The sequence below is a fragment of the Ranitomeya variabilis genome, chromosome 2 (assembly GCF_051348905.1).
Source record: "Ranitomeya variabilis isolate aRanVar5 chromosome 2, aRanVar5.hap1, whole genome shotgun sequence".
Classification (NCBI taxonomy): domain Eukaryota; kingdom Metazoa; phylum Chordata; class Amphibia; order Anura; family Dendrobatidae; genus Ranitomeya; species Ranitomeya variabilis.
Genome location: NC_135233.1, coordinates 261,031,399 through 261,153,294, shown reverse-complemented (window position 1 = coordinate 261,153,294; position 121,896 = coordinate 261,031,399). Strand labels below are relative to the sequence as shown.

Here is a 121,896-nt window from a genome sequence, read left to right as displayed (position 1 = left end):
TTATTATTTAATTTTTTTTGCAGGAGAACGAGAGCGTCACAGTAATTAAGCATATAATAAATATGGGAAATGGTGTTGTGTTTCATTTAATTAAAATATTTTATTCTGGCTGTGTTTATTTAACATGTAACAATTATAGGATTAATAATGGATGAATATAAACCCAGACTCATAATATCCAGTGTCCAAAACACCATGTCCTGGACACCATAAATTACTGCTCCAAACGGCAATCTAATACATCAGGAGAAAAATAGGAGCATTACAAGCACCATTTTTTTTTAAAATGTACAAACTTTATTGAAACACTCAAAAGACGAGTACAACACATGCATATAAAATAAGGACACAAAAGGCCCATCCCTTTAACCCACGTAACATAGCAAAGATCTTGCCTGATCACTGGAAGAGGTTACCTAGAGGCCACTTATGAGCCCATGTGTATCTACCGTCAGACACATACAGTCCAACACATGGACCTACTTTACAGCATATAAGTAATGCTGGTGTAATAGAACTCAGGCCTCCAAAATACTGTACAGGGGACCCGTCATACTGACAATACCATAAGTGCAAATAGCGTACAAAGAGATGCAGTGATGGCGGTCACCAGAGGTTCCTCTTACCCAGATGTAGGTGCAGGAGATGGATCAAGTTGGGCGACACCCCCGACGCACGTTTCGCTCCAGCGGTCTATTAGCTTTCTCAAGGGGAAGTGTCCTCGCTTCACCAAAAGGACCTTATATCCCAAATTTCCGGTCACATGACAGAGCATGTGACCCGGAAGTTCACCGGACTGCCTGTAGGTGGCGCATGTATCCATGGCCTCCAACGCCGCAAACACCCCGCCCAGCCAGGCTCACAGGCCGTATGAGTGGGAGCATAGCGTTGCCATAGCACCCAGTCACCGGCCGGCGATGCCAGGCGGCCGGACTGAGGAGGAGCGGAGCGGAAGCAAACGGGCGCATGCGCACTGCAATCCGGGACCCAAAACTGGCATAACAAGGTAATCAAATATAACCACAGAAACAACACCAATGTAAATAACACAACAAATTCCATGTAACAGATATATAAATAATCCCAATAGAAGAGATGAAAAAGTGCATTGGATCCATTCTGTGCTTCAGCATGCCAATGTGGGATCCGATTTTCGAAGGATACCAGGACCAAATATCTAAAAACTATGAACGAACAATAAGACACAGTTAAAATATGAAAGAAAAAAATCAATAAAAAGGTGAAACAAACACACCTATGAAGGGGAGGGAAAATCCCCAGACTACAGGAACGGGGCAAAATTAAGAGATTCATTAAGACCCCCAGGTCTGACAGTACCTAGGGTCACGATCCATTTTAATTCACGTTGGGCGAGCAATTTTTTAACATTACCCCCTCGTATGCCCATGTGGATGAGATCTATCCCCCTTACCATAAACTGACTTGGATCACAGTCATGATATTTTAAGAAATGTTTGGGTAAAGTTGTTAATTGGGAGACATCCTCCACTGTCCTTGCTGCGCCAATGTCCCGCACATGCTCCCTCACCCTCACTCTTAATTCACGCGACGTTAAACCTACGTAAATCAGACGACAACTGCAAGTAGCATAATAGATAACATTTTTGCTACTGCAGGAGATATAATGTCTTATGTCAAAATTCATTTTGCCATCCGCCGAGGAGAATGAGGAGCTGCGAAGGACATTGGCGCAAGCCACACAGTGTCCACACGTATAGCACCCAACAGTACGACATACAGAACCAAAAAGAGGAGTAACGGGCGCCACATAGTGGCTCTTAACCAGCAAATCTTTCAGATTCCTAGCCTTCCTTGGGGTCATCAGGGGACGGTCGGACAGGAACGGACCCAGAGAGGGCTCAGTACTGAGAATCCGCCAATGCTTACTTAAGATAGTACGTATACTCTCCCATTCGTGGTTGAATTCGGATATGAATCTTATCGATTCATCCGCCCTTTTATTCTCCTTTTTGGGGTATAACAACCGATTCAGTGGGGTATTTTTTGCCCTGTTATACCCGCATCTCACACACCGATGGCTATATCCACGTTGTTGAAAGCGTTCCTTCAGATCGCTAGCCTGTCGCTCAAATGTTTGGTCATTCGAGCAGATCCGCCTAACCCGGAGGAATTGTCCGACCGGGACGGCCCTAACCGTGGCTTGACTGTGCCCAGAGGTAGCGTGAACTAACGCGTTCACAGATGTCGATTTTCGGAAAACCTCTGTCTCTATAAGAAGATTGTCACCCACCCTCAGGAGTATATCCAGAAAGTCAGTTTCATGGGGATCATACTTATAGGTTAATTTGATGTTCAAATTGTTTGTATTGAGCAGTCATAAAATCCCCGAGCTGCTGGTCAGTCCCTCGCCATAAAAACAAATCATCTATATAGCGCCACCAGCACAGCACATGGTCGGCGGCCTCCCCCCTTGCACCCCCAAATACCAACCTCTCCCAAAAACCCAAAAAGAGGTTGGCATAGGCCGGTGCACAGGCCGCCCCCATGGCTGCGCCGCGCTTCTGTTGATAAAAATGATCCTTGTACGTAAAAAAATTATGCGTAAGGATAAATTCCAGCAGCTCGAGGATAAGCTCACACAAAGGGCCGTCCAGGTCGGAGGCCCCCAGGAAAAACCGGACCGCCCGAAGGCCATCGGTGTGATCGATACAGGTATACAGGGCCTCCACGTCCGCTGTAACCAGCAGGATATCCCTGTCCACAGAGACTCCGTCAACCCTCGTCAGGACGTCCGTTGTGTCCTTCACAAATGATGGCAAAGTTTCTACCAGTTTCTTAAGGTAGAAGTCCACAAACTTACATATTGGGTCACATAAGCCCTGTATCCCTGACACAATGGGACGTCCCGTCCTTTATTTTCCGATATCATGGAGTTAGGACACTATAACGGGACGGCAGGTACAAACAAGGGTGCACGGTGACGAAGTTGGACAGGTGTCTTATTTACGCTTCTCCATTACTAAGCCACTCCATTACTAAGGGCTTGATGTCACCTACAATACAAAGGTGACATCAACCCCACAACTATTACCCCACTTGCCACCGCTACAGGGCAGGTGGGAAGAGAGGCTAAGTGCCAGAATTGGGGCATCTTAGAGATGTGCCATTTCTGGGGCAGCTGAGAGCTGGTGTTTGTAGCCAGGGGGAGCCCCAATATCCATGGCCCCTTCCTAGGCTCCCCTACTTTAATAGGCAATAAAGGCTAAATATACAGCTGTGAGCTGATATTAATAGCCTGGGAAGCTCCATAGGTACTACCCCTTTCCCAGGCTGTAAACATCGGCCCCCAGTCGCTGGCTTTCCCTGTTCTGGTTTTGAAAATTGCACGGGAGCCCATGCAATTTTTTTTCCTTTTAATTAAACATATTGTGTTTAAGGCCGGGGCCACACTTGCGAGAAACTCGCACGAGTCTCGCACCTGAATACCCAACACTGCTGTCGGCACTCGGGACTGGAGTGTGTGGCTGCATGTATTTCTATGCAGCTGAACGCTCCAGTCCGAGAGCCAGCGGCAGTGTCGGCTATTGAGGTGCGAGACTCGTGCGAGTTTCTCGCAAGTGTGACCCCGGCCTAAAGCCGATTTTGTGTGTGTCTTTATTTAACTCTTTATGTACCATTTTATTATGTTCATTACTAAACATCGGGCTTGGTATTATCGAGCTATAGACAGATATTCACTTATATTTGTTTTGTGTGTAAATTTTTTATTTGAATATGGTATGTGATGATACTATGGTCTCTTCAATGAAGTATGTGAAAGAAGAGGTTGGACAAAGAAATAACATCACAAATCTTTTTTTTTTGTTAAATAATATATCTTTATTTAGCTTACAAAAACACATACAAATCCGCATGAAAATCCTCATCAAAAACAAGCAGATTTTCACCTGCGTTTTCTGCCAAGAGAGGAAGAATCCGCGCAGAAAATTCCACAGGCAAATCTGCAATGTGTGCACATAGCCTTAGGGTATGTGCACACGTTGCAGATTTGGCCCTGCGGATCCGCAGCAGATTTCTATGTGGTGTACAGTACCATGTAAACCTATGGAAACCAAATCCGCTGTGCACATGCTAGGGAAAATTCCGCGCAGAAACGCAGTGGTTTATTTTCCGCAGCATATCAATTCGGAATGCGGAATCCACAGCGTTTTACACCTATTCCATTATAGGAATCCACAGGTGTAAAAACGCAGGCGAAATCTGCACAAAATCCGGAGAAAACCCGCAAGTCAATTTACCTGCAGATTCTGCAGAATCAGCGAGGAAAAATCCGCAACGTTTGCACATACCCTTAGAGCCCTGGATATAGATTCTTTATCGTAAGGCTACTTTCACACTAGCGTCGTGCACTGCACGTCGCTATGCGTCATTTTGTAGAAAAAACGCATCCTGCAAAAGTGCTTGCAGGATGCGTTTTTTCTACATAGACTTGCATTGGCGACGCATTGCCACACGTTGCATCCGTCATGCGACGGATGCGTCGGACCGTCGCCACCAAAAAAAGTTGCATGTTTTTTGGTGCGTCGTGCCCGTCTTTTCCGACCACGCAACTGCTGGTGTAGGTCAACTGTGTTTTATCATGACCAAAGTCAGCGCAGCCATCTACCAGGAAATTTTAGAGCACTTCATGCTTCCCTCTGCCAACAAGCTTTTTGGAGATGGAAATTTCATTCTTCAGCAGGAATTGGCACCTGTCCACACTGGCAAAAGTACCAATACCTTTTTTTTAAAACAACAGTATCACTGTGCTTGATTGGCCAGCAAACTCACCTGATCTTAACCCCATAGAGAATCTATGGGGTATTGTCAAAAGGAAGATGAGACATCAGACCCAACAATGCAGACGAGCTGAAGGCTGCTATCAAAGCAACCTGGGCGTTGTCCCCGGCCGCCAGGATAGGGATGGTACTAGACGAATGGTGGACCTTGTGGGGATGGCGGAGCTTTCGAGGACCCCCAGTGTACTCCTGTCATTAGATGCGATGACGTTTGACAGGGTGCACTGGGATTACCTGAGGGGGTGTTGGGTAAGTTTGGAATTGAGGACTTTTTATGCTCAGCTATTCTTTCTCTCTACTCAAAACGCCAAGATTTTTTCTTCAGGCTTTTGGTCGGAGAGGTTCTAATGGAATCCACCAGGGGTGTTCTTTCTCCTGTAATTTTTACTCTGGTTATGGAACCTCTGGCGGAGGCTATCAGGAGAAACCTGGGGGTGTCAGGCATTAAGGTGGGGGACTCTAACCATGTAATTGGTCTATATGCGGACGATGTTATTATCGCCTGCACGAATATTGAGCAATCTCTCCCAGCTATAATGTCCACTTTGACAATATTTTCCTCCATCTCTTATTATAACCTTAACTCGTCCAAGTCTTTAATCCTTCCAATTGGAGTCCTGACTTGAGGGAAAAAAAATGAACAGCTACGTTACCTTTTCAGTGGGCTGAAGAAAGTATTCCTTATTTAGGGATAAACCTGTCAGCTTCCCGTCTCCTGGTTCAATCTAATGTACTCCCTTTACTTAGCACTCTTGAGAATGAGTATCTCATCAATTCTAAATTTATCCTTTCATGGGCTGCAAGGATTCAATCCTTTAAAAGTCTTTCTACCCAAAATAATCTACTTATTCAAGTGTCTGCCAGTGTTGTACCCCCCCACTTGAAATCGAATATATCTCAGACCTACAGGACATAAACCAATCCTTTTAACTATGGAGGCAATGATTGGGGTCTGGAAATAGGAAGTAATAAACCAGAACCTCATATACCCTATCCAAGTATGTCAAGATCGGAGGCTGCGGGTATTAAATCATTAGGAGACCTTTATAGAGGACGCTGGCTTAATTCCATTTAATGATATCCTGACCTCTCATCCATTCCTGAGGGGGGCCTTTTATCGATACCTTTAAGTTAGGCATTTGCTTTATCCTGGGCCTACTCCTTGGACTTTTGACTTCTTCCCTGAAAAGATCACTTTTCTCCTCAGGCATGGAAAACTCGGGTTTATCTCCTTTTTATAAGATGCTCAATAATCCACCCTTGGAGAGAACACTACCATACATGATAAAGTGGGAAAAATAATTGAAATTCTCTATATCCCCTCAGAAGTGGCATGATACTATTAGTCTAGTACAAAAATCCTCTAGATGTGTTAATCACCTAGAGCAGATTAAAAAACTGCACCTCAGATAGCATCTCTATCCGGTGAGAATAGCTCACTTCTCCCCAAATTATTCACCCCTTTGTTGGAGAGGTTGCAAGCAAAAAGGTTCCTTGAGGCATATATAATAATAATTTTTATTTATATAGCACCAACATATTCCGCAGCACTTTACAATTAAGCAGGGACATGTACAGACAATAAATTCAATACAAGTTAAGACAATTTAAACAGTGACATTAGGGGTGAGGTCCCTGCTCGCAAGCTTACAATCTACAAGGAAATATGGGGACACAATAGGTGAAAAGTGCTTGTTATTTCAGGTCTGGCAATTATAGTAAATAGGGATTTTCATATAAAGCTGCATGATCCAGTCATCAGCCCGAGTGTTTAAGTTCAATAGTCAAGTATCAAGTGCAGTTATGTGCATGGAGGGTGTGGAGACAGATGAAGAGTAGGGTGCAGATTCAGAATATTTGGAAGGAGGGAACAGGGCAAAGTTAGTTTACTGAGTAGTTGATGTTGTAGGCTTGTTTGAAGAGATGGGTTTTTAGAGCGCGCTTGAATAGTGCAGGGCTAGGTATCAGCCTGATCATCTGGGGAAGTGCATTCCAGAGAGCTGGCGCAGAGAAGTCTTGGAGATGGAGGTGCGAGGTTCGGAATACGGGGATGTTAGTCTTAGGTCATTTGTAGAACGGAGGGCACGTGTAGGGCGATAGACAGCGATGAGAGAGGAGATATAAGGCGGTGCAGAACTGTGGAGAGCTTTGTGGGTGAGAGAGAGGAGTTTATACTGGACCCTGTAGCGAATGGGTAGCCAGTGTAATGACTGGCACAAGATGGAGGCATCGGTGAAGCGGCTGGACAGAAATATGACCCTGGCTGCCGCATTCAAGATGGATTGGAGAGGAGAAAGTTTGGTAAGAGGGAGACCGATCAGAAGAGAGTTGCAGTAGTCCAGATGAGAATGAATAAGAGCGATAGTAAGAGTCTTAGCAGTTTCAAAGGTGAGAAAAGGTTGGATTCTGGAGATGTTTTTAAGATGCATGTGACAAGAGCGAGTGAGTGATCGGATATAGGGAGTAAAGTTCGGTGTCGAATATAACCCCAAGACAGCGGGCATGCTGCTTGGAAGTTATGGTTGAACCCTCCAGGGTAATTTCGATGTTGGGTAGAGTGAAGTTAGTAAAAAGGAGAAACACAAGAAGTTCCATTTTGGGGAGATTTAGTTTCAGATAGAGGGAGGACATGATGTTAGAGACAGCAGACAGACAATCCTTGTTATTTTGAATTAGGGCAGGGAGTGATGTCAGGGAAAGAAGTGTATAATTGGGTGTCGTCAGCATAGAGATGATACTGGAACCCAAATCTGCTGATTGTTTGTCCAATAGGGGCAGTGTATAGCGAGAAGAGGAGGGGGCCTAGGACTGAGACGTGCGGAACCCCATTAGTAAGGGGGATGAGGAGAGGAGAGGAAGAGGGGCCAGCAAAAGCTACAGTAAAGGAGCGGTCAGAGAGGTATGAGAACCAGGAGAGGGCTGTGTCCTTGAGGCCTATGGAGCAGAGCAGAGTGGGAAGGAGCTGGTGATCCACAGTGTCAAATGTGGCAGAGAGATCCAGGAGAATCAGCAGGGAGCAATGACCTTTGGATTTAGCTATTAGATCATTAGAGACTTTAGTGAGGGCAGTTTCAGTGGAGTGTAAAGAGCGGAAACCAGATTGTAATGGGCCGAGAAGAGAGTTATCCGAGAGATAGCAGATTAGACGGGAGTGGACCAAGCGTTCCAGGAGTTTAGAGATGAAGGAAAGGTTAGAGACGACAAGTCTGTAGTTAGCAGTGCAGTTCTGGTCCAGGGATGGCTTTTTAAGTAAAGGGGTTATGATTGCATGTTTAAATGAGGAGGGAAAGATACCTGAAGATAGAGGTTAAATATTTTAGTCAGGTGAGTGGTGACCACTGGTGAGAGACTGCAGGAGATATGAAGGAATGGGGTCACTGTTACAGGTTGTAGGCCGAGCAGAAGCGAGGAGCTCGGAAACTTCTTCTGAATCAGGCTCAAAGATGTGCAGTGAACTTGAGGTGCGGCAGGGACATTCTGGCTTAGGGTTTTTGATCTGTGCTCACACATTTTAGGCCAGAGAATACCCCAAGAACCCAGTCTGGTGTTTTACATCTTGGTCTGGACAATTATCCGGCTGAGATGGGGACAGTTTTTTCACATGTTCTGATATCCGCAAGATTATGTGTTGCTGCAAATTTGAAGTCCCCGAAGCCTCCCTGTATTCAAGAGCTTATTAACAAGGTGAATTCTCACTTTGAATACGAATACTTACTAGCTTCTTCCCTTAAGCAGAAGGGGAGTTCGATCTAAAGCCCTCTGGCTGGATTCTTCCTTAGCAGCCCCTCTATTGGCCATAATGGATACTGCCCTTCCTTACGGAGTCTAGAATTGCTTGATACTAGGCCCTTTACTTTCCTTTTCCTAAGTATCATTGTTTACTTGTTTTAGGTTTGTTGCTTGTCTCACTCAACCAAGGGTAGAGGGTGGGGGGAGGTGTTGTGTTTGTATTTCCCGTTATAACAATATGAGAGCTTGGACTCAAGTTGTTGCAGTTCAAACTGTTTACTCACATTTCTGTGGTTTTAATTTGATGTGTGTCGTTGATCTGCAACTCTATGCATTTATTGCACTCTGCTATGTTTATGCTCTCAAAAGATTTTGGATAATCAAATTAAAAACAAACAAACAAAAAAGCAACCTGGGCTTCCATAACACCTCAGCAGTGCCACAGGCTGATCGCCTCCATGCCACGCCACATTGATGCAAAAGGTGCCCAGACCAAGTATTGAGTACATTTACTGAATATACATTTCAGTAGACCAACATTTCGGATTTTAAAATCATTTTTCAAGCTGGTGTTATAACGTATTCTAATTTACTGAGATAATGACATTTGGGTTTTCAGTGACTGTAAGCCATTATCAACATTAACAAAAAAAAAAACAAAACAAAAAAACCCCAAAATACACTGGCCGGATTACTTACCGGTAATGCTCTTTTAATGAGTCCACGACAGCACCCCACATGAGAGAGAGGGATCTGCCCATAGGAACAGGAAACCTACAGAATAAAAGGAGGCGGTCCCCTCTCCTCCTCAGTTTAGTTTTCAGAGTATAAAGGGAACTGCAAAGTTTTAGTATTAACTCATAATCAGCAATTAAAATTGTCTTAAACTCTATACAACCATTATTTGTGAGCTTAAAAGAAGGAAATTGGGCAAAATTTGGGAGGGTAGTAAATGGGTGCTGTCGTGGACTCATTAAAAGAGCATTACCGGTAAGTAATCCGGCTTTTTACCCTTCGCCACGATAGCACCCCACATGAGAGATTTTCAGAGAGTCATTATCTGGGTGGGATTACTGTACTAAGAACAGCTCTACCAAAGGTTAGATCAGAAGATGTGGATAGATCAAGTCTATAATGGTTGTAAAAAGTAGAAGGTGTAGACCAGGTTGCGGCCTTACATATTAAATGGATTGGTACATCTGCTTGTTCCGCCCAGGAGGAAGCCATGGCTCATGATGAATGTGCTTTTATACCCACTGTAGGAATCTCGCCTTTTGATGCATAGGCCAAGCAGATAGCTTCTCTGATCCACCGAGATATGGTAGCTTTTCTGACCCCATGTCCTTTCTTTTGGCCCTGAAAGGAGACAAACAGAGCCCTACTCTGCCTCCATGTCTGAGACCTTTCTATATAGGTCAGGATGGCTCTTCTGACATCTAAGGTGTGGAACTTATGTTGTTCTGGAGTTACAGGGGAATCAAAAAAGGACGGGAGAAAAATTTCCTGTGATCTGTGGTAGGTGGATGCCACCTTAGGGAGGTATGAGGGGTCTGGTTTTAGGACTATTCGATCTTGAAATATTAGTAAGAAAGGTGGGTCTACTGATAGGGCCTGGATGTCGCTAACCCTTCTAGCTGAGGTTAGGGCCACCAATAGGGCTACTTTATATGTTAGGACATTTAGAGGTATGGAATCTAGTGGCTCAAATGGGAAGCCGGTTAAGGCCTCCAGTACTAGATTTAAATCCCACGGAGGTAGACGGGGACTATGGACCGGGTTACTACGTTCACAAGACTTTATAAGTCTGGAGATCCACCTATTAGCTGCTATATTGCATCCATATAGGGCTCCTAATGCCGAGACCTGAACTCTTAAGGTGTTTACCGATAACCCTAATTCTTGGCCTTTTTGTAAGAACGCTAGAATAGGTGTCACCGGAACTTGCTTAGTGAACGGTACTGTATAAAAGTTTAACAATTTATTCCATACCCTACTATATATTAGGGTGGTAGATGTTTTTCTACTTAGTAAAAGGGTGTTTACTAGTTCCACTGAAAACTCCCTTGAACTTAATAGTTGCCTCTCAAATTCCACGCCGTCAAGTGAAGACCTTTCACTTGCGGGTGGAAAAAGGGGCCCTGGAACAGCAGCTCCTTGTCTGATGGAAGAATCCATGGGTCGCATAGACACATGGTCTGGAGACAAGAGAACCATGGTCTTCTTGGCCAAAAAGGGTGCAATGAGGATTACTCTTGCTCGTTTCCTTCTGATTTTTCTGATCACTAGTGGAATCAGAGACATCGGAGGAAAGGCATATGCCAGTTTGAACTTCCAAGGGTGGTGAAGAGAGTCCAACATGTCTGGATGATCCATGAAGTTCAGGGAAGCGAACCTTTTTACTTGTCTGTTGTCTCTTGTGGCAAACAGATCTATTTGTGGTATACCCCATGTTCTTGTTGTTATTCTGAATATGGTTTTGTTTAAGGTCCATTCCCCTTGGCGTAATATGTTTCGACTGAGGTAGTCTGCTTTGATGTTTTCTACACCTCTGATGTGTAGGGCTGTTAGTGATGCAAGAGGAGTCTCTGCTAGCTGGAAGATGTCTGCTGCTATGGTCATCAGACTTCCTGACCGTGTACCACCTTGATGGTTCACATATGCCACTGTGGTAGAATTGTCCGAGGAAACCCTTACATGTGCTCCTTGAATCTGTGGAAGAAAATGATTTAAGGCATATTCTACCGCTCTTAATTCTTTCCAATTGGAAGAACATGTTAATTCTGCCTGATCCCAAGTATCTTGGGCCAGACTATCCTCCATATGTGCACCCCACCCCATAGGGCTGGCGTCGGTGGTAACTTATCTTAGAACGGTCTATTATCCATGGTACACCCTTTGAAAGGTGCTCCATATCTAGCCACCAGGATAGGGATTCTCTGACATCTCTGGAAAGAGTTAGTTTACTTTCCAGCTGTCCTTTTCACTGAGCCGACAATACTTCATACTATAATTGACGGGTATGAAATTGAGCCCACGGCACAGCTGGAATACACGAGGATAATGATCCCAGTAAGGACATAGCTTTCCTTAGTGTCATGTGTGGGTTTTCCATTGCCTCTGACACTTTTGATTGTATAGTCACTCTTTTTGACTGTGGGAGGAAGCATTTCTGACTTACGGAGTCTAGCTGGATTCCTAGAAATATTTGAACGGTTTCTGGATTCAGCCTGGACTTTTCGAAATTGACGATCTAACCTAACTCCTGTAGGGACGAGATCGTATTAGATAATCGAATCTTACATTGAGGTATAGAATTTCCTACTACTAGAAACTCATCTAGGTAGGGTATTATCAAAGTGTCCCGTTGGCGTAGATGAGCCATCACTTCTAATATCACTTTTGTGAAGATGCGGGGAGCCATAGAAAGCCCAAAGGGCATTGCTACGTATTGAAAGTGACGAACCTGTCCTGCCCGGATGACTGCTATCCTTAGGTACTGCTGGTGTTTGGCGTGTATGGGAAGATGATAGTTGGCATCTTTTAGGTCTATCCCAGCCACGACACATCTAGGGAACAAAAGTTTGATGGTGGAACTAACGGATTCCATTTTAAAAGTATGATTACGCAAAAAAGAATTTAATTTTTTTGAGATTTATGATGGTTCTGAATGAACCATCTGGTTTATGGATCAAGAATAAAGGGGAATAGAACCCTCTCCCTTCTTGATCCTGGGGAACCTCTATTAGGACTCTTAGATAGAAGAGATAGGATCTCTGATTCCAGAGCCCTTTGTTGCTCCCGTCCTTTTGGTGATGTTACTACAAAAGAATCCCAAGGGATTCGATCAAACTCCAATTTTAAACCATATTGTATAATGTCCAGAATCCATTGGCTAGATGTTATTTGTTCCCATTTGGGAAAGAAAAATTTTAATCTGCCACCCACTTCATGGTCAGCGGTATTTGTTACGATTTGGACTATAGGATCCGCTAAGCAAAGCACCTTTTTGTTTTGGATCTTTCGTCTCCCGTCGCTCCCTTTGCTCAAATGGTTTGTTTCTGGTAAAGGGGCGTCTTCTGAAGGCTCTCCTGTAAGATGGAAGAGATTGATTAGGGAAGCCTTTCTTTCTCTCTCCCGCTTTATTCAGGAGTTCATCCAATGTTTTCCCAAAAAGGAACTCACCCTGGCAGGGGATCGCACAAAGTTTTGCTTTTGCCTGTGCGTCCCCTTTCCAGTTTTTTTAACCAGAGTGCTCGTCGGGCTGTGTTCACTAGGCCGGCTGATCTGGCTGCTAGGCGTAGCAAATCCACAGAGGCATCTGCCAGGAATGCTATCGCTTCTTTAATTAGAGGGATTTTTGGCAAGATTAATTCTCTCGAAGTTCTACCTCTAATTTGTTCCTCCAGCTGTTCCATCCACACTAGAAGTGACCTTGCAGTGCAGGTACTAGATATAGCTGGCCTGAATACCCCTGTGTTAGCCTCCCACGATCTTTTTAGTAAGGTTTCTGCTTTACGGTCTAACGGGTCTGTCAGGACCCCCGAATCGACTGTGGCATCAACCTTTGGCACTTTTGACCAGGAATTTAGTTCCTCATCGCTGAAGGGATAGCGTCTCTTAGAGGATGATGGTAGGAAACCTCTTGTATTTTGCTTATCCCATTCTTTTTTAATCAGGTCCTTAATAGTGGGTATGACGGGGAAGGATCTACGTTTTTTTCTGTCCTAACCCCGCAAACATGAGGTCTTGAGCCCATTTTTTTCCTTTCTTGTCTGGGCACCCCATTGTGCTCCTGACAGATTTTACTAAGTTGTCTATACTGCTGTTAGGTAGACAAAGTCCCCCTTCATTCTCGGATGAACTCGGCTGGGATCCAGATTCGTCTGAGGATCTATGTACATCCTCTGATTCTGATCTTGCTGGAGATCGGGACCTGCTTGGTTGGCGGGTACTGGTGCTACTTGTATGCGCCAAACCCTGCATTTCTTCCCAGATTATGGCTCTAACATCAGACAGAGTCATTATATTCTCCTGCCGTAAGGTTAGCATAATACATTCTGAGCATAACCTTTTAGCATAAGAATGGGGAAGGGGCTGCGTACATAAGGCACATTCCTTGTGTGTCCTTTTCTAAGGGTACCGTCACACAATGCCATTTTTATCGCTACGACGGCACGATCCGTGACGTCGCAGCGCCGTATGATTATCGCTCCAGCGTCGTAGACTGCGGTCACACTTTGCAATCACGGCGCTGGAGCGATGCCGAAGTCCCCGGGTAAACATCGGGTTACTAAGCGCAGGGCCGCGCTTAGTAACCCGATGTTTACCCTGGTTACCAGCGTAAACGTAAAAAAAACAAACAGTACATACTTACATTCCGGTGTCTGTCCCCCGGCGTTCTGCTTCTCTCCACTGTGCAAGTACCATAGCCGGAAAGCACAGCGGTGATGTCACCCCTGTGCTCGCTTTCCGGCTGGCCGGCGCTCACACTGCAGAGAAGCTGAGACGCCGGAGGACAGACACCGGAATGTGAGTATGTACTGTTTGTTTTTTTTACGTTTACGCTGGTAACCAGGGTAAACATCGGGTTACTAAGCGCGGCCCTGCGCTTAGTTACCCGATGTTTACCCTGGTTACAAGCGAACACATCACTGGATCGCTGTCACACACAACGATCCAGCGATGTCAGCGGGTGATCAAGCGACGAAAGAAAGTTCCAAACGATCTGCTACGACGTACGATTCTCAGCAGGGTCCCTGATCGCTGCTGCGTGTCAAACACTGCGATATCGTAACGATATCGCTAGAACGTCACGAATCGTACCGTCGTAGCGATAAAAATGGCATTGTGTGACGGTACCCTTAGTCTAGAGGAAGGGGACACAGAAGGAACATATATCAGCATATTGGAAGAGGCTTTTTTTAAAAAAAAAAAAAACTCACCCAGTGAAGCTGACAGGTACCGGTTCTGGAGGCGGATTTTTTGGCAAGTGATCCTTCTGTTTGGTGGTAGATCGTTTCTCTGGAGGCTGACCACCACTCTTAGTGCTGCTCCTAGCGCTTCTCTCCTTACTGGGAGAACGCTGCTCTGCTGCAGGCAGGTGCGCTTCGTCGGCCGGTGAAGCCACACACACACACCGGTCCGACGCCAGCGCCGCTTTTTAAATCTGGCGCTGAATCTCCTGCCTCCCCGGACCTAACCCAGAAGTGCTCCGGTGACTTCCGGGTTAGACGCGCCACTCACTCTCACCATGCGGCGGCCGGAGATATTAAACCGGCCGCTGCAGCGCGCGTGTCCTCATGGAGCCGGGCGGACCTGCGGTAACCAGACTCGGACCATGGATGGCTAACAGACGAGGGGGGGGGGGGGGGGGGGGGCGAGGCTGCAAGCAGGGGCTCCCCAGCTTCTGGAACCGCAGCCCCTGCCGTTCCCACAAAAACCGACGCAGGCGGGTGCATGGCCCAGGAATCCTCTTCATCTGTAGGTAAGCAGGGATTCCTATAGGAACAGGAAACCTAAACTGAGGAGGAGAGGGGACTGCCTCCTTTTATTCTGTAGGTTTCCTGTTCCTATGGGCGGATCCCTCATGTGGGGTGCTGTTGTGGCGAAGGGTAAAAGATCACGGTTTGTAATGACTGTATAATATGAGTTTCACTTTTTGTATTGAAGAACTGAAATCAATTAACTTTTTGATGATATTCTAATTTTGTAAAATGCAGATGTATAATGCATTGCATGTCAAGGATGCCTTTTAGACAAAGCTTCTGGCAGTCTAAACAGCCTCTTGTAGCTTGTCATGATGACTTCAGGGTGCCATAACGATCGGATCCTTGTGATAATACGCTGATTGAATGGGAGAGGAACGCCCCTCCCTCAAATATTGTGAGCAACTCAGGGGATTAAACACCTGGGGGGGCTGTGCGGCCACCTCTCCAGGCTGTGACTTACGCCATCATGTAAACCAGGCTCTTGTTTCCACCTGATCGCTATGACATACCTATACATTAAGGTACAGAACACCTATCCAACCAGGACATATAGGTACATCGAAGGTGATGAAGAGGTTAACCCCTTTAGCTACAAAACCCCTGCCATTGCATGGTGTGACACCACACCTCAGGCACATTGCAGAAATACTGGCAATTGAAGCAGTTTAATAGCACAATCACTAGACACATGGACAGAAAACATTTACTTTTTAAAATACTTTATTAGTAAAAAAACAAAACCAAGTGTGGGAGAGAAAAAAAAAAGAAAAAAAATAAAGATGGTACTCAGTAGGATTTACACACCTCCAGAAGGGTTGAATTTACAAGTTGGAGCCACACCGGTGCCAAATCTACACCAACATTCATATTGGTGCAATGTTAAAGGGAACCTGTCACCACGTTTTTGGAAGATGGGATAAAAATAGCGTTAAATAGGGGCAGAGGTGGGCGTTACATTAGTGTGTTTGTTATGCGTTTATTACCCACCTAAGTTGCCGAAATACCTTTGCAAAGTCTCCGTTTTCGCCTGTCAATCAGGCTGGTCTGGTCAGATGGGCGTGGTGTCTTCCCCCAGATCTTGTTTAGTTTTCCGTTGGTGGCGTAGTGGTGTGCGCATGCCCAAGGTCCCGAATCCTCTGCCAGGGGATTTCAAAGAGCGCGGTGTCCGTTATTGCATTGGTGATCGGTGGGCGCGGCCATCTTCCTTTGGCCGCGCGTGCGCAGAAGCGGCGCTCTGCTTGCCGCGGCGCTCTGCTGGCCGCGGCTTCAGGAAAATGGCCGCCGCGATATCCATCTGCACACGCGCGGCATCCCGCGGCCATTTTCCTGATGCCGCGGCCAGCAGAGCGCCGCTTCTGCGCACGCGCGGCCAAAGGAAGATGGCCGCGCCCACCGATCACCAATGCAATAACGGACACCGCGCTCTTTGAAATCCCCTGGCAGAGGATTCGGGACCTTGGGCATGCGCACACCACTACGCCACCAACGGAAAACTACGCAAAATCTGGGGGAAGACAACGCCCTTTTGACCAGACCAGCCTGATTGACAGGCGAAAACAGAGACTTTGCAAAGGTATTTCGGCAACTTAGGTGGGTAATAAACGCATAACAAACACGTGGTGACAGGTTCCCTTTAAGGTTCGCTGCTTATTTGCACACAGCCACGGACAGACGGCTTTTCCACACATCGTAGCAGTTTTAGGTGCTGTGCAGCCACCGCACATGAATTTAACATCAGCTATACTTTACACACACCTATAATGCACAAGAGTCATCAGTTCCTGCTACGTGTCAGGACAGTCAGACAGCCGTATAAATCACATCACAAACCTCAGAGCAGCCAGCAGCCCCGAGCAAGACAGCGGCATAGACATATGAAGCGGTGACGCTCTGGTCAGCTGCCGGCCAGTCCAATTTATATGACCATCTGATTGCACCGCCAGGAAGCAGTCAATTACTTATTATTGAAAACTTTCAGGAGATTGCTGAAGTTACTGCAGGACATGAAGTTTCCTTGGAGGTGGTGAGCTCTTGTGCTTCCCTTGCCTGATCTCAGGATCATGGTGGTGGACCCAGGTTTCATCACCTGTAATAAGCTTAAGAATAGAAACCTAGAATTTCTACAATCATTGTAATCATGGAACAAAGTAGTAAAACAGTTTCTTTGTAGAGCAGCACTGTACAGCACTTTCCATCCTCATCAGATGGAACTTGTACTGTGTTGTATAAGCAGACATGTCTGCACATACACAGGAAAGCTCAGCTCCCCAACGCTGAGAGACCATGCTGGGGGCCACAAACTTACTGAACAGCACACATAGGCAGAAGCATAAGTGCTAGTGCAACACACAGAGGCGCTGACCAGAGCAGTGCACGTTTTCTCCCCGGTTCCTGAAGAACGATCTCCCACAGGACACAAAACTCACATCTAATCCTCGTCACGGCCTCATACATCAAATTACATCCTAAAGGTTTAAAAAAAAAAAAAAAAAAAGTTAAATAAATTTTAGTCCAAAAGATATAAAAGGGTTATAAGATTTAAGTAGTAAATAAGGTTAAACAAGTTGTCACTGAACAAGTTGATGGGGATTCTGACCACCAGGAGCTGAACAACTTAGGCGCGATGTCACTTAATTACGACACATTCTGCAAAGGCTACAGAGCCACAAGCCATGCAGCTATATTGCAGCTCAATACAAGTCAATAGGGTCCAATTGCAAAAACCAACAAGTCGCAAAACGTCCCAAATAGTTGGATTTTTTCAGCTTGCTTGTCACAGTACCATAGAGGGTTGCAATGTGACCCCATTGACTGTTACTGTACTGCGATACCTAGATAACTTTGGCTACATGACTTGTGTCGTGGCCAAAATCACTGTTTCCCTAGCCTTATTTAGCTGGGACACGAAACGAAGATGAGCCATTGCTCACAAGGCCATATCTTGCCACCTACCATATTAAGAGGTGCACAGCCATAAGGAGCATTAACACTGAGCCCCTGTGGTCAGCCCACCCACCAAGGACCCCAGGAGATTCAACAAGTGTCCTGCTGGAAATCATTCTGAGTACCCACAGTGGGCACCGAGTGTAGACACAGCAGAGTTCCTCTATGCCACCAAATGACACAAACATGAAACCAAGGTCATGTCTGCAACGCCTCTAGGGGCAGGGAAAGCTGGAATAAGACCGTAGACAAACCTGTGCAGCCAAGGCTCCAGGGACGCTGCGCCCATCCTGCAAGAAAAAGAAAGATGGTGTTACTAAGACCTTACAAATCAAACAAAAATAGTGAATCACACACGCACCAAGCGGCTAAAATAAAGGCAAAGGCCCAATACCGGGACACAAGTGGCACTGAATAAAATGAGGGTCGGAGTCTAATTACTCACCGACAGACACCAAAACAACCACCGCTCAGCAGTCTAATGCCCGTTCAGATTTTCCTCACTTCGATGTGCACAGAACAATCATTTCATGTGATTAGACTGTACTGTAGTTCTCAGTAGAACATGTTCTATGCACACAGGCCTTTTCCCCTCCTTATGGACCAGACTCATTTTTATGAGTTTTTATCACACGTTCTTTTAACATTAAACTTTCAGTCAGATCTTCAATTTTAGCCTCATTCACGATTTGTAGGGATTCATTTTTTCCTTTTTATACTATTTTAGTGGCTATTAGGGAAAAAAAATGTTAAGAAACACAGGAAAAGTCTGTCCATTTCACTTTTCCACTGCTAAAGTTATTTTAAATAGAGTTTCCCTTTTTCTTACTTTTATATATTGAAAGCTTGCAAGGCTAAAAAGCTGCATTTCAGACTGCGGTATCTGGTTTATTTATGTTTTTATCACACACTGCCCTCTTAGAAGAACTTTGGGGGAAATAATAATAATAATAATCTTTATTTATATAGCGCCAACATATTCCACAGCATTTTACAGTTTACCAGTTGCAAACAGCAGTCATAAGTAATTTTAATATAATTCATCATTTTTACTCCCATTGTAACTGGTCTAACAGCCCCAGCTGCAGGGGAATTTCAGCCTCCAGACTGGGCCTCCTAGGACCCAGCCCCTCCTGTGCTCTCACTACATCCAAAAATCACATGACCGCTGGGTCCGGATGGTGCGTTTACTTTCTAAAACACTGCTTAAGGTGTGGACTGCCCGGATGTCTATAGTTTAAGTTTACTTTGGAGTACATAAAAATCAATTTCCCCCATCAAACAAGCAGTTTACTTGTTTGTTGAGTGATCGGCAGCCTGTTCAACCTGCATGATTATTGGGAAGTGAGTGTTCCCCTGATCGCCCGTCCACAATAGTCCGTATAAGTGCGCCCATAGATAGCGACTGCCTGAGCTGTAACTACTGGGAGGGCCATTTATACGGATATACCTGGGTGGGCCATTTATAAAGTTGCATTAAAAAAAAAATAGCCAACTTCACAATGGCCACCATGGTCACCACCCATCTTGAAAAGTTTCCCCCCTCCTATATACTAATGTGCCACAAACAGGAAGTTGATGTCACCAATCATTCCCATTTTATTTAGGTGTAACCATATACATGGCCCACCCAGGTGTATCCATATAAATGGCCCACCCTGTACATAAATAAGCTAAGGCTTTACCAACTAAACCACCATCTTCTGCAGATAAATTCACTTCACATTTGATAAAGTGAAAAGCAGCATGTGCAGAACACATTAGACTGTCAGCTGACGATGCGTGGGCCTCAGGCCAATTGTCAAGGTGGATCGGACACGTTTGATTTTGGACTACCGATTGCAGTCTCTCGGAGATTATTCACTGGCAGAGATGTCAGTCGATGGCTTTCTCAGTGAACACAGGAGCATACGCCGAGACGGCTGTGCCCAACCGATCATCCGAAGCATGGTTTGGCAGACAGCCATGTAATGTGTATGGCTGTCTGCAATGCAGCTTTGTTTGTGCAGCCCTGGACACAAGCCGGTCAACAACACTTAGAGATCAAAAACGGTAATTACGGCACTCCTGTGGATGGTGCCCAAGTAGGATCCTATGGCCGGGATCACACATACACGAGATACGGCCGAGTCTCGCAGGTGAAATCCCTCCTCTGGCGCCGGCACTCCGGAGCCGAGCGTGCAGCCGCACAGCAATACATGGAGCTGCACGCTCCGCTCCCAAGTGCCGGCGCCAGAGCAGGGTTTCCACCTGCCAGACTCGGCCGTATCAAGCGTATGTGTGATCCCGGCCTATCCCATGGAAACCTTGGAGAAAACTTGGCACTCAGGTAAATGTTGTAAGTAGATAAGTGTATTTTGTGCAGGCAATCCAAAAATAAAGAAACGTTTTGGTCCTACAATCACCTTCCTCAGACAGAAACGAACGCTCAGGATATGCAGCACACTGTAAAATTATCTGCTCACAACATTTACCCGAGAGCCAAGTTTTCTACAAGAACAACATTCAGATGTCCGGCTGGAAATCATTCTGAGCACCCACACAGCGGGCACCGAGTGTAGACGCAGCCGTGCTACTCTATGCCACCTAATGACACAAACATGAAACCAAGGTCATGTCTGCAACGCCTCTAGGGGCAAAGAAAGTCTTGAAAAAAAAAAAAAAGTTTTAGGAAAAGCATCACCTGTACAGAGGAAGGTTCCAGATAACCTGTATGCAGCCTGCAAGGCAAAAGGAAAAAAGTTATTATATACAAAATCTGCTAACTACAACCACCATCATTACCTATATGCAATCGGGTCAGTAAGTCAGTGAGATTTCCAAGGAAACAGTCTGAGCAGCACCTTCTAATAGGATGAACAAATGTGAACAGGTGCAATCTGCTGGGCCATGTCTAAAGGTACCGTCCCATTAAGCGACGCTGCAGCGATATAGACAACGATGCCGATCGCTGCTGCTGTTTCGTCGTTGTGTGGTCGCAGGAGAGCTGTCACACAGACAGCTCTCCAGCGACCAATGATGCCGAAGTCCCCGGGTAACCAGGGTAAACATCGGGTTACTAAGCGCAGGGCCGCGCTTAGTAACCCGATGTGTACCCTGGTTACCAGTGTAAATGTAAAAAAAAACAAACAGCACATACTTACATTCCGGTGCCTGTCGCGTCCCCCGGCATCCACTTCCCTGCACTGTGTAAGCGCCGGCCCTAAAGCAGAGCGGTGACGTCACCGCTGTGCTTTGCTTTACGGTCGGCACTGACACAGTCAGTGCAGGAAGCTCTGAGCAGCAGCGCGGACGCCGGGGGACGTGACAGACATCAGAGGGTGAGTATGTAGTGTTTTTTTTTTACTTTTACAATGGTAACCAGGGTAAATATCGGGTTACTAAGTGCGGCCCTGCGCTTAGTAACCCGATATTTACCCTGGTTACCATTGTAAAACATTGCTGGCATCGTTTCTTTTGCTGTCAAACACGACGATACACGCCGATCTGACGACCAAATAAAGTTCTGGCCTTCTAGCTCCGACCAACGATATCACAGCAGGATCCAGATCGCTGCTGCGTGTCAAACACAACGATATCGCTATCCAGGACGCTGCAACGTCACGGATCGCTATCGTTGGAAAGTTGGTCAGTGTGAAGGTACCTAAAGGTTTAAAACTACAATCACAGCCGTGTGCTACCTCCGCTATTTTTTCTTTGGACAGCACATGGTCCCATAGTTTCATCAATCCATACAATCAGTTTTAAAAATAAAAAAATCCATTTCACATGGATGTAAACGTGTGTGTGTGTGTGTGTGTGTGTGTGTGTGTGTGTGTGTGTGTGTGTGTGTGTGTGTGTGTGTGTGTGTGTGTGTGTGTGTGTGTGTGTGGCCAAGAATGAGTACGTCTACGGCCGGATAGAGCGATATGGATAGATATCTCCAAAACACAATTAAACAAAAACCTTTAAGTGTCACGGGCCAATAAACACTGGATAACGTACGGATGAGCCATGTGGGTTGGGATTTTGTGATCACCCATTGACCGGAGTACAAGATTAATAAAACATACAGAAGGTCACTCGGTTATATAGGACCCGGCTGCCAGAGCAGAAATTATAATGCAGCAGTTAACAAGTGTCCGGCTGTAAGCCATTCTCCGCACCCACACACCGGGCACCGAGGGTAGACACAGCAGAGGTACTCTATGCCACCTAATGACACAAACATGAAACCAAGGTCATGTCTGCAACGCCTCTAGGGGCAACTCACAGCACACCCCCTGCAACATACCACAGTGACCCACGTTCCCAACCCCGAGGGGAACTACAAGCCCCAGAATGAAAGGAATATAGCCCTAGATACAATCAACGGACCATACCCGGAGGAGCAACTCAGATCCACCTAACGTCCTGAAATACAGGAAACCTGAGCCCCCTGTGCTCTATGCTGGGGCAACACAATATAATCTACGACCCCCAGCGGAAAACTCACACAACACGAGTCCCGGCCAGACCGACCCTTCCCGCCGCACAATCAGAGGAGAAAGAGAAATTACACGCGCTCACAGAGCTTTAAATAGCCGCCTACGGCGCGTCGGAAGCGTCAATAATATAATGCGACAGTCTGCCACCAGACGGCAGCAGAGAAGCCACTTCGGCTCTGCTTATGGAGAGTCAGACATTGATGCTGTAAAAAAAACAATATGCAGCTAGATGGCGGCAGAACATACACAGAAATCTTATAAGGGCGAAAACAGAATTATTACATCGTGTTTCATAATGTAATCTGTGCTGGAAAGATATACAGAGATAAATGGTTAGAATGGAGTCATAGGAGATATCTCATATACAGGTCCTTCTCAAAAAATTAGCATATAGTGTTAAATTTCATTATTTACCATAATGTAATGATTACAATTAAACTTTCATATATTATAGATTCATTATCCACCAACTGAAATTTGTCAGGTCTTTTATTGTTTTAATACTGATGATTTTGGCATACAACTCCTGAAAACCCAAAAAACCTGTCTCAATAAATTAGCATATTTCACCCGTCCAATCAAATAAAAGTGTTTTTTTAATAACAAACAAAAAAACCATCAAATAATAATGTTCAGTTATGCACTCAATACTTGGTCGGGAATCCTTTGGCAGAAATGACTGCTTCAATGCGGCGTGGCATGGAGGCAATCAGCCAGTGACACTGCTGAGATGTTATGGAGGCCCAGGATGCTTCAATAGCGGCCTTAAGCTCATCCAGAGTGTTGGGTCTTGCATCTCTCAACTTTCTCTTCACAATATCCCACAGATTCTCTATGGGGTTCAGGTCAGGAGAGTTGGCAGGCCAATTGAGCACAGTAATACCATGTTCAGTAAACCATTTACCAGTGGTTTTGGCACTGTGAGCAGGTGCCAGGTCGTGCTGAAAAATGAAATCTTCATCTCCATAAAGCATTTCAGCCGATGGAAGCATGAAGTGCTCCAAAATCTCCTGATAGCTAGCTGCATTGACCCTGCCCTTGATGAAACACAGTGGACCAACACCAGCAGCTGACATGGCACCCCACACCATCACTGACTGTGGGTACTTGACACTGGACTTCAGGCATTTTGGCATTTCCTTCTCCCCAGTCTTCCTCCAGACTCTGGCACCTTGATTTCCGAATGACATGCAAAATTTGCTTTCATCAGAAAAAAGTACTTGGGACCACTTAGCAACAGTCCAGTGCTGCTTCTCTGTAGCCCAGGTCAGGCGCTTCTGCCGCTGTTTATGGTTCAAAAGTGGCTTTACCTGGGGAATGCGGCACCTGTAGCCCATTTCCTGCACACGCCTGTGCACGGTGGCTCTGGATGTTTCCACACCAGACTCAGTCCACTGCTTCCTCAGGTTCCCCAAGGTCTGGAATCGGTCCTTCTCCACATTGTTTCCTTCCAACAGACTTACCATTGAGGTGCCTTGATACAGCACTCTGGGAACAGCCTATTTGTTGAGAAATTTCTTTCTGGGTCTTACCCTCTTGCTTGAGGGTGTCAATGATGGCCTTCTTGACATCTGTCAGGTCGCTAGTCTTACCCATGATGAGGGTTTTGAGTAATGAACCAGGCAGGGAGTTTTTAAAAGCCTCAGGTATCTTTTGCATGTGTTTAGAGTTAATTAGTTGATTCAGAAGATTAGGGTAATAGGTCATTTAGAGAACCTTTTCTTGATATGCTAATTTATTGAGACAGGTTTTTTGGGTTATCAGGAGTTGTATGCCAAAATCATCAGTATTAAAACAATAAAAGACCTGACAAATTTCAGTTGGTGGATAATGAATCTATAATATATGAAAGTTTAATTGTAATCATTATATTATGGTAAATAATGAAATTTAACACTATATGCTAATTTTTTGAGAAGGACCTGTATTTCACTGCTGGGATCACATAGTAACTGGTATAATACAGTTGCTATCAGGGCCAGTTTTGGACAACGTGGGGCCCTGGGCAAGAGTTTAAAGTGGGGCCCCAAATGCTCACATATTGCACCGTCACACAGAAACATTTCTGTTTTATTAACGGGCTGAGCTCAGGCCGGTAATTGACAATATTCAAGTCATTGGACGCTTGTTTCCCGGCCTCTCTAGGGTAGGTGCACACCTTCAGTAATTGGCAGCGCTTTGGACGCAGCACATGTCCGCCGCCAGCTACTGAACGCAGGTGAATCTGCATGTGTTCATAGAACCGTGCAGATTCACCAAGGCCAATATATTGTATGGGTGAAATTTATCTTGCAGAGACTCGCATCTCTGCAAGATAAATAGTCATGCTGCGGTCTGTAGAGATGCGCCACATGTCTTTCTCTGCGGATAAGCCACGGGCGTCTGTGATCACATAGTGGAGATGGGACTTCTTGAAATCCCATCCACTATGCTGTAACATCTGGACACTGCACAAGTACGCAGCGCCCAACCCACATCGTTTACTGACCGTGTGTACCTACCCTTACTACGGCTGAGGAAGAATGAGTGGCACAGATAGTCCTCGATACAGTATAATGCAGGTCCCCTATAGTACATATAGTAAAATGCACTCCCCATAGTCCTTGATAGAGTATACTGCAGCCCCCACACATGGACGGACATACCACCGATTCAACTGATGCGGCTGCATCGGGGAACGGAGGCTCTGGGGGGCTCCTGCAGGGCGGCTAATAATGAGGGCAATCTGGCCAGTTTTTCCGGCTCCTGGGGGCCCCTGGCCAGATTGCCCTCATGTGCGGCAGGCAGGGAGCAATCCCTGCAGCTCCACTACCTGCAAGAGAAAACGTCAGCGGAGCGGAGCTGCAGGGAACGGATCCGTCCTGCTTCCTGTCTCACACAGCAGCTGAATGACATCATCATTCAGCACCGCGGCTGTGCGAGACAGGAAGCTGCCGCCGATGGTGCAGCTTCAGTATACCGTATGCAGAGGTGAGGTCAGGTGTGTGTGTGTTGTGTATGCAGAGTAGTGAATGGTGCTGTGTGTGTCTGTGTGTGTATGCAGAGGTGAATGGTGCTGTGTTTGTGTGTATGCAGAGGTGAATGGTGCTTTGTGTGTCTGTGTGTGTATGTGTATGCAGAGGTGAATGGTGTTTGTGTGTATGCAGAGGTGAATGGTGCTGTGTCTGTATGCAGAGGTGAATGGTGCTGTGTGTGTCTGTGTGTGTATGTGTATGCAAAGGTGAATGGTGCTGTGTGTGTGTATGCAGAGGTGAATGGTGCTGTGTGTGTCTGTGTGTGTATGTGTATGCAGAGAGGTGAATGGTGCTGTGTGTAGGTGGAGGAAAGGGCGATGGGGGTGATGGGGCAGAAGGTAATGATTGGGATGACGGAGAGGGCAATGATGGGGGTGATGGGGCAGAAGGCAATGATTGGGTTGACAGAGAGGGCAATGATGGGGGTGATGGGGCAGAAGGCAAAGATTGGGTTGACAGAGAGGGCAATGATGGGGATGATGGGGCAGAAGGCAATGATAGGGTTGATGAAGAGGGCAATGATAGGGGTGGTGGGGGAGAAAAATGATGGGGGTGGTGGAAAGGTCAATAATGGGGGTGGTGGGGAGGAGGCAATGATGGGGTGGTGGAAAGGGCAATAATGGGGGTGGTGGGGGAGGATGAAATTGTGGAGATGAATGGGCAATAATGGGGGAGGCGGGGAGGAGGAAATTATGGAGGCAGTGTAATGGGCAATGATGGGGTGGTGGGGGAAAAGACAATGATGGTGGTGGTGGAAAGGGCAATGATGGGGATGGTGGGGAGGAAATGATGGAGGTCATGGAATGGGTAATGATGGGGGAGAAGACAGTGATGATGGCAGAGGAAAGGACAATGATGGGGGTGGTGGGGAGGAGAAAATGATGGAGGTGGTGGAATGGGTAATGATGGGGTGGTGGGGGAGAAGGCAATGATGGGGTGGTGGGGGAGGAAATTATGGAGGTGGTGGAATGGGTAATGATGGGGTGGTGGGGGAGAAGACAATGATGATGGCAGTGGAAAGAACAATGATGGGGGTGGTGGGGAGGATGAAATTATGGAGGTGGTGGAATTGGTAATGGTGGGGGGGAGAAGGCAATGATAGTGGGTAATGATGGGGTGGTGGGGAGAAAGCAATGATGGAGGTGGTGGAATGGGCAATACTGTAATGGGGCGGTGGGGAGAAAGCAATGATGGAGGTGAAGAGGACAATCATGGGACTGGGGGAGAGGGCAATAATGGGATGTGGGGGGAGAAGGACAATGAGGGGTGTTGGGGAAGGGGGATTTATAATGGATTTAGGAACAGGGGGAGGTGGAGGAAGACATTATTATTATGTCTAACACCATCCCTTAGTATACAGTGTACTCACTTATTATGTATAGCACAGTCCCTTAATATATAGTGTACTCACTTATGTATAGCAGTCCCTTAGTGTATAGTGTACTCACTTATGTATCACACCATCCTTAGTTAGTTTCCTCTTTTGTTATATATAACACCGTCCCTTATTACGTACAATCCTCTCTAGTTATATATGATGCCCTCCCTTATTATATAGCTTCCTCTGCTGTTATGTACAGTGCTCTTACATAGTGTATTCTTGTTATTTTTGTTATTCACAGCGCCCTCTTTTATTACATAATCCCCTCTCTTGTTAGATATAAAATGACTACTGCTGGAGGAGCAGGTGACCAGACAACCATTCCATCAGCTCCTCCATTATAAAAGCTATATAATCAGTCATAATTGCATTATACAGATAACAAGACAGGACGGTATGTAATAAAAAACAGGGCTCTATAAAATCCAATATGTAAGGGACGGCATAATACATAATAAAGGAGACTATGTAATATATAACATATATGTGTGTGCGTGTGTGTGGGCCCCAAGCTGTCTGTGTCCGCCACTGCCCCCCACACACAGTATAGTGAAACCCCCAGAGTATAATGCAGCCCCACTCACAGTATAATTCAGCCCCCCTCTTACAAACACAGTATAGTGCAGCCCCCTAAGAGTATAATGCAGCCCCTCCACACACAAAGTATAATGCAGTCCCCCCACACACAGTACAATGCAGCCCACTAGGAGTATAATGCAGTGCCCTCAGAGTATAATGCAGCCCCCCCATACACAGTATAATTCAACCCCCGCACACAGTATAGTACAGCACCCCACACACAGTATAATGCAGCCCCCCACACACACTATAGTGCAGCCCCCACACAGAGTATAATGCAGCCCCCTGCCCAGGCCTCCAAACAAATGCACTATCAGGATGCAGTGGACCCATGTATTTAAGATGGGGGCAACACAGGTGCAGAAATACTGATGAGGCAACCACTCACAACCTACCAATCCCAATGGTGGGGGTGGCTGCTTGGTATATTACTGCACAATAGAGACTTGTATGTGGCGCTGTTCACACAATGGAAATGCACAGCATCCAGGTTAATAGCCTATTAGTGACGCCCTTCTATTAGATCAGGCGGGCTGCCCAGCACTATCCAAAGACTCACTCGTAAGCGTGGGGACCCGTGACGTGGGTTACGAGCATGTGTATTTTGGACAAAATATTAACTAATACCTCTGTTCACATTGGATGCATTTGGATAGCGCTGGGCAGCCCGCCTGATCTAATAGAAGGGCATCCTGATAGTGCATTTGTTTGGAGGCCTGGGCAGGTAAGCATCTCTGCCTTTTTGCTAGTATTCTATGAATTTTTGGAGGATCTTTAAGTCCCCTTTTTGTGCTATATTTGTATAATCCAGCCTCCCATACACACAGTATAGTGCAGCCCCCCCACACAATCTAATGCAGTCCCCCCCACACACAGCATCATGCAGCACACACACATACTATAATACATATATAACACACACACCTTACCTCTCTTCCTCGTTCCCCGTTGCTCTAGCTTCTGCAGTGCGGTCTCATCAGCTGCACTGCTGGCAAACGCTGCTGAGTCAGATGACGCTCTCTCCTCCATCACTGCTTTCAACTGTATTGGCATCTATGATGCCGATAAGTTGAATGCGCGATGGAGAGAGGGGAGGTGCGATGTCGGGCCCCTCTTACTCAGGGGCCCCATAGAGGCTGGGGCCCCCTGGAGGAGCCGGGGCCCTAGACGGCTGCCTGGTCTGCCTGCCCCTAATGCATGCCCTGCTCGTTAATTATGCTGTCTAAAGGTAAAGAGCTGGGCAACATCAAGAACTGGAGGCCAATTGCCCTCTTGAATATCGACAGGAAGATTCTGGTAAAAATCCTGGTTTTTTTTTTAGGTTAGTGTGCCTGTCCCCAGTACTGTTGGTAGGCTCTCAGTTTGGCACATTAAAAAAGTGGAACATCTCTGGAGCAGTCATCTCAATATGAGAGATGTTTGAGAGATGTAAAGCTCTGCGGTGTGGGAGATATGTTGTCAGTCTGGACCAGAAAAAGCCTTTGACAGAGTTGATCACAATTATCTGTGGGACACTTTGTCAAAAGTATGGTAGTCAGGGACAATTTGTAGATTGGCTGAAGACTTTGTACAGAGAGACGGTGAGTAGGGATGGGCGGACCGTTGAAGTTTGGGTTTTCGTACCTGACGCAAATTTTTTAGTGTATGACAGGATATGCTGGACTTTCTTTTGTGTCTAGCCTGCACTGAGATTGTACAACTACCACCTTGCTGGTAAGTCAGAGTTTTCTCAATGCAGCGAGACTCCCAACTGTTTTTTTTCATTGCTTGGCTGTCGATAGATGGGAAAAGGGCCGCCATTAGGGCATTACTGCTGTATGGGGCCTTGTGAGCAGAAGGAAAGGGGTGCCCCCCCCCCCTCGGTAAGAGGACAGCAGAAGTGGAGCTGCGCCTGTAGGGGGATTGTCTGAGTTGCAAGTATGATTTTTTTTTTTTTTTATGAATTAAATGTGTGGGAAGCCAGGGGGAGCAAATGAGTTGGAATTGAGACTGGGGGATGGGCTACAGTGAATGATGATGAATTAAGACTGGGGGATGGAGTACAGTGAATGATGATGAATTAAGACTGGGGATGGGGTACAGTGAATAATGATGAATTGAGACTGGGGATGGGTACAGTGAATGAAGAATTGAGACTGGGGGGATAGGGTACAATAAATTAAATTGTGACGTATGGGGTACAGTGAATGATGATGAATTTAGACTGGGGATGGGGTACAGTGAATGATAAATTTAGACTGGAGGATGGGTACAGTGAATGATTAGGACTTGAGACTGGGGATGGGGAACACTGGCATATGAGAAACAATGTCCCTCAATAGTGAACCCTCCCTCCCATCATACAAGAGTAGTGAACCTGATCATGTCAGAGCTGAAGTGGATAAAATGTCTAGAGATCAGGAAAAATGGGAAAAGCAAAACATTACGGAGGAATGAACATATGGATTGATGTTGATTCACCTTTATAAAGCAATTTGTGTTGGTAATTTTTTTTCTTCCCTTTTCCAGAGCCATGGACTTAAATATTACAATAACATTTCTCGCTTTTTTTTTTAGCATTTCTGGCCAGAATGTACTGTAATATTTTTTTCTTTACAAAAGAAATTGCCCCTTTGTACAAGAATATAACTACTATAATACTGCCCCCTATGTACAAGAATATAACTACTATAATACTGCCCCCTATGTACAAGAATATAACTACTATAATACTGCCCCTAAGTACAAGAATATAACTACTATAATACTGTCCCTATGTACATGAATATAACTACTATAATACTGCCCCCTATAAACAAGAATAGAACTACTATAATACTGCCCCTATGTATAATATAGCTACTATAATACTGCCCCTATGAACAAGAATATAACTAGTATAATACTGCCTCAATATACAGGAATATAACTAGTATGATATGGCCCCCAATGTACAAGAACTAGTATAATACTGATCTTATGTACAACAATATAACTAGTATAATACTGCCCCCTATGCACAGGCATATAACTACCGTAGTATAATACTGCCCCAATATACAGAAATATAACTAGTATGATACGGCCACCTGTGTACAAGAATAGAAGTATAACCCTGCCCCTATAATAAAGTTTGGTGATCATGTGACTACATGAAGAGACCAGATAACAGAAGAACTTTATATTTATATTATTTATAGTGAACTGTCTACAAAGATGAACATTTCTGGGGCTCAGGCCCCTCAGGTTGGGTTACGAGTCCTCGATCTTATGTCTCAGTCCGTACAGAATCTCCATCTGCTTCCTCTTGGCTTTGGCTCTGGTGATGGTCATTTTAAAGAGCTGGCAGTATAGCTCCATGGCAGAGGGGCTGTCGTCGTTTCCAGGGACAGGGTAGCTGATCAGGCTGGGGTTGCAGTTGGTGTCCACAATCCCCATCGTTGGGATGTTCATTTTGGCAGCGTCCCGAATGGCAACATGCTGCTCAAACACTGTAGTGAGAGTCCCCAGGAAGACGATGAGGTCTGGAAGGCGGACGCCGGGGCTGTACTGGATGTGGGCGTTGGTGAGCAGGCCGCCCCTCCAGAACCGGGTATGGGCATACTCCCCGCACTCCTCTGCCAGCGTCTCTACTATGTGACCAAACTGACGACTACGAGAAATAAACAAGATGATTCCGTTGCGGTAAGCGACGTGGGCGGTGAAATTCAGTGCCAACTGAAGGTGCTCCAGTGTCTGGTTCAGATCGATGATGTCTTGATCCAATCGACAGCCAAAAATATACGACTCCATCAGCCTAGAGCAAAGGGAAACAGCGGCAGAAATGAGAAATGCCCCAAAACCTGCATCGGGATCTGGAGGGCTTCAGACAATGAACAGCTCTGCAACGTCTTTGTATATCAGGTGCCTCAAGTCCTCATACTGTATGCACACTGTCACTAAGTAGACATACTGAAAGCTGAAGCTTCCTGACAGCTGACACAGGTGCGGGCATTGCCGAGTAATGGGAGGTGGTCTTGTAACCAGACCAGTAGCTGTGTGAGTAGGACTGGAAGTTTTACACTAAATGGTTTCATAGTCCTATAAATACATCCTTCCCCTTTAAGAAAGGATCACAAAGGCTCGGGAAACATGGCGACTTTGGTCACGGCACAGGCCGTGTGACCAAGGACTGCTCTGTGCCACTGCTATATCGCAGTGTAATGTGGGTGAATGGGATCACAAGGCGCTCTATGGTAGCGCAAGGAGCAATTCCCAAAAAATTCAACTGTTTCCAAATTTTACCAACTCGTTCACTGGATGCAATGTGATTGCATTCACTTGCATTACGCATCGGCTCCAGCCCGTGTCACTGCCAAAGTCGCAGTCTAGCCCCAGTGTTACTCCAGACATCTTATTTCTATGATAACGTTACATATTTGTGACCAAAACAAATGGGTTAAATATAAGGAAAACATAGTGACTCAACGGCGCCACACCTGCCACAGGTAGTATATAGCATTGCGGTATGTGCCCACGAGCAGAAATTGTTGCAGGTTTGACGCTGCATATTTAATCAGTGTCAAACCCACTGCGGCCAGATCTTACAGCATAGTGGATGGGATTTCCAGAAATCCCATGTCCATCACACGTCCACAGATGCCTGCGGAAACGGACATGCGACGTGTCTTTCTAGACCACCTCCGCAACAGAAATTTCACCCATAGTATTGGGTGCAGTGAATCCGCACGGATTCACTTGTGTTCAATAAAAGGCAGCGACCATGCACTGCATCCAAAGCGCTGCTAGCTCCAGATCATGGGCACCCGGCCTTGCAGGTTTTTCATGCATCATCCTTCACCTGTGCCGACATCCTTTCTTGTGTCCCAGGTGAACGCGAGCATCAAACAGCGCCCGTATCGACAGCAATTCCTTCACGTTAAAAAAATCTGGGTGCTTCAGAGGCTCGGAGACCAGCCAGTCCGTGAAATCTAGAAAAGAAAGAGGAAGTAAAGAGCGAACAGGGAAAGAAAGGGTTAACAAGGAATAAGTACAACTATATATGTCATGGGGGGATTTCTTGTCACTGACCCTTCACATTGGTCTCCACTGCGGGGGATGGGGTGCTTCCGAATCTTCTGCTGTCTGGACTGACGGACGAGAGGAGCCGCGATGAAGATGCTGCGGGGAGGACGAGGCCGGAAAATCTCGGGGCGGCTGGAACACAAAAAAAGCATCAAAGGCTTCCAGGGGCTGCACACGAAACCAGCTCTCAGGTACAAGGGCATCAGGACCTGATTCCTAATCTTCAAAAGGAGACTCCAGTCCACTCCTTGGTATAAGGGGGGTAAAGACGCCTCAAGTATGGGATTATTTGGGGTCCTAGAGACCATAACAAGTCATTTTACCGTGAAGTGCCAAAATCAGGAGACTAACCAGGTACCATGTGTATGAATATGTCCCTGAATGAGAGGACTGCAGTCCTGTCGGTCCCTCAATCGGTCCCGTGCACACACCAGTGTCCAACCGGTCCCCGTGCACATGCAGCCCCGTCCTGCCGGTCCCCGTGCACATGCAGCCCCGTCCTGCCGGTCCCCGTGCACATGCAGCCCCGTCCTGCCGGTCCCCGTGCACATGCAGCCCCGTCCTGCCGGTCCCCGTGCACATGCAGTCCCGTCCTGCCGGTCCCCGTGCACATGCAGTCCCGTCCTGCCGGTCCCCGTGCACATGCAGCCCCGTCCTGCCGGTCCCCGTGCACATGCAGCCCCGTCCTGCCGGTCCCCGTGCACATGCAGCCCCGTCCTGCCGGTCCCCGTGCGTACACACTACGGTTCTGACTGTACATTGTGCTGGGGACATTTCATTTTGACAGCGCCCTACATGGAGAACTACAAGGTGACAACGTCAGTTGTGTCCCGCAGCAGTGACCTCACCAGTCCGGAGGAGCGCGGCCAGAGCGGGGGAAGCCATGCTGTCTGCGCCGGGGGAAGGTCACAGTGCGCCGCCGCAGACACTTCCTCTCAGAGCGCCTCCTCCTCCAGCTGTAACTGCTCCGTATCGCCACCTGGTGGGAGAGCTGGGAAGTGCCGTGTGGTTCTGGGCACTGGAAGACTGCAGCGTTCTCCTCAGCACGGAACCTGTTGCACTCAGCTTTCCCCAAGTTCTGAATGGCATAATTATGCAGATTACGTCTCCTTGCAGGAAAGCTCATTTGCATTATTTTTCCCATGAGGCTTGGCGTCTAAGCCTTCTTAACTGTCCTGGATCCATCCTCCGACATTCATATATATTGGTGGTCACCCAGCTTTTCCAGAATCAGATACAACCATGAAGCAGGGACGTGTAAGGTAAAGGGGTGGTCTGGTGCCACATCGGGGGGCGAGCGGCACCACCAACATGATTAGCAGGTGTCATGGAGATGAGCAAATCATATTTGTTATGAATGCTATTAAAAAATATCAGATTTGGCAGAATTCCGTGTTTTTAGCGATTTAATTTGCATAAATCCAGCAAACTAGTGTCCAGCCTGGCGCTGTGCGGGCTATACTGCGCTCTGCCTGATCCTATTATTAACCCATTCCTCCCTACTATGTCTTGGCCTCTGGACATAATAAATGTTTATCGCAGCAATTTCAATTGGAACAATTTTGTAGGGGGCAAATTGAATTTGGGGTCTGATCTGAACGAGTCCGCACCCAAAAAACAATCTGGAAATGTGCTCATGTATAATCTGCAGAGCCCAGGTCATTGGCACCATGAAGCGGCAGTGAATGGCGCAGGACGACCCCTTACTGCGGATGATACACACAGACGTGTATACAGCGCTGCTGCGGATGAGGCCGGGCACACGGGGGGCTCTGCGGGCACACAGGGGGCTCTGCGGGCACACGGGGGGCTCTGCGGGCACACAGGGGGCTCTGCGGGCACAGGGTCCGGTGCAGGGCCGGACTGGCCATCGGGCAGTTCTGGCAAATGCCAGAAGGGCCGGTGGCAGTAGTGGGCCGCTCGAGTGTGCCGCTGTCGGCACACTCTCCCCGCTGTCGGCGCACTCCCGGCCCCGCATTCAACTACAGTTGAATGCAATGATGGAGGAGAGAGCATCTGCTGACGCCCCCTCTCCCATCATTCCCCGCTCTGCCTGCCGGTGACACTGCGGGTGCGCGATGACGTCATATCATCGCGCACCTGCTGTGTGACCGGGCGGGCAGACTGCGACTGCTGAGACCAGAGCCAGAGGAGGAAAGGTGAGTAGAGTGTTTTTTGTTTTTTTTTTATCAATGAGTGATGAGTCTGACTGGATTGTGGAGCTATGGGGGGGGGCCTCTGCTCTCTGCTGCATTCCATACTATGGGGCTGGCTGCATTCCATTCTATGGGGCTGGCTGCATTCCATTCTATGGGGCTGTGCTGCATTCCATTCTATGGGCCTCTGCTGCATTCCATACTATGGTGCTGGCTGCATTCCATTCTATGGGCCTCTGCTGCATTATATTCTATGGGGCTGGCTGCATTCCATTCTATGGGCCTCTGCTGCATTATATTCTATGGGGCTGGCTGCATTCCATTCTATGGGCCTCTGCTGCATTATATTCTATGGGGCTGGCTTCATTCCATTCTATGGGCCTCTGCTGCATTCCATTCTATGGGCCTCTGCTGCATTCCATACTATGGGGCTGGCTGCATTCCATTCTATGGGCCTCTGCTGCATTCCATACTATGGGGCTGGCTGCATTCCATTCTATGGGCCTCTGCTGCATTCCATACTATGGGGCTGGCTGCATTCCATTCTATGGGCCTCTGCTGCATTATATTCTATGGGGCTGGCTGCATTCCATTCTATGGGCCTCTGCTGCATTATATTCTATGGGGCTGTGCTGCATTATATTCTATGGGGCTGTGCTGCATTCCATTCTATGGGCCTGTGCTGCATTATATTCTATGGGCCTGTGCTGCATTATATTCTATGGGCCTGTGCTGCATTATATTCTATGGGGGCTGTGCTGCATTATATTCTATGGGGCTGTGCTGCATTCCATTCTATTGGCCTCTGCTGCATTATATTGTATGGGGGCTGTGCTGCATTATATTGTATGGGGCTGTGCTGCATTACATTCTATGGGGCTGTGCTGCATTACATTCTATGGGGCTGTGCTGCATTACATTCTATGGGGCTGTGCTGCATTACATTCTATGGGGCTGTGCTGCATTATATTGTATGGGGCTGTGCTGCATTACATTCTATGGGGGGCTGTGCTGTATTATAGTCTATGGGGGCTGGCTGTATTACATTCTATGGGGGCTGAGCTGTAATGCTGGATACAGCTGTAATTATATGTTATATAGTCGTGTTACACTCCCCTCACTTCTTGTAGCCTACAAGTGTACAAAGATATTATACAGTCACCATGTGACAAGTGGACCTGTGTGACTTCAAATGCCAGGGCTGAATTTTAGTCCCAGTCCGGCCCTGGTCCGGTGGGTCTGTGCAGTGAGGTGACCACCCAGGTCACATGATCCATACTGGCCACTCCCTCCATTGTATTCCTGAAAGATACTGTGTTTCCTTTTGGTGGTTTCCTAGCAACAATCTCCATGACGCTGGAGCCAAAACATCAGGCCCAAGTGATTTCTGTGCAGTTGGAGGACACAATGTCTGACCCCGCAGAACCCCAGGCGCCCACAAGCCCAAAAACCAGCGACTACTACCGGGTGCAGCCTGACCTGCCAGCCAGGTTTAATCATCCGGACACGTGGAGAGGAGGATACAGGTAGATACACTACTAGGACACATGCAAGTCCTGAGGTTGTGACTGAGTGACATGCCTGCGCTTAGCTAAAGGCGACAGGGGATAAGTGGCTGATTGCTGAGGGTCCGACCGCTAAGGTCCAAAGAACAGGGGTCTCTGGGACTCCAGGAACGGGGTGCAGAAAGCGCAGCGCTCGACTCCCTCCATCCCATAGTGGATTGCTGCTCCCAGCCATCGGACCCCAGCGATCAGCAATTTATCCCCTGCAATTAATGATTTAAATCAGATCTGTAATGAATGTATGTGTTACTCCATGCCGCCCCCAACATACCGCCATTGTGATGCCCTGCTATAATGTCTTTTTGTGGTGGATCTCTACGTAGGAAGATCAGCATCACTTTCCTATAGATTCAAGCCACCGCACCCAGAGGTGAAATATAAGTTTTTTTTTCATGAAGCCCTGTTGGGCGTTCCCTGGTGTACATGCTAAGGCCGGCGTCACACTAGCGAGTTTTACGGACGTAAGAGCACAGAAAATACGTCCGTAAAATTCGCCAAACGGCACAATTATTCTCAATGGGGCTGCTCCTATCAGCCGTATATTACGGTTCAGTATTATACGGCTTTCTACGGCCGTACAAAATCGCAGCATGCTGCGTTTGTCAGCGTATTGCGCAAAAAAATCGCCAATGAAAGTCTATGGGGGCGAGAAAAATACGGATTCCACACGGACCAGCAGTGTGACTTGCGAGAAATACGCAGCGCTGTTAGTGAAAAGTCGGTAATTCAATTGCCGGCTTTTCATTTCTCCTTCCCAAACCCGACAGGATATGAGACATGGTTTACATACAGTAAACCATCTCATATCCCCTTTTTTTTTTGCATATTCCACACTACTAATGTTAGTAGTGTGTATGTGCAAAATTTGGCCGCTGTAGCTGCTAAAATAAAGGGTTAAATGGCGGAAAAAATTGGCGTGGGCTCCTGCGCAATTTTCTCCGCCAGAAAGGTAAAGCCAGTGACTGAGGGCAGATATTAATAGCCTAGAGAGGGTCCATGGTTATTGGCCCCCCCCGTGGCTAAAAACATCTGCCCCCAGCCACCCCAGAAAAGGCACATCTGGAAGATGTGCCTATTCTGGCACTTGGCCACTCTCTTCCCACTCCCGTGTAGCGGTGGGATATGGGGTAATGAAGGGTTAATGCCACCTTGCTATTGTAAGGTGACATTAAGCCAGATTAATAATGGAGAGGCGTCAATTATGTCACCTATCCATTATTAATCCAATTGTATGAAAGGGTTAAAAAACACACACACGTTATTAAAAAGTATTTTAATGAAATAAACAAACAGGTTGTTTTAATATTTTATTGCTCTCTCAATCCACCTGAAAACCCTCGCTTGGCAAAATAATAAACGCACAAGATACATAACATTTGGAAAAGTTCCAACGCTCGAGTTCATATGAGTTCATCCACCAGAGGGCGCCTCACCGCAACTCAATGTAAGTACAGATCACTCAGATTTCCTTTCATTCCCCGGGGTTACAGGCACGAGCGAGTGCTTTAGCACAGCTCCTGCCTGTAAATTGATTTAACCCCTTCAGAAGGATTTACATCGTGGGACCTGACAGATCCTCGGATGGTATGTATATTGTGGGTTTATTATTTTGCCAAGCGAGGGTCTTCAGGTGGATTGAGAGAGCAATAAAATACTAAAACAACCTGTGTGTTTAGTTCATTAAAATACTTTTTAATCATGTGTGTGTGTGTTTTTTAAACCCTTTCAAACAATTGGATTAATAATGGATAGGTGTCATAATTGACGCCTCTCCATTATTAATCTGGCTTAATGTCACCTTACAATAGCAAGGTGGCATTAACCCTTCATTACCCCATATCCCACCGCTACACAGGAGTGGGAAGAGAGCGGCCAAGTGCCAGAATAGGCGCATCTTCCAGATGTGCCTTTTCTGGGGTGGCTGGGGGCAGATGTTTGTAGCCACGGGGGGGGCAATAACCGTGGACCCTCTCTAAACTATTAATATCTGCCGTCAGTCACTGGCTTTACCACTCTGGCGGATAAAATTGCACGGGAGCCCACGCCAATTTTTTCCGCCATTTAACCCTTTATTTTAGCAGCTACAGCGGCCAAATTTTGCACATACACACTACTAACATTAGTAGTGTGGAATATGCAAAAAAAAAGGGATATGAGATGGTTTACTGTATGTAAACCATGTCTCATATCCTGTCGGGTTTGGGAAGGAGAAATGAAAAGCCGGCAATTGAATTACCGGCTTTTCACAGATATCGCGCTGAATTAAATCTAAATACAGAATATATATATGTGTCTCAATGACATATATATATATATATATACATACTGTATATATGTTTTAAGGAACATTTGAGCACATAAATCCATTAGATGTCGGTTTTGCAAGCCTGCGAGAAAATATCGCAGTACGGATGCCATACGGATTACATACGGAGGATGCCATGCGCAAAATACGCTGACACACCCTGCCTACGGATCACTATTTTGGGAACATTTCTCCGTATTACGGCTGTGTTACGGCCGTAAAAAACGGACCGTATTGTCTTACGCTGAGTGTGACGCCGGCCTAAGGCTGCCGTCACACTATCAGTATTTGGTCAGTATTTTACATCAGTATTTGTAAGCCAAAACCAGGAGTGGAACAATTAGGCCGGGGTCACACTAGACCGTAATACAGACGAGTGCAATGCGATAAAAAATCGCATTGCGCTCGTCCCAATGTTAATCTATGGTGCAGCTCCCATCTTCCGATATTTTCTCCGCCGTATTCAGGATCCGAGTGAAATCGCAGCGTGCTGCGATTGTCAGCGTATCTCGGCCGAGACTCGCCAATGCAAGTCTATGGGTGCGAGAAAAAATCGGATTACACACGGACCATGCGTGTGCATTGTGAGAAATACGCACCGGTGTTAGAGAAAAGTCGGTAATTCAATTGCCGGCTTTTCACTTCTCCTGCACAAACCCGACAGGATATGAGACATGATTACATACAGTAAACCATCTCATATCCCTTTTTTTTTGCATATTCCACACTACTGTTAGTAGTGTGTATGTGCAAAATTTCAGCGCTGTAGCTGCTGAAATAAAGGGTTAAATGGCGGAAAAAGTTGGCGTGGGCTCCCGCGCAATTTTCTCCGCCAGAGTGGTAAAGCCAGTGACTGAGGGCAGATATTAATAGCCTAGAGAGGGTCCATGGTTGTTGGCCCCCCCTGGCTACAAACATCTGCCCCCAGCCACCCCAGAAAAGGCACATCTGGAAGATGCGCCTATTCTGGCACTTGGCCGCTCTCTTCCCACTCCCGTGTAGCGGTGGGATATGGGGTAATGAAGGGTTAATGTCACCTTGCTATTGTAAGGTGACATTAAGCCAGGTTAATAATGGAGAGGCGTCAATTATGTCACCTATCCATTATTAATCCAATTGTATGAAAGGGTTAAAAAAACACACACACATTATTAAAAAGTATTTTAATGAAATAAACACACAGGTTGTTTTAATATTTTATTGCTCTCTCAATCCACCTGAAGACCCTCGCTCTGCAAAATAATAAACCAACAATATACATACCTTCTGTTGATCTGTCACGTCCCACGAAGTAAATCCATCTGAAGGGGTTAAATCATTTTACAGGCAGGAGCTGTGCTAAAGCACTGCTCGTGCCTGTAAACCCCGGGTGCTGAAAGGAAAGCAGGGTGATCTGTACTTACATTGAGTCGCGGTGAGGCGCCCTCTGCTGGATGAACTCATGAACTGGAGCCTTGGAAAAGTTCCCACGCTCGAGTTCATATGAGTTCATCCAGCAGAGGGCGCTTCACCGCGACATATATATATATATATACTGTATATATGTTTTAACGAACATTTGAGCACATAAATCCATTAGATGTCGGTTTTGCAAGCCTGCGAGAAAATCTCGGCATACGGATGCCATACAGATGTCACACGGATGTCAAAAGGATCATTTGATGCGAGGAAATCGCATCCTCGCACTGCACATGGATCACTGTTTTGGAAACATTTGTGCGATTCTCGTCCGTGAAAAACGGACCTTTTTTTATACGTTGCGTGTGTCCCCGGCCTTAGAGGAAAAGTACAGAAACATATGCTCCACTTCTGCATTTATCACCCACTCCTGGTTTTGGCTTACAAATACTGAGGTAAAATACTGACCAAATACTGCTAGTGTGACGGCAGCCTTGCTGGACGCTCGACCGCAGTCTGCACAGATCCGGCAGGGCGATGTTAGGAGAGGCTTTCCTAGCAGACATGTACCCCACATTTTTGGTTTGGTGAAGATCACTTAAGTTTTACTTATTTTTTTCAGATCAAAACCGGGGAATCCGCTGTACAGGACAACAAACCAGACGTATGGGAATAAACCGCCGACCGTCCACGAGATGCCGGTGAGACACTGGAATCCGCTGCCGTCTGCTTCTTTATAGTCTTTACAGAGCCGGAGGGAGAGGCTAATGAAAAGGGGTCTTACGTAGAGTTGAGCGAATATGTTCAGAATCTGTCGTCAAATCTGAATTTGCCATATCTGTACCCTATTTGTGCTGAATTCTATATTCGATGATCGGTACCGAACATGTTCGGTCATTTCTACTCCCATTCACTCCAATGACATTCAGCAAATATTGCAAAAACAATATTCACCGCCAATCATAATCGGAACCGAATTTTTGAAAAATTTGCTCAACTCTAGTCTTAAGCTGAGACCCTCCCTCTGTGACAGCCATAATGTCTAATAGGGCACATATATGGGGATTAACCAGATGAGATGCCATTTCTCCACCTATTGTGCCTGAATAAAGCATCAGCCCCACCTGTGGCTGATAGGGCATCATGGGAGGTGTAGTTTTGCAACAGCTGCAAAGTTGTAGGTTGAGGGACCTTGTTCTGGGTTTGGGGCTCTTTTCTGCGGGATGTCCATCCTCCACTCTGCTACATGGGATTCCTACTAGTGATGAGCGAGTGTACTCGTTGCTTGGGTTTTCCCGAGCATGCTCGGGGGGGTCTCTGAGTATTTGTAACTGCTCGGAGATTTAGTTTTTTTTGACCCAGCTGCATGATTTACAGCTGATAGGCAGTCGGAGTACATGTGGGGGTTGCCTGGTTGCTAGGGAATCCCCACATGTATTCAAGCTGTCTATCAGCTGTAAATCATGCAGATGAGGCAACGAAAACAATCTCCGAGCACTTACAAATATTTGGAGACCACCCAAGCATGCTCGAGAAAACCCGAGCAACGAGTACACTCGCTCATCACTAACTCCTATGCAATGAGTGAGTGCACGTTACTAATAGCATTTTGTCTATTTCCAGACCACATTTAATGGAGTATCAGATAAGTTTTCAGAAGTTGCAACCAAGTGTGGAATGTTCCGGAACCACGGATTTAACACGTACATTGAGAAGAGCTTTGTGACTGGTCCGGACAATCTCATCACTGCCGACGACCGGCTAAATTTCCACAGGAGCTATAACATGAGTGGCCCGTCCTACAGCGCCTGATCAACGACTACAGACAAGACTGAGGCTGTATAAACTACGAGCTGGATGACTACCCCCAACATCTACACCTTGCATTCATGTCTGGAAATAAAATAACCAAAAAACTTCTCTCACCCATAAAACTTAATAAAAAGTATAAATGCAAATCAGCAATCCTGGGAAACAAAAGATTGCATTCAGTGATATTGAGGAGTAAGTGACAGCGATCACCAATAGTTGGGAACTAGAGCGTGATAGTGGTGAACAAAAGAGAACAATCAGGGATAGTGGGGAGCAAAAGAGAACAATCAACAATCGTGTGGAGCAAGAGAGCGATGAGGGATAGTAAGGAGCGAGAGAGGGATCAGCAATAATGGGAAGCGAAAGAAAGTGATCAGTAATAGTGGAGAGAAAAACACAACAATCAGCAATAGCGGGGAGCAAAATAGAATGATCAGCAATAGTGGGGAGCAAGTGAAAGAGTGATCAGCAATTGTGAGGAGCAAAAGAAAATGATCAGTAATAAAGGGTAGCAAAAGAGATAGTTATCAGGGATAGTGAGGAACAAAGGAGAGCAATCAGTGATAGTGGGGAGCAAAAGAGAGTGATCAGGGATAGTGGGGAACAAAAGAGATCAATCGGGGATAGTGGAAAGCAAATGAGAGAGCGATCAGTAATAATGGGGAGCAAGAGAGCGATTAGCAGTAGTGTAGAACTAGAGAGTGATTAGTACTAGTGTTGAGCAGAAAGAGAGCAATTTGCAATAGTGGGGAGCAGAAGAAAGCGACCAGTAATAGTGAAGTGTAAAAGAGCAATCAGTGTAGTGGGGAGTAAAACAGAGCCATCAGTAATAGCGGGGAGAAAAACTGGCAATAGTGAAGAACAAGAGAGCGATCAAGGATAGTGGGGAGCAAGAAAGAGTGATCAGGCATGGTGGGAAGAGCAAAAAGGGATAGTGGGGATCGAAAGAGCGATCAGCAATACAGGGAAGCAAGTGAGAGCGATCAGCAATAGTGGGGAGCAAAAGAATAGTGGGGTGCAAAAGAGAGAAATCAGCAATAGTGGTGAGCAAGAGGGCAATTGGTGATAGTGTTGAACAAAATAAAATGATCAGGAATAGTGTGGACCAAAACAGTGACCGACAATAGTGGGGAGCAAAAGAGAAATCAGCAATAGGGGAGAGCAATCGGGCATAGTGAGGTGAGCAAAAAGAGATAATGGGGAGTAAAAGACAGCGATCAGCAGTGATGGGGAACAAAAGAGAGCAATCAGTACTAGTGGAGAGCAAGAGAGAGTGATCAGTCATAGTGGGGAAAAGTCATCAGCGATAATGGGAATAAGGCCAGAGTCACACTTAATGTATGAAAAATCGGTCTGAGTCTCTTGGCCGAGAGTCGCACGAGTGTTCTCGGTATGGTCATCCGTGTGTAACCCGTTTGCAATGCGATTTTCTCACACCTATGTATCAGTATGACATGCGTATGGCTTTACATTTCTCACTGCTTTTCCTCATTGAATTTAATGGCTCAATGGGCTGAAATGAAGAAAATGTGTTTGTATTTCTTGCAAGTCACACGGATGGTCCGTGTGGTGTTCGATTTTTCTCTCGCACCCATAGACTTGCATTGGTGAGACTCGGGTGATATACGCGTACAATGGCAGCATGCTGTGATTTCACTCGCAAGCTGAATACGCCCAAGAAAAAAAATGGTGCTGGGAGCTACCCCACAGATTAACAGTGGTCAGAGTGCTATGCGATATTTTCTCACATAGTACCCATCCGTATTCTACACTAGTGTGACCGGCCTAAGAGACTAATCAGCGATAGTGAGGAGCAAGAGAAGGTAATCAGCAATAGTGGGGAGCCAAAGAGAGCGATCAACTATAGTGGGGAGTAAGAGAGAGCGATCAGTCATAGTGGGGAGCAAGAGAGAGCAATCAATAATAATAGGGAGCAAAAGACAGCGATCAGCAATAATGACGAGGAAGCGAGAGCTATCAGGGAAAGTGAAGAGCAAGAGTGAGAGATCAGCAATAGTGGGGAGCAAGAGAGTAATTAGCGATGGAGAGGAGCAAAACAGTGCTAGTAGCAATAATGAGGCGCAAGAGAGAACGATCAGGGATAGCGGGGAGGACAGAGTGATCAAGGATAGCGGGGAGGACAGAGTGATCAGGGATAGTAGGGAGGAAAGAGTGATCAGGGATAGCGGGGAGGACCGAGTGATCAGGGATAGCGGGGAGGACAGAGCGATCAGGGATAGCGGGAAGGAAAGAGCGATCAGGGATAGAGAGGAGGACAGAGTGTTCAGGGATAGTAAGGAGGACAGAGTGATCAGGGATAGCGGGGAGGACAGAGTGATCAGGGATAGCGGGGAGAACAGAGTGATCAGGGATAGTAGGGAGGACAGAGTGATTAGGGATAGTAGGGAGGACAGAGTGATCAGGGATAGTAAGGAGGACAGAGTGATTAGGGATAGCGGGGAGAACAGAGTGATCAGGGATAGTAGGGAGGACAGAGTGATTAGGGATAGCAGGGAGGACAGAGTGATCAGGGATAGTAAGGAGGACAGAGTGATTAGGGATAGCAGGGAGGACAGAGTGATCAGGGATAGTAGGGAGGACAGAGTGATTAGGGATAGCAGGGAGGACAGAGTGATCAGGGATAGTAAGGAGGACAGAGTGATCAGGGATAGCGGGGAGGACAGAATGATCACAGATAGCGGGGAGAACAGAGAGTGATCAGGGATAGTAGGGAGGACAGAGTGATCAGGGACAGTAAGGAGGACAGTGATTAGGGATAGTGGGGAGGACAGAGTGATCAGGGATAGTAGGGAGGACAGAGTGATTAGGGATAGTAGGGAGGACAGAGTGATCAGGGATAGTAAGGAGGACAGAGTGATTAGGGATAGCGGGGAGGACAGAGTGATCAGGGATAGTAGGGAGGACAGAGTGATCAGGGATAGTAAGGAGGACAGAGTGATCAGGGATAGTGGGGAGGACAGAGTGATCAGGGATAGCGGGGAGGACAGAGTGATCAGGGATAGTAAGGAGGACAGAGTGATTAGGGATAGTGAAGAGGACAGAGTGATCAGGGATAGTAGGGAGGACAGAGTGATCAGGGATAGTAAGGAGGACAGAGTGATCAGGGATAGTAAGGAGGACAGAGTGATCAGGGATAGCGGGGAGGACAGAGCGATCAGGGATAGCGGGGAGGACAGAGTGATCAGGGATAGAGGGGAGGACAGAGTGATCAGGGATAGTAAGGAGGACAGAGTGATTAGGGATAGCGAAGAGGACAGAGTGATCAGGGATAGTAGGGAGGACAGAGTCATTAGGGATAGTAGGGAGGACAGAGTGATCAGGGATAGTAAGGAGGACAGAGTGATCAGGGATAGTAAGGAGGACAGAGTGATCAGGGATAGCGGGGAGGACAGTGATCAGGGATAGCGGGGAGGACAGAGTGATCAGGGATAGTAGGGAGGACAGAGTGATTAGGGATAGTAGGGAGGACAGAATGATCAGGGATAGTAAGGAGGACAGAGTGATCAGGGATAGTAGGGAGAACAGAGTGATCAGGGATAGGAGGGAGGACAGAGTGATCAGGGATAGCAGAGAGGACAGAGTGATCAGGGATAGTAAGGAGGACAGAGTGATCATGGATAGTAATGAGGACAGAGTGATCAGGGATAGTGGGGACGACAGAGTGATCAGGGATAGCGGGGAGGACAGAGTGATCAGGGATAGCAGGGAGGACAGAGCGATCAGGGATAGTAAGGAGGATGATCACGGATAGTAGGGAGGACAGAGAGATCGGGGATAGCGGGGAGGACAGAATGATCAGGGATAGTAAGGAGGACAGAGTGATCAGGGATAGCGGGGAGGACAGAGTGATCAGGGATAGCGGGAAGGACAGGGTGATCAGGGATAGTAAGGAGGACAAAGTGATCAGGGATAGTAAGGAGGACAGAGTGATCAGGGATAGTAGGGAGGACAGAGAGATCAGGGATAGTAAGGATGACAGAGTGATCAGGGATAGTGGGGAGGACAGAGTGATCAGGGATAGTGGGGAGGAGAGAGTGATCAGGGATAGCGGGGAGGACAGAGTGATCAGAGATAGCGGGGAGGACAGAGTGATCAGGGATAGTAAGAAGGACAGTGATCAGGGATAGCGGGGAGGACAGAGTGATCAGGGATAGTGAGGAGGACAGAGTGATCAGGGATAGGGGGAAGACAGAGTAATCAGGGATAGTGGGGAGGACAGAGTGATCAGAGATAGTGGGGAGGACAGAGTGATCAGGGATAGTAGGGAGGACAGAGTGATCAGGGATAGCGGGGAGGACAGAGTGATCAGGGATAGCAGGGAGGACAGAGTGATCAGGAATAGCGGGGAGGACAGAGTGATCAGGGATAGTAGGGAGGACAGAGTGATCAGGTATAGTGGGGAGGACAGAGTGATCAGGGATAGCAGGGGGGACAGAGTGATCAGGGATAGCGGGGAGGACAGAGTGATCAGGGATAGTGGGGAGGACAGAGTGATCAGGGATAGTGGGGAGGACAGAGTGATCAGGGATAGTAGGGAGGACAGAGTGATCAGGGATAGTGGGGAGGACAGAGTGATCAGGGATAGCAGGGGGGACAGAGTGATCAGGGATAGCGGGGAGACAGAGTGATCAGGGATAGCGGGGAGGACAGAGTGATCAGGGATAGTGGGGAGGACAGAGTGATCAGGGATAGGGAGAAGACAGAGTAATCAGGGATAGCGGGGAGGACAGAGTGATCAGGGATAGTGGGGAGGACAGAGTGATCAGGGATAGGGAGAAGACAGAGTAATCAGGGATAGTGGGGAGGACAGAATGATCAGGGATAGTAAGGAGGACAGAGTGATCAGGGATAGCGGGGAGGACAGAGTGATCAGGGATAGCGGGAAGGACAGGGTGATCAGGGATAGTAAGGAGGACAAAGTGATCAGGGATAGTAAGGAGGACAGAGTGATCAGGGATAGTAGGGAGGACAGAGAGATCAGGGATAGTAAGGATGACAGAGTGATCAGGGATAGTGGGGAGGACAGAGTGATCAGGGATAGTGGGGAGGAGAGAGTGATCAGGGATAGCGGGGAGGACAGAGTGATCAGAGATAGCGGGGAGGACAGAGTGATCAGGGATAGTAAGAAGGACAGTGATCAGGGATAGCGGGGAGGACAGAGTGATCAGGGATAGTGAGGAGGACAGAGTGATCAGGGATAGGGGGAAGACAGAGTAATCAGGGATAGTGGGGAGGACAGAGTGATCAGAGATAGTGGGGAGGACAGAGTGATCAGGGATAGTAGGGAGGACAGAGTGATCAGGGATAGCGGGGAGGACAGAGTGATCAGGGATAGCAGGGAGGACAGAGTGATCAGGAATAGCGGGAAGGACAGAGTGATCAGGGATAGTAGGGAGGACAGAGTGATCAGGTATAGCAGGGGAGGACAGAGTGATCAGGGATAGCAGGGGGGACAGAGTGATCAGGGATAGCGGGGAGGACAGAGTGATCAGGAATAGCGGGAAGGACAGAGTGATCAGGGATAGTAGGGAGGACAGAGTGATCAGGTATAGCAGGGGAGGACAGAGTGATCAGGGATAGCAGGGGGGACAGAGTGATCAGGGATAGCGGGGAGGACAGAGTGATCAGGGATAGCGGGGAGGACAGAGTGATCAGGGATAGTGGGGAGGACAGAGTGATCAGGGATAGGGAGAAGACAGAGTAATCAGGGATAGTGGGGAGGACAGAGTGATCAGAGATAGTGGGGAGGACAGAGTGATCAGGGATAGTAGGGAGGACAGAGTGATCAGGGATAGCGGGGAGGACAGAGTGATCAGGGATAGCGGGGAGGACAGAGTGATCAGGGATAGCAGGGAGGACAGAGTGATCAGAAATAGCGGGGAGGACAGAGTGATCAGGGATAGTAGGGAGGACAGAGTGATCAGGTATAGTGGGGAGGACAGAGTGATCAGGGATAGCAGGGGGGACAGAGTGATCAGGGATAGCGGGGAGGACAGAGTGATCAGGGATAGTGGGGAGGACAGAGTGATCAGGGATAGTGGGGAGGACAGAGTGTTCAGGGATAGTAGGGAGGACAGAGTGATCAGGGATAGTGGGGAGGACAGAGTGATCAGGGATAGCGGGGAGGACAGAGTGATTAGGGATAGCGGGGAGGACAGAGTGATCAGGGATAGCGGGGAGGACAGAGTGATCAGGGATAGCGGGGAGGACAGAGTGATCAGTGATAGTGAGGAGCAGGATACAGAGGGGTGCCGGATGTAGCAGGGGATACACCATTGTTCTTTTTTTCCACATTTTGTCATTATTCTGGCAGGGTGTAATGGGAGCTACATTTGCTGTGTACATTGCTATAGAATACGTTGGCTCTTTGTATGGAATTGTAATAACAAATAAGACGTTTCTAAACTAAACAAAAACTTTACAAACATTTTATTCTGAACTGGAAATATAACACAATTGAGATGTCCTTGAAGACAATGTATGGTTCTCTGGGTGCAGCACTCGTATAGTGGAGCATCCATGGTCCCCAATACCCTTAGCAATAACATTCAAAGATTCGTTACTTGGGTTGTCCACCTTTGGGAACAATTTTTTTTTCTTACTTAAGTGCATGTAATTGTGGCTAAAAATCATTTTTATAATTTGGTGTCATTAAAAATGTTTGCCTTCTATAGCTGCGGCATTATGATGTTTGTTGCTGACTGCAGAATCAGGTAATGGGGTCAGCTATATTATCTTTATTTATCAGATGTGTTGGCGACATGATTAGCGGCACTGACCATTGTACAGGTATGACAGGTTCGCCACACAGACTGCACAGTCCATACTGGCTGCTGGTGGAGGAGCATGTGACCAGACACGCCCATCAGTCTCCTCCAATAGAAAGGCAGCATTCTCATGTGAGGTTTTCTGTTTGAGGAGGCTGATGGGCGTGTCTGGTCACATGCTCCTCCACCAGCAGCCAGTATGGACTGTGCGGAGAACCTGTCATACCTGTACAATGGTCAGTGCCACTAATCATGTCGCCAATGTCTGATAAATAAAGATAATGTAGCTGACCCCATTACCTCATTATGCAATCAGCAATAAACAGTGCAATACCACGGCTGCTGGAGGCAAAAAGGGCAAAATGTTTAATGAAGCGCAAATGCAAAAATTATTTTTAGACCCAATTTCATGCATTTAAGTAAGAAAAAAACTGTTCTCTTCTCAAAGGTGGACAACCCCTTTAAGGAATGACATTTAGTCCAACTATTAAATGGCCTCACAATTATTACGAGGACGCCAGCAAAGCGCTCACTGTCAGCACAGAATGACTGTTCAAGCCAAGTACAGGCGCTCGGTACATCACGGTGCGGCCAGACAATTAGGTACACCTTACACCCGCTTGTTTTCCATCTATCCACACCCCCTCCCTCTTCTTTGATTGACAGCTCTGGCTTCATAAAGTCAGAGAACGGCGGAGATAGATGGAACAAGAGAAGGTGGGAAAATGTACTTTAAGGGGTATTCCCATCTGCAAGATCCTATCCCAATATGTAATAGGTGTAATAATAATAATGTTAGCAAATCCCTCAAATTAGAAATGTAGTACAGTTCTTCTTATTCGCTACGTCTCTTTCCTCATGGGCAGGCATTGCAGGACATTAGGAATCCACTAGGAACTAGTTTACTGTCATTATATCAGTGGTTGTAACCATGGATACCAAAGGTCCTGCAATGCCTGTACTTGAGGTAAGCGACATAGCTAATCAGAAAAACTATACTACATTTTTATTTGGAGTTATTTGCTAATATTATTATTACACCTACTACATATTGGGATAGGATCTTGGAGATGAGAATAAACCTTTAGTTGTTTGACCGCACCATGGAGCACCAAGTGGCTGGACTTGAACAGTCGTTCTGTGCCGAGAGTCCCTTTAAACCAGTGTCACACATCCGGTATTCACAATCCAAGTACACAATGTCCCAGAGGTGTATAAGGGGATGTTTCGTTCAGGTCCGGACCGGACATTGCAGACTTGGACATGTGACACCGGCCTTAACTGGACAATACAGAAAAAAACAAAAGCAACATGAACAAATGAGAGTTCCCTCCTATTCACACTGGTGTCAGTCTCTGGGGCCCCTCATCCTCAGCAGCTGTGGCCCCATCTATGATACTGGTGTGACCTGACACAATAACAATTAATGAGGAACATAAACAACACTAACACAGCAGCCAATCAGCAGCCCTTGTGTGAAATCCTTCCGTCTGATTGGTTGGTTTCTGACATCTTACAATAATACAATGCAACAGTAATCTTCTAATGCACAATGTATCACAGCTCACCCCATTATATGCCCCCTAGAGGTCTGTACATCAATTATCCACATCATTAAACTTAAAGGGGTATTCCTATCTGCAAGATCCTATCCCCATATGTAGTAGGTGTAATAATATTGCCAAGTACCTTAAATTAGAAATGTAGTATAGTTCTTCTGATTCATTATGCTGCTAACCTCATATGCAGGGCATTGCAGTAGCAGGTATCCATGGTTACAACCACACATAAAGGGACAGTTAGTTAGCTGTTAGTGGTTGTAACCATGGATACCTAAGCTATTGCAATGCCTGCACATGAGGTAAGTGGCATTGCAAATCAGAAGAACTATACTACATTTCTAATTGGAGGTATTTTCTAATATTATTACTATTACACCTGCTACATATTTAAATAAGATCTTGGAGATGAGAATACCCCGTTAACTGTAGGCAATCACTTTATAGAAGTGTAACAGTGTTTTTTTCAGAATATATTGGGGGAAATGCTTAAATGTCCATTCCTTGCACTGCATTATTAGTGGAACTGCTCCCTATTACTATGGGGGAACCAAACAATTACATGGAGGATCAGTGGCAACTGTGATTGACCGACTCCGGGGGAAGGCGGAGAACACTGGGGTGCCGCACATTCCCCCGCTAATCAGCAGCAGAAATTCCCTATTAAAAAAAAAAAGAGCAAAAATGAGGGAAAGTCAAAACAACAAAATGTGAGAACAATCAGGGTATCAGTACACTAGCATCCTCTCTCTACTGCTCATTGTTGTCAGCCATTTCAGGAAGCGGAGAGGAGACTGTAGGACAGGTGAGTACAATCTATTACTCCCTGTTATCAGCCATTACTTGGGAGGGAAGAGGTGTACTCAACTGTCCTACAGTCGCCTCTCCCCAGTAATGGCTGATAACAGGGAGTAATAGATTGTAGGTCTTTTATTAAATAAAAATACTTTCACATGACACTAACTATGATACATTACAAATAAAACACAACAGAACAAAACATAAGAACAAAGCTCCAATCAGACGGCAACAAACGACAAAAAAGAAACCTACTAATCAGGGACAAGAAAGAAAAATTCCAATTAAATAAAGAAAGCAAAAACAAAAGACAACAAACAAAATACTCATAACTTACATTAATACCCCTGTAAAAATTATAAATAGTAAATAGTATAAAATCATACAAGACCACCGGCCCAGCTTCATTCATACTACTATATACAACCCCAACTACATTCACACCTTCCTATATACAATATTATAAACAATATATACACTATAAACACATTATATACAGATTTATACAACGCCGCAAACACAACAAAACCCTACTGGTCCCACTGCCTTACCTTACAGCCACCCGCTTGCACCACCACATACACCCTACAACAAACCTAAATACAATACACTGTACAAAATTATTATTATTATTATTTTTTTTTTTTTAAATGTATTTATTTATTTTATTTTTTGTATTATTTTTTAATATATTTATAAACACACACCTACACTAACTATCCCGCCACCCCTGATCCAGCTCTGGCCACAAAGTTCAGGAATTATCCGAGCTAGGATCAGGCCCCAAAGTTTTTCCCCAGGCGGGGCCTGGGCCAGGCCAGATCAGTCTCTTATCACCGCCGTTGAACCCCCCAATCCCCCCACCCAACCTATCTAAGACCCTCTATTATACACACTATATACAATACACTATATACAATATATACATAAACCAACATCACAGAACACAACCTACATACTCACCACCCAAGGCTCAAGTTCGATGCCTGCAAACCTTCTATTCAAGGAACAGAAATACAAAACAAAAATCTAGGGTGTAAAGACATCAGCCCACCACCAGAATGTAGGAGCGCTAACAGACTAAGGCACCCCGAAGGAGAAACCCCTCCAGAGATGGGCCGCCCTCCGGGCTCCCAGTCCTTCGCACTCCAGAGAACGCACCTTCACCAGGGCACCTAGGATGCTGCTACAAACTTCATCTACACGGAGGATTTTACTCTGCGTTGAAACTAAGACTCGTGCGTTCTACGTGAAGTACCTGACCACTGCGCTGACTAAGAATAAAGTGGCTCGGTCCCTTCTCCCGAGGTCTCTGAACGCTCCATAGGCCCACTCGGCATAGGACAGAGTGGCCAGCCGCGGCCAACCAATGGAAGCGCCCACCCTGTTGTACACCTCTGTATTAAAAGGACCATGAAGCAGGAAGTGCTCCATGCTTTCCAGCATGGTAGCACAAGCCTCACGGGGACAATTCCTGTCCTCGGAGCTCCTGTACTTTAAATTGTCCTTCACATACAACTTACCTTGGAAGCAGCGCCAAGTCAAGTCCCAATACTTCTTGGGGATCCTGCTAGAATTTAACAAACTTAACCCAACCTCTAGATCCCGACTTGGGCAGTCCTTGAGGACCAATGGTTTCTGAAAATGCGAAAGCAAGACCCGCATGTCGAGGAGTTTCCTCGGGAGGGACCTCACTTCCCACATTCCCAGACCCCACCGGCGCATCATTTTCAGAACCGGGGTAACATAAGCCGGGAGATGCCCGTGTGGTGTGCGGAGATCCTTCAAGCTTCCCCCTGTCTCCCATTCCTGGAAGAAAGGCTGAAACCATCCCTTGCAGGAGAATACCCATGGAGGAGCCCTCTCTTTCCAGAGGTTGGCCACGTTACCTTTCAAAAAGGTGTTCACTAGGAACACCACGGGGTTCACCATATTCAACCCCCCTAGTCTCCTCGTGCGGTAAGTGACCTCCCGTTTGACTAGGTTTAGTCTATTCCCCCACAACATCTGGAAGAACAGACTGTAGACCCGTGTCCAGTCTGGTAAGACACAGACGCTGCACAGGTAGATTAACAAGGGGAGCAGGAAAGCTTTGCACAGGTCAACCCTTTCCCTCAGGGTCAAAGACCAACCCTTCCATTGGTCCACTTTTTGGGCGACACCTTTGATTCTGCCTTCCCAGTTTTTCGTGGGGTAATCTCCCTGGCCAAATTCGATGCCTAGGACTTTGGCATGTTCTTGGGGTTCGGGGAGGGTCTCCGGAAGATCAAACACGGGATCCCTGCCTCCCAGCCAGAGACTCTCACACTTGTCCTGGTTGACCTTGGACCCGGATGCCTCCGAGTAGCTCTCCATTCCTGACATCATCAGCATCGCCTCCTCTTGCGAAGAAACAAAGACGGTGACGTCATCCGCGTAGGCCACTACCCTCAGAATAGCCTCCGGCGCCACCCCGCCCATCCTCACCCCCGTCAACGGTCCACAATCGACCCTTCTGAGGAAGGGATCGATCGTAAATGCGTAAAGCAAAGGGCTAAGAGGGCAGCCCTGGCGGACACCAGATCCTACCCCGAAAGGTTGTCCAATCCAGCCGTTTACCAGAGGGAAAGTCTCAGCCCCTGCGTACAAGGTCTTAAGCCAGTCCACAAACCCTCCAGGCAGACCATACCTCAAAAGAGTGGACCAGAGGTACTCGTGGTCGACCCGATCAAAGGCTTTTGCCTGATCCAGGGTCAGCAAGAACCCCTTCCAAAGGCCCGCCCTGCCTTGATCCACGGCCTCTCGGACACCCAGAACAGCACTGAAAGTGCTACGGCCAGGAATGCAACAGTGATGGGCCTCCGAAAGGAGCCGCGGTGCAAAATTCACCAGCCTGTTGCAAAGTATCTTAGCCAAAACCTTCCTGTCCACAATGAGAAGTGCTATGGGATGCCAATTCTCAATGCGTGACGGATCCTTACCCTTTGACAAAATGATCAAAGCTAACCTCCTTAATGATCTCGGCAGAGTGCCCAAGGAGAGACACTCATTAAACACCTGAGTCAAGAGGGGGACCAAGGAGTCCATAAAGGTCCTAAAGAACTCAGATGTTAAGCCATCCGGACCTGGTGATTTTTTGGGCCGGAGCCCATCGATCACCAGTCTCACTTCCTCTTCTTTGATCGCTTCTGCCAAACCGCCCAGCGAGAGGTCAGCCTCTGGCTCAGGAACAGCTTCAGCCAGGAAAGCCGACATCCTTTCACAATCCAGTTCCTTCCTTCCCAAGAGGTGCGAGTAGTATGAACTGACAACCTCCAAGATCCCTGATCTGGACCTTCTCAGGGATCCCATACTGTCCATCAGCCCCGTCACTATCTTACTATTCACTGACATCTTGCAGCTTCTGTAAGGGTCGGGCGAGTAGTACTTCCCGTAGTCCCTCTCAAAAACCAAAGATGCGTGCCTATCGTACTGACACGTCTTTAGCAAGCATTTCACACTGGAGATCGCCTCGCAGCTACCCCCAGTCGAGACAAGATGCTCGAGTTTCCTCCTCAGGCTCTGATACAGGCGATCCCTGTTCAGGCTTCTGAGGTTCGAGAGTTGCCATAAGAATCTCGCCACCCGATGTTTGAACATCTCCCACCACTCAGACTTAGTGTTACTTAGGCCCAGCGGCGGTACCTGGCTCTTAAGAAATTCCTCAAAGGACCGTCTTACAGCTTCTTCCTCAAGGAGTGACAAATTCAGCTTCCAATAACCTCTTCCCATCCGAGGAGTCTCTGTAACGTTCAGAGAAAACATAATCAGTGATCGGAGAACTCCACCTCCACAACCGACAACGGCGAGGAGACGGCCTCCTCCTTCAAATAAAACCTGTCTAACCTAGACCTGCACTGACTACCTCTGAAAAAGGTGAATTCCGCGTGGCCTGTGTTGTGCCGGATGTGGATATCCACCAGGCGTGCCTCACTTACTATCTTATTTAGCGCGACGCAATCATAAGCCAGCCGGTCTCCGGAACCTCCTCTATCACAGGGTCTCGTGACGTTGTTGAAATCCCCTCCAAAGACCACCTGTCGACTCGAAAATAAGAAAGGTTTGATCTTCATGAAGAGACACTTGCGGTCCCACTTAGTCTGGGGACCATAGATGTTAATGAGCCGAAGCTCCTGTCCCCCCATGGAGACATCTAGGATCAAGCATCTCCCCATTTCTAACTCGATCAATCGTCTCCATTCAACTGCTGCGGTCTTAAAAAGGACCGCCACCCCGATATACGGCTCAGCCGCAAGTGACCAGTAGGAGGGCCCGTGCCTCCACTCCCGCCTTGCTTTATGCATGGTTGATAGGTCAGTCAACCTGGTCTGCAAAAACAAAATGTCAAGTTGGTCGAGAAAATGAAAGACCGTGTACCTTGCCGCTTCTGACTTTATGCTGGCAACATTAATGGTTGCCAGCATCAACGGGGTGGGTGCCGCCATCATGATTGATTAAATTAGATAGCCTTTTTCTTCCCACCCCCAACAGTTTCACCCTCTTTCTCTGACAATGATGAACTTTTAGTGAGCTTAAGACAAACAGACTCATCCATTCTCTCCTTACATACACTCTGGCCCTTGTCTGGTGGTCCTGAGGTAGTCCCCCTGGAAGGCTTTTTATTTGCCCCCTGAGAAGACCCAGCTACCTTCTGAGCCCCAACAACCTTATCCACAACCTTCAGCTCCGGGTCCCCAACGCCCCCCTCTGGAGGGGTGCCCTGGAGGGCCCGAAACTGGTTAGAGAGATCCACCAGAGGGGGGGCGGCTGGACCTTCCAATGGCACATGGATCAAGGCTAGAGAGTCAGAGGGGTCACACTCCAAGGAGGAGGCTCGAGGCCATGACCCCCTCTTATCCTTTGTTGTTTTTCTGTTACCCTTTTTCGTATGCTGTGACCACTACCCCTCATCCAGACTGTCACGGGATAAAGGTTCCTGGGAAGACATGGTGTCCTTTTGCTCCTCCCTTTCAAGTCTCTTGACTTCCTCGCTCAATTCGCTGTCTTTAGGATCCTCAGCTGCAAGTGAAGTACCCGGGTCAGTTTAGGGTCATTACTCCCTGCCCTGTTCCCATGGCGCTGCTCCTGCCACCTGATATTGGATGGCGGCAGCCTGCTCCTCACCGGTTCCCTGCCTCCTCTGCCCCTACTGGTCCCTTCACCGGCGAGATTAGTCCCGGCTTTTGCCTGTACCGCACCAGCCGCTTTCAGGACCGCATTGGCAAAGGAACGCGGACAGCGACTGAACGGGTGACCGAGGTCACCACACAAGTTACACCTAATCCTGCCACAGGTAGCAGCGAGATGGCCAAGGTCCCCACACAGTGCACATTTCTGGGTGGTACACTGTGCACTGAAGTGTGTGGGGTAGAAAATCAAGATCATGTCCCTCCCCAAAAATGTTGAGTAATGGATATGGGTAATGGTGTTTCCTGAAACCTTCAATTTCACTATGACGGTCCAGGCCCCTGACCAGATTCCATGGTCGTTGACGGTCTTTTCGGGAATACTGATGATGTCGCTGTATCGTCCAACCCAGGTGGAGATGTCCACACAGGAAAGTGACTCGTTACTGGTCAAAAAGGTCACCTTCCTGACTGAGTTCTGGCGGGATATTGCTACAGGGAAGAAACCCTGCCATTCGGGGAGACCCCGAGCCAGCTTAAGGCGACACCAGAAAAGCTCAAGGCCCTCCGGTCTCACAAAGCTGACATCGAAGTAGGAGGTCCCATAGGGATGGATCAAGGCGAAGATGTCTTATGCCGCGAAGCCCATCCACAGCAGGAGTTCAGCAACCTTTGACCGATCAGGACTGGCATCCTTGCCTACCTACTGGAGACGGGCCACGTTCCTACGGTTACTCCTCTGCCCCGGCGTTGGCAGAGACCAGACAGTCTCTGCCCCTCTATCTCGGAAGGTGGAAAGACTGTGTCTCTCTATCCAAAAAGAGAGGTCAACCTCCCTCCCCTCTACATTGATGGAACTCTCCCCTTTCCTCAGGGCGTCCAGGAAGCGCTGTTGCAAGTCACCATCCTCATGGGCACCAGACAAGGGCGCACTACTACTCCAAGCAGTGACAGCTCCTGAATAGCTTGGGGCTGAAGCCCCCGCCACCGCTGGGGGGGGGGGGGGCAGTGGGACCACTACCTAGCTCCCCTCCACAAACACCAGTAATGCTCTCCTCATTCACTCCACCACTACTCCCATCATTTGCAACTCCAGTACTTCCATCATTCACTCCACCACTACTTCCATCATTTTCTGCACCGCTCCTTTAATTCCCCTTAGCATTGCCACCGCTTCCCGTCACTTTATTACCAGTATTCTCACTACCATTTGTCCCACTGTTCTCTGCACCTTCCACAGTCACATCCACTCCTTCCTCGCTTGTGTCTGGCTTCTCTGGACTCACACCTGCTGGACCAGGGGAGGGGTACAGCACTACACCCGTTTTCCCTTGATTGGTGCTGGCTCTCTGTTGTGTCTCTGGAGCGCCCTGCCCCCCTACTGCAGCAGTTTGCACTTTATTATTCTGGGCCCGCTGCCTGTTGGGGGGCGCCACCTGCCCTGCACCCACAGACTTCGGGGTCCTGGTGTCACGCTTGGGTGCGGGAGCACACTGTCTCCCCGTCGCAGCAGGGCGCCCAGTGTTCCCTGCAGATGATTTTTCCTGGAGCAGCCGCGTGCCTCTTCTCCGTTGAGGCGCACTGCGCCCCTGTCACAACAGTGCGCCCCCCTTTCGCCGCACCGTGTTCCTCGGACCTGCCCCCCACAGCCCCGGCGTCGGCCGGCTCAGCTGTAGTGAGCAGGGATTGAGTCTGCCCACACCGTCCCCCTTTCGCAACGGCGTGGACATCCCCCTGCCCTCCTTGGCCCCAGTGATAACGAGCTTAGCCGCAGAGGGCAGGGAGGGAAACTCCTCGGGGTCCCCTATGTCCGGCGTCGTGAGTACCTCCACAGCCTCGCCCCCTGTACTGTTCTCCGCACAGACGACAGCACCGCCGGACATCCTCCTCCTCTCCCCACCTTGCCTATGTGCCAGACTCACTGCAGAGCACGTGCCTTTATGTTTGGTGGGGTTTACACAGGAGGTGGTATGTGTAACATCAGCCATAGGTACATATTTGTAACTCACCACCACCCGTGCAGTCTCCTTCCTCTTCTTGGTTTCCTCTGCTGGTTCGTCCTCACCAAAGGAAAAGCGGTCCAGGTTCACTGCAGCTCTCGGATCTCCTTTAGCAGACTGCACTCCTCCTCTTCCTCTGCTGACACTCCAGCCTGTGCTGTCGGAGTCCTCTGCCGTGCCGGGAGGCCGCTTCCCTGTTGTCGGCTCTGCGACTCACTCTCCCGGCTTGTTCCAGCTTGTGGGACTCCAGTCACAGCCATGTTATCGTCCTCCTCCTCGCTTAAGACGCCGGCTGGCGGCTCTCCTGGGGTATTTAACCCCTTCATTTCTGAGAACCGCCGCTGGTTCTTAAACCTCTCCAGGAAGGGAACTGCGCTTTTCTCAATCCCCTCCCGGAGGAGAACTAACCGGACCATCTCATCTCTGAGGGCTCTGAACCTCTGGGAGGTTGTGGGTCTCCTTATTAGAGGCTCCGGTGTTCAGTATCCGGGCCACAATCCTCCTTAAGCCCGGTCAGTGCTTTGCCGGCATCCTCGTACTTTCGTAACATGGCGACCACTCGGGAGAAGGAACTTGTGGACTCGCCGGAGCTCTTTTCCCCCCAGGATGTTTCTGGGCTCTTCTTCCTGGGGTGCCCGTCTCCCTTTCTGGGCGGACGATGAGCCGTCTCAGGGTTGGTGTAGGTGGGTACGGTTTTCCACACCCGTCCTGATCTCCTCACTCCCTCTTGGAACAGTTGCTGCTCTCTGTCCCCCGCCGGCAGACTGGGGAACAGAAGCCTGGGAAGCCATGCCGGCCTCCCAGGAAGCCTGCCTCTCCCTGGGGAGAAGAGAGGCAGACTCTGGGCCTCCTCCTGGAAGTGCTGGAGCTCACAAGACAGGTGCTGCTCCTAGCAGGGTGTGACTGATTGTGGGCACCTGTCCTACAGTCTCCTCCCCAGTAATATCTGATAACAGGAAGTAATAGAGGCATTGGAGGGCAGGCACTCACCTGTGTGACGTCACTTGTGGGAGATTCTAGTCCATCTCTCTGCGATGTCTCCCATAGCAACCTAAAATATAACCAGAACCAGAGCTTTGACATCAGAGGAGCGGTCACACAGGGAGATGATCAGGGATGAAGATGTAAATGGGGGTCCTGTGTACCTACAATTAACCCCTTTGTAACTTTCTGATAGATTTACTAATCAGATGCTCAGCTCATTCTTGAGTGCAGCAAGCACTATCTTGATACATTTCGGGCATCTTCTGGCCCCAGGTCCAGGTTTACAGTCTTAAATTTAGGAGCATCTACAAATCTGTCCATTGTGTATATAATTGCTCTACCATCTCCTGGAGGAAGTTGGTGTGATTAGGGTATATACAGTGGGGCAAAAAAGTATTTAGTCAGTCAGCAATAGTGCAAGTTCCACCACTTAAAAAGATGAGAGGCGTCTGTAATTTACATCATAGGTAGACCTTAACTATGGGAGACAAACTGAGACAAAAAATTCCAGAAAATCACATTGTCTGTTTTTTTATCATTTTATTTGCATATTATGGTGGAAAATAAGTATTTGGTCAGAAACAAAATTTCATCTCAATACTTTGTAAAATATCCTTTGTTGGCAATTACAGAGGTCAAACGTTTTCTGTAAGTCTTCACAAGGTTGCCACACACTGTTGTTGGTATGTTGGCCCATTCCTCCATGCAGATCTCCTCTAGAGCAGTGATGTTTTTGGCTTTTCGCTTGGCAACACGGACTTTCAACTCCCTCCAAAGGTTTTCTATAGGGTTGAGATCTGGAGACTGGCTAGGCCACTTCAGGACCTTGAAATGCTTCTTACGAAGCCACTCCTTCGTTGCCCTGGCGGTGTGCTTTGGATCATTGTCATGTTGAAAGACCCAGCCACGTTTCATCTTCAATGCCCTTGCTGATGGAAGGAGGTTTGCACTCAAAATCTCACGATACATGGCCCCATTCATTCTTTCATGCACCCGGATCAGTCGTCCTGGCCCCTTTGCAGAGAAACAGCCCCAAAGCATGATGTTTCCACCACCATGCTTTACAGTAGGTATGGTGTTTGATGGATGCAACTCAGTATTCTTTTTCCTCCAAACACGACAAGTTGTGTTTCTACCAAACAGTTCCAGTTTGGTTTCATCAGACCATAGGACATTCTCCCAAAACTCCTCTGGATCATCCAAATGCTCTCTAGCAAACTTCAGACAGGCCCGGATATGTACTGGCTTAAGCAGTGGGACACATCTGGCACTGCAGGATCTGAGTCCATGGTGGCGTAGTGTGTTACTTATGGTAGGCCTTGTTACATTGGTCCCAGCTCTCTGCAGTTCATTCTCTAGGTCCCCCCGCGTGGTTCTGGGATTTTTGCTCACCGTTCTTGTGATCATTCTGACCCCACGGGGTGGGATTTTGCGTGGAGCCCCAGATCGAGGGAGATTATCAGTGGTCTTGAATGTCTTCCATTTTCTAATTATTGCTCCCACTGTTGATTTCTTCACTCCAAGCTGGTTGGCTATTGCAGATTCAGTCTTCCCAGCCTGGTGCAGGGCTACAATTTTGTTTCTGGTGTCCTTTGACAGCTCTTTGGTCTTCACCATAGTGGAGTTTGGAGTCAGACTGTTTGAGGGTGTGCACAGGTGTCTTTTTATACTGATAACAAGTTTAAACAGGTGCCATTACTACAGGTAATGAGTGGAGGAAAGAGGAGACTCTTAAAGAAGAAGTTACAGGTCTGTGAGAGCCAGAAATCTTGATTGTTTGTTTCTGACCAAATACTTATTTTCCACCATAATATGCAAATAAAATGATAAAAAAACAGACAATGTGATTTTCTGAAATTTTTTTTCTCAGTTTGTCTCCCATAGTTGAGGTCTACCTATGATGTCAATTACAGACGCCTCTCATCTTTTTAAGTGGTGGAACTTGCACTATTGCTGACTGACTAAATACTTTTTTGCCCCACTGTACTTCTATGATACAGAGAACAGACCATATATACCGCTCTACTTTCTCCCGGAGGAGGCAGGGAGTGATTAGATGTGAATGGTAAAGACCGTATATACAGTGAGTGAAATAAGTATTGAACAAGTCAACAAACAAGTAAATATATTTAAAAAGATGCTATTCACATGAAATTCTCACCAGATAACCCATCCAATCCATGCACACAAAGAAATAAAACCATACCTGTCAATAAATTATATGTAATAATTAGGGATGAGCGAACGTGCTTGGTGATACTCGGTAACACGGTGCTCGGATTTGCTCGTTACTCAGTGAGTAATGGGCAGTGCTCGATATAAAACTCGAATCCCCACCCTGCATCTTTGGCGCCTGTTACGCAGCCAATAAGCATGCAGGGATTGCCTGTGAGTTACTGTAATGCCGTAACCATCTTGGTTGTGGCATTACTGTGATTGGCTGGCCATCTGACATAATCAAGATTTATAAAAGAATTATATCTAGGCCTGTGTGTGCAGAGTATAATGGATCAGAGGCCTGTAATGTTGATACTGGTGCTGAAGCTGAGCTATTATATTAACAGACATTTTAAGGGATATTCTTTTGTATCACATACAATTTGCATTTAACCTAGGGAGGGAGAGAGAGTCGCAGGAGCAAAGAGAGTGACAGGATCCAGTATGTAGACAGGGATTAGGCGTCACAAGTTTCCACGACAGAGGAGCCAGAAGACTGCAGCTTCTGATTTCTCCTACTCCTGCACTGATTAGAAGCATGTTACCTTTTTATTAAACAGTGTAAATTTCTTTTGGCAGTGCAGGGGTTAATCTGCTCTGTTCAGACCTCCTGGAACATTTAGGCTCTCAGCTGTGCACTGTTAGCTACTCCCATCTCCTATATAAACTAGGCCCTTGCTAGCACTCATTGTCAGAGCCAGCTTTTGCTGCATGGCTGGAGGTTGTTGGTGATGGTTATTTGAGTTGTCTGTTGGTGTATTTATCTGTAACTGTTGCTAGGTTTTGAGTGTGTGATAATTCCCTTTTTTCTCCTACTTTGGTTTAACCCCATCCTCCTCTCCCTGGTGCATTCCTGTTATATGTGTGAGTACATTTGTATGTTTGGTATTTTTCATTACCCCTGTTCGTATTATCTTGTTAGTCTGGTTGGTGTACTACGGTATACTGCTACTCCCCTTCTCCCTGGGTGGGGGGGAAGGGTAAAGACTGAGAGCAGATTTAGGAGCTAAGGCCCTGGCATCTTCACCATCGGAAGTAACCCGGGGAACAGGGCAAGCTAGGGTGCTCCTAGTGTTAGGGACAGGGAAGGAGACCTTGGTCCCGGGACAGTCGACAACAAACTTGTGTCATTAGGCCTGTGTAGTTCGTTGGCAAGTATACAGCTGCAGTTTTTTTAGGGGTAGAAAAAATTGAACATATTTTGATCCATCAAGTATTATGTGCGTTGAGGTCCTTTTTTTGTGCTATATAACACACCCAAAAACTGCTGAAACATTTTCCTGGGTTAAATTTCTCAGCCACACACTATTCTGTAGTGTGGAGTAAATTTCTGTGATCTCTAAAACTGAGAAAAAAAATGTAAACATGTAGAAGGCTTTCATTTTTCAGATATACACTGTTATGTGGTCTGTGTATATTTCTGTGATCTCTAAAACTGCTAAAAACCTTTTACAAATTTAGTAGGCTCCCATTTCTCAAACACACAGTGTTACGTGGTCTGTGAACATTTCTGTGATCTCTAAAACTGAGAAAATGCACTGAAACTTTTTTCTGGATTGAATTTGAATGTCATCCATACACTTTTGCATTCTTTCTGTTACACTACGGTGGAATGAACTCACAAAAACTGCTATGATTGCTGAAGGTGACCCTTTTCTTCTATTATTAAAAATAAACTTGGTTTCAAGAAATTTAGCATTTATAAAATGCGTAAGGTGTGCACTAAGGGACAGGGAAGAGGGAGTGCTGATGATGGTGCATGCAGATGCCAAGGACATGGAGCAGGTGTGACTACGCCTGTTGCTGGAGCGCAATAAATATTCCATATTTTTCAGATTATAAGATGCACCGGACTATAAGACGCACCCCAAATTTTGGGGTGGAAAATAGCAAAAAAAAGATTTTTATAAGATGGGGATCGGTCTTATTGCCCAAATTTAAAGTATCTTACCCAAGGGCCAGCGGTGGTAGAGCGGGGTCACAGGAGGCATGGTCCCTTCCTCAGGAAGTCGGCAGCGGCAGAAGAGGGGCAATGCTGCAGTCCTGGGGTATCCAAGCGGTGCGATGCTGTGGGCCCGGTGTCCACGGTGAGCAGAACCGAGTGCATCATTGGTTTCTCGCCAGCCATTTTCCTGAGGCCGTGCGTGTGCAGATTGAGATCTCGACGGCCCTCGGCTTCAGGAAATTGGCTGGCGAAATCTCAATCTGCGCACACGAGGCCTACGGCATCCGTTTTCCTGAAGCTGAGGGCCACCAAGATCTCAAGCCTACAGCCTCAGGAAAATGGAGAGCTAGAGGTCAGCCGAGATCTCAATCTGCACAAGCGCTGATTCTGGAGGCCCACGGCTTCAGGAAGATGGCCACAGGGAAACCAATGATGCACTCTGCACAGCTCACCACCAACACCAAGCTTCAGCATCGCAACACTTCTGCCGCCACCAGTTCCATGAGGAAGGGACGCTGCTACACCACTCCCACAACACCCCCGGTAAACCTGCGTTCGGACTATAAGACACCCCCCCATTCTCTACCCAAATTTTTTAAGGAAAAAGTGAGTCTTATAGTCCAAAAAATACGGTACCCATCCACGACACAAAGCTTCCTTCCCACTTTCTGAAGCCACCGCAGTGCAAACAGGTGGTTGGTTGGATAGCAGATAATGCTTCCAGCAGGCTTGGCAGTGCCACTGTCTTCTACATGGTCCAGTCTCACCAGCCTAAAGTCTTGATCACTTAATTCTCACCCTGATCCTCCTTACTCCCACCATATTGAGTCCCAGAAGACTAGTGATCCCACACTAAGACACTCCGAGGAGCTCTTTACAACATATTTTCTTGATTGCAACCTCTCAACCTGCTTGTTCCAAGTGGGACAGGAGGACATGCTGTTTAGTGATGCACAACTTTAGAGCAGCCATGGCCACAAGAACATGACAGTGAGGAACGGCAAATTTGGGATAAGAAGAAAGATTCTGACGAGTCACAGTTGTCACTAGGTCTTGTTGTTTAGTCAAGAAGTCAGGAAGACCAGGGTGCAATGGTGGAAGACGAGGTGGTGGATAACAAAGTCACCAACCCAACCTGGGAAGTTAGCATGCAGAAAAAGGGCAGCAGCACTGAGGGGTAGAGATCAGAAGCACCAAAACAGACAGGAAGAAGCAGTGGGGTGACCAAAGTGAGAAGGCGGGCAACTTATCCGCAGACCACCGACAATATTGAATTTCTCAGTCAAAGAGTTAGGTGTTCCCCAGTCTGGGACTTTTTAAAAGAGTTCTGAGACAAACAAAATGGCAATTTTCAACCTGTGCCATGCAAAGATCAGCAGGGGCCTGATCAGTAAGAATCTAACTACCACCAGCATGATCAGGAGCATGTCATCTAACCACCCGACTCGGGCTGAACGCATGGGTCCACAATTGGTGCTTTTGAGTGAAATCACTACCTCTTCCCTGTGCTAAGTGCTTCCCAATCCTCTGTCCAAAACAATGGCACAGATGCCTCCTGCCCTGCACCTATACTTGCACATTCTGACTTACCATAATCCGGCACTTCCAAATCCTTGTCCCAGCCCAACAATCAGCTGTCCCTACCCCAAGCCTTGGAATGAAAAAGAAAGTTCCCAGCCACCGACCCAAATGCTAAATGGGCACATTTCTGATGGCAGCAGCCGTCCCTCGGTACCCAGTCACCATTTTTTCTCCTGGTGTGGCGTCCCCACCTTGTACCAGCACGTGTCCAGGAACATCACCCGTGCCCTTACCAATGCACTTACTGGCATTGTCCACTTAACGACCGAAACGTGGACAAGCGCTAGTGGCCAGGGGTGTTACATTTCCTTGGCCGCACACTGGGTGAACATTGTGGAGGCTGGGGCCAAATCACAACCTGGCACAGCACATATGCTCCTGATGCCGAGGATTGCTGGCCCTACTTCTATCAGGCTTTCCTCCACCTCTTACAGCAGTTCCTGTACTCCCTCCTGCTCCTTCTCCATCCAAGAAGGTATCTCAGAACACATTGTCCACATCATTTGGAAGCTCTGTAGCACTGCCTCAATGAAGGTGCAACAGGCTTTGCTGAAGCTAATTTGTCTAGGAGACAAACCGCATACTGCAGCAGCGTTACTTACAGGGATAACAAACCAGACAGATCAGTGTTTTTTGCCACTAAACTCCCAGCCAGGCAGGGTAGTGTGTGATAATGGGCATAACTCGGTGGCAGCTGTGAGGCTTGGCAAAGCCCACATACATACCATGCTTGGCACATGTGCTCAGCTCAGTATTTCAGCTTTTTCTGAAAACATACCCAAATTTGCCAGTTTCTGGTAAAGGTACGCATCATCAGCACCCTTTTCCGCAACTCGGGTACAGCTGCTGCCACTCTGGCAGTGCTACAACAGCACATTCAAGTGCCAGCTCATCACGTGCTGGAACTCCATACTGCACATGTTGGCAAGGCTTTATGAGCAGAAGAGGACAGTGGTTGAGTAGGAGCTCCAACATGCCCGTTGGTGTTCTGGTCAGCCTCCGCACATGACAACTGAAGAGTGGGAATGGATGTCTGAAATTTGCTTGGTTCTTCAAGTCAGCGCAACTATCCTGCTTCTGTGCCTACTTAAACAGTCACTGCTCACAATTAAACATGAAGCTTTTCATGCGGACCAGGTAGGGATGGAGGAAGACATAACAGAGAGATTGTGGCCAGCCCAGCCTCATCTCATCTGCTCAGCGAGTATTGGGTAAGGATGAGGAGGTGGACGCTGAGGAGGAAGAGAAGGATCAGGAGCTGGTGGCTAGCGCAACAAAATCTAGTAGCCATATAATCTTCATCCCGTCTCTTGTATGTGGAAGGGCTGAGAATGAGGAAGAGAGGGAAGAGGAGATTGAGAGTCATCATGGAGGAGCAGGGAAGTGTTTGCTGTATGGAGTTTAGCACATATGGCCGACTTTATGTACCAAGCCTTTGCGGTGACCGTCACGTTACATTCATCTTGGCCAAAAAGAGTACTGGTTGTTCACCCTGCTAGACCCACGCTACAAGGAGAACTTTGCATCTCTTCTTCCTGAGGTAGACAGGTCTACTAAAATGGTGCTATGCCAGAAGGCCATTGTGGAAAATATGTTGAAAAATTCCCATCAGACAACGCTAGAGGCAGGGGGCAAACTTCCTTGCCCAACCAAGGATGAGAGGCCAGGGAGACACACAGAAGAGGCATGGGTACACTGTAAAAGGTGTAGGCCACTTTCTTGACACCGACCCAGTGCCTGATGACTGGGTACTTTTGACAAGGATGGTAACGTTTTTAAAGATGGTCAAACAATACCTGGCCAACCAAACCAGCATACTACCTAATTCCTCTGCGACTTTCAACTAATAAATCTCAAAGCTGGACACCTGGCATGAGCTGTCCCGCTATGCCTTGGAGGTGTTGTGCTGCCCTGCCGCTAGTCTTGTCTGAGCAAGCTTTTAGTGCCGCTGAAGGGGTCATAACAGACAGGCGCTTCTGCCTGTCAACAGAGAATGCAGACAGGCTCACTCTCATAAAAATGAACAAAGCCTGGATTAGCCCACACTTTTCCACACCACCAGATTATAGCAGCACATAAAGTGTTTGTGATATTCAATATTTTAATGAGGCCCGCCAGTTATTGCCTTTCAGGTGTCTATTAATGACCGTCCTCATAATTTCTGCCTGGCTTTGCACTTTCTGCAAAGCCTTTATTACTGTATAAGTATGTCAACTACACTTTCCAAATATTTTCTTTCAAAAAATTTTTATGGATTCAATGACTCATCCATACAGTTTAACACGGTTATTGTTGCATTATGGTGGTATATAAAACTTACAAAAAGCATAGAAAAATATTTCAGGATTAATTACTTATACATACAGTATTACGTGCTTTCTGTCACATTTTGGTGGTATATAACCATAGAAAAAGCATTTGAAAATTTAGCTTGTTTCTTCACATTTCTTACACATACACTATTCCGTGTTCAGGGGTAAATTTTTGCGATATGTAACACTAAAATAAAGTTTAAAAATTTTGCTGGGTTAGATTTCTCAGCCATACAGTATTACACATTCTTGGGTACATTTCATTGGTATATAATCCTCAAAAAACTTGTTCAAAAATTAATCGTTATTTTAATGCTCACCTATAGACTATTCTGTCGTCTGGAGTACATTTCTTTGCTATATAACCCTCAAAAAACTTGTGCAAAATTTATCAGACATTTATTCCTCATCCATAGGGTATTTCATCTCCTTGGATACATTTTGTTGGTATATAACCCTCAAAAACTTGTTCAAAAATTTAGGCTGTGTGCACACATTGCAGATTTGGTGCGTTTTAGTTGCATTTTTTTCTGCGTGGATTTGTGACAAAACCTGAAGCCAGCACAGTGAGTAAGACACCTGAAGGGTCATGCACACTTTGAGCATTTTTGACTTGCAGATTTGGTGCAGAAAATAATCTGCAGCATGTCAATTCTCATTGCGTTTTTGCCCTTTATTTTTCAACATTCATTTCACTCAAATCAATAAAAAACATGCGTTTTTCCTGCCAAGAGATGCATTAATAGTACAGACAGTTTACTCAACATGTGCACATACCCTTATCGGTGTTATATTGCTCATCCATAGACTATTTTGTGATCTGGAGTACATTTCCTTGGTTTATAACCCTCAAATGTTCATAGCCTTTATAAGTGTAGTAGTACCAATACATGACAATTTGAACAGAATGTGTATGAGGTCCTCCTTTATGTATAATACAGGGTGTATGTGAGTCTCTTATTTTTGGTAGTTCTTGCTTCCTTCATAAAAAAAACGAAATTTCCTATTTTTAATAAAAACATCTACTTTAGTTTACTTAGCTTATATTTTTTTTTACATCCTTTTTAAATTTTGCTTTGTATACAAGTCATTATACAGGAAAAAATGTTTCTTAACCCCTTCATGACCTTGGGATTTTCCGTTTTTCCGTGTTCGTTTTTCGCTCCCCTCCTTCCCAGAGCCATAACTTTTTTATTTTTCCGTCAATATAGCCATGTGAGGGCTTATTTTTTTGCGGGACGAGTTGTACTTTTGAACGACATCATTGGTTTTACCATGTCATGTACTAGAAAACGGGAAAAAAAATCCAAGTGCGGTGAAATTGCAAAAAAAGTGCAATCCCACACTTGTTTTTTGCTTGGCTTTTTTTTACTAGGTTTACTAAATGCTAAAACGGACCTGTGATTATGATTCTCCAGGTCATTACAAATTCATAGACACCAAACACGTATTGGTTCTCTTTTATCTAAGTGGTGAAAAAAAATTCCAAACTTTGCTAAAAAAAAAAAAGCACCATTTTCCGATACCCGTAGCGTCTTCATTTTTCGTGCTCTGGGGTCAGGTGAGGGCTTATTTTTTGCGTTCCAAGCTGACGTTTTTATTGATACCACTTTTGTGCAGATACGTTCTTTTGATCTCCCGTTATTGCATTTTAATGCAATGTCGCAGCAACCAAAAAAATGTAATTCTGGCGTTTCGGATTTTTTTCTCGCTATGCCATTTAGCGATCAGATTAATCCTTTTTTTTTTATTGGTAGATCGGGCGATTCTGAACGCAGCGATGCCAAATATGTGTAGGTTTGATTTTTTTATTGTTTTATTTTGAATGGGGCAAAAGGGGGTGATTTAAACTTTTATATTTTTTTCATTTTTTTTTTTTTTTTTTTACTTTTGCCATGCTTCAATAGCCTCCATGGGAGGCTAGAAGCTGGCACAACTTGATCGGCTCAGCTACATGGGACCGATCATCAGATCGCTCCTATGTAGCTGAATTCCTGCATTGCTATGAGCGCCGACCACAGGGTGGCGCTCATAGCAATCCGGCATCAGCAACCATAGAGGTCTCAATGACCTCTATGGTTACTATGCAGACGCATCGCTGACCCCCGATCATGTGACAGGGGTCGGCGATGCGCTCATTTCCAGCCGCGCGGCCAGAAGCGCCGGTTAAATGCCACTGTCAGCGTTTGACAGCGGCATTTAACTAGTTAATAGCGGCGGGTGGATTGCGATTCCACCCGTCGCTCTTGCGGGCACATGTCAGCTGTTCAAAACATGTCGACATGTCGGCTTTGATGAGGGCTCACCGCCGGAGCCCGCATCGAAGCGGGGGTTCTGACCTCGGACGTACTATCCCGTCTAAGGTCAGAAAGGAGTTAATATTTTTTTTCCTGTAAAATGCAATTTCTCGTCGTTTTGAAATATTTTATGGACACTTCTTAAAGTGGAGTAAAAGTGTGACACTATTGTTCTCAGCAGTGATCTGGGAGTCAGAGATGCTTCCAGGTGTCTTCCCCATGTTGTTTTCCTTCCATTCAGCACTTTTCCCATCCATGCCCCTGACCTCTTTGTAGCTTGGCTTTCCCATTGACCCCCATTATTCTCGTTACTCGAAACAAGCATGCGAGTATTAGGAATTGTTTGGTTCCAGCAATGAGAACCCGAGCATTTTACTGCTCGCTCATCCCTAGTAATAATGAGAAATGATATAGGGAAAAAGTATTTAACATACTTACTAAAATTTAATACTTCATACAAAAGCCTTTGTTGGTGATGACAGCTTCAAGCCGCCTTCTGTAAAGAGAAACTAGTCACATGCATTGCTTAGGTGTGATTTTGGCTTATTCTTCCACACAAACACGCTTCAAATCCTGAAGGTCCCGTGGGCTCCTTCTATGGACTCTGATCTTTAGTTCATTTTATAAATTTTCTATTGGATTCAGGTCCAGTGATTGGCTGGGCCATTCTAGCAGCTTTATTTTCTTTCTCTGAAACCAACTGAGAGCTTCCTTGACTTTGTGATTGGAATCATTGTCTTGCTAACATGTCCACTCTCGTTTCATCTTCATCATCCTGGTAGATTGCAGATTTTTATTACGTTTGCCAGTACTATATGCTGAATAACAGCTCCACACCATGATGTTCCCATCTCCAAACATCACTGTTGGGATGGTGTCTTTTTGGGTGATATGTAGTGTCTACTGGTCTCCATTGTGTATTATGGCATCCAAAGAATTCAATTTTGGTCCATGTGACCAGACTATATTTTCACAGTATTTCACAGGCTTGTCTAAATGTTGTTACACAAACGTTAAACGTGCTTGAACATGCTTTTTATTCAGTAAAGGAGTCTTGTGTGGTGAGTATGCATACAGGCCATGGAGGTTGAGTACAATACATTACTTATAGTTTCTAGTGATGAGCAAGTATAATCGTGTGATCTCCGAGTATTTGTTAGTGCTCGAAGATTTAGTTCTCTTGGCCTCAGCTGCACGATTTATGGCTGCTGGACAGCCTGAACACATGTGGGAATTCCCTTACAAACAGGCATTCCTCACATGTATTCAGCCTGTTTAGCAGCTGTAAATCATGCAGCTGTGGCAATGAAAACTAAATCTCCAAGCACCATCAAATACTTGGAGACCACCCGAGTGACGAGTATACTCGCTCATCACTAATAGTTTCCCTTGAAACAATTGTACCTGATAATTCCAGTTCTGTAGCTCTCCACAGGTGATCCTTGGCTCTTGGACAACTCTTCTGTTAATTCTTTTCATTTCTCTGTCTGAAATCTTGAGGAGAGCCCCTTGTCGTGGCTGATTTATGGTGAAATGATGTTCTTCCCACTTTCAGATTCTGGCGCCAACAGATATTCTTTTTTAAATAATGCCATCAGTATGGTTTGCAACAATAAGGTTTCAAAGGACTTGAGACAGCTCACTGGTTTTACCCATCATGAGATGTGTCTTGTGTGGCACCTTGGTAATGAGACACCTTTTCAGGGTATGTGCACACATTCAGGTTTTTTCGCATTTTTTTCGCGATAAAAACGCTATAAAAACTCATTAAAAATGCATAATTATGCATCCTATTATTTAGAATGCATTCTGCATGTTTTGTGCACATGATGCGTTTTTTTTCCGCGAAAAAAACGCATCGCAGTAGAATAAAGCAGCATGTTCATTAATTTTGTGGATTTTCCGCGTTTTTCCCGCTATTCTATGCATTTGGAAAAAAAAACGCGTCAAAAACTAATGAAAAACGCAAAGAAAACCATGAAAAAAACGCATGCGGATTTCTGGCAGAAATGTCCGGTTTTTGTCAGGAAAATTTCTGCAAGAAATCCTGCCGTGTGCACATACCCTTAAAGGCATCAGTTGAACTAGCTGATATTTTTCACAAAGTGGCAGGATTGCATTCTAATTAGATACATTTAAGCTGGTGTCATGACTTTCTATTGCTTTTTGCACTTCTTTCTTCATGAATTCAATACTTTTTCCCTGTGTAATTTCTCATTACTACACATAATTTATGGACATCGATGGTTTGATTTCTTTGCCTGTATGGATTAGATGGGTTGTTATCGACATTTTTGTGAGAATTCCATGTCAATAGCACCTTTAGAAATATATTTGTTTAGAAAATATTTGACGTGTTCAATACTTATTTCACCCGCTGTACAGCTATACAGTTACAGGAGGGAATGTACCTGAGACATAAACCTAATAGCTCTTCTGCGGGTGTCCGAGTGTGGTGACTTCTTCCATGGGCTCAGAGATATATAAGACTCCACTGTCCATCCTGGGTCAATGGAAGAGCTACGGAGAAGAGTGAGAGGTCAGTCATCTGTACCTATAAAGAGAAACTGAGCAGCCAACACTATATCCATATACAAATGGAAAACAAAAAGGTGTCTCCAAATGTATAGTGCCCTTCACAAGAATAATTAGTGTAAAGATAAAGGAAATATCAGAGAAAAAGGGCAAAAAAAAGGATAAAATAAAACAATAAAAATATTAACTTGTCTAACTAACCCTGTATATGTGGAGAGTGACCTTACTCTCACCCAGTACTGCGACAGCGAGAGGTCAACTCTGCATAGGGCCACCAACTTCATTTGAGGTCACTACTTCAGCTCCCTTGAAGACTTTGGGTATGTGTCCATGGTCAGGATGGCTGGCGGTATCGCCGCAGCGGCGAAGCCGCTCTGCGCTAAGCCCCGCCCCCTTTCTGGGACGCGATGATGCCGGATGTGTTAACTGTACACATCCGGGATCATCGCTCTCTCCCATAGCGCCCTGTGATATGCCTTGCGGGGACGCTGCGTCCCCGCAAGGTGTACGGACATGCTGCGATCTGAAAAGACGCACAGCATGTCCGGAGTCGCAGGGCCGCCGCGTGCGGGTTTCCACGCATAGTGGACACGGGATTTCAACAAATCCCCTCCACTATGCTGGAACATCTGGACGCTGCGTGTTTGACGCTGCAGCTCTGCGCAGCGTCAAACACGCAGCGTTTACTGACCGTAGAAACTCACCCTTTCCCAGGTTTCTTACACCTTTGATCTCCCCATTGGGTCCGCACCTGCCGCATTAATTTTACCACATCTGATCTCACCTGCTGTTCATAAAGGCTGAGCCTTTCTGCCAATGCAACTACTATGCAAAACATATGTCCACAGCAAAGTACAATTTACTGGTCCAGCCTTAATCCTGCATGTGAACTTTAAAGAACACGGGATCAATGACTCTACATTTCTGTACACCCGTCACATACCAGGCCCCAGAATCCCCCTCCAATCTGTAACTGGTATACAGATAAGCACAGTACACTCTCCAAACTGCAGGTTCTCCCTAAATGCTGCTGGCTAGCTCTGCCCAGAGCACTTATTTTAGATCAATGATCTTTCATGTCATAGAAGTGATTTCAATGAACATTGTCACAAATGATACTTATTACATCCTTTGCAATGGTTGCTATTTTTTTTAGTATGTTGTGTCATTGTGTTAAAATGGAAAATAAAGCCTTTAAAAAAAAGGAGCTTGTGATTTACTTTCTCCAAGATTTGGGAGGAATTTTCAGGTTGTCTCCTAATTATCCTTAGCAGGAACTTCAAGTTCCCATACAAGTGACACATCCTTCTTGTCTTTTGGGATTGTTCGCAGAGTTAATAGTCAGCTCATCCAACTGCTCCTGGAAGATCTCTGGGACATTCTCCACCCTAGGGACACAGCTCTTCCATTTTATAGCCTCTTATAACTTATCATCTGGATCATTTTTTCCTCTACCTCCAGGACTGAGCACTCAAGGTGAGCATCAGAAGCATTCTTTTATGCTCCATACAATGATACGGACAAACCAAAGGTTTGGGAGTTATACCGAGTACAATATATCCTAAATTCTGTCAGCTCCAGTCGGATGAAATCTGCTCCATGAATACTGACTTTAGCGCAATGAGAGGCTACTCATCTGCTATGGTAGAAGGTTCAATAAATTGACAGCTGTGCACCTTCAAAATAGGTTTACAAACTGGTCACATGGAATGCACCACATAAGCGCTACAGATGCAGACACATACATGGAAGCATGCAAACCTAGACCAGGATAAATGTGCCACCTATGTCATGTCAATACTTCATGGGCAGCTCCTGTGATAGGACTCACCCTGTACTTGGGAACTGGCCAGCAATAATCCTCCTCCCAAAGAGGGGACATGGTCCTAACCCTCAAGCTATGTACGATACTTTTGACAAAAACTGGACAATGACTCTTCCAACTTTTTTGTGTTTTTCACTTACTGTTGCCGAGTTACACTAGACACACTCCGATGGTTCCACAGGAATTAGTGGTCACCTGCTCCATGCGGTTGTAGCTATGGCATTGAACGCACAGGCAGAGAGTCCAGGGGCAGCACGGTGGCGCAGTGGTTAGCACAGCAGCCTTGCAGCGCTGGAGTCCTGGGTTCTAATCCCACCTTGGACAACATCTGCAAAGAGTTTGTATGTTCTCTCCGTGTTTGCGTGGGTTTCCTCCGGGCACTCCGGTTTCCTCCCACATTCTAAAGACATACTAATAGGGAATTTAGATTGTGAGCCCCATCGGGGACAGCGATGATAATGTGTGCAACCTGTAAAGTGCTGCGTAATTTGTTAGCGCTATATAAAAAAATAAAGATTATTATTATTATAACAACTCCACCAGCCACCGCAGTAGTGGGAATACTGTTATTGGGATTAGAGCATTCTGGCAATGGGCAAACAATGTGTGAATGGAGGACAAACTTTGCCAACGCACCAAGCAGTCAGCCATCTCCTGCACAGGTTTCTGAAAGGTTAAGGGTATGTCTCCACGTTCAGGATTGCATCAGGATTTTCCATCAGTTTTTGAAAGCCAAAACCAGGAGTGGGTGATAAATGCAGAAGTGGAGCATATGCTTCTATTATACTTTTCCTCTGATTGTTCCACTCCTGGTTTTGGCTTACAAAAACTGATGGAAAATCCTGACCAAATCCTGATGCAATCCTGAACGTGGAGACATACCCTTACAAAACGCACACCAAGGACTGAAGTGGAAATACGAGCCTTTTTGTTTTTTTGTGGGGTGGGGCACATGAGGGGAGATGGTGACCAGAGATTCCTGCAGTCTGTGCAAATGTACAATAGGAGAGGAAGGCAGGTATGGAGGAGAGAAGCAGGGAACCAGGGTGATGATTTTCATCCAGCCTCCATATTAATAAGTAACGGGATGGGCATTCAAGAAATGTTTGCTGCTCACCCAAACACAAGCATCATAGATTTCACATGTACCAGATCTGGATAAGGGATGATCATTTCACCTAAGCAAACAGAACCAAAAATGTACAAATCTCCCCCCCCCCAAAAAAAAAAAAGTAATGAAGTTAGTCCTTGGGTACAACTGAGGAGTTCACCACTGCATCTCCCACAGGGGTTGTCTCCCGGCTGATCCAGTGTCCTATGTGGAACGTCTTCTTACTCCAGGATCCAATGTAGATTGTGCAGTTCTCATAAACGTATACAGGTATGTAATGATGGAGGGGACCGGACCATAAAACTCCTGCAGTTCGAGGAAGATGAAGAGCAGATTTTCTTTCGAGTTTAGTTACACTATGTTCAATGTACGAAGCTGCAAAATCTCATACATCAGAATATAACTTACAGTAAATGTGAGCAAGACACCAAATCTTTATTACTAATATTCTAGACACACACAAGAACCATATGATACATAGATGCAATTGTTCTGTGTGCAGTCAACAGGTTGTTGATAGCCTGTGATATAAGGTACCGTCACACTCAGCGACGCTGCAGCGATATAGACGAGCCGATCGCTGCAGCGTCGCTGTTTAGGTCGCTGTAGAGACGTCAAACACAGCAGCTCCAGAACGATGCAGGAGCGATCCTGTGACGTAACGGTGACGCACTTATCGTTCTCACAGGTCGTTAGCTCCATGTTTAACATTGCTGGCATCGTTGCTTTTGCTGTCAAACACGACGATACACACCGACCTAACGACGAAATAAGGTGCTGGCCTTCTAGCTCCGACCAGCGATATCACAGCGGGATCCAGATCGCTGCTGCGTGTCAAACACAACGATATCGCTATCCAGGACGCTGCAACGTCACGGATCGCTGTCGTTCTCGTTGGAAAGTTGTTCAGTGTGAAGGTACCTATACTCCAGAGCTGCACTCACTATTCTGCTGGTGCAATCACTGTGTAAATAAATTTCTTATCCTGTACTGATCCTCAGTTACATCCTGCAATGCTCCATACTTCTGCTGGTGCAATCACAGTGTATATACATTTCTTATCCCCTACTGATCCTGAGTTACATCCGGTCATGCTCCAGCGCTGCACTCATTATTCCGCTCGTGGAGTCACTGTGTACATACATTACTTCTACTTTACTGATCCTGAGTTACAAGTGCTTCTCACTAAATTAGATAATCAAAAAGTTAATTTATTTCAGTTTTTCAATACAAAAAGTGAAACTCATTATATAGAGAGTCATTACAAAAGAAGTGATCTATTTCAAGTGTTTATTTTTGTTAATGATGATTATGGCTTACAGCCAATGAAAACCCAAAAGTCATTATCTCAGTAAATTAGAATACTTTATAACACCAGCTTGAAAAATGATGTTAAAATCTGAAATGTTGGCCTACTGAAATGTATATTCAGTAAATGCACTCAATGCTTGGTTGGGGCTCTTTTTGCATCAATTACTGCATCAATGTGGGGTGGCATGGAGGCGATCAGCCTGTGGCACTGCAGAGGTGTTATGGAAGCCCAGGTTGCTTTGATAGCAGCCTTCAGCTCGTCTGCATTGGACAGGTGCCAAGTCCTGCTGGAAAATGACATTTCCATTTCCAAAAAGCCTGTCGGCAGAGGGAAGCATTAAGTGCTCTAAAATTTCCTGGTAAACGGCTGCGCTGACTTTGGTCTTGATAAAACACAGTGGACCTACATCAGCAGATGACATGGCTCCCCAAACCATCACTGATTGTGGAAACTTCACACTAGACCTCAAGCAGCTTGGATTGTGGCCTCTCCACTCTTCCTCCAGACTTTGATTCAAATGAAATGCAAAATTTCCTTTCACTGAAAACAACATCTTGGACCACTAAGCAACAGTTCAGTTCTTTTTATCCTTGGACCAGGTAAGACGCTTCTGGCGTTGTAAATTGGTCATGAGTGGTTGACACAAGGAATGTGACACTTGTAGCCCATGTCCTGGATACGTCTGTGTGTGGTGGCTCTTGAAGCAATGACTCCAGCAGCAGTCCACTCCTTGTGAATCTCCCCCAAATTTTTGAATGGCCTTTTCTTAATCCTTTCAAGGCTGTGGTTATCCCGGTTGCTTGTGCACCTTTTTCTACACTTTTTCCTTCCACCCAACTTTCCATTAATATGCTTGGATACAGCACTCTATGAACAGCCAGCTTCTTTAGCAATGACCCTTTGTGGCTTACCCTCCTTGTAGAGTGTGTCAATGACTGCCTTCTGGACATCTGTCAAGTCAGCAGCCTTCCCCATGATTGTGGAGCTACTAAAACAGATTAAGGGACCTTTTTAAACGCTTAGGAAGCCTTTGCAGGCGTTTTTTGTTAATTATTCTAATTTACTGAGATAATTACTTTTGGGCTTTAATTGGCTATAAGCCATAAACAGAAATAAAACACTTGAAATACCACAGATCAGTTTGTAATTCTGGTAAGAAATGTATGTACCCAGCAACTATGCTGATTATGGAGATTTATTCTATACGTAGTTATATGGCAAAGTATCTTACGGATCCTATATACACAGTGATTGCTCATGAAGCATTTCCTGTGGAGTTCCACTTATATTCGGCCACCTGTAAATGTCCTGACAACCCCGCAGTTGTCGGCATGGTGGCGGTTGTTAATATAACTAAGCTCTAATACTAGAATTTTCCTGTTGCCAAAACAGAAAGTCTCTGAGGACTCAGCCATGGGGGAGCAGAAAGAAATGCTCTCCACTCACAGAACAGCTGCGGTCACCAAGGCTCGGGTACATCTCATGATGGAGCCGAATACGGTTATATATTCTACTCTAGTCACATCCAGAGCCGCATTCATAATTCTTAGGTAAATTAGTTTTACAACAGAAAAAGGCTGTTTAACCAGTTGTGTCACAGGCTCCAGTTCTGGATGAAGACCTTTTGCACACCACACAGTGTAATGTCATGTTATATTGTTACAATGTCTCCTTCACACAGTTGTGATTCGTCCCCTCGTCTCTGCATTTCTCAAGTCTCACTGGCTGATGCATTTTCGGGACAGTTCACCCATTCTTTATGCTGATAGAAGTTACGATTCACCCAGCATGGTACCAGGGTTTGGGAGTCAGGCACGAGGATCAGTCCCTCCCGATAATGTGCAGCATGAGGCAATGCTTGTCAATTCTGCCCAAACCCTCCCCTATTGGCCTTCAATTTATCATTTATGAATTGAAATTAATGCACATAGTTTAACTGTGGGCAGCAACATTATATATAAATGTATCCCCTACAGGTGCAATCCAATTGTGCAATATAGCACAAATTTATTTTTGGCCCCATCTGGCATTTCCTAGGTCATAGGTCTGGCATTTCCTCCCCTTCCTATTCCTCACAGGGCTGTATAGGGATAGAAGGGATAGCCGGTGAGCGGGAGCGCCAGTGTGCAGGTTTTAGGGTTCCAACCTCCGCTGGTAGGTAGGAGCAGTCTAGCGATCTGATAGGTACAGGCACTTCCTGGTTCCTATCTTTTTAATGGTGGTGATAGCATGAAATTAGTGATCTAAAAGAGACCACTAAGACTTTAATAAAGGTTATATTTATAAGTACAGCATTTTTATACTATGAATCAATTGTTTCGTCTTATCTGTACAGAAAATAACTTCAGCTGTGACTCACACTATACTAGGGACAACCGCAGCCGCCAGGCAAAGAACGAGCCATCTGACCTTCCGATTAACTGGAGAAGCACAAGTAATGGCGGCAGGCACTCCTCTAGCCAGGACACGATCATAGGCAAGAAAAGGTACCTGCTAAGTTGCTGCTGCAGCTACCTCCGACAAAGGATCTAGTGCGATCTGCAGGAAGCTTCACCTATGAGACCTCATTTAGGTCGGGAACTAATAGCAATTAGAGTCAAACCTAAAGCTTTGCACTGCCCCTGTCCAGTGTCCGATGCAGTCGTCTATCGTAGCCGGACCAGGGTAGTCTTGACTTTTGCAAACAGTATTCTGAGATTCTCTTACTGAGCCCCACATGAAGTCATGTGGCCTAGAAAATGCAAGAGGCAGCACAAGTCTTTTTGCTCAACTCTAGTAGCCACATTTTACCATCTGTATTCTCAAGTAAAGCTCGAACACCCGATTGAACTGAACTTGCTGCAACATAGTGATCTTATATATGCAGGAAGGATCCACGTGTTACCCTTGAATAGAGACGGTGAACCGCTGTTGACAACACGAGTGAACGAGTCCTTATAGTCAGTGTCAAGTCCAGGCGATAAAATCATGAAATGCAGTGACACTAACACAGTACACCCTTTTATAAGGAAATGAAATTCAGCTTTATGTAAAACACAGAACTCGATTAATCTTGAATAAAAGTAACACAAACTCTAGGAATCTCATTGTCAAGGCCCCCGTTGTGGTTTTTCTTTTTCTCAGCCAAAAAAAGAAAACAAAAATAAAAAGATTAAAGTTTTTACACAATTTACAAAATCTACAGATTACAACGTGATAAGATGGCAGGAAGTAAACAGAAAATAGTGTGCAGCTGAAGACACCTCCCGGACGCCGCATCCACTGGAACAAATGTTCAAGAATTGGCAAAAAAAAAAAAAAAATTTTTTTTTTAAGAATGTAAAAAACTGTATTGAAAAAAAAGTGCAAATAAATCCTTCAAGTGCCCAAAAGGCTTAAAAGCTACACATAAAACACTAAAAACAAAGTGAAAAGTTAAATATTTACACTTTATCAAATTTCACAAATTATCATTTTTGGAATGTTCTTGGGATGTCTAGGAATCTGTGAGAGGGAAGTGGAGCAGGTGAGGCCCCCCACACCTGTGGATAATAATTAGTATTACTGGGGGTCCACAGCAGATTTCAGATACCATGGGCCTTCTTAAAGGGAATGTGTCATCAGAATATTTTTTTTCTTTTAAGTTTGGATTTTTTTCTCTACAAAATTTCCTTATAAATGTAATTTTTTTATAAGGGTTGTCTAAATTTCAGATAAGTGGGCCTCAAACTGATTGAAATACCTAAAAAAAAAAAAAAAAACCTCAGCAGGTACTCGCGCTGCAAAAGCCCAGCGCCAGCTTCCCGCCGCTGTGCCTTGCGTTTTGGCGAAACCGCTCTGGACCAGTCAAGTAGCTCAGCTTACAGCAGTAATGCATCGTGTTGCAGCCATCGCCAGGAATGGAGCAGTGGTGGAGAGCCGGCGCCGGACTCAGGGAGGATTAGTATATGCCAAGTTTGTTATTTTACACAGTTTGGTAACCACTTTCCTGTAAGTGGACAACCCCTTAACCTCTTTTTGATCAGCACTGTACATCAGAGCATTGGTGTCTGCCCAACAGCACAGACCACACGATTTACATAGGGAGCTGGCTGTCATATACAGCTGGACTCCTGCTGTAATGGCCGACATCAGAAATGACACCAATCCCAGTTAATCGCTTAGATGCTGTGGTCAATAGCAGCCAAGCATCTGTGGTGATACAAAGAGAAGCTTTCCTTCTCATCAATGCCCTTCCAACATGACAGCGGGTTGTCATTGCAGACGGTGTAGTAAAGTCCCCAGGTCCACCATCTTTCAACACATGCCACATTTATAACATTTAAAATATTGGAAGGATTCGCCCTCAATCAAGAGATCACGTGATTTAGTTCCCTGACAGCAAAAAATAAAAAGTTAAATAGGACCAGTTTCCACCATTCAAAAAAGACAATGGACTCAGCTCACCTCCTACCCCACACAATGACCCCTGTTAAAGTCGCAGATCATGCCCACAAAATTCTCCCATAGAAGTCAATGAACATTTTCAGGTCTACTTATTCCTATGGTGCAATCTAATAAAAATATATAGCCGACACATTCCCTGTAAAGCAGACCACCAGGGGTAGAGCTAATCCACATGCACCTGCCTGGAGTGATTACTGGCACAGGATTATGACCATCTTTGCTCTAATATGGAGGTACCAAGGTGGCACACAAAATCTGCATTATCCTCCCCTCTTCCCAGGGCTGTATACAGTATATAATCGTCTATGGGCCACGTTTCCTGCTCCAGGATCAGATACAGCAGTCCTCATATATAAATCACCTGTTTACTCCAAAAGCAAATCCCTATTAGTAATGTAAAAGTAGAAAAGTTACACATTGCTTTGTCTATATGCATTTATGGGGTTTAGGATATACCTGACCCCTCACCCCAAAAGGGGGCGAATGCCAAGGCATGCCTCAGGTCACTTCTCTATATACATCTATAATACATCTCTAGTACTTACACCTCATCTTTCTGCACCTTTCTACCTTCTGCTCGCTCAGTTACATTACGGGACCTGCTTTCTCCATCTAGTATCCCTGCCGTCGTCTCACTTGCTCTGGCTTTGGTAATGAAGGTGGGGATTTCTCCTGCTTTTCTGGGGGCAATGATCATGGTATCACTATTTCGGGTTTGCTGAAAGGAGAATGGGGTAGTGTGGGAAGCCACCTGACCCGGACAATACTGAATACTCATTAAGTTCAGGCCAGGGTCATAGGTGGCAGCATTGATGGGGAGACACAATGAGCCGGCAGTTTCTTGCATCACTTTGGTAGTCACGACGTACAGTGCGGGGTGGACCATGGGGGCGCCTAGAGAGAATGCAGGGGCTTGTACAACTTTAGGCTGCTCTAAAATAAGTGTTTTGTTCTGGCAATTTCCCAGCTGAGCGATGGCTCCTCCAGGATTGTAGAAGTCAGTGGCCAACCTGGTAGCCCCCGACTTCCCCACGTTCAATAGAAGCTGCTGCTCAGTTCCTGAAATGTATTTAAGACCAGCAACAAAGTTTCCCGAGATGGGGATGCTTCCCTGACAACTGTTCACACCAGTCCTTATCAGCACCCTGTCCGGAGGAGCTGGCAGCACTTTCTCCATTGGCCTTGCAATCCTGTTTTGATCTACAAAGCACTCGCTGTTGACAATGACACTGCGGACAGGAGAAATTGTCTTTTCTATGCCTTTGGGTTGCTGCAGCCTTACGCCTGGGGCTGCGTCATCTCTATAACCGTATAGACGCTGTGTCGCTGGCATGCTAGAGCGATCTTTCTCACGAACTTTCTGGAGAATGGTCTCAGTCACGGAGCTCGACAACACCCCTTGCTCCTTCTTTATGGTTGTTTGATTAATAAAGCAGATTGGATTAGCCTCGGTCCTGTTAACAGTTGGAGCGATCGAAGGTGCAGTTGTCTCTTGGGTGGTAGTAAGTTCCGCAGATTCTCTAGCTCGATCAGCCAGAAATTTCCGTATTTCTTGCTCTATGCTATCATCGCTATCCACTGAGCTGCTGTCTTGGGTATCGGGCAAGGCACTACTTATTTTCACAGACTTGTCAGAGGCACAAGGAAGTGTGGACTCAACAGTGTTGCTAACAGAAGACAACTCTGCATTTCCCACGGGGATCTTTTTCTCATCTTTCAGTTTCAAGATAGTCTTTGATTTTTTGAAGGAATTATCTTTTGCGTCATTGGAAACAACGAGGCAGCTTTTGACAACCAGGGGTGTGGGGCTGCAATCCTTCTGATCCATAACACCCACTGGTTCCAACAGTCTGGTGGCGGTCTCCACAAATCGGACCTTCTTCTTACAGTGCGGTCGGCCATCCTTTGGTCTCTTTTTGCATTTTCTTTTGGACCTTAGTAAGTCTTTTATAGCAGAGTCCAAGTCTTCATCGCTGTCCAGAGAGCTGCTCTTATCTCCGCTGCAGTTGCTCCTCATTTTTATATACAGTTTCCGTTTTTCTCCGCTTGCTCCCGGAGAAGACTCCAGACGTTCCATAGCCTGGATAATGTGATGCCTGGAGTCCTCTGCTTGGCAGGGAAGTTTAGGAAAGCCCCCAGGACCAGTCTCTATAGTCTCTCCATGTACGTGTTTACTCAAGGATGAATGTCCTGGGCTGCTATCAACATTCACAGGCCCGACACCTTTCCTAGGAGAGTCCTTAAGTACAAATTTGTTTTCACTTCCTTTGCCTTTACTAGTCCCAGTAGCCTTAGTATTGGGGAGGAATGGCTGTTTTTGGGGTTCGGACATTTGTTCCTTTGGGGGCAGTTTGGCTGAGGTCATGCAAAGACTCTCAACTTGAGCTTTATGGGCCAAAAATGTTCTTATCTCTTGCTCTATGCTGTCATCACTGTCAACTGAGCTGTCGCTAGAACATGGAGATGCCGGCTTGTTCTGTGAAGCAACAAAAGATCTTTCCGGCTGTGAAGGCAATATTGTTTTAGAGATGTCCAGTATGGCCTCAGCACACATTAGTTCTGCTGCAGTCTCTGCCCTACGCGTAGCTGCTGCTTCATCTCCAGAATGCAGCGCCCTCTTATTTGGGAGGTTCTGAGAAGCAGTGGGTTTAAAGTTGGGCAGTTTCCTCTTCTTATAGTCTGTGGTCTTCTTCTGGGGTTCGAGAAGAGAGTTCTTCACCTGGCAGAGACCACCATCAGACGCTGTGTTTTTCCCATCTTTGTCTGGAGAGGTCCTAGGAGTGGAGCTAAGGGTTCCTTCTAATCTGCTTTTTTCCAGCTGGTACAGCTGAATGGCCTCCTCAATCCCATCATCACTGCTGGAGTCTGACAGTTCAGAACTCTGGGCAGGAGGAAGTGGCCTCTGAATATTGGAGTTGAGAACAGTCTTGGGGCAAACGATACTTTTACAGCTTTCTGCTTTAGATTTAAGATTCTTAGGAAGTAGATCAAAGCTTTCTAAGACTGTTTTCACAGCCGGCCCCTTAATTGCCTGCTTGGGGCGTGGTTTCTCTACCTTGGTGGGTTTTGGTTTTAGTTTGGCTGCAGAGTGACCGGTTGTTGCTTTCTTATCAGGGCTGGTCTCATTCACATTGTTCTGCAGCTTCTTCTCAATCAAAAACTGCTCAATTTCCTTTTTGATGCTTTCCTCGAAGGAGTCGTCGCTCCCCACACTGTCTGGTGATGAGCATCTGGACCGGCTGGGCTCGGGAAAGAAATCACATACTTTGGGTGACGTCACCATTTTGACAGGAGACTTCCTAGCCGGGACATCATTTTGAGCGGATTTTACTTGTTCTCCATCACTTTCAGGGAGGTCTGGTATTTTCGCTGCAGGCGAGCAGGACAAAGGTGGAGTGGTACTCTTGTTCTTTAGGTATTCCTGGATGGCTTCTTCTATTCCCCTGTCTACAGAATCATCGCTGTCCGACTCCAGAGCAAGACCCATGAAATCAGAGTCCTCCTCTATAGTGTCTCTGAAATGTGCTGGGACGATGAATGTGGCCTTTTCTCTGGCGTTTTCCCTGAAGAGGGCAGGACTGGATCTCAGCCCTCCATTGACAATAAGCTCCCCCTTTCTGTTCTTCTGCATAATCCGCTCATATTCGAGGGTCACAGTGCCAGAAGACTCACTCTGTGGACTGTCTATGATGCCCTCAACCTCGGGGGCAACCTGTGCAGGCTGTGGAAGGGACGTGGGCACTCTGCACGGGACGTTACACCCAAACGGCGTCCATTGTGTCTGAAAAGCTGCCGGAGGAGGGGCATTCAGAAGGAACATTATAGCTACAGCTGCGATGGCTGCAAATATAAACACTCCAGAAGAGCTCACGTCCTGAAAAGAAAGGAAAAAAAAGTGAGAATCTACAAAATTATTCATAAAAAGTAGACAACTGAAGGAATATTAAAGAGAACCAGCACTATAACAGTGAGCATGTTGAGGATCATGTAGTTATCTCTGCATGGGATGATGGGGTGTGCAGTGACCATGCACAGAATGATGGGGTGTGCAGAATGATGGAGTATTTAGTGCTCCCCCAGTAGCGGACGATTACGGTGCGCAGTGCTTGGGGGTGGGGAGAGCCCCTGTAGTGAATGGGGGGGGTGTCCCCTACAGTGAATGACGGGGGGGGGGGGTCGCCTGCAGTGAATGAAAGGGGGGGGGGGGTGTCGCCTGCAGTGAATGAAAGGGAGGGGGGGGGGGGTCTCCTGCAGTGAATGACAGGGAGGGGGGGGGGGGGTCTCCTGCAGTGAATGACAGGGAGGGGGGGTCCCCTGCAGTGAATGACGGGGAGGGGGTATCCCCAGGGAGGGGGGGTCCCCTGCAGTGAATGACGGGGAGGGGGTATCCCCAGGGAGGGGGGGTCCCCTGCAGTGAATGACGGGGAGGGGGTATCCCCAGGGAGGGGGGGTCCCCTGCAGTGAATGACGGGGAGGGGGGTCCCCAGGGAGGGGGGTCCCCTGCAGTGAACGACGGGGAGGGGGGGGGGGGGTCCCCTGCAGTGAATGACAGGGGGGTCCCCTGCAGTGAATGACAGGGGGGTCCCCTGCAGTGAATGACAGGGGGGTCCCCTGCAGTGAATGACAGGGGGGTCCCCTGCAGTGAATGACAGGGGGGTCCCCTGCAGTGAATGACAGGGGGGTCCCCTGCAGTGAATGACAGGGGGGTCCCCTGCAGTGAATGACAGGGGGGTCCCCTGCAGTGAATGACGGGGGTGGGGGGAACCCTGCAGTGAATGACGGGGGTGGGGGGAACCCTGCAGTGAATGACGGGGGTGGGGGGAACCCTGCAGTGAATGACGGGGGTGGGGGGAACCCTGCAGTGAATGACGGGGGTGGGGGGAACCCTGCAGTGAATGACGGGGGTGGGGGGAACCCTGCAGTGAATGACGGGGGTGGGGGGAACCCTGCAGTGAATGACGGGGGTGGGGGGAACCCTGCAGTGAATGACGGGGGTGGGGGGAACCCTGCAGTGAATGACGGGGGTGGGGGGAACCCTGCAGTGAATGACGGGGGTGGGGGGAACCCTGCAGTGAATGACGGGGGTGGGGGGAACCCTGCAGTGAATGACGGGGGTGGGGGGAACCCTGCAGTGAATGACGGGGGTGGGGGGGGACCCTGCAGTGAATGATGGGGGTGGGGGGGGACCCTGCAGTGAATGACAGGGTGGGGGGGACCCTGCAGTGAATGACAGGGTGGGGGTCCCCTGCAGTGAATAATAGGGGGGGGGGGCGCCGTGTGAATGATAGGGGGCTCCCCTAAGTGCATGATTTAAGAGGGGGTTGGCAATGTAAATGATAGGGGGTCGCTGCAGTGGATGCATTGTTCGCTGCAGTGCATGATGGGGTGTGCAGTGTCCCCTCTAGTGGGTGGTGGTCGTACAGAGCTCGGGCGGTGGTTGCGGCCTCCATGTCCCTGCACCGCGGCGCTCCCCGCCCTGTCTCCTCTCTTCTCCCTGGACCTGTGCTCCAGGCTGTGCTGCCGCCTCCTCCCTAGTCTCCGCTCAGGCCCCTCCGCCTCTTTCCCGCTCGCACTCACCTCTCGGGCCACTCCAGCCTCAGACCAGCGCGGAGGACACGATCCCCGCCCATCCCGGGGGAAAGAGCTGCCGAACAAGCTGTGGACAGTACACCGGCAAGAAACCCGCGACCTCTCCGCAGCAGAAGCCGCACGGCGGGAACCCGCACGTTCAGCGCGATGTCATCACGTCCAAAGCTCTGTGCGTCCTCCCTCTGTCACCATGGCGACGTGAACAGGCCTCGCTACTGCTAGTAGGCCGCGTGTGCCTGAGAGACCGCTCCATTGTGTGAGGTCGACCACAACTCAAATCATCCGCCCTGTGCACGCCACTACGACTCTCATTTTGCTCTTTTCTTTGCCGTAAGGTCATGCTGGGAGCTGTAGTGCCACACAGCCCACCTATAGTAAATGCAACCAATCAGGTAACAGCCTGGAAAATAAAAGTTCTCACCTGATTGGCTGTTTAACCTGGCCACATGATTACACCAATGTCTGGATCACTGGCGATGTTGTTTCTGTGTAAATGTGATGCTGTGACGTTCTCTATCGCCCCTGCTCTGCAGCTTGCATTGCATGAACTGGTGTCCAGCCACATCAGTATGTGTGGACACTCCCTTTAACTTACTCGCCAATAATTAAAGGAATGTTCCCATCTCCGCCATGAGTACCTGTTTATAAGCGGTTGTCGGGATCAGACAGGTCATGCCATGATGCTTGAATTGGAATTATGGCTGTATCACCTCGACCATTACTGGCTTCATCTCTTGGGTTTCCGTCTAAGCCATAAACGTCTGGAATGACACCCCATAATATCAGGACAGTCCTGGAGACTTTGTATCAATACATATCACCCAGTGATGCATTGTGAGTCTCCCTGGACAAAGCCCCCAACCCGTAGACCGGCAGCGCCCCCCAAGCCAATCCACCAATCCAGTGAAAAGGTTCTCCAAGAATGTAGTAAAATTGTCCCCGTCATGTCAAACAGCATCTCATCTTATTCAGGGGTCAGTACATGCTGCAATCTGAAGAAACACAGCCCCCAAGACCTGTGGACCTATGGCTGCTAGCCAGCCTGAGTACATGTGGGGGTTGCCTGGTTGCTAGGGAATTCCCACATGTATTCAAGCTGTCTAGCAGCAGCAAATCATGCAGCTGCGTCAACAAAAAATCTCTGAGCACTCACAAATACTTAGTGACCACCCAAGCAAGCTTGGGCAGACCCGAGCAACGAGTATACTCGCTCATCACTAATGTTTATTTCTGTTAATGTTGATGATTATGGCTTGCAGCCAATTAAAACCCAAAAGTCATATCTCAGTAAATTAGAATACTTTATAACACCAGCTTGAAAAATGATTTTAAAATCCAAAATGTTGGCCTACTGAAATGTATGTTCAGTAAATGCACTCAATACTTGGTCGGGGCTCCTTTTGCATCAATTACGGCGCTGCTGAGGTGTTATGGAAGCCCAGGTTGCTTTGATAGCAGCCTTCAGCTCGTCTGCATTTTTGGGTCTGGTGTCTCTCATCTTCCTCTTGACAATACCCCATAGATAAAGGTTAAGGTCAGGCAAGTTTGCGGGCCAATCAAGTACAGCAATACTGTTTGTAAACCAGGTATTGGTACTTTTGTCAGTGTGGACAGGTGCCAAGTCCTGCTGGAGAATGAAATTTCCATCTCCACAAAGCTTGTCAGAAGAGGGAAGGATGAAGTGCTCTAAAATTTCCTGGTAGACGGCTGCGCTGACTTTGGTCTTTATAAAACACAGTGGACCTACACCAGCAGATGACACGGCTCCCCAAACCCTCACTGATTGTGGAAACCTCACACTAGACCTCAAGCAGCTTGGATTGTGGCCTCTCCACTCGTCCTCCAGACTCTGGGACCTTGATTTCCAAATGAAATTCAAAATTTACTTTCATCTGAAAACAACACCTTGGACCATTGAGTAACAGTCCAGTTCTTTTTCTCCTTGGCCCAGGTAAGACGCTTCTGGCATTGTCTATTGGTCATGAGTGGCTTGACACAAGGAATGTGACATTTGTAGCTTATGTCCTGGATACGTCTGTGTGTGGTGGCTCTTGAAGCAATGACTCCAGCAGCAGTCCACTCCTTGTGAATCTCACCTAAATTTTTGAATGGCCTTTTCGTAACAATCCTTTCAAGACTGCCGTTATCCCTGTTGCTTGGGCACCTTTTAATACCACATTTTTCCTTCCACTCAACTCTCCATTATTATGCTTGGATACAGCACTCTATGAACAGCCAGCCCCTTTATAGCAATGACCTTTTGTGGCTTACTCTCCTTGTGGAGTGTCAATGACTGCCTTCTGGACATCTGTCAAGTCAGCAGTCTTCCCCATGATTGTGGAGCCTACTGAAACAGACTAAGGGACCTTTTTAAATGCTTAGGAAATCTTTGCAGGTGTTTTTTGTTAATTATTCTAATTTACTGAGATAATTACTTTGGGGTTTTCAATAGCTGTAAGCCATAATCATTAACAGAAATAAACACTTGATATAGATCACTTCGCTGTTAATGACTCTGTATAATTTATGAGTTTCACTTTTTGTATTGAAGAACTGAAATAAACTTTTTGATGATATTCTAATTTAGTGGAATCACTTGTATGTTCCCTTATGATACAGCTTCTGTCAGATGAGAAATAGGTATTGAAGGCTGTTTTTCTCAAATACAGGAGAGGCTTTCCAACCTGTGTAAAATAGAAGAGGCTTAAATCCCGTGTAATATAGGACAGGCCTCTATCCTATGTAATACAGGAGAGGCCTCCATCATGTGTAATATAGGAGAGGCCTCCATCATGTATAATATAGGAGATGCCTCCATCCTGTGGAATATAGATGAAGCCTCCATCATATGTAATATAGGAGAGGCTTTCATCCCTTGTGATATAAGAGAAACTTCCATCGTGTGTAATATAGGAGAAGCCTTCATCCAGTTTAATATAGATGAAGCCTCCATTCTGTGTAATATAGGAGAGATCTTCTTCTCACTTAATATAGGAAATACCTCCATTCTATGTAGTATAGGAGAGACCTTCATCCTGTGTAATATAAGAGAGGCCTCCATCCTATGTAATATTGGAGAGGATTCCATCCCAAGTAATGTAGGAGAGGCTTCTATCCCATGTCATATAGGAGAGGCCTCTATCCTGTGTAATATAGGAGAGGCCGTCATCCCATGTAATATAGGAGAGGCATCCATTCTGTGTAATATAGGAGAGGCCTCCATCCTGTGTAATATAGGAGGGGCCTCCATCCTGTGTAATGTAGGAGAGGCTTTCATCCAGTTTAATATAGATGAAGCCTCCATTCTGTGTAATATAGGAGAGACCTTCTTCTCACTTAATATAGGAAATACCTCCATTCTATGTAGTATAGGAGAGACCTTCATCCTGTGTAATATAAGAGAGGCCTCCATTCTGTGTTGTATAGGAGATACCTCTATCCTATGTAATATAGGAGAGGCTTCTATCCTGTGTAATATAGGAAAGGCATCTGTCCTGTTTAATATAGGAGAGGCCTCCAACCTGTGTAATATAGGAGAGGCCACCATCCTGTGTAATATAGGAGAGGCCTCCATCCTATGTAATATAGGAGATGTCTCTAATATAGGAGAGGCTGCATCCTGTGTAATATAGGAGAGTATTCCATCTTGTGTAATATAGTAGAGGCCTCCATCCTATGTAATATAGGAGAGGTCTCCATGACGTGTAATATAGGAGAGGCCTTCATCCTGAGTCATATAGGGGAAGACTCCATCCCGTTTAATGTAGGAGAGGCCTCCATCCCCTGTATTATAGGAGAGGCCTCCACCCCGTGAGTATGTCACACACGCAGGTGGCGCATGTGGTTTGTGGACCCACTGTGCCATGGGGCTAGGCTTACCTAAGAGGGGTGTAGCTAAACGGCTTCCTGGTGTTCACTGGAGCTCCTGATGGTGGAATCAGGCTTGACCACTCATGTGCAGTCCCTAATACTGCAACTGCTGACCACAAGGATCAGGTAATCAGATACGGACTGGACTCTGGCTCCGTTCAGACTACTCCTCGGGCAGGAAAGATACTGACAAAGAGTCATAGACAGGGCTGGATTCAGAGACTGATATAACAGTCCAGACAACTTGGAGTACTAGGATAGATACACATTCAGACACACGGATTTCAGGAACAGGTTAAAATTCCCACATAGCGGCTTTAGAGCTCAGATTCCGCAGGATGCGGTTTCAGGATTCGGGCATTGGCCACACACGGACCATAGAAGCAGGTTCGGGCGCTGGCCACGCACAGACCAGGGAAGCAGGTTCGGGCTCTGGCCACACATGGACCAGGGAAACAGGCTCGAGCACTGCCACATACGGTCCTGGGGAGCAGGTTAAGGAACTCACCATGCACAGACCAGGGGTTCGGATACATGGAGCTGGCCATATAAGGATCAGGGGACATAACAACTCACTAGTTCCAAACTAATGAATCAGTGTTGCTTAGTCACCTCCCTATTAGGTGCCTTTTATACAAGATACCTCCCTGCTATTGGCTGGAGGTATCTTAGAAGGTGTGCTGTTATGATCCTTAGTGGTTGAGGATCACAAATTACTCCAGCTAAGTAACAAACATAGGACAAGCTCTAGGGAGGTGGTAAACTGAACTAATCGCAAAACTGAACCTATCCAAACACACTAGAGGTAGCCGGTGAACGTGCCTAAAAATCCTAGACGTCTCGAGCCAGCCTGAGGAACTAACTACCCCTAGAGAGAAAGAAAGACCTCTCTTGCCTCCAGATAAATAATTCCCAAAGATATAGAAGCCCCCAACATGTAATAACGGTGAGGTAAGAGGAAGGCACATACACAGGGGTGAAAACAGATTCAGCAAATGAGGCCCACTAATACTAGATAGCAGAAAATAGAAAAGGGGTCTGTGCGGTCAGTAAAAAACCCTTACAAAATATCCACACTGAGATTTCAAGAACCCCCGCACCAACTAACGGTGTGGGGGGAGAAACTCAGTCCCCTAGAGCAACCAGCAAGCGAGGAGATCACATTTTAGCAAGCTGGACAAGAAACATGATGAATGCTGATAATCAAAAAATGAACAAACAAAAACTTAGCTTGTCTTGGAGAGACTGGGAGCAAGGTAGTCACAAGGAATCTGAAGAGCACTGAATACATTGATAGCAGGCAAGGAACTGAGTATCCAGGTGAGCTAAATAGGAAACCAACCAAGGATAACGAACCAGCTGATGCAGCCAACCTGCAGAAAGACAACACTACACAGTACCGCTTGTGACCACTAGAGGGAGCCTAAAAATAGAGTTCACAACAGTACCCCCCCCCCTTGAGGAGGGGTCACCGAACCCTCATCAAGACCCCCAGGGCGATCAGGATGAGCCGCGTGGAAGGCACGAACCAAATCGGCCGCATGAACATCAGAGGCGACAACCCAGGAATTATCCTCCTGACCATAGCCCTTCCACTTAACCAAATACTGAAGCCTCCGTCTAGAGATACGAGAATCCAAAATCTTCACCACGTACTCCAATTCGCCCTCGACCAGCACCGGAGCAGGAGGCTCAACAGAAGGAACCACAGGTACCACATACCTCCGCAACAAAGACCTATGGAACACATTATGAATGGCAAACGATGCTGGGAGATCCAAACGAAAAGACACCGGGTTAAGGATTTCCAAGATCTTATAAGGACCGATGAAGCGAGGCTTGAATTTAGGAGAGGAGACCTTCATAGGAACATACCGAGAAGACAGCCACACCAAATCCCCAACACGAAGTCGGGGACCCACACCGCGGCGGCGGTTGGCAAAGCGCTGAGCCTTATCCTGTGACAACCTCAAATTGTCCACCACATGGTTCCAAACCTGCTGCAACCTATCCACCACAGAATCCACCCCAGGACAGTCGGAAGACTCAACCTGACCCGAGGAAAAACGAGGATGGAAACCAGAATTGCAGAAAAAAGGCGAAACCAAAGTAGCAGAACTAGCCCGATTATTAAGGGCAAACTCGGCCAATGGCAAAAAAGTCACCCAATCATCCTGATCAGCAGAAACAAAACATCTCAAATAAGTTTCCAACGTCTGATTAGTTCGCTCGGTTTGGCCATTAGTCTGAGGATGGTAGGCCGACGAAAAATACAAATCAATGCCCATCTTAGCACAAAAAGTCCGCCAAAACCTGGACACAAACTGGGATCCACTATCAGACACAATATTTTCAGGAATGCCGTGCAAGCGAACCACATTCTGAAAAAATAGAGGAACCAAATCGGAGGAGGAAGGCAACTTAGGCAAGGGCACCAAATGGACCATCTTGGAAAAACGATCACACACCACCCAGATGACAGACATTTTCTGAGATACTGGAAGATCCGAAATAAAATCCATGGAAATGTGCGTCCAAGGCCTTTTCGGGACAGGCAAAGGCAAAAGCAAACCGCTGGCACGAGAACAGCAAGGCTTAGCCCGAGCACAAATCCCACAAGACTGCACAAAGGAACGCACATCCCGCGACAAGGAAGGCCACCAGAAGGACCTAGCCACCAAATCTCTGGTACCAAAAATCCCAGGATGACCCGCCAACACCGAAGAATGAACCTCGGAAATAACTCTGCTGGTCCATCTATCCGGGACAAACAATCTCTCTGGTGGACAACGGTCAGGTCTATCCGCCTGAAATTTCTGCAGCACTCGTCGCAAATCTGGGGAAATGGCAGACAAAATCACTCCCTCTCTGAGAATACCAGCCGGCTCAGAAACTCACGGAGAGTCAGGCACAAAACTCCTAGAAAGTGCATCAGCCTTCACGTTCTTCGAACCAGGCAGGTATGAGACCACGAAGTTGAAACGGGAGAAAAACAACGACCAACGAGCCTGTCTAGGATTCAGGCGCTTGGCAGACTCGAGGTAAATCAGATTTTTGTGATCAGTCAAGACCACCACACGATGTTTAGCTCCTTCGAGCCAATGTCGCCACTCCTCAAATGCCCACTTCATAGCCAACAACTCCCGATTACCAACATCATAATTCCGCTCGGCAGGCGAAAATTTTCTTGAAAAGAAAGCACATGGCTTCATCACAGAGCCATCAGAGCTTCTCTGCGACAAAACAGCCCCTGCTCCAATCTCAGAAGCATCAACCTCGACCTGGAAGGGGAGAGAGACATCTGGCTGACATAAGACTGGAGCTGAAGAAAACCGGTGCTTCAGCTCCTGAAAGGCCTCCACGGCCGCAGGAGACCAATTAGTCACATCAGAACCCTTCTTGGTCAAATCCGTCAAAGGTTTAACCACGCTAGAAAAATTAGCGATGAAACGACGGTAAAAATTAGCAAAACCCAAGAACTTCTGAAGACTCTTAACAGACGTGGGCTGAGTCCAGTCATGAATAGCCTGGACCTTGACTGGGTCCATCTCCACAGTAGAAGGGGAAAAAATAAAACCCAAAAAGGAGACCTTCTGTACTCCGAAGAGGCATTTTGAGCCCTTCACAAATAAAGCATTAGCACGCAGGACCTGAAACACCATCCTGACCTGCTTCACATGGGACTCCCAATCATCAGAAAAGACCAAAATGTCATCCAGATAAACAATCATAAATTTATCCAGATATTCTCGGAAGATGTCATGCATGAAGGACTGAAACACAGAAGGAGCATTAGAGAGTCCAAAAGGCATCACCAAGTACTCAAAATGGCCTTCAGGCGTATTAAATGCTGTTTTCCATTCATCTCCCTGCTTAATACGCACCAGGTTATACGCACCACGGAGATCTATCTTGGTGAACCAACTGGCACCCTTAATCCGAGCAAACAAATCAGACAATAATGGCAGAGGATACTGAAATTTGACTGTGATTTTATTCAGAAGACGATAATCTATACAAGGTCTCAAAGAACCGTCCTTCTTGGCCACAAAAAAAAATCCTGCACCAAGAGGGGAAGAGGATGGGCGAATATGTCCCTTCTCCAAAGACTCCTTTATATAACTCCGCATCGCGGCATGCTCTGGTATAGACAAATTAAAAAGTCGTCCCTTAGGGAATTTACTACCAGGAATTAAATTTATAGCACAGTCACAATCCCTATGAGAGGGCAGGGCACTGGACCTGGGCTCATCAAATACATCCTGGTAGTCAGACAAAAACTCAGGGACCTCAGAAGGAGTGGAAGAAGCAATAGACACCAACGGAGGATCGCCATGAATTCCCTGACAACCCCAACTTGACACAGACATAGCTTTCCAATCTAAAACTGGATTATGAGCCTGCAGCCATGGCAGACCCAAAACGACAACATCATGCAAATTATGCAAAACTAGAAAGCGAATCACCTCCTGATGTACGGGAGTCATGCACATGGTCATTTGCGTCCAATACTGAGGCTTATTCTCAGCCAATGGCGTAGCATCAATTCCCCTCAGAGGAATAGGAAATTCCAAAGGCTCCAGGACAAAACCACAGCGCCTGGCAAACGACAAATCCATCAGATTCAGGGCAGCACCCGAATCCACAAAAGCCATAACCGGGTAAGACGACAAAGAACAAATCAAAGTAACAGACAAAATAAATTTAGGCTGTATAGTACCAATGGTGACAGGTTTAGCGATTTTCTTTAAGCGTTTAGAGCATGCTGAGATAACATGAGTAGAATCACCACAGTAAAAGCACAACCCATTTTGACGTGTATGACCTTGTCGCTCAATTCTGGTCAGAGTTCGGTCACATTGCATAGACTCAGGTCTCTGTTCAGAAAATACCGCCAAAGGATGAGAAGATTTGCGCTCCCGCAAATGCCGATCAACCTGAATGGCTAAAGCCATAGAATCACTCAGACTTGTAGGGGTGGGAAACCCCACCATAACATTCTTAATGGCTTCAGAAAGACCTTCTCTGAAATTTGTAGCCAGGGCACACTCATTCCATTGAGTAAGCACCGACCATTTCCGAAACTTTTGACAATACACGTCTGCTTCATCCTGACCTTGAGAGATAGCCAGCAACGCTTTTTCTGCCTGATTCTCAAGATTAGGCTCCTCATAAAGCAGTCCAAGAGCCAGAAAAAATGCATCTACATTAAGCAATGCAGGATCTCCTGGCGCCAGAGAGAAGGCCCAATCTTGAGGGTCGCCACGCAACAAGGAGATAACAATTTTAACTTGCTGAGCGGAATCACCAGAGGAACGAGGTCTCAGAGATAGAAATAACTTACAATTATTCTTAAAATTCATAAACCTAGATCTATCTCCAGAAAACAACTCAGGAATGGGTATCTTTGGTTCTGACATAGGGCTATGAATAACAAAATCCTGAATACTTTGCACCCATGCAGTAAGATGATCCACACTAGAAGTCAGAGTCTGAATATTCATGTCTGCAGCTGAGCTCAAAACCACCCAGAGTTCAAGGGGATGAAAGAAGCTAAACAGACTGCAGCAAAGGAAAAGCGGGAGGAGAAAAAAAGAAAAAAAAAATGTACTCAGGTCTTCTTTTTAGTTTCAATAATTTTTATTTTCAATAACATATTAATTGAACAACAGTATCCCTTACAAGGGAGTTCAATAAGAAAAACCATACATATATTAACTCGAATTCAAAGATACAAATATGACAAGACATGAACATGGGGAGACATAAAAGAGGGAAAATGGGGAGGGAAATGAGATACTGTACTTTATTTCGTGATAAACTGTATTATATTTACCAGACAAGGATATACCATATTCCATTTTCTGAGTTCTGCCTCCCACCCCCCCGCACCCCACCCAACGCCGGCTCAACCCCAGTGTTATCAGAATCTCTCACAGGATAATAGAGTCTCAAATAGATAAAGTCAAGGTTTGTTCAAGATTTAAGTTCGTGTTAAGATCCATCCACGGCTTCCAAATTTGGTAGAAGGTCTCCCACAAATCTTCCCTAGTCGCATGTATACGTTCATATAATAGGATTGAATTCATTTTATCTCTAACTGCCTGGACAGAGAGAAACGGCGACCTCCAACTGGTAGCTATATGTAGCTTAGCGGCCATAAGTAGCTGGCCTGTGAGCTTGTGGAATTTATTAGTAAATCCTGGGTATTTGGCTCCCAAGAGGAATGTGGCCGGATCAGGTTGAATTGCCCCGCCATACATTTTTCCAATTATTAATCCTACCTCCTGCCAAATAGTCGAGGCTATCGGACATTCCCACCAGATATGCTTCATATCTCCCACTGCGCCACATCCTCTAAAGCATTTATCTGAAATGTTGGGGTATATAGCGTGAAGTTTACTTGGGACTTGATATGTTCTGTGTAAGACCTTAATGGATGTCTCTGCCAGGGAGGCTTGATGGCTACCCCTGGAAATTGTGTCACAGCATCGTCTCCAATTATCCAAAGTTAATTGGATGCCTAGATCTTCCTCCCATTGTTTCATGTAATGTAGTTTGTCAACTCCATGTGCCGCATTGAGGGATCCGTATAGCAGAGAAATAGTTCCCCTTCCCAGTGGGTCATCCATGCATCTCCGCTCAAAGCCAGTCATGCGAAAAGGGATTTTCCGTTGTAGAAACTGTTCCGCAAAATGGAAAACCTGATAGATACGAAAGGTTTCACCAGTGGGTGGATTATATTTATGGAGGAATTCTTGTCTAGATAAAATTATATTAAAGGGTGAGCAGAGGTGTTTTAGAGTAGTAATTCCGTTAACTGTCCACCAAGCAAAAGGACGTGGGTCAAGTCCTGGTGGGAACATGGGGTTGCAGAAGAGGGGGGTCATTGGGGCGGACTCAGATTGAAGTTCAAATTTAAATCTTTCCTTCCTCCAAAGGATCAGAGAATGTGCTGTGAAAGGTGCTGTAGTGTGTAGACCTTTTGGTAGTTTTTGTGTGGACCACATAAGGCCCGGTAAGGAAAAGGGAATTAAAAGGGACGATTCCAGGTCAACCCATCTCGGAGCACGGTTGGCAGCGCAGGCATTAGTCAATTGGGCTAACTGAGCCGATTTGTAATATAGTGTGAAGTTGGGCATGGAAAGCCCCCCTAGTCTTCTATGTATGAACATAGTTTTTTGACGGATTCTGGGTTTTTTCCCCTGCCAGATAAATTTTGAAATCATAGAGTGAACCTCATGTAAGGTCTCATGGGGCAATGGTATGGGGAGAGAGCGGAATAAGTACAAAAATCTAGGCAAAGAGACCATTTTAATTGCATGTAATCTGCCCAACCAGGTCAAATTCATGGCAGACCACCTAGTTAGGTCAGCTCGAAGATTTTTTATTAACGGGAGATAGTTCCACTTAAATAAGGTCGACTTGTGAGAGGTGAGGTTGACTCCGAGATATGTTATATAATGTTCATTTTTTGTAAATTTGAACTGGGAGGTAATATTTGTTTGCATATCCTTAGTGGTGTTAAGAAATAGAGCTTCGGATTTGTCTACATTAATTTTGAGTCCTGAGATCGACTCAAATCTACGGAGAACTGAAAATAAATTTGGGAGAGTGGTGAGTGGGCTGGATAAAGTCAGCAGTAAATCGTCTGCAAATAAGCTAGCCTTATACTGTGCGCCAAGCCCTACAGGTCCAAGTATGTTCGGGTTAAGCCTTATTGCCTCAGCTAGTGGTTCCATGGCCAAGGCAAACAGGGCCGGAGAAAGTGGGCAACCCTGCCTCGTCCCCCTTTGTATGTTAATAGGAGTAGGCTTAGTTGACGGGAGTTTCAGATAGGCTGTAGGGCTGTCGTACAATAGTTGGAGGCATGAGATAAGGGTGCGAGGGATGCCAAATCTGGATAAGACTTCAAATAGATAGGACCATGAGACCGAGTCAAAAGCTTTTTCTATGTCTAAAGCTAATAGTAGTAGGGGTTGTTTATGGTAGTTTGCTGAATGTATAATATTTAGATTTCTTCTAATATTATCGGGACCTTGTCTATTAGGTATGAACCCCACTTGGTCACGGTGAATAAGGGTAGGTAAAAACTTATTGAGTCTAGTGGTGATGATGGATGTAAAGAGTTTGAGGTCAACATTTAGTAACGATATGGGTCTATAATTCTTGGGAAGGAGATGGTCTTTCTTTGGTTTGGGGGTTACCGTCACATGGGCGATATAGAATTCAGGGGGCATCTGGGTGCCATTTAGTAGAGAATTACAGTAATTTTTAATGTGTGGTGTGAGGATGTTTGTAAGTTTCTTGTAGTATAGTGCCGTGAGGCCGTCAGGTCCGGGGGCTTTATTTTTTTTTAGGTTTTTAATTACTGTAGAAATTTCATCTTCAGATATTGGTGTATGCAGTTGGTCTATCAAGGAAATGGGGACTTTAGGTAATTTCAATTCATCTAGGAAGGAGGATAAGGATTGCGGTGAAGGTATCTGTGGGGAGGTATATAGTTTCTGATAGTAGTCTCGGAATGTTTCATATACTATATCCGGGTGTGCGGAAATTCTGCCTTTGGGGTCTTTGATGGAGGTGACATTGTTTAAGGATTCTCTACATCTGAGTCTACGTGCCAGCATGCCTGAAGGTTTATTTGCATATTTATAAAAAGTTGACTTAGTCCATGTTAACGCTCTCTCTGTTTTGTTTGTAAGAATAGTGTCTAATTGCAACTTAGTGTCTCTGATTTGTTTAATCAGAAAGAGGGAAGTGGTGGTCTGGTTAGCAAGTTCAAGTTTCATGAGTTTAGTCTCTAAGCGTGTTTGTAATTCAGATCTTTGTTTCTTTTTATTGGACGCAATTTTGATTAGTGAGCCAGTAATAAATTTTTTATGTGCCATCCACACTAGTCCAGGGGAAGTGTCATCAGTGGAATTGGTCTGGAAATACAGTCCCAATTCCTCCTTAATTTTAGAGAGTGTAACAGGGTCAGTAAGTAAGGATTCGTTTAGTCTCCATTTGAATAATTTAGAAGTGGTGACATTGAATTTAAATGCTGATAGGACAACATCATGATCAGACCACGATGATGGAATATGGCGAGAGAATAGGACCGATGGGATCGTTCTTGCAGTAGTTAAGTGTAGGTCTATTCGAGAATAGGACCGGTGTGCAGGTGAGAAGTATGTGTAACCCTTTACAGGACCATTTAGTTCCCTCCATACATCGACCAGGCAGTTGTCTTTCATTAGGTGTTGGATTTTCTTTTTGTCAGCTTTTGTTAAATCCGATCGCTTCTGGGCGCTGCTATCTAATTTAGGATTAATGATAAAGTTGAAGTCGCCACACCAGATAAGGTGGTCATACATAAGAGTGGCTAGTTTTGATATAATTAGCTGAAAGACCGATCTCTGGGAAGCTGCGGGTAAATAGCTATTCACAATGCAAATTGTCTGGTTTCGTGATGTTCCCAGAGTAATGAGGAATCTGCCCTCTGAGTCCGAATGTGCGCTGATGAGCTGAAATGGGAAGTTATTCCTAATGAAAGTGGCGACACCTCTCGTTTTTTTATCCCAGTTTGACATATAGTGTTGTGAATACTTGGCATCAAAATGCTTAGGGTGGGAGGAGGTGGAGAAATGAGTCTCCTGGAGACAAATAATGTCTGGTGCGTGTTTTGAGTAATCAAGGAAGGCTTTCTTACGTTTAATGGGCGAGTTGAATCCTCGGACATTATGAGATAGAACATTACACATTTTTCAGTGAATATTTACCGCTGAAGAATGAGGAGGTTCGAGCGGGAACCAGAACCGTGTTTCCGATTAGTAGATGTAAAGTTGATTGGTAAGTGCAGTGATGATCTCTGTGGGGAAACAATAGGAAGGAAACAGACTGGGGGGAGACAAAGACAAACATAACAGTTAATAATAACAAACGGATATCATATCCGGAAAATATGGCGATCTGGTTTACCATATTAAGTGGAGTACCAGGTGTCGCCAAGTTTAGGCAGCATGTTATAAACCCGACATTTAGGCCCTTGGTAGAGTAGTAGGTATAAAAAGGGGAGAGAAAAGAGAAAAGAAAAGAGAGAGAGAAAAAAAAAAAAAAAAAAAAAAAAAAGTGGGGGGGGAGGAGATGGGTGAAAGGGGGGAGAGGTGAGGGGAGTGGGGTAAGAGGGGGTAGTGAGAAGAGAGGAGAAGGGGGAAAAGGGGGAAAAAAGGGGGGGAGGGAAGAGAAAAGGAGGGAACTGCGTCACAGGAATTATTTGGGAGAAAGGGGAAAGTAGGGGGGAATGAGAGCGGGGTAAGGTAGAGGAGGGATGGGGTTAATTAGGGATGCAGTAAGCTGATGAACTTCTTGCGTTTAGTGTCAAAATAGAATATCTATATAAACATTCAGTATGCAAATACTAATTCTGGAGGGTAGGGAGGAGAGGCAACGAAGAGTCATCATCTCCCTCCCCCCAATTCCAGAAGCAATCAGGATGAACAATATCAGCTCGATCCGCCCCACGGAAATCAAGGTGGATGGTCTTGTAATTCGGACATATCAGACGACCCGTGTGTTTTGGCTCCTTGTTCTAGGAATGTTTTGCCATTCTCTTTGCGGTCTTGGTTTTCTCTGTGGCATGGCTGAGGTCTCTATTGAGATCGGGATCCCAGCTTTAAGCATGGCTTGCTTCCCTTCTTCTAGTGTACGGCAGGTGTACAGCTGAGAGTTGTATGTAAAGATGAGGGCGAAGGGGAAGCTCCATCTGTATTTAATCTGTGCCGACTGCAAGGCTGATGTTACCGGTTTGAGGGATCTCCTTCTGGCAAGGGTGGTTGATGCGATATCCGCATAAATATGTACTGAAGATGGCAGTCCCGGTAGGTCTGGATTATCGCGTGCAGCATTCAGGATTAGATCTCGTGCCTCCTCATAATGTAGTTTTAGGATCACATCCCTGGGGATATCGTTATTGCGCGGCCTGCCCAGTGCTCTATGGATTCTGGTGATATGCAGCACAGACTGATCCGTGTCAGGAAGCAGCGCGGTGAAGAGGGCAGTTGCAGTGTCTTTAAGAGCTACTATATTTTCAGGGAGTCCCCTGATCCGCAGGTTACCCCGACGTGATCTGTTCTCATAGTCTTCGCATCGGAGTTCCAGTTCAGCGACACGTTCTGCATGCAGTTTGAGGGTTTCGCGATCTTCTTCTAAGGCATCTGCAGTGGCGTCCATCTTTTCCTCCAGGGCCACTGTACGCTGCATAATGTCCTGTATCTGGGAGGAGATCTTCTGCATAGCTGAAGTAAGCTCAGATCGGAAAGTCTCTTGCAAGGACTTGGTAAGAGTCGCCGTGGAGATCGTTGTCTCCATATGAGGACCGGTCTCATCTTGGTCCAATATATCTCCCGTGTTCCCCGTAGAGGCCGAGGGGAGAGAAGTCGTAGTAGTCATCCTGGAAATGCTGCCGCTCTGAAGAAGATCTGCGATATTACGGCTTGGTGTCTGTGCTGCACCTCCCTTCCTAGGCATCGCCAGGAGAGTCTCCTGAGAGAGCAGTGAGTCCAGTTGCGGTGTGATTGGTGTAATTCAGATGCTGATTAGGGCCTAAATAGGTAGGTCGGGTAGCGGAGATCAGCAAGACATGACTGTCACCGCTGAAAACCGCACATGCGCCTCTGAGAAGAGGATTTTTTAGATAATCCTCATAATGTGCACAGAATTAGAGCTCAACATGGACACTAGGTGTCGCTATTGTAGTAGTGGGGACGATCGGTGGTTCGCTGAGACTTTTTTGTGTATTATAAAATGTATCACCAGTTCTGAGATTGGGCACTAGATGTCACTAGATGTCTGCCTTGCAGTGGAAAAAGTCTAGGAGACATTCCATTTCTCAATGCAGCTGGAAGTTACTGTATTAATTAAGCTGTAGCTGGATATAAACAAAAAGGTATGGGAGAGCAGAAGATATAGTGCAATTATAGACAGTAGGTGAGGAGGGGCCTCAGCTCCAGATATATCTCCTTTTATTAGTGCACAGCAGATGTAATGTGTGCTCCTGCTACAAACGGTCTCCCCAGTCCCCCAGCCACTGAGCAGATGGATGTGTGGGATCAGGAGGCAACGAGCAGGAAGTAGCTATAAGCTGCAGGTGGAGGACGATTCCAGACCGGCACAGCCCACCTGTCAAGCGCGCAGGGGTTCCTCCTGTATTATGTGGCAGATCTAAGATGGCGCCGGGACTGGCGGGAAAATCCCAGCTTTCACGTTGTCGCCGTCAGGGAAGTGCCCAGGGTCTCCGTCAGGGAAGTGCCCAGGGTCTCTACCAGACCGCCGGGGGAAAGAAGCGCCGCCACATGAGGTGAGTCTGTCCAGCTGTATTATCGACCGCTGTGTTCAGTGGAGTGTGCTATAAGGTTCAGAGGTCGGGTGGCTGCAAAGGCAGTGCGGCAAGATGTGAGACACCTCCAGAGGTGTCAGGCTGAAGGGGCCGTCCCCGCTGATAAGCAGTGAGCCGCGTGAACGGTTAGTCCCAGAGTGAGGAGAGGGGGGGAGTTCGTACCTCCCTGTGTCCTCTGCAGTCTGGTGAAGATCAGCTCGTGATGCTGCTGAAGATGGCGGCGCCGCCACTCTCACTCCCTCCTTCTCTTCAGTACCCGGGCTCCGTGCAGGGATGAGATCCCCAGTCCCCTACAAACTGTTCTAGGATCCGGCCCGACCTTATGTCCACCAAGGGGGATTATTTTCTCGGTCTTTAGATGGTTGAATTCTGTGGGTAACCAGCGCTGGGTAGGAGCTCCATAAAGATGCGACTGTTCCCATGCTCAGCTAGGCCACGCCCCTCCTCAGGTCTTCTTTTTATCCCACTTCTGCGATGCATTAAACACTTTTTGGCCTGCTATACTGTTATGATCCTTAGTGGTTGAGGATCACAAATTACTCCAGCTAAGTAACAAACATAGGACAAGCTCTAGGGAGGTGGTAAACTGAACTAACCGCAAAACTGAACCTATCCAAACACACTAGAGGTAGCCGGTGAACGTGCCTAAAAATCCTAGACGTCTCGAGCCAGCCTGAGGAACTAACTACCCCTAGAGAGAAAGAAAGACCTCTCTTGCCTCCAGATAAATAATTCCCAAAGATATAGAAGCCCCCAACATGTAATAACGGTGAGGTAAGAGGAAGGCACATACACAGGGGTGAAACAGATTCAGCAAATGAGGCCCACTAATACTAGATAGCAGAAAATAGAAAAGGGGTCTGTGCGGTCAGTAAAAAACCCTTACAAAATATCCACACTGAGATTTCAAGAGCCCCCGCATCAACTAATGGTGTGGGGGGAGAAACTCAGTCCCCTAGAGCAATCAGCAAGCAAGGAGATCACATTTTAGCAAGCTGGACAAGAAACATGATGAATGCTGATAATCAAAAAATGAACAAACAAAAACTTAGCTTGTCTTGGAGAGACTGGGAGCAAGGTAGTCACAAGGAATCTGAAGAGCACTGAATACATTGATAGCAGGCAAGGAACTGAGTATCCAGGTGAGCTAAATAGGAAACCAACCAAGGATAACGAACCAGCTGATGCAGCCAACCTGCAGAAAGACAACACTACACAGTACCGCTTGTGACCACTAGAGGGAGCCTAAAAATAGAGTTCACAACAGTGTGCACTGCCTGTTTAGGAATACAGGAGCACGTACACCACCGGGAAGTGCACACACAGAGGCAGGAAGCAAGGAGACATGATGGGGACCAGGCTGCGCAGCCGGGGTGGTGAGTATGTCAGCTTCCCTGCATGGAGGGGGAAGGGGAACTATGCAGGGGTGCAGGCATCAGTGTTACAGAGTAATAATACTTTTATAGAGGGGCAATAATAAAATTTGTAGAAGAGTAATAATACATTTATAGAGGAGTAATAGTATAGCTGTAGAGGGGTAATAATACAGTTTTAATGGGGTAATAATGATGTACAATAACAAATTGTATTGTGGTACCGTGTTAGCCAGAAAAATCGATGTGAATACTTTTTTGCCCAATGATGACAGAAATATTCTAGGAGTGATACCTTTATTGGCTAACCAGAAAATAATGGGGTAATAATGCATTTATAGAGGAGTAAAAATACAGTTACATAGGAGTAATAATATATTTATAGAGGGTTAATAATGCATTTATAGATGAGTAATAATACAGTTATAGAGGAGTAATAATACATTTATAGAGGATGTGAGGCAGTCACTGGTGTTATATGCGAGGGACGCTATGTGTCCAACCAAGATGCTCACAGAAGAGCACTGAGGCTGCAGGACTGCTGTCATTGCAGTGCAAAATAAAAGTAAGTTTTGGTTTTGGACAAGCTATTTGTCCAAGACAGATTTAAGAAACCCGCCATGACTTTTATTTTTGGAGCGGACTACATGATGGTAGTGGGGCGGTCAGCTTCCTCACAGCCAGGTCTTACAAGTGGCCTATGGCCACAGATTCCTTCTAGAAAAAAAACAAACCTGCAGCAAGGGGTTGGATGTGTCAATCTTGGTTTGCAAACTGCAGAGCAGGTGGCTCTGCAGACCTTCAGCCTGTGTGAAGTAACACAGAGCCAAGTGGAGCCAAAAGGTCTGGCACCCCTCAGTGTACATGGTGGTGCAGTCGCACACGGCCTCCGGTCTCGGATACGGACTGTCTTGTTTCCTGGCTGCGATCCGAAGGATACCATTTGCTTTCTGTTTGTGAGTATGCTGAACATTAACAGAGACTTTGCTTTGAACTTTCCTGTGTCACTGCCTGTCTGTCACACTGCACCAATCCTGCTGCACTACATATGGTGGAGAACGTGGGCAGTGTGAACTGAGGCATACCCCAAAGCATGCTGCATGTCAGCTATTAGGCCTGCAACGCTGCAGCCCAAGCCGGCTGACAAGGAGGAAATACTAAGACAAGAGTGTTATGTAAATTAGGACACTGCGCTAACCAGCCGAAGAAAGTGCAATTAGATAGGTGTACCTGAGAAGTGAGAGAACCTATACATGGACACAAAAATGCTAGTAATCAATAACCAGCAGAGGCAGCAGCCAATGAAAAAGTGGCTCTACCCCCCAATGACAATACTGATAATACTAATGCGCCAATACCAGACAGCCGTTACTCGCAGTCACCAGCAACACTATATCTTATTGCCACAGTAGGTACATGTATAAGGGTAATAAATGTATAACAGATAGGTTTGAAGTAACCACACACTTACTGTTTATAGCATGACTGAGGTGAAGGTGCTGGCGTTGTGCTGGTGTGTATTGGAGCAGGGGCAGCGGCCACTTGTGTACCCGGAGCGGAGGGGTCCAGACGGCAGTGTGGAGCGGCAGAAACACTCACTGTTTGGGGAGCATCCTCCCTTACTAGTGCTCTGCCTACACACGCCTGAAACACCGTTAGCTGGCCCACGTGGGCTGCAAGGACGCCGCTAGAGAGAGCGGTGGAATAACGGGGTGTGTGGTCTGGGTGACGTCACCAGGATTGGAAAGGAAAAAAAAGGCAGAGGACGGGTGCCGATTGGGACCAAAGTGCCACTTCTGCCGCTCCACACCGCCGTCTGGACCCCTCCGCTCCGGGTACACAAGTGGCCGCTGCCCCTGCTCCAATACACACCAGCACAACGCCAGCACCTACACCTCAGTCATGCTATAAACAGTAAGTGTGTGGTTACTTCAAACCTATCTGTTATACATTTATTACCCTTATACATGTACCTACTGTAGCAATAAGATATAGTGTTGCCGGTGACTGCGAGTAACGGCTGTCTGGTATTGGTGCATTAGTATTATCAGTATTGTCATTGGGGGGTAGAGCCACTTTTTCATTGGCTGCTGCCTCTGCTGGTTATTGATTACTAGCATTTTTGTGTCCATGTATAGGTTCTCTCACTTCTCAGGGACACCTATCTAATTGCACTTTCTTCGGCTGGTTAGCGCGGTGTCCTAATTTACATAACACTATTTTCTTACTACATGACAGATATAGCACAGTAGCTGTCTAGGCACCAGCAGCTTCCCATTGTATTTCCCCTAGGAGCGCCGGTGTGTTTCCATCCTTTTGTATCTTTTTGAAATACTAAGACAGTTGGCTCTCTCTCAAGCGCAACAGCAGAAGTTGCAGGAGTTTCAGCAGCTGCAGCAGTCACAAGCCAACAATTTGATTCTGCAACAGACTGCAGCTTTGTGAGAGAAGTCCTCTCCAGTGACCATGGTCCTTTCGGACGCCTGCTATAAAGTGCAGTCAGTATTGAGGAAGATGAGTCCTGAGGACGATTTGTAGGCATTCCTCAACGTGTTCAAGCGCACAGCTGACCAGGAGATCTTGCCATTTTCCCAGTGGGCTGAAGTGGTGGCCCCCTTCCAGACAGATGCCCAGAAGACCTACTTAGACCTCAGTCGGGAGGATGCCCTGGACTATGAGAAACTAAGAGATGAGATCCTTGCCCGACTGGGGGTTAATACTTATGTTCCTGCACAATGGGTAATCCAATGGTCCTTTATGGAGACTCGACCTGCCAGGTCTCAGGCATATGACTTGTTGCAGCTGGACATAAAATGGCTTCAGCCTGAGACCTTAACCCTATTCCAGATGTAGAGCAGATGGTGGTCAACTGACTGGTGAGGGCTCTGCCAGCAGCCTTACAGTGTTGGGTGGGGCATGGGGACCCGGGCACTCTGGATCAGGTGGTTGGACTGGTTGAGCGGTATGCGGACACTCAGGACTTTATATGGAACACTGCTCCACTTCGGCTGTCACATCGGGCACTGCCAACCTAGGAGCCTTGGAAAGGCCCCCGACCCTCTGCTGGGGCCAACCAGGACCGAGCCCCTAATGATTGGGTAACCCGGAGTGAGAGTGATAAGAGACACGCTTTCCCTAAAACGGCCCCAAGGTCTAGTCGTGCCGCTGTTAAGTGTTGGTGGTGCCAAGGGCCTGGACATGTGTTTGCTAACTGCCCCCTGATAGCTAAACCCATGGACTGCAGGTATACTCGCCATGTGTCTATGTATGCACAGCCAGTCGGCATCGCCACTACAGGCACTGCCGGCAGCGAACCCCAACTGTCCCAGATACTCATCAATGGGTATCAAACGGAGGCTCTCTTCGACTCGGGGAGCTTAGTGACTTTGGTCCATGGGTCCCTTGTTGTCGGGGACAACCCCAATGGATGGAAAGTGGGGGTGGTGTGTATACATGGGGAACGCCGAGAGTACCCGACCTCGGAGGTTACTTTTTCCACACCGTGTGGAGAAATCAAACATGTGGTTGGAATGGGGAAGACCGTTCCATGTGGGACTGTGCTGGGAAGAAACTTGCCTTTCACAGAAGGAAATATAACAATTTGGGGTCAATCAGACTTAGCTCACAGAAAAACTCCCCAAAAGAAAATTTTACAAAATACTAAAAAGTTAAACCTTTATTTAAAGCAATAATTAAAAACTTATGTGCACTTGCAAACCCATCACCAAAATAGAAAACAAGCGTACCACAGGAAAGGCCAGGACAGTGCCAAGCCCTATACTCACTGGATGCACCCTACCTGCCTGCGGAGGTTGGCACCCTATGGCCTGCGCTGTGGCGCCCCCGCTCCTTGTCGGCTCTCCCTAATATCCCTAATTACACCCTGCTGAGATCAGGGACAGAGATGTTCATACACTCGGTGCGCTGATAAGGATAATTGAAGTCAGATAGGGTAAATCAGTATAACTATCTAACTAAAGGTACCTTCACACTAAGCGACTCTGCAGCGATACAGACAACGATGCCGATCGCTGCAGCGTCGCTGTTTAGTCGTTGTGTGGTCGCTGGAGAGCTGTCACACAGACGGCTCTCCAGCGACCAACGATGCCGAAGTCCCCGGGTAACCAGGGTAAACATCGGGTTACTAAGCGCAGGGCCGCACTTAGTAACCCGATGTTTACCCTGGTTACCATTGTAAAAGTAAAAAAACCAAACACATACTCACATTCCGGTGCCCGGCGTCCGCTTCCCTGCACTCCTCCTGCATCCTGTGTCAGCGCCGAACATCTCCGGCATCTCCCACAGAGCACAGCGGTGACGTCACCACTCTGCTTTACGGCCGGCACTTGCGCGGCCCTGCGCTTAGTAACCCGATGTTTACCCTGGTTACCAGTGGAGACATCGCTGGATCGGTGTCACACACACCGATTCAGCGATGTCAGCGGGAGATCCAGCGAAGAAATAAAGTTCTGGACTTTCAGCAACGACCAGCGATCTCACAGCGGGATCCTGATCGCTGCTGCGTGTCAAACACAACGATATCGCTATCCAGGACGCAGCAACGTCACGGATCGCTATCGTTATCGTTGTAAAGTCACTTAGTGTGAAGATACCTTAAGACTAATGTTCTAAACTAACTTGGTAAGCTGTGTCCCTAATTTTTCATGATAGAACTCTAGCCTTGTTATTCCCAATCATTTAAAGGCTAGAGTAGGAAAAAGTGCTCCAGTATTTCTTTGTCAGAATCTAGAACTAGGTGCATAAATCATCTTAATTGGTTTTGCAAACAATGGGGCTAATTCTTAGGGTGTTGTCCTGTTATTAGAAAAAGGTACCTGCTGTGATATCCAATCGTACCTCACGTTGTCACACACTATTTTGATATCATGCCGCAATACACGTATATTAGTAAATTCTTAAGACAACCACCATTGCGCCATTGGTGGATGTAACAATAGTACACTTACAACCCCAAGGCAACTTGCCCCTATTGTGGTCCCTGTGGGAGACCAGGGTTAACCCTCCCAAGGTAAATGCTATTCTGGGCACGGAACCTAAAGATCCCGAGTCAGGGATACCTGCCGTAGGGGTCTCCAAGCTAGGGAAATAGTGTAACCCCGATAGGTTTCCCCTAGAGGTATTGGCAGGAGAGGTCAAGGAGACCCCACCCATCCCTGAGCTGGAAGTGTCCCCTGGTAAGTTTCGGGACAGCTCAGCTCCAGGATCCTACTCTGGCCTGGGCACGAGAAAGGGTGATATAAATGGAGTGGCTCAGCAACCAGGTGCTGAGGCAGTTTTTCCCAGCATGGCTATCCACCAGGATTTATTATACAGGTTGGATAAAATCTGGGATGAGGTGGTGGAAAAACTGGTAGTGCCCCAACCCTACCGTCGGGCGGTGCTCAAAATAACTCACACCCACATGCTGGGAGGGCACTTGGGGGCCAAAAAGACACAGGAGCGCATACTGCAGCGTTTCTTTTGGCTTGGGGTCTACGCGGAGCTCCTGCGGTACTGTGACACATGTCCGGAGTGCCAACTAACCTCACCAACCATGAACTACCGAAGTCCATTGGTACCTCTGCCTATCATAGAAGTACCATTTGAGCGGATAGCAATGGATCTGTTAGGGCCTATAGTGAATTCCGCCCGTGGCCATCAAGATATTTTGGTTAAAGTGGACTATGCCACTCGGTACCCAGAGGCGATACCTCTCCTCCACACCTCAAGCTGTTTGCCATGTTTTGTTGCCTTGGGCTGCCAAAGGAGATCCTCATGGATCAGGGGACTCCTTTTATGTCCAAGGTGACCAATGAGCTATGTAAGCTGCTCCGGATCAAACAGCTACACACGTCGGTGTACCACCCACAAACCGACGACTTAGTAGAGAGATTTAATAAGACCCTTAAATCCATGCATAAAAAGGTGGTCTCCAAGGACGGGAGGGATTGGGACATTTTATTGGTCTATCTGATGTTTGCTATATGCGAGGTTCCACAGGCGTCCACAGGTTTCTCACAGTTTGAGCTCTTATATGGCAGGCATCCGAGAAGACTGTGTGACGTAGCTAAAGAGACGTGGGAACAGGAGCCAACTCCACATCGGAGTGTGATCGAACACGTGGCAAGCATGCAGGACCAGATTGCGGCAGTAAAACAGCTTCTGATGAATGCCCAGGCCGCACAGAGCCGCACGTATAATAAAAGAGCCACAGTCAGGTCCTTTAAAGAAGGGGACTAATTGGTACTAATGCCCACCTCAGAGAGTAAACTCAAGGCAAGTTGCAAGGGCCATATAAGACATTGGGGATGGAGGGAGACGTAAGTTTTAGAGTGTTCCAGCTCAGAAAAAGGAAACCCGGACAACTATACCATGTAAGCCTTCTTAAAGCCTGGAAGGACCGGAAATGTTTGTTCACGGAGGCAACTCCGGTCGTACCAATGGGGAACCCTCTGGCACTGGCCAAGGACATGGCCGAGGGACAAGTTAAAATAAATGCCGCTCTCACCAAACAGCAGTGACGGGAGGCTCGGGTTCTGGTGCAGCAAAATACGGATGTATTCTTAGAGCTGCTGGGGCAGACCTCAGTGATCCACCATGACCTTGTCACTGAGCCCCGGGTAAGGGTACGGATGAAACTGTACCGAGTGCCAGGATCACGGCCGAAGTGAAGCAAATTCTTCAGTTGGGATTCATCGAGGAGTCCCGGAGCCAGACAGGTCATTACGATTCTGTAGTGACGTCAGAAAATTAAATGAGGTGTCAAAATTTGACCCCTATCCAATGCCCCGGGTGGACGAGCTAATTGAGAGACTGGGGGAGGCCCAGTACTTCACCACACTCAATTTCACCAAAGGTTACTGGCAGGTACCACTGACAGAATCGGCGAAAGAAGAGACCGCTTTTATCACACCACACTATCAGTAGGTCGTCTTGCTTTTGGATTACATGGGGCTCCGGCCACGTTCCAGAGGCTGATGGACATAGTGTTAGGCTAAGTTCACATTAGCGTTTGTGTGCGCAGCGTATCATCTGCATGCGCAAATGCATGCAAAAACGCATGCCTACACAGCGTTTTTTATCCTCATAATCTTACGCATGACGTAAAAAAACCACTGCGCGTTTGCATGCATTTTGGCATGCATTTATGTTGTTTATGTGCATGCGTTCGATATTTCCAATGCTTTACAGTAGCTTTTCCTTGACATCAGACACCCAATAGGCGTGTCTCATTGGATTTCTCTCTCTCTCTATATAGACACACTGCACTGATGAAATCCTCATCTTTGGCTGCTGTATCGCAGATGGATCTTGACATGGACAGCTTCTATGATAATCTGAATTTACAATTGAAATTGGCTTTTGCTGTGGCTTATGAGGAAGAAAGGAGAAGACAAAGACGGAGAAGACGTAATCGTCACTACTGGCAACACCCCATCCTCGAACTCCGAGAGAGCCGTGGAGCCTACCACTCGTTGTACAATGAGCTGTGTGAAAACCCGAAGAAGTTTTTTGACTATACGAGGATGTCAGAACAGAGCTACGATGACTTGCTGCAACGTGTGTGAGGATCCATCACCAGGCAGGACACACAACTCCGTCAAGCAATTCCTGCTGAGAAACATCTGTTGACCCTGAGGTACATAATGTTGAAAAACAAACACATGTCAATAGTATTATTGTTGTTAGAAAAGCCATGTATTATTTTTTTTTCCATTTTATGTTTGGCAGATTCCTGGCTACCAGAGAGACCTTATCATCTCTACATTTCCAATACCGGATTGGAGTGTCCACCCTTTCTGGGATTGTTGGAGACACCTGCCATGCATTGTGTGATGTTCTGTGTCAAGAATTCCTCCTCCAACCCACAACTGAACTCTGGCTGGAAAATGCTGCAAAATTACAGGACATTTGTAATTTTCCTAATTTTCCTAACTGTGTGGGGGGCTGTGGACGACAAACACAGTCAGATTATGAAACCTGCTGGAAGTGGAACCGAGTATTTTAATTACAAAAAATACTTTTAGATTGTTCTTATGGCGATTGCAGATGCTGAATGACGATTTGTTGCCATGGACGTTGGCTCATTTGGATGAGGAAATGACTCTCAGACTTTCAAAAACTCTGACATGGGCCAACGTTTGTATGATAGTAATTTCAATTTTCTACAGCCACACCCTCTTCCGAAAACTGAAGAACCACCAATGCCGTTTGTTGTGGTTGGGGATGAGGCGTTTCAAATGTGTGCCAACCTCATAAAACCGTACTCAAGTCGGGACTTGAATCACACCAAACGGATTTACAACTACCGACTGTGGAGTGTGCCTTTGGATTGCTGGTATCTAAATGGCACAATTTGGGAACAGCTATCAATCTAAAAATTGAGACAATTGATGAGGTTGTGAAAGCATGTGTTGTTATGCATTACATCCTGGCAAAAGAGAGACCCAACTTAGAACCTGAGGAACCTGGTACATTGCAGGATTACCAAGATGACCCTCTGAGGACTACAGTGGAAGTTGCCCAGATGAGGGATAAGTTTGCTGCTTACTTTGTTTCTGATAATGGATGTGTGGCATGGCAAAATTGAATGGTTTAAGCTGCCAAGTAAAATGTTCATGTCATTTTAAAATGTATCTGTAATGTTTGCTGACTTAAATAATAAAAGACCTTGTGAGATAGCGCTTACTGCTTGTGTTGGGGGACACTCGCTTAGCAACGGGATAAACGTAGACAGGCACGGTTTTTCACATCAAAACACTCTATTTGGTTTATTTACACGTCATAAACCACTTGAGGCCATGTTATATATCACAGGCTTAACACATACTCCACAGCACTTCATAGTGAATGGCTTTAACTCGCAGACACTAAACATGCTGGACCTTACTTCGTCCAGTTGCCATGGGTGACCGCATGTCGCACAGTTCATTAGTTAATGGAAAACAATAAGCACCAACAGTCTGTGGAGGTACCTTATGGGAGCTCCTGCTCCACCCGCTGTCAGTTCTCTTCTCAGTTCTCTCCCAGGGAAGCTGCCGAACTTGGATCACCGTCCCAGACAATGCCTTGCTCACCAAGACACCTGACAGTCCAGATCCTCAGACGGGCAGTAGTTCCCCCAATGCAGTGCCGTTGCAGACTCTGCATACATGGCCACTCCATGCGGTATTCAGGAAGTCCTACTCCCAGGATCTTCCAACACAGGATGTGCTATTCAGGAACTCCTACTCCCAGGAACTTCCAACACAGGCCTTCAGATCCAAGGCCTCACTGTCATGGTTCTCAATGGCAAGAGAACGTAATTAAGCATACAAAAGGACTAGCTCTTGGAAGATGGGAACTCGAGCTGACCATGAGCTAACCTACCGCACAACTAACAGTGGCCGGGTAGCGTGCCTACGTTTTATCCCTAGACGCCCAGCGCCAGCCGGAGAACTGACTGACCCTAGCAGAGGAAAATACAGACCTGGCTTACCTCTAGAGAAATTTTCCCCAAAAGGCAGACAGTAGCCCCCACATATATTGGCGGTGATTTTAGAGGAAAATGACATACGAAGTATGAAGATAGGTTTAGCAAATTGAGGTCCGCTTACTAGATAGTAGGAAGACAGAAAAGGGAACTTCACGGTCAGCTGAAAACCGTTTCAAAATACCATCCTGAAATTACTTTAAGACTCTAACATCAACTCATGACACCAGAGTGGCAATTTCAGCTCACAAGAGCTTCCAGCCTCAGAAATATTCAATCACAGAGAACTGGAACAAAAATGCAAAACAAACTTAGGACAACAAGTCCAACTTAGCTGATAGTAGTCTAGGAGCAGGAACATGCAACAGAAAGGCTTCTGGTAACATTGTTGGCCGGCATAGAAATGACTGAGGAGCAAGGCTAAATAGAAAACTCCCACATACTGATGGAAAACAGGTGAACAGAGGAGATGAAGCACACAAGTGCAGTACCACCACAAACCACCGGGGGAGCCCAGAAACCAAATTCACAACAGTACCCCCCCCTCAAGGAGGGGGCACCGAACCCTCACCAGAACCACCAGGGCGATCAGGATGAGCCCTATGAAAGGCACGGACCAAATCGGAGGCATGAACATCAGAGGCTGTCACCCAACAGTTATCCTCCTGGCCGTAGCCCTTCCACTTGACCAGATACTGAAGTCTCCGTCTGGAAACACGGGAGTCCAAGATCTTCTCGACAACGTACTCCAACTCACCCTCAACCAACACCGGAGCAGGAGGCTCAACGGAAGGCACAACCGGTACCTCATACCTGCGCAACAATGACCGATGGAAGACATTATGAATAGAAAAAGATGCAGGGAGGTCCAAACGAAAGGACACAGGGTTAAGAATCTCCAATATCTTGTACGGGCCGATGAACCGAGGCTTAAACTTAGGAGAAGAAACCTTCATAGGGACAAAACGAGAAGATAACCACACCAAGTCCCCAACACAAAGACGAGGACCAACACGACGACGGCGGTTGGCAAAATGCTGAGTCTTCTCCTGGGACAACTTCAAATTGTCCACCACATGCCCCCAAATCTGATGCAACCTCTCCACCACAGCATCCACTCCAGGACAATCCGAAGACTCCACCTGACCGGAAGAGAAACGAGGATCAAACCCCGAATTACAGAAGAAAGGAGAAACCAAGGTGGCAGAACTAGCCCGATTATTGAGGGCAAACTCCGCCAAGGGCAAATAGGCAACCCAATCATCCTGATCCGCAGACACAAAACACCTCAAATAAGTCTCCAAGGTCTGATTAGTTCGCTCGGTCTGGCCATTAGTCTGAGGATGGAAAGCAGACGAAAAAGACAAATCAATGCCCATCCTAGCACAGAACGCTCGCCAAAATCTAGACACGAATTGGGTTCCCCTGTCAGAAACGATATTCTCCGGAATACCATGCAAGCGCACCACATTTTGAAAAAACAGAGGAACCAGCTCGGATGAGGAAGGCAATTTGGGCAAGGGAACCAAATGGACCATCTTAGAGAAACGGTCACACACCACCTAGATGACAGACATCTTCTGAGAAACAGGGAGATCAGAAATAAAATCCATGGAGATGTGAGTCCAAGGCCTCTTCGGAATAGGCAAAGATAACAACAATCCACTAGCCCAAGAACAACAAGGCTTGGCCCGAGCACAAACATCACAAGACTGCACAAAACCTCGCACATCTCGCGACAGGGAAGGCCACCAGAAGGACCTAGCCACCAAATCCCTGGTACCAAAGATTCCAGGATGACCTGCTAACGCAGAAGAATGGACCTCCGAGATGACTCTACTGGTCCAATCATCAGGAACAAACATTCTACCAGGCGGGCAACGATCAGGTCTATTCGCCTGAAACTCCTGCAAGACCCGTCGCAAGTCTGGGGAAACAGCAGATAATATCACTCCATCCTTAAGGATACCTGTAGGTTCAGAATTACCAGGGGAATCAGGCTCAAAACTCCTAGAAAGGGCATCCGCCTTCACATTTTTAGAACCTGGTAGGTAAGAAACCACAAAATTAAACCGAGAGAAAAATAACGACCAGCGCGCCTGTCTAGGATTCAGGCGCCTGGCAGACTCAAGATAAATCAAATTCTTGTGGTCGGTCAATACCACCACCTGATGTCTAGCCCCCTCAAGCCAATGACGCCACTCCTCAAAAGCCCACTTCATAGCCAAGAGCTCCCGATTACCAATATCATAATTTCGCTCAGCGGGCGAAAATTTACGAGAAAAGAACGCACAAGGTCTCATCACGGAGCAGTCGGAACTTTTCTGCGACAAAACCGCCCCAGCTCCGATTTCTGAAGCGTCAACCTCAACCTGAAAAGGAAGAGTAACATCAGGCTGACGCAATACAGGGGCGGAAGAAAAGCGGCGCTTAAGCTCCCGAAAGGCCTCCACAGCAGCAGGGGACCAATCAGCAACATCAGCACCCTTCTTAGTCAAATCAGTCAACGGTTTAGCAACATCAGAAAAACCAGTTATAAATCGACGATAAAAATTAGCAAAGCCCAAAAACTTCTGAAGGCTCTTAAGAGAAGAGGGTTGCGTCCAATCACAAATAGCCTGAACCTTGACAGGGTCCATCTCAATGGAAGAGGGGGAAAAAATGTACCCCAAAAACAAAATCTTTTGAACCCCAAAAACGCACTTAGAACCCTTTACACACAAGGAATTAGAGCGCAAAACCTGAAAAACCCTCCTGACCTGTTGGACATGAGAGTCCCAGTCATCCGAAAAAATCAAAATATCATCAAGATACACAATCAAAAATTTATCCAAGTAATCACGGAAAATGTCATGCATAAAGGACTGAAAGACTGAAGGGGCATTTGAAAGACCAAAAGGCATTACTAAATACTCAAAATGGCCCTCAGGCGTATTAAATGCGGTTTTCCACTCATCCCCCTGCTTAATTCGCACCAAATTATACGCCCCACGAAGATCAATCTTAGAGAACCACTTGGCCCCCTTTATTCGAGCAAACAAATCAGTAAGCAGTGGCAAAGGATACTGATATTTAACCGTGATTTTATTCAAAAGCCGATAATCAATACACGGCCTCAAAGAGCCATCTTTTTTAGATACAAAGAAAAAACCGGCTCCTAAGGGAGATGACGAAGGACGAATATGTCCCTTTTCCAAGGACTCCTTAATATATTCCCGCATAGCAGCATGTTCAGGCACAGATAGATTAAATAAACGACCCTTTGGAAACTTACTGCCCGGAATCAGATCTATAGTACAATCGCAATCTCTGTTCGGAGGTAGTGAACCAAGTTTAGGCTCCTCAAAAACGTCACGATAATCAGATAAAAATTCCGGAATCTCAGAGGGAATAGATGACGAAATGGAAACCAAAGGTACGTCCCCATGAGTCCCCTGACATCCCCAGCTTAACACAGACATTGCTTTCCAGTCGAGGACTGGGTTATGACATTGCAGCCATGGCAATCCAAGCACCAACACATCATGTAGATTATACAACACAAGGAAGCGAATAATCTCCTGGTGATCCGGATTAATACGCATAGTTACTTGTGTCCAGTATTGTGGTTTGTTACTAGCCAATGGCATGAAGTCAATACCCTTCAGAGGTATAGGAACTTCCAGAGGCTCTAAATCAAACCCACAGCGTGTGGCAAAGGACCAATCCATAAGACTCAAAGCGGCGCCAGAGTCGACATAGGCGTCCGCGGTAATAGACGATAAAGAGCAAATCAGGGTCACAGATAGAATAAACTTAGACTGTAAAGTGCCAATTGAAACAGACTTATCAACTTTCTTAGTACGTTTAGAGCATGCTGATATAACATGAGTTGAATCACCACAATAGAAGCATAACCCATTTTTTCGCCTAAAATTCTGTCGTTCGCTTCTGGACAGAATTCTATCACATTGCATAATCTCTGGCGCCTTCTCAGTAGACACCGCCAAATGGTGCACAGGTTTGCGCTCCCGCAAACGCCGATCAATCTGAATAGCCATTGTCATGGACTCATTCAGACCTGTAGGCACAGGGAACCCCACCATAACATCTTTAATGGCATCAGAGAGACCCTCTCTGAATTTCGCCGCCAGGGCGCACTCATTCCACTGAGTAAGCACAGACCACTTACGAAATTTTTGGCAGTATATTTCAGCCTCATCTTGCCCTTGAGACAGGGCCATTAAGGCTTTTTCAGCCTGAATCTCTAAATGAGGTTCCTCATAAAGCAACCCCAAAGCCAGGAAAAACGCATCCACATTGAGCAACGCAGGATCCCCTGGTGCCAAAGCAAATGCCCAATCCTGAGGGTCGCCCCGGAGCAAGGAAATTACAATCCTGACCTGCTGTGCAGGATCTCCAGCGGAGCGAGATCTCAGAGACAAAAATAATTTACAATTATGTTTGAAATTCTGGAAGCGAGATCTATCCCCAGAGAAAAATTCAGGTAAAGGAATTCTAGGTTCAGATGTAGGAGCATGAATAACGAAATCCTGTAAGCTTTGAACCTTCATAGCGAGATTATTCAAACCTGTAGCTAAACTCTGTGGATCCATATTAATCAGGTGAAATCAGAACCATTCAAGGATTAGAAGGAGAGAGAGACGAAGGCTGCAGTAAGCAGAGATGCTAGTGAATCAACTAATGAGCAAACTCAGGAAAAAAAAAAATAAAAAATTCTCTGCAGACTTCTTTTCTCTCCTTTCTTCTGCCAATTATTTTAACCCTTGGCCGGCCAAACTGTCATGGTTCTCAATGGCAAGAGAACGTAATTAAGCATACAAAAGGACTAGCTCTTGGAAGATGGGAACTCGAGCTGACCATGAGCTAACCTACCGCACAACTAACAGTGGCCGGGTAGCGTGCCTACGTTTTATCCCTAGACGCCCAGCGCCAGCCGGAGAACTGACTGACCCTAGCAGAGGAAAATACAGACCTGGCTTACCTCTAGAGAAATTTTCCCCAAAAGGCAGACAGTAGCCCCCACATATATTGGCGGTGATTTTAGAGGAAAATGACATACGAAGTATGAAGATAGGTTTAGCAAATTGAGGTCCGCTTACTAGATAGTAGGAAGACAGAAAAGGGAACTTCACGGTCAGCTGAAAACCCTTTCAAAATACCATCCTGAAATTACTTTAAGACTCTAACATCAACTCATGACACCAGAGTGGCAATTTCAGCTCACAAGAGCTTCCAGCCTCAGAAATATTCAATCACAGAGAACTGGAACAAAAATGCAAAACAAACTTAGGACAACAAGTCCAACTTAGCTGATAGTAGTCTAGGAGCAGGAACATGCAACAGAAAGGCTTCTGGTAACATTGTTGGCCGGCATAGAAATGACTGAGGAGCAAGGCTAAATAGAAAACTCCCACATACTGATGGAAAACAGGTGAACAGAGGAGATGAAGCACACAAGTGCAGTACCACCAGAAACCACCGGGGGAGCCCAGAAACCAAATTCACAACACCTCACCATGTGCTCTTCAGGGATCCAATCCTACTCCCAGGATCTCCAAACACATAGACCTTCCAGGATCTTACACACAGACCATTCAGGTCCATACACTCTCTACTACAGAGACCATGTGACCAAACCATGGTCACATTATGTACCTGTAACCACTCCCATAGGTGGAAGGTGTGTGTGGTTAGCCAGACCCGCCCAGCTCTCTGACTAACTCTGCAAGCCTCCCTTTTAACTATACAAACCCTTGTGGGACTACAGGTCCCAGAACAACAATACTACAGGCTTACTGCGCAGACTCCCTCTGCGACACATACCGGCCATTTACAATCCTGCCTGTCACTGGTTCACCATCATAATCACAGATACACCTCCATGCACATCCTGAGGAGCACCTACAGCGCCCCCTAGCTGTAACAGGGTTCACTGCATCGCATACCCCCCCTCTGTTCAAACTTGTGGGGTTGAACACCTGCCATACATCTGGGGTCTCGAGACAGGTCACGCATGTTACCTTGCCCTACCAGTTGAGAGAACCGTCTAAGTCGGTTTTGAGCATCATACATCATCACACCCTTGTTAGGTTTTCCCCTCCCCCAGCGGTCAACATGTAGGCCTTGAGCTTTGGCCCTTAAGTCACAGTCTGTGTCACCAGACCTTTAGTCACCATACTATCCAAGTGCACCCATTCACGTGACCTTTCTTTCCATTGCCGCCACCCACGGTTGTTGCGGTCATGAGTCCACCGTCCAGTCGAGCCTAGTGACTGATCTAAGTCTGACCCTTCGTTACTACGTCCCCTACTATCCATGTCCCTTAGTTTTGTACTGGGAGTAGAACTGCCACTTTCAGATACTCGACCTCCTTGTCTCTCTGAACGTCAGCCATTCCATTATTTGGAGGGTCCCTTTTGTTCCCTTTTCCTTGTGTTGAAGGCGGGCGCCACCTTATGACCTGCAGCTGTTTATTAACCTGCAGTCGGTCCAGTCTTAGCTGCTCTAGTTCTTTCAGGTACGCCACACGATACCCCAGGAGCATCTGGATTTTCCCAAGACTTTCCATGGACCCGACAACAAGGAATGGAACCATCCCATCTTCACCCACGACCTGGGCCTCGTCATCAGCCGGAATCCTCAGTCTCTTCACACCGGATCTGTTCACAATCTCCTGCATCACTTTCCCAAATCTTCCAATGACTTTCCCCTGTCATGTCGGACGCTGTTCAGACCAGGTCGTTCGACAGACAGCGGTAATTCCGCTTTTGACCACTATGCGCTCATTGGCGTCGGCTAGATTTTATCTAGCTGGTCCGGGGTTAATTTACCTGGTGCTCGGATTGGAAGCTGGGCCATGCCCACTGCCTTTAAATAGTTCTCCTGAACATTGGGCATCGCCGATTATAGCTTCTGTCTTGTGCGTTGTTATCTCGGTCTGGAGTGGTGAGCTAGTAGTTGGAGAATCGTTGCTGGTGGTGTATTTCCCTTTGTCTTATTTGCTCCTTCCTATATTTGTATTTGTTTTGCCCTTTGCATTTATAGTGTATTCCTGAGTGACTGCGGCGTGGTGCTTACTTTTCCGTTATCCTTGTCTGTGCTAACTGTGGGTATTGGAGTGTGGTCTTCACTGGGTGGTGGGAGGTAGTTTCAGCCTAGGGTTGAAACAGGAGATAAGGAAAGGGTTGAGGCCCAGACATGCACACAATCAGTGTAAACTCTGGGAGAGGGACAGTCAGGGTTTCCCTAGTAACATGGAAATCGCAGGGGCCCGGGTTATTAGCTCTTTCCTTCCTAGGTCTCCCGTGACATCCCCACCAGATTTCTGGGTACTTGAACGATGTCTTCCACAAAGCCCAGCCGACTTTGAGCTTTCCTGGCCTGCTCCAAATGTCGAGTGGCTTCCTTATTTCTCAACAGGAGCATCTGGTTCATGCAGAGGCACTGTAGGTGAATATCCTTCAGGATAGCCACCCGCTTCACTGTGACTTCCCTTGTCGACAGTATCACTAACTGTTTTGTCTCTGGTGCCCTGTTCACACTATATGCCTATACTGCCTTTTTAAAGGCCTCATGCACACCCTCACTGGTACATGCATCCTGCACATCCTCGGGTATCTCTATCACGCACTTGAAGAGCAAGTTCTCACTTTCTTCATAGACGGATGGCTCCCGTTTTGACTTGGACATTTCCATCAAAACATCTGCCACGACCGGGTGACTGTATTGTTCTGTTTTTAGTGCCAACTCTTCCTCTACTTTATCTTCTGCATGAGCCATCACCAAGATGTGCATTGGCAGCTCTGCCTCATTACCCCTCTGGCACTGCCGCGGTAAGTCTGCGATCGCCACCACTTTCTCGTGTAGAGGACCTCTTAATGCTTCTCTGAGCACTTCCACATCTTCCCTTAGGGCCTTGGTCACGCTTTGCCACATTGACAGGTGACCTCTGAGCTCAGACACCTCTTTCTCCAAGGCACCCACTGGGCACTCAGCAGCCTGTCTCCGAAGCTCCTCTTGCATCATACGGACTTCTACTGTCTCCTGGATCCTTCTTAACTCGCTTCTTCCAACCTCTGGATTGGTTGAGCTTCCATCACTCGAGGAGGTATCTGCTTCAGGCCCCACTCCTTTGGTGGCCTCCTCCACTTCTGCAACCTCGGACTTGGCACTGTCATCATCTTCAGCCCTCCATTGGGTCTCAACAGTGTCAGCTTCATCCCTCTCTTGGGTTTCAGTAGTGACAACTTTAGCCTCATGCCAATTCTCGGGGACTTCAGAGTACTTCACACACTTCAGCTCCTCAGTGCCAGATTTTCTGGAGCTTTTCCCATAATCAGCCCTAGCGTTTGCTACTGGCAACGACACGTCACCTTCCTTCCCAATCTCTTCAGTGTCTGAAAGAGAATTCACATGGGAGGTAGAAGTACACAACCTTCTATTATCATCCAGTCACTTGAACAACTTCTTTGTGGCCCTTGCTCCTCCGGCGACGGGAGGTCTTGCCCTTCTTGTGGGGCTCTTCTTTACTGTACTCCTTTCTTTCTCAGAGTCACAGCCACTCCCGGAGTCTGTACCATAGCCAAGTGAAGGACAGCATCCAATCCAGGTGAAGTAAAAAATTCTTTATTGTGCCAAATGCGACGTTTCAACCATAAAGGTCTTCTTTTTTTTCCGAA

At 46.7% G+C, this 121,896-nt stretch overlaps 3 protein-coding genes, 1 long non-coding RNA gene and 3 other non-coding genes across 8 annotated transcripts; 1 reads left to right on the top strand and 6 right to left on the bottom strand.

Moving 5' to 3' along the window:
* Nucleotides 1-16,670: 16,670 nt before the first annotated feature.
* On the bottom strand, nt 16,671-22,528 carry LOC143805441 (uncharacterized). The gene is made up of 5 exons (XR_013221245.1): nt 22,455-22,528; nt 20,664-20,700; nt 18,235-18,270; nt 16,868-17,502; nt 16,671-16,792 (listed from the first exon to the last, which is right to left on the bottom strand). It is a non-coding gene; the product is annotated as an uncharacterized LOC143805441 (long non-coding RNA).
* LOC143810846 (small nucleolar RNA SNORA17) lies at nt 18,077-18,206 on the bottom strand. The gene has a single exon (XR_013223225.1). It is a non-coding gene; the product is annotated as a small nucleolar RNA SNORA17 (small nucleolar RNA).
* Nucleotides 20,489-20,620, bottom strand: LOC143810845 (small nucleolar RNA SNORA17). The gene has a single exon (XR_013223224.1). It is a non-coding gene; the product is annotated as a small nucleolar RNA SNORA17 (small nucleolar RNA).
* On the bottom strand, nt 22,097-22,228 carry LOC143810847 (small nucleolar RNA SNORA17). The gene has a single exon (XR_013223226.1). It is a non-coding gene; the product is annotated as a small nucleolar RNA SNORA17 (small nucleolar RNA).
* An 8,037-nt stretch (nt 22,529-30,565) lies between the features above and the next one.
* Nucleotides 30,566-33,621, bottom strand: MRPS2 (mitochondrial ribosomal protein S2). Of its 2 annotated transcripts, none has more exons than XM_077284785.1 (4): nt 33,312-33,621; nt 32,470-32,595; nt 32,240-32,369; nt 30,566-31,195 (listed from the first exon to the last, which is right to left on the bottom strand). In XM_077284785.1, exons 1-4 carry the CDS (start codon nt 33,346-33,348, stop codon nt 30,652-30,654), a joined length of 837 nt encoding a protein of 278 aa, XP_077140900.1. In that variant the 5' UTR covers nt 33,349-33,621; the 3' UTR covers nt 30,566-30,651. The 2 variants fall into 2 exon arrangements, with proteins under 2 accessions (XP_077140900.1, XP_077140901.1); XM_077284786.1 differs by lacking the exon at nt 33,312-33,621 and adding an exon at nt 33,201-33,252.
* Nucleotides 33,622-35,947: 2,326 nt separating this feature from the next.
* Nucleotides 35,948-41,867, top strand: PIERCE1 (piercer of microtubule wall 1). Its single transcript, XM_077284788.1, has 3 exons — nt 35,948-36,145; nt 40,510-40,588; nt 41,511-41,867. Exons 1-3 carry the CDS (start codon nt 35,970-35,972, stop codon nt 41,697-41,699), a joined length of 444 nt encoding a protein of 147 aa, XP_077140903.1. The 5' UTR covers nt 35,948-35,969; the 3' UTR covers nt 41,700-41,867.
* Nucleotides 41,868-50,403: 8,536 nt separating this feature from the next.
* Nucleotides 50,404-86,453, bottom strand: PPP1R26 (protein phosphatase 1 regulatory subunit 26). The gene is made up of 5 exons (XM_077284784.1): nt 86,110-86,453; nt 81,078-84,406; nt 71,736-71,844; nt 58,979-59,039; nt 50,404-50,706 (listed from the first exon to the last, which is right to left on the bottom strand). Exons 2-4 carry the CDS (start codon nt 84,350-84,352, stop codon nt 58,989-58,991), a joined length of 3,435 nt encoding a protein of 1,144 aa, XP_077140899.1. The 5' UTR covers nt 84,353-84,406; nt 86,110-86,453; the 3' UTR covers nt 50,404-50,706; nt 58,979-58,988.
* Between the last annotated feature and the right edge of the window lie 35,443 nt (nt 86,454-121,896).

Coding starts and splice junctions, on each gene's coding strand:
- MRPS2 (XM_077284785.1), bottom strand. CDS start 33,348: ATGGCTTCCCCCGCTCTGGCCGCGCTCCTCCGGACTG. Junction 32,370..32,469: donor AGTGGAGACCAATGTGAAGG/GTCAGTGACAAG, acceptor TTTCTTTTCTAG/ATTTCACGGACTGGCTGGTC. Junction 31,196..32,239: donor AAGAAAGGATGTCGGCACAG/GTGAAGGATGAT, acceptor CCTTTGCTCTAG/GCTGATGGAGTCGTATATTT.
- PIERCE1 (XM_077284788.1), top strand. CDS start 35,970: ATGACGCTGGAGCCAAAACATCAGGCCCAAGTGATTTCTGTGCAGTTG. Junction 36,146..40,509: donor ACGTGGAGAGGAGGATACAG/GTAGATACACTA, acceptor TATTTTTTTCAG/ATCAAAACCGGGGAATCCGC. Junction 40,589..41,510: donor CGACCGTCCACGAGATGCCG/GTGAGACACTGG, acceptor GTCTATTTCCAG/ACCACATTTAATGGAGTATC.
- PPP1R26 (XM_077284784.1), bottom strand. CDS start 84,352: ATGTTCCTTCTGAATGCCCCTCCTCCGGCAGCTTTTCAGACACAATGG. Junction 71,845..81,077: donor AAGGTGCAGAAAGATGAGGT/GTAAGTACTAGA, acceptor TCTTCTCCGTAG/CTCTTCCATTGACCCAGGAT. Junction 59,040..71,735: donor CTATTAGGTTTATGTCTCAG/GTACATTCCCTC, acceptor GTTATATTTTAG/GTTGCTATGGGAGACATCGC.